Source organism: Xenopus tropicalis, chromosome 3 (assembly GCF_000004195.4).
Source record: "Xenopus tropicalis strain Nigerian chromosome 3, UCB_Xtro_10.0, whole genome shotgun sequence".
NCBI classification, from domain to species: domain Eukaryota; kingdom Metazoa; phylum Chordata; class Amphibia; order Anura; family Pipidae; genus Xenopus; species Xenopus tropicalis.
This window is the reverse complement of record NC_030679.2, coordinates 151,472,964-151,599,850: the sequence shown is the minus strand read 5'-3', so window position 1 is coordinate 151,599,850 and position 126,887 is coordinate 151,472,964. Positions and strand designations below refer to the sequence as shown.

General features: G+C 48.6%; 5 protein-coding genes across 13 annotated transcripts; 3 read left to right on the top strand and 2 right to left on the bottom strand.

Moving 5' to 3' along the window:
- Window positions 1-11,972: 11,972 nt before the first annotated feature.
- LOC101734017 (olfactory receptor 11L1-like) lies at window positions 11,973-13,474 on the top strand. Its single transcript, XM_031898388.1, has 2 exons — window positions 11,973-12,577; window positions 13,408-13,474. The coding sequence occupies exons 1-2, from the start codon at window positions 11,973-11,975 to the stop codon at window positions 13,472-13,474; spliced, it is 672 nt and encodes a 223-aa protein (XP_031754248.1).
- Window positions 13,475-21,865: 8,391 nt separating this feature from the next.
- LOC101733889 (N-acetyllactosaminide beta-1,3-N-acetylglucosaminyltransferase 4-like) lies at window positions 21,866-29,481 on the top strand. Its single transcript, XM_031899610.1, has 4 exons — window positions 21,866-21,956; window positions 24,407-24,592; window positions 26,418-26,917; window positions 28,588-29,481. Exons 2-4 carry the CDS (start codon window positions 24,477-24,479, stop codon window positions 29,079-29,081), a joined length of 1,110 nt encoding a protein of 369 aa, XP_031755470.1. The 5' UTR covers window positions 21,866-21,956; window positions 24,407-24,476; the 3' UTR covers window positions 29,082-29,481.
- Window positions 29,015-73,187, top strand: LOC116409851 (N-acetyllactosaminide beta-1,3-N-acetylglucosaminyltransferase 3-like). 2 transcript variants are annotated; one of them, XM_031899609.1, is made up of 3 exons: window positions 29,015-29,098; window positions 71,442-72,042; window positions 72,643-73,187. In XM_031899609.1, the coding sequence occupies exons 2-3, from the start codon at window positions 71,448-71,450 to the stop codon at window positions 73,104-73,106; spliced, it is 1,059 nt and encodes a 352-aa protein (XP_031755469.1). In that variant the 5' UTR covers window positions 29,015-29,098; window positions 71,442-71,447; the 3' UTR covers window positions 73,107-73,187. The 2 variants fall into 2 exon arrangements, with proteins under 2 accessions (XP_031755469.1, XP_031755468.1); XM_031899608.1 differs by lacking the exon at window positions 29,015-29,098 and adding an exon at window positions 69,867-70,229.
- An 11,099-nt stretch (window positions 73,188-84,286) lies between these two features.
- On the bottom strand, window positions 84,287-98,059 carry srrt (serrate, RNA effector molecule). Of its 3 annotated transcripts, NM_001375276.1 has the most exon segments (21): window positions 84,287-84,562; window positions 84,641-84,737; window positions 85,399-85,488; window positions 85,573-85,631; window positions 85,633-85,656; window positions 85,659-85,735; window positions 85,858-86,051; window positions 86,462-86,615; window positions 86,831-87,004; window positions 87,350-87,526; window positions 87,610-87,688; window positions 88,189-88,250; window positions 88,780-88,928; window positions 89,100-89,217; window positions 89,294-89,401; window positions 89,488-89,639; window positions 89,722-89,891; window positions 93,058-93,246; window positions 93,330-93,476; window positions 95,177-95,308; window positions 95,457-95,595. In NM_001375276.1, coding segments are annotated over 21 exon segments (2,547 nt in total). In that variant the 5' UTR covers window positions 95,576-95,595; the 3' UTR covers window positions 84,287-84,486.
- An 11,615-nt stretch (window positions 98,060-109,674) lies between these two features.
- Window positions 109,675-121,331, bottom strand: tsc22d4 (TSC22 domain family member 4). 6 transcript variants are annotated; one of them, XM_031899605.1, is made up of 5 exons: window positions 121,238-121,331; window positions 117,276-117,706; window positions 115,722-115,864; window positions 112,865-112,916; window positions 109,675-110,864 (listed from the first exon to the last, which is right to left on the bottom strand). In XM_031899605.1, the coding sequence occupies exons 2-5, from the start codon at window positions 117,693-117,695 to the stop codon at window positions 110,667-110,669; spliced, it is 813 nt and encodes a 270-aa protein (XP_031755465.1). In that variant the 5' UTR covers window positions 117,696-117,706; window positions 121,238-121,331; the 3' UTR covers window positions 109,675-110,666. The 6 variants fall into 6 exon arrangements, with proteins under 6 accessions (XP_031755465.1, XP_031755462.1, XP_031755463.1 ...); XM_031899602.1 differs by lacking the exon at window positions 121,238-121,331 and adding an exon at window positions 120,976-121,212; XM_031899603.1 differs by lacking the exon at window positions 121,238-121,331 and adding an exon at window positions 121,014-121,212.
- Between the last annotated feature and the right edge of the window lie 5,556 nt (window positions 121,332-126,887).

Here is a 126,887-nt window from a genome sequence, read left to right as displayed (position 1 = left end):
GGGTTACTGGCACCGGGTAATAAAAGGAGATCTGTTCTTCCCTGCCCAGTCAGTATCTGGGGCGGTTCTGGTAGGTGCAAATCAGTAGAATATTCCCCCAAGAACATCTTTCCTGTAAAGTGACCCTAACCCTTCTTTTCTTGACTCTTGCTGCCCTTTGCCGTGTGTCCTGTGCCCTACGGGGCCCTGCTGGGACCCACTCTGCCCTGTTCCTAATCATCACCCACTCCGTCCTGTTCCAGATTCTACAGATAACTGTCTGCTCTGCCCTGTTCAGTTTTTCACCTGCTCCACCCGTTCCCAGACTTCTGGTTCCCTTTGGGCCTCTTGGTCTCTTGCCTGAAGAACTCACCACCTGTCACAACACTTCAGTTTCACTTGATCTTCACTCCTTGGGGTCTCACCTGACAGAATGTAAAGGCCACAAAAGTCTATCAGGGCCGTCATTGGGTGTTCTTGACTTTACCTTGATTTCCTGGCCACCCTGAGGTGCTATGATGGCCACCTGAGCATGTTTCCTTCTATCCTGACAGAGATGCACCTTACGTTACAATGCTCCCCTTCTTTTCCTCCCTCCCTGCCGGCTTTTCCAGTTCCAAAGCCCCTTGCTGTGCCTCCCAAGGCAGCTGCCTGACTCCTACTCCTTTTTCTGCCAGTCAGTAGAAGGTACTGTAACTATGTGAGGCCACCGACGTACAAATATGTAGGGCAGTAGCATCTAAACAGAACATGTGTTTTGGAGACCATTGGTAAGTCTGTTTATTTAGTCTTTAAAATATTTCTGTCTCCTAGGCAATGCATGAGAAGAACCAGACGTGGGTCAGTCAGATTGTTCTTTTGGGATTTCAGAACCTCCACAACTTCAAGGTTCCTCTCTTTTCTCTGTTCCTTCTGATTTATATTGTGACCTTCTGTGCCAATGTCCTCATCATAGTGTTGGTACCAACCAGCCGGAACCTCCACTCCCCCATGTACTTCTTTCTTTGGCAGTTGGCCCTGACTGATCTACTGGGTTCCTCCACCGTTGCCCCAACCCTCCTCCTTACTGTAATACATGATGGGGCCACAATGTCCCTTCCCAGCTGTATTATTCAACTCTATTTTTTTGCTGTCTCGGAACGTTTTGAGTGTTTGCTCCTAGCAGTAATGGCCTATGACAGATACGTGGCCATCTGCATCCCCCTGAGATACACTTCTATAATGTCCCACAGGGTTTGTCTCAAACTAATCCTCGTTTCATGGGCGATTAACCTTGTTTCGTCAATAAGTACCATGTACATGATAACGGCACTGTGGTTTTGTAAGGTAGATACCATTAACCATTTCTTTTGTGATCTTTACCCTCTTCTAGATCTTTCCTGCTCAGACACTTTTTTTGTGAAACTAGATGTCAGTTTGCAGTCGGTTCTTGTGTTTTCTTCCCCTGTTATTCTTATCATTGTTTCATATATCTGTATTGCCCATGAAATCCTAAAGATAGTGTCCCATACCGTGAGGCGAAAAGCCTTCTCCACCTGCAGCTCCCACTTGGCTGTGGTCTCCTTATATTACGGGACTCTCATTGCAACGTATATGGCTCCTCCCGTAAAAAAACAAACACAGACCATCAGCAAAGTTCTCTCCCTGTTATACATTGTAGTGATTCCTTTGCTCAACCCCCTTATTTATAGCTTGAGGAGCAAAGATCTAAAGGAGGCCCTTACAAAGATATTAGTCATTGGAACATCCATATCTACTAATTAATGGAATGGGAAAGAAACACGTAAGTGAGGCCATATCCATTATACGTATACATACGGGTTCCCCCCCACTCCCATAGCTTCTTATGCTCAATTGTGCTATGGAGACACCGTAGCAGGTCATGTGACCCAAGGAACGCCCATTGTATAGTGAGCATTACTGAGCGTTATAGCACCGGGGCTCCTCCCTACATGGACTTTCATCTTTGTTTCTTGGATATTTGTTTGCTCGGCGCTAATGAGAAGGGAATAAAATGGAAAAGATAAGTTGCAGCCATGTTCTGTTGTTTTGCACAAATTCATTAAAGAACGAGCAAAGAAGTGCTTAGGGGAGAGCTAGGGGGGCCCCAACATGAACCCCAACTCGTCGGCACTGGGATATAATAACAAAAGCATCGGCAGATTATATCATCCTTCCTGTGCCCACAGTTATATCTTTGCATTCACTTTGTGGGCAGATTTAGTGGAAGGAGTTGGAACTTTCCATGATACCAATGAAATGAATAGGGAAGAGATAGAATAGAGACGCCATCATCCAGTGGGCCTAGGGCAAAGATCCCATTGGGGGGACCCCCACCAATCCATTTCTAATAGGGCTTCCATCAAGCAGAGGAACTTGAATACAATACAAGGCAGGAAATACAGAAAGAAATCTGCACTTTCTGAAATAAGTCAGACTTGCCGGCCTGTTCCAACAGTGTTGGGCTTTTTGTTACAAATATATCCATTTGGAACATGTGTTGCCATAAAATGAGTGGTCTGCCATTTCTGAGGGATGTTTCAGTCAAAGGTTTTAGCAACTGAAAGATCTGAGGATGGACCCTGGTTAATTGCCCCTTTTGCCCAATTATTAAAATGGCCCTGCCCTCATACACAGTAAAGGTAGAAATTGAGCTCCTCAAGTCAAAAAGGGGGATCTCTTGTTTTTACATGAAAATTATACCCCCTGCTATCTGTCTACAATATCCTCTATGGCAGGGATCCCCAACCAGTGTCTCAGGGGCAACATGTTGCTCCCCAACCCCTTGGGTGTTGCTCTCAGTGCCCCCAAACCAGGGAGTTATTTTTTAATTCCTGACTTGGGGGCAAGTTTTGGTTGAATAAAAACAAGATTTCCTACCAAATAAAGCCCCTGTAAGCTGATAGGGTGCATAGAGGCCCCTAATAGCCAATCACAGCCCTTATTTGGCTCCTCCATGAACTTTTATGATGTTTGTGTTGCTCCCCAAGTCTTTTTACATTTGACTGTGGCTCACAAGTAAGAAAGGTTGGGGACACCTGCTTTATGGTATATCATGACCCCTCTTATGAAAGACCTCTACATTAATTAATTATTTGCAATCTCTTGCACTCTCCCCAGCTCATTAACAGCCTCGTTAAGAACTGGGCAACTAATATTGCACTGCAAGCTCAATGCAGCCCTTACCTGGGCCACTAAGTAGGTAGAGTTAGTAACAACAAGTAAGAACTGTATTAGCTTTAGTAGGTGCTGACTGACACTGCTTAGCGTTACACAGTCTGTCATCCACAAACAAGCACAGGTTGGAGTGGATTTTGTGCCATACGTATGTGTCTGTCCTTAAGTTTCCAGGGGTTGGTGGACAGTTTTAAAGAATTTGTCCCTTTGTACCACAGTACAGACACCCCAGCAGAATGATTTGCATGGGTTCCTCTGGTGCATTGGGAGGTGGAGCAGCAGTAGAAGGGTGAAATATGGGGTTTTTGGAAATGTGGGACAGGTTGGAAGTGCCTGAGACAAAGTAGTAGGTAGAGTTAGTAACAACAAGTAAGAACTGTATTAGCTTTAGTAGGTGCTGACTGACACTGCTTAGCGTTACACAGTCTGTCATCCACAAACACAGACAGGTGGTTATTGAACCAAATCCCCAGCCAATAATAATCCCAGGCAGCAGCCTATAAAGTAAGATGGACAATATGACACCACAAGTGGCCAGTGACAAACACACAATCATGGGACCCAGTGGGTTTCTCTCGGCCTGGGGTGAGCCACGATTATTTCCAAGCTAGAGAAATTGCCGCTGCGACAATAAAGAAAAAAGGTTTTGGGAAAAACCCAGCGAAATCTTGAAAGTTTTGAGACAAAAGAAAGAACTTCAAGGAAAGAGAAGGGACCTTTGCCTTTGGCTCCTACAAGTTTAATTGTTGAATTCAGATTTTCAAGTGTTTAGGCGCATAGTAAATCTCGAAAAAGTCGCAGTGTTTTCTCTGCGACCTTTTGAGCTAAAATTTCGATTTGAGTTTACAAAATAAATCGATGGTTAGTAAATGGGCCCCTAAGTCTCGGAAACTGGCAAGTTTCTTCAACGTGGTATTTGGTTTGGCTTCAGGGCTACAAAAATGTATAAATAGAGAAGTTAAAGAATGGGAATGGCGTTTAGTGGAGGAATGGAGAATATCAGTTACGAATTTGCTCTTGGAACAATGTGAGTGACATATGGGCTTAGATATAGCGATGAGCCAGGCATGGATTCGCAGCCAATTTCTGCATTTTGCCATTGGCAAATTGTTTCGCAAAATTTCTGTGAAAATTCGCCATGGAAAAATTTGGCGCACAGAATTGTTTTTTTTGCACTTCAAATTGGATGTGGTCACGTAAAAAAGGGCGTGGCCGCATAAGAAAGGCGCAAAAAAGGGCGTGGTTGCGGCAGAAAAAAAGCCGCGGTCATGTCAAGATTGGGGCGTGGCTGTGTCAAAATAGCACAGGCAACAAAAAAAATAGATGCGGGCAACAAAATAATCGCGCGAGAAATGCATTTCGTGAATTTTTTGCCATTTTGCATATTTTCTTGCTGTTTCGCTAATTTTATGGCAAAGCAAATTGGAACAGATTCGCTCGTCACTACTTATTTATCAATTTTCGAATTTCGGATTTTAGTTCTTTTCTAGCGATGAGCGAATCTGTCCCGTTTCGCTTCGCCATAAAATCTGCGAAAAGACAAAAAATTTGCAAACTGCATTTGTTGCACTTTTTTGTTGTTGTACGCGGCTTTTCTGGTCGCCCGCGCTTTTTTTTGACGCGACCGCGCCCAATTTGACACACAGGAAGATTTTTTTAACACACAGCGAATTTTCACGGAAGTTTTGTGAAAAATGGCGAAATGCGTAAAGCGCTGCGAATCCATGTCTGGCGAAAAAATTTGCTCATCGCTGTTGTTTTCTACATCGAATAAACTCACAATTGAAAAAATCTCAAATATTCCTTACTTAAAAAATCTGAATATAAAAAAACAAATAATATTTTGGATAGAAACTCAAATTCTGCGAATTGGTGAATTTATAAGCTCGAAAGAACAGAAAAACTTGAATTGCTAAATTGGCTTGAATTTTGCGTTGGACAAACCCCATTGGCTTCTACACAAACCCACAAGCTTTACACGCCGACGTTTTACATTCGAGTTTCTGGAATTTTTTGCACGTAATAAATATCGAACATTTAAGTTTTTGAATCGTTTTCGAATTTTAGCTCAAAAAAAAAATCCTGGTGATGGAAAAAATGTAAATTTGAGTGATAAATCCCCCCCGTAGTGTATTTACCCCCCTGTTAAACATCAGCCGACGCCTCCCATCTATGGGCTCCTTATTGGCAGGAAAGTCTCAGCTGACAATGGGGCCTCATTCTCCTTCATGTAAACTGATGTGGTTCCCATTATACTATAGATAGTTACTAACTCATGGGATCAGTTTATTCCCCCCAATAACCTGAAGGGGAACTGCGGATAAACTTGATAGAAACGAGAAAATCTCAATAAACTACAAATGAATGTGTTGATATCAGATGTCTCTCAGATTCCCCCAAGGGCTGGTAATTACCCCAAAGCCCCGAGTCTCCCGGAGATTTCCCAGTAGGTTTCCCAGCTGTAGGGGTTACTGGCACCGGGTAATAAAAGGAGATCTGTTCTTCCCTGTAGGATGTTGGCTCTACACCACTCCGACAGCCGCTCCACCTCATCTCTATATTCCATCTCACTCTCCTTTCCCGAGATAAGTCCCATCACCGTAGTGTCTTCCAGAGTAAGTAGGAACACCATGATTTGTGTATAGAGTGTACAATAGCGGACTTAATGCACAACCCTGGGGTTCCCGGTATTGAGACTGAGAGCAGTCGAGATGTGAGAACCCAGTCGAACCCTCTGAGAGCGACCGGACAAAAAGTCCAACTACAGGTAAGTGATGGAAGTCCCAAGACTGCCAGTTTGGACACTAATCATTGTGGAAGTATGGTGCAAATCTTATGTAACTCCCCCGTTGCTCCAGATGGGTCAGAGGTTTGTCAAATAAAGACATTGATGTTTAGAAACAGGAGGAGAACGTTGGAGGGTAAAGATCTGGCAAACCTTTAATCCTGTTGGTTTCACCGAAGGTTCTTGGCCAGCTATGTGTGGGCCTGTACTGGGGCTGAGAGAGGGAGTAAGCCCATAATATATAAAGAGGAAAGGGCACATGTGTTTGGCCTCTCTGGGTCTGAACTGGGGGTGCTGGGGGGCCTGGAATGGAGATAGGTTGCAGTAGGAGTAGTAAGTTATAGGATAGTTTGTTCTAGGTTACTCTAGGAGTGAGAAGTAGGATCAGGATAGTTAGTAGAGCATTGAGAGGTTCCAATGAGGAGGCTAGTGGGGGTTAGTGCCCTGTGGTGCCAAAGCTGCCAGTATAGGGCAATAAGGCTTAAGGATAGATTCCTGGATTAATACCCCACCTCTGGGTGCTGCGAGCCCCATGTACTTGTTACACATATTATATATTTCTGTCTCCTAGGCAATGCATGAGAAGAACCAGACGTGGGTCAGTGAGATTGTTCTCTTGGGATTTCAGAATCTCCACAACTTCAAGGTTCCTCTCTTTTCTCTGTTCCTTCTGATTTACATTCTGACAGTTTGGGAGAACGTCCTTATCATAGTGTTGGTAGCCTCCAGCCGGAGCCTCCACTCCCCCATGTACTTCTTTCTTTGGCAGTTGGCCCTGACTGATCTCCTGGGTTCCTCAGCCGTTGCCCCAACCCTCCTCCTTACTGTAATACATGATGGGGCCACAATGTCCCTTCCCAACTGTATTATTCAACTCTATTTTTTTGCTGTCTCGGAACGTTTTGAGTGTTTGCTCCTAGCAGTAATGGCCTATGACAGATACGTGGCCATCTGCATCCCCCTGAGATACATTTCTATAATGTCCCACAGGGTTTGTCTCAAACTAATTCTCATTTCATGGGCGATTAACCTTGTTGCTTCAATAAGTACCATGTACATGATAACGGCACTGCGGTTTTGTAAGGAAGATACCATTAACCATTTCTTTTGTGATCTTTATCCTCTTCTAGATCTTTCCTGCTCAGACATTTATTCTTCCAAACTAGATGTCAGTTTGCAGTCGGTTCTTGTGTTTTTTTTCCCCGTTATTCTTATCATTGGATCCTATATCTGTATTGCCCATGAAATCCTAAAGATAGTGTCCAGCATTGGGAGACAGAAAGCCTTCTCCACCTGCAGCTCCCACTTGGCCGTGGTCTCCATGTTTTACGGGACTCTCATTGCAACGTATACGGTTCCTCCCACAAAACAAACACAGACCATCAGCAAAGTTCTCTCCCTGTTATACATTTCAGTGATTCCTTTGCTTAACCCCCTTATTTACAGCTTGAGGAGCAAAGATATAAAGGAGGCCCTTAAAAAGCAAATAATCAGTTGAAGACCCCTGGAGGCCATTTATCAACATTTATCACAAATTTTCTCTGAAACCACGAATGTCAAGTGATTTAATAACATTTTTTGTGTTGTTGCACCAATCAAATAGTCAAAAAACCCTACAAAAACCACGATAGAAACAAGATTAGCCAATGGAAAAATGGCCTCTGCCACTGACTTCTACGTGACCCGACAGCTTTCAGATGCCGTATTTTTACTTTGAGATTTGTTCCATGAAAAACTGTGTTTCTTTTCTGTGAACAAAAATGTATTTTGAGCAACAAATGTGTTATTGTGTTTGTATTATTTATGGAATGGGAAAGAAACAGAGAGGCTGTAACAATTATAGGTAGACTTTTTGAATGTATCAACTCTTCTGGATATTTTTGTGAATGGTTTTGCCCCCCACTCCCCTGGTTCCCTATGCAATCTCCTTCTCCTTCCCTTGGTCACTTGACCAAGAGGACATTCATTGCACTTGGAGCATTATGGGAGCTCCTCCCTGCTCCACCTCTGAACAAGGTTACTGTCTACAAGGTCATTGTACTGTGTTCTTTGTATACAAGTAGTTCTAGTTGCATTGGAATGGGGTATATATGAGGTTGTTATGAAGAGCTTCTTTAGTAGGACTATGCTGAAGTCTCTCAACCTTCTCCTAGAGGCATTAAGGAAAACTGTGGGTGATGGTAGATGTTTCAGGTGAAAATTGTGGTCTTCAGGTCAAGATGGGTAGCCTTCTTTTCTCAACACAGCCCCCCAAACTATCTGTGTATAATGTGTGCTAATGTGTTGGTAGAGCATCATGTCCACTCATGTCCAGCTTCAGAGAAAACCATAAACAAACCCAACCTTGATAGTCTTTCCTTAATTGCCCCATTGATTTTGCCAGGTTAATTGTACATCTCTGCTATGTCCTTGTAACAGTTCAGGGATTCATCAACCAAATGATTAGACAATAATGGCTACACCCCGAGGCTTAGAAGGTAACACCTACAAAATGACATTAAGACTAGGTAGAGGGTTTTTCTGCGCTGAGGTTGCTCAGACCTTAACCTGGAAGAGCGATGGAGGAGTAGGCAGTAGATGCCGTGGTACAATTTTAACCAAGAGATGAATTGTTACCGTATATACTCGAGTATAAGCCGATCCGAATATAAGCCGAGGTACATAATTTTACCTAAGAAAACTGGAAAATCTTATTGACTCGAGTATAAGCCTAGGGTGGGAAATGCAGCCACTTCTGCTAAGTTTCAATAATCAAATAATTAATAAAGGAAGCAAATTGTCCAATCAAAGCTTATCCTATCACCTACATCTAGAGGATATCCTGGGCAGTTGGCACCCATCAACAGGATCCCAACTTACTAGTTAACATACATAACAAAAATACTGTCTCTGTGTTTGATACCATTGCACTAATGTGGTCCTTAGCTGACGCGTCTCCATAAGCCCAGTAGATGATCCAATTGTAATGAAGTCAGCCCAATTTGGCCCTAAATGTGGATGAACAAAGTGGTACCAGATCTGCGCATTCAGTAACTATATGTGGCCAACCCCTTAAAATGCAAATATAAGAGCTGGCTCTGATATGTGATCTATGCACTCATATGAAAACTCCAGTGGCACTTATAAGGCTAATAATGAACTTCCCTGTAGGAGTGGAAGATCTAATAATATGCTACCGGAGTGCTGTTATCACAGTGTATGGACTGGGTCTACATATCCCTGTAGTAAGCATCTTAATTTTCTGAACTGAGCTTAGAGTTCTAGACAAGGATCATTTTATTTCCTTGGTTCCCTCTCCATCCCATTTACATTTTTCCTTGGCCTACAGCTGAGCAAACTAAATGGAGAACTGCTACTGGTTACTCGCCTTTAACAGCAAAGCGGTTGCTACTTTCAATGCATATAATCATAATTGTCCGTGCAGATCTCTTTTCCGGTAGGAGAGTGGTGGGTGAATACAGGCTGCGCCGCTGGCATTCATAATCACAATTGTCCGTGCAGAGAGAGCTGGAGAGTTTTCAGATGAGTGCAAAGATCACAGAAAGCAGCAGAGTGCCGAAACCCCGCCCCCCACGAGTACTTGGGCGGACGCGTATGCGTATCCGCTCTCCTACCGGAAAAGAGATCTGCACAGGCAATTCTGATTATGAATGCCAGCGGCGCAGCCTGTATTCACCCACCGCTCTCCTACCGGAAAGAAGTTCCTAATGTCATCTGCACGGACAATTATGGTTATGTGCATTGACAGTAGCAATCGCTTTGATGTTAAAGGCGAGTAACCAGTGGGTGGGGGGGCGGCGTGCTCGCCGAATGCCATTACAGCCTGTATTCACCCACCGCTCTCCTACCAGAAAGCTGCCAGGGAGCGAGGAGCGCTTAGTCCCTTTATCCCCCTCCATCAGTGTATTTCCCAACAGTGTATAACTACTAAATCATGCCGAATGCCATATTCACTCGAGTATAAGCCGAGCATTCGTTTTTAAGCACTTTTTTCGTGCTGAAAAACTCGGCTTATACTCGAGTATATACGGTACTTTCCCCTCTTCCTCTCAATTTGAGGCTAATAGGTAGTTGACTTGCTTAGCTCCAGCTTGACCTCCATGCTACAGGTTCCTTTCGCTTCAGAGGTCATTCATCTACCTGGATCTGGTTTGTCTGTCCTAATGGCTTGGGTATTTAACAGTGGGCTCTAGAGCAGTGCTCCCCAACCAGTGGCTTGGGGAAACATATTGCTCCCCAACCAACCCCTCTGATGCTGCTCCCAGTGGCCTCAATGTAGGTGCTGATTTAAAAAAAAAATATCTCTGGCTTGGAGGAAGCTTTGGAAGCACAGAGACACAGTTTTATAGAAGTAGAGCCTCCTACAGGCCAGCTGGCCACATCGGGCTACCAAATAGCCAACCACAGCCCTTATTTTTCATCCTCAAGGAACTTTTTTCATGCTTGTGTGTCTCACCAACACTTTTTACATCTGAGTGTGGCTGTGGATCCCTGATCTAGAGGAACAAGACTTGTAGGTAGATCATGTGGGATTTGGGAGGTCTTCACAGAGTGGAGTCCAACTGGCTCCTCAAAAACCCTTCTTAAAAAAAACATGGCGTCAGGTCCTTTTTCCTTTTTTATGGGAAAATAATCCCCCCCAATTTGAGTGTCTCTTCTCCAGAGAGGACAACCCTAACCCTGACAGTCTAACCTCATCGTTTCATTGTCTTTCCTGATTACACAAATATATTAAAAAGGGAATTTTACACTAATTATATTTATTGTTTTTTTTAACATAAGTATCTGAGTGAGTGTAGGACTGGCCCAGGGGGACTGCAGATATAAAGGAGTCAAAAATAAAATATATTAGTATTAAAATATCTTGTGTTGTTTCAGAATTAGATGTTTCTCAGATTCCCCCAAGGGCTGGTAATTACCCCAAAGCCCCGAGTCTCCCGGAGATTTCCCAGTAGGTTTCCCAGCTGTAGGGGTTACTGGCACCGGGTAATAAAAGGAGATCTGTTCTTCCCTGCCCAGTCAGTATCTGGGGCGGTTCTGGTAGGTGCAAATCAGGTGAGTAGAATATTCCATTGATATTTCACTGTAAGGGCAGTCAGGTTATGGGGTTCCCTACCCAGAGAGGGGGAATGAGTGATACATTGGGGGGGGGGGAGGAAAGGGGATCTCACCATCAGCATAGGAAGGGGTTCCTTACTGTAAGGACAGTCAGGTTATGGGGTTCCCTACCCAGAGAGGGGGAATGAGTGATACATTGGGGGGGGGGGAGGAAAGGGGATCTCACCATCAGCATAGGAAGGGGTTCCTTACTGTAAGGGCAGTCAGGTTATGGGGTTCCCTACCCAGAGAGGGGGAATGAGGGTGCCAGGCTTAATGATAAGTCATGCAGTTCCTCTAATACAGAGGTTTCATGGGGAGGGTGATATAGAAGTTCATAGGGAAGTCCAACAATAGAAACATTTTCCAATTGGGCCAGTGTTGTTAGGGGGGCACCACAGGGGGCTGTTCTTGGTCCTTTGCTTTTTAACTTGTATAGAAGGCTGCCATAGTCGGGCACTTGATAATAAGATTACAGGCTCCTGACCTTAAGAGACTGGTGATGGAGACAATGAAGACAACAGAGGTAGTTTATGTGTATTACCCCCAGCAGTGGACTCCAAAAACCTCCAGGTCCTCACCGGGTACATGTACCTCCACAGACTTGATTTTGAAGACCAGTGTTCAAATCCTGACATGCTCTACATATAGGGATCTCTTTACAGGTCTATCTATGAGAAGTTCTCTGTCTACACTGCTGGCATATTACCCAGGAAACCTACAACCCTACTGAGGAACATAACAAAAACTGGTGGTAGAGTAAAACATGGACACCAAGTCTCCAGCTGCCTCATAGTCGTACCCCACACATAATAGCAACGCCTAAATGTCTCTTGATATTCCTGTTATTCATGCTAATAGTTGGTGGAACTGAGGTTAGAAAAGAGTGTCTATTGGGTTAATCTATGCACTATATATACTTGTCCCCCAGGCAATGTATGAGAAGAACCAGACGTGGGTCAGTGAGATTGTTCTCTTGGGATTTCAGAACCTCAAAAACTTCAAGGTTCCCCTGTTCTCTCTGTTCCTTCTGATTTACATTATGACAGTTTGTGAGAACGTCCTCATCATAGTGTTGGTGTCCTCCAGCCGGAACCTCCAGTCCCCTATGAACTCCTTTCTCCAGCAGCTGGCCCTGACTGATCTCCTGGGGTCCTCGAATATTGTCCCCACCCTCCTACAGACAATCATTTATGATGGAGTCACGGTGTCTCTTCATAGCTGTATTATTGTATTTAATCTTTTTGCTTGCTCAGAATCGATGCAGTGTTTCCTCCTAGCGGTGATGGCCTACGACAGATACGTGGCCATCTGCAACCCGCTGAGATACACTTCCATAATGAACCATCGAGTTTGCGTCAGATTAATTCTCATGTCGTGGGCGTTGAGCATCGTTATTACAATAAATACTTGGAGCATGATACAGACACTACGGTTCTGCAATGAGACGACCATTGACCATTTCTTCTGTGATCTTACGCCTCTTCTAGAACTTTCCTGCTCAAACACTTTCTTTGTTAAATTAGAAATAACGTTACAGTCTGTAGTTTCCCTTTTCCCCCCTCTAACACTCATCATTGGATCCTATATCTGTATTGCCCGGGAAATCCTAAAGATAGTGTCCAATACCGGGAGGCAAAAAGCCTTCTCCACCTGCAGCTCCCACTTGGCCGTGGTCTCCATATTTTATGGGACTCTCATTGGTGTTTATGTGGTTCCACCCATAAAGCAATCACTGACCACAAGCAAAGTTCTCTCCCTGTTATACACAGTCGTGATTCCTTTGGTGAACCCTATTATTTATAGCTTGAGGAACAAAGACATGAAGGACGCCCTTAAGAATGAATTAGTGAATGGAGTAAGAACCCAATGTAGGAACCTCCTCCACTTATAAGACAACTTTTTTTGTAGTCTACAAAGTAAATAATAACAATACAAAAAGTATTTGAAAAACGTACAGGTGGAACCGTGTTGATTACACTGGGAAGATGCCATGAAGAAACTTGCTGTTCTCCAAAACACACCGTCATTGACGGTGCTCCTCACACATTGGGACCAGATTCAATTCAATGAGAAACAATGACGTGAAAATTAATGGACAAGATTCAAAATTATCGCCCATGAAACCCCCAGTATTCAGAACACCCCTGACTAAAACTATCACCCAGGGAACCCTTCATTTAATATTATCTGGGGTGGGATGGAATTGTAGTTCCCACAGACTGTAGGTGGACAAAACACCCTTGATTTATGTTCAAAAATTGTAGAGAGGTTCCATTCATGGGAAGTGCCCAACACCACTAACACAAAAGGTTAACTGCTCTAATGATTGTTAAAAACCAATTTGATTTCTCCTTCATTGGCTCCAGCAAAGTGATCATTGGCATAACTCTCCCCGGTTATGGTTGTCTCGTGTGGCATGGACTCCGGAAGTGAAAGTCCTTCAACATCCCAGAAGACAGTTGCCCTGACTTGTCTTCAACTTTTTGGGGGATGACTTGTGCCTCCACTGCATTGCCTCTATTTAGGATCTCTGTGATAGACACAAGTCTCTTCTTCAATCCCCAAACAATAAAAAAAAATTCACTTGGTCTTCATGAAGCATCTCCAAGTTCTCCTGACACTGGAGCCTCGTGGCCTTCTGACATGGCATCAACATTCTTAGAACCCACCTTGTCACCTTGCACTTACCTTTGACATGTCCAACTTTTCAAAAATTATTCTCCTAACTCTACATGCTGAGCTGCCCATTTCTTCAACTAATCGGAAAACCTGAATTAGTCTGTCTGAAATAATCCTCAACTTTCTTGCACATTTCTATGGAAGTTGCCTCCACAGGCCCACCAGTATGAGGGTTGTCTTCAACAGCTAGCGTCAAACTCTTACTTTGTTGGATGATGGAACAGACTCACCATAAACTGCAGTCATGTGTTCATGGATCTCCTTTGGCTTTTCCCCTTCTTTTTGTGGGAAATTTTATCACTGAAGCTTGCTCCAGTGATTCGTTGGGTGAGATGGAGCCTTGAAAGCAACTGGACCCTCCCAGACAGAATTTTTTATCCAAAAGAGATTACAGCCACCAGAATGTGAAGAAAAAGGATACACACTACGGGTAAACCCAAAATACAGAGGATTCATTAAACCCATCAAATTCATCTCAGGAAGCCCTAAGTCCCACACGATGGTGCCCCAACCATGGGCGTCAGCAGAATTTTTTCATGGGGGGCAAGTAGGTACAAGTATCACAAGTAATAGGTCCATAAATACTTTGGTGGCAAAGACACAAATCTAGAGACTTTATTTTATTGTTGGAGAAGTTTCTATATAAAATATAGTTTTTGTTTTAAAGAGGAGTATTATTTACAATGACTTAGTTGGGTCATCGGTGCCAACCAAGCGTCACTTCTATCAACCCATTTAGGGGCCACTTTGTGGGTATTTTCTTCTTCTCTAATAGGAACTTATTTATTCCTTTTGCTACATGCGCTATGTGCTTGGCTCCATCTTTATCTGGGGCGGTTGAAAAGCTACAAGAATTTTTGGAATATTTCTAAAGGCTCCATCCACCATCACATTTACTCTTGACGTTCATCCATCTGATTGTGGGATGATGATATTTTATACACCGGCTCCTTTTTCGTTAACTAAAGCCATTGGCAGAAATATTTTGCTCATAGCTTCTAGTTATGGTTGTCTCGTTTGGCATGGACTCCGGAAGTGAAAGTCCTTCAACATCCCAGAAGACTTGTCTTTAACTTTTTTGGGGGTAACTTGGGCTTCCACTGCATTGCCTCCATTTAGGATCTCTGTGATAGACACAAGTCTCTTCTCCAATCCAGAAACAATAAAAAAAAAATCTCCAAGTTCTCCTGACAGCGCTGGAGCCTCATGGCCTTCTGACATGGCGTCAGTGACATAGTTGGGTCGTCAGTGCCAACCAGTCGTGACTTATTTCAACCCATTTAGGGGCCACTTTGTGAGTATTTTCTTCTTCTCTATTAGGAACTTATTTATTTCTTCTGCTCATATATACATGCTATGTTCATAGCTCCATCTTTATCTGGGGCGGTTGAAAAGCTACAAGAATTTTTGGAATATTTCTAAAGGCACCATTACATTTACTCTTGACGTTCATCCATCTGATTGTGGGATGATGATATTTTATACACCGGCTCCTCTTTTTTTAAATAAAGCCATTGACGGAAATATTTTGCTCATAGCTTCTAGTTGTTTAAGGCTTTGCCCCAGAGTCAGCTGACAAGGGCAAGAAGAGTTTCCCCAACGGATGATTTAGGTCGGTGGTTCTCAACCTTCCTAATGCCAGGACCCTTTAATACAGTTCCTCATGTTGTGGTGACCACCAACCATAAAATTGTTCCTAAGACCATTGGAAATATGTTTTTTCCGATGGTCTTAGGCGACCCCTGTGAAAAGGGTCCTTTGACCCCCAAAGGGGTCCCGACCCACAGGTTGAGAACCGCTGGTTTAGGTGATTGCAAATCACATTGTATGGTCAAAAACATTATTATGAGACAAGGCTAATGAGCATCAGGCAACAGGATAAACGAACCCCTAGGAACGAGCCACCAAATAAGGAAAGAAGGGCAATTATTAAATAGGAGCTAATCTGATCCCATGTACGGCATATGGTTTGGCTCGCCATATCAGTTCTCTTACATAAAGGGCAAATTTATTGGGGACCTAGAGAGGCAGTAGAGGGCAGTAGAGGTTTAGTAGACTCAGCAGTTTGGAAGTCCAAGGAGCCCTTGCTCATAGTGTTCTCTGTGTTGCTTTCTCTGCAGAGAATAAATAGGGAGAGGCAGTGCAAGGGCCCCCTTCATGGGGGGTCCAACAAACCACTGAGCCACTCAAATGAAGGTTCTACTAGGCAATCCAAACATTGTGGCCCATTGGCCAACCACCTATGCTGACTGAAGTTACGCCTAGAGAACCAAAGGGAACATCTCCTTCTCTCAGATACATGAACATATGGATAGTGCCGGGAAAGGGGGGCCCCCATTGAAGAACCCTAAAACAACATGAGGTAGTAGCCTGCAATGTCTACCCCCCTACACAAAAGAAAGACCTATTGGCCAGTATGTTACAGACCCCCTTAGTATGGGGACAAGCACAAGATATGAGGGTTCCAGAGAGATACAGTTACGCTATAAAATACCCATAAGGCCTAGCTTACATGGGCCACAAGTGTAGCTCTATTAACCCATTATAAAGTGGCGGAAAAGGGAAATCCAAACAGGAAACAGGAAATTAGCCAGAAAGTTTTTGGAACCATTGGGCGGCACAACTGCTCAATTTGGAACTGGGCAATTTTTTTTATCTGGACAATGGGAAATGGGAAACCAGTACTGATACCTTTGGGAATGTTGATATCTGGGGGCACATTTACTGAGCAATTTGGAGAAAAAGTCGATTTTTTTTTTACTTTTTTATATTTGAGATTTCTGTTTCACCCAGTTTCAAGGGGAAATTAATCCCCTCATTCTTTTCTGTTTCACCCAGTTTCAAGGAGAAGTTAACCCATCATTGTTTTCTGTTTCACCCAGTTTCAAGGGGAAGTTAATCCCCTCATTGTTTTCTGTTTCACACAGTTTCAAGGGGAAGTTAATCCCCTCATTGTTTTCTGTTTCACCCAGTTTCAAGGGGAAGTTAATCCCATCATTGTTTTCTGTTTCACCCAGTTTCAAGGGGAAGTTAATCCCCTCATTCTTTTCTGTTTCACCCAGTTTCAAGGGGAAGTTAATCCCATCATTGTTTTCTGTTTCACCCAGTTTCAAGGGGAAGTTAATCCCATCATTCTTTTCTGTTTCACCCAGTTTCAAGGGGAAGTTAATCCCCTCATTGTTTTCTGTTTCACCCAGTTTCAAGGGGAAGTTAACCCATCATTGTTTTCTGTTTCACCCAGTTTCAAGGGTAAGTTAATCCCATCATTGTTTTCTGTTTCACACAGTTTCAAGGGGAAGTTAATCCCCTCATTGTTTTCTGTTTCACCCAGTTTCAAGGGGAAGTTAATCCCATCATTGTTTTCTGTTTCACCCAGTTTCAAGGGGAAGTTAATCCCATCATTCTTTTCTGTTTCACCCAGTTTCAAGGGGAAGTTAATCCCCTCATTGTTTTCTGTTTCACCCAGTTTCAAGGGGAAGTTAATCCCATCATTCTTTTCTGTTTCACCCAGTTTCAAGGGGAAGTTAATCCCATCATTGTTTTCTGTTTCACACAGTTTCAAGGGGAAGTTAATCCCCTCATTGTTTTCTGTTTCACCCAGTTTCAAGGGGAAGTTAATCCCATCATTGTTTTCTGTTTCACCCAGTTTCAAGGGGAAGTTAATCCCATCATTGTTTTCTGTTTCACCCAGTTTCAAGGGGAAGTTAATCCCATCATTCTTTTCTGTTTCACCCAGTTTCAAGGGGAAGTTAATCCCCTCATTGTTTTCTGTTTCACCCAGTTTCAAGGGGAAGTTAATCCCATCATTCTTTTCTGTTTCACCCAGTTTCAAGGGGAAGTTAATCCCATTATTGTTTTCTGTTTAACCCAGTTTCAAGGGGAAGTTAATCCCATCATTCTTTTCTGTTTCACCCAGTTTCAAGGGGAAGTTAATCCCATTATTGTTTTCTGTTTAACCCAGTTTCAAGGGGAAGTTAATCCCCTCATTGTTTTCTATTTCACCCAGTTTCAAGGGGAAGTTAATCCCATCATTCTTTTCTGTTTCACACAGTTTCAAGGGGAAGTTAATCCCATCATTGTTTTCTGTTTCACCCAGTTTCAAGGGGAAGTTAATCCCATCATTGTTTTCTGTTTCACACAGTTTCAAGGGGAAGTTAATCCCATCATTCTTTTCTGTTTCACCCAGTTTCAAGGGGAAGTTAATCCCCTCATTGTTTTCTGTTTCACCCAGTTTCAAGGGGAAGTTAATCCCATTATTGTTTTCTGTTTAACCCAGTTTCAAGGGGAAGTTAATCCCATCATTGTTTTCTGTTTCACCCAGTTTCAAGGGGAAGTTAATCCCATCATTGTTTTCTGTTTCACCCAGTTTCAAGGGGAAGTTAATCCCATCATTGTTTTCTATTTCACCCAGTTTAAAGGAGAAGTTAATCCCATCATTGTTTTCTGTTTCACCCAGTTTAAAGGAGAAGTTAATCCCCTCATTGTTTTCTGTTTCACCCAGTTTCAAGGGGAAATTAATCCCATCATTGTTTTCTGTTTCCCCCAGTTTCAAGGGGAAATTAATCCCATCATTCTTTTCTGTTTCACCCAGTTTCAAGGAGAAGTTAATCCCATCATTGTTTTCTGTTTCACCCAGTTTCAAGGAGAAGTTAATCCCCTCATTGTTTTCTGTTTCACCCAGTTTCAAGGGGAAGTTAATCCCCTCATTGTTTTCTGTTTCACCCAGTTTCAAGGGGAAGTTAATCCCCTCATTGTTTTCTGTTTCACCCAGTTTCAAGGAGAAGTTAATCCCCTCATTGTTTTCTGTTTCACCCAGTTTCAAGGGGAAGTTAATCCCCTCATTGTTTTCTGTTTCACCCAGTTTCAAGGGAAAGTTAATCCCATGATTGTTTTCTATATCACATTTTAAAGGGGAAGTTAATCCCATCATTTTACCCAGTTTCAAGTGAAACTTAAACACACTATTGTTTTCCAAGAATGAGCCCCGATGCTCCCAAAATGGCTGCTGGCGCACTTCCTGTTTGGGAAAAATAAAGAGGATTCATGGAAACAAACGTCCGTTTAAACTTGAATTTTTCGAGTTTTAACAATACTTTTGGCTTGAAAAATGAGGGATTTTCGAATGTAAACTTGAAATTTTCGTACAAACAATTCAAGCATTATGGTGACGTTTTATAAATACAGGGATGATCGAGTGTAATTTGAATCTATACCGCGTCGAGTTTATACGATTTTCAAGGCCTGAAAAAACGAATTTTAGTAAATCAGCCCCTTATTGTCTCCGTCTTTTCGATCTTGAGTTTGAACCAAAAGGTTGTAACGGGTAAATACGGAACGTACCAGATTGTTTATAGGGTCCTAAATATGTAGATGAAGTCTAATATCGCTGCCAGCGGTTCAACACTCCATGTATATGGAACCTGTGAGAGAGAGCAGCTTTGCGGCTCCAACCAGGAGAGACAGCTGGGAGTAGTCTCTTTTCCAGGCTCTGCTGCCACAGTGATGGGACCCTAAGGACATAAATCTACTTAACTGGTCCTCCTGCTGCATTCTTGTATATCTGCCTTTCCATCTGCATTTTGTATTAATCCCCCTGCATTGACTTGTCTTGGACAATAAACCAGTTCTGTTTCCGTAAAATAATTCCTTTTTTACATCATTTTATATCTGGTAGTGGGAGGTGTAGTTCAACAACTATATCCTACTATAGTTTATATAAATACCCCGCTGTGTAGCCCCGGGGGCAGCTATTCCTGCACTGGTACAGCTGGGGTGTTTGCTACAGAAACCCTACTATAGTTTATATAAATACCCCGCTGTGTAGCCCCGAGGGCAGCCATTCCTGCACCGGTACAGCTGGGGTGTTTGCTACAGAAACCCTACTATAGTTTATATAAATACCCCGCTGTGTAGCCCCGGGGGCAGCCATTCCTGCACTGGTACAGCTGGGGTGTTTGCTACAGAAACCCTACTATAGTTTATATAAATACCCCGCTGTGTAGCCCCGGGGGGGGCAGCCATTCCTGCACTGGTACAGCTGGGGTGTTTGCTACAGAAACCCTACCTATAGTTTATATAAATACCCCGCTGTGTAAGCCCCGGGGGCAGCCATTCCTGCACCGGTACAGCTGGGGTGTTTGCTACAGAAACCCTACTATAATTTATATAAATACCCCGCTGTGTAGCCCCGGGGGCAGCCATTCCTGCACTGGTACAGCTGGGGTGTTTGCTACAGAAACCCTACTATAATTTATATAAATACCCCCGCTGTGTAGCCCCGGGGGCAAGCCATTCCTGCACTGGTACAGCTGGGGTGTTTGCTACAGAAACCCTACTATAATTTATATAAATACCCCGCTGTGTAGCCCCGGGGGCAGCCGTTCCTGCACTGGTACAGCTGGGGTGTTTGCTACAGAAACCCTACTATAGTTTATATAAATACCCCCGCTGTGTAGCCCCGGGGGCAGCCATTCCTGCACTGGTACAGCTGGGGTGTTTGCTACAGAAACCCTACTATAATTTATATAAATACCCCGCTGTGTAGCCCCGGGGGCAGCCGTTCCTGCACTGGTACAGCTGGGGTGTTTGCTACAGAAATCCTACTATAGTTTATATAAATACCCCCGCTGTGTAGCCCCGGGGGCAGCCATTCCTGCACCGGTACAGCTGGGGTGTTTGCTACAGAAACCCTACTATAGTTTATATAAATACCCCGCTGTGTAGCCCCGGGGGCAGCCACTTATATAAATAAACTATAGTAGGGTTTCTGTAGCAAACACCCCAGCTGTACCGGTGCAGGAATGGCTGCCCCCGGGGCTACACAGCGGGGTATTTATATAAACTATAGTAGGGTTTCTGTAGCAAACACCCCAGCTGTACCAGTGCAGGAATGGCTGCCCCCGGGGCTACACAGCGGGGTATTTATATAAACTATAGTAGGGTTTCTGTAGCAAACACCCCAGCTGTACCAGTGCAGGAATGGCTGCCCCCGGGGCTACACAGCGGGGTATTTATATAAACTATAGTAGGGTTTCTGTAGCAAACACCCCAGGTACTGGGTCCTGTTGATCCCAGGCTCCACCCCTTTCCTAAGCACTACATTAGAGTGTAAAGGGAGGGGCTACCTAGGAACCAATAGGGCGAATAAGCCAATGGCACACTAGGTACATGGGCCTCTGCCCGGCAACAGGACAAGGAAGAGCTTAAAGGGCTTAAATGGTTTTATTGAGTTAAATAGTTTTATGATCCACATTATTACTCATTAGGGTCTGGAACCAGCCAAGTGTAAAGGTGCCACACCCTGGGGTGCCCGGCTCTGTAACCCGGTTGCTAATTGGCTGATAAGGGCAATGCCCTGTGGGGGAGGGGGTGCCCGGCTCTGTGCCCCGGTTGCTAATTGGCTGATATGGGCAATGCCCTGTGGGGGAGGGGGTGCCCGGCTCTGTGCCCCGGTTGCTAATTGGCTGATAAGGGCAATGCCCTGTGGGGGAGGGGGTGCCCGGCTCTGTAACCCGGTTGCTAATTGGCTGATAAGGGCAATGCCCTGTGGGGGAGGGGGTGCCCGGCTCTGTGCCCCGGTTGCTAATTGGCTGATACGGGCAATGCCCTGTGGGGGAGGGGGTGCCCGGCTCTGTAACCCGGTTGCTAATTGGCTGATACGGGCAATGCCCTGTGGGGGAGGGGGTGCCCGGCTCTGTGCCCCGGTTGCTAATTGGCTGATACAGGCAATGCCCTGTGGGGGAGGGGGTGCCCATGTGGGGGGGACTTAGAGTTCCCATCAGGACCCATGAGAGGGGATGTGGGGGTCACACCGTAACCCAAACACATTTACCCCCCTAGAACCCATCCCAGTTATACCGGCGGCACCATTACCTGGCTATGGGGTTAATGGGATATTGCCAAACAGGACTGGCTTTGGGCCGGGGTTGGTCGGTAGGAATAACTAGTCTCTATGGGACCGGTGGGATCATCTGAAACTGATGAACTTCATTTCAGCTCTTTATTATGTTCCCATAAGGAGTTCTGGGCAGTATATGATTGGCCCAGTCCCTACACACAGAACTAACCCCATGACCTGCTAGCCCCGCCCCCTTGCATTCCTGAGGGAGGGGGCGTGTCCAGTTACAAACTGGGATAAATAGTCAGCTCTTCTGCCTACACGTTGGATTTACTTTGAGGACCAATTCCAATTGGAGGTTGATCCCGTCGGTTTCCCCGTTGCCCCCGGGGGCAGAAGGTACAGTATTGGGCTTGTGTGGCCACTAGGCAACCTCGGGCGACTGAAGTGCCGGAACCGTAACATTTGTGGGTTTTGTTCAGCAGCTACGTGGTTGCTAGGGTCCATTTTAACCTAGCAACCAGGCGATGGTTTAAAAGGAAAGACAGATATATTGAGACAAAGGGGCTGAATAGAAAGTTAAGGAATAAACAATCAAAGTGGAGCCCCGCCCAGCGGACCAGTCCCTCCCCCCTCCCCATACTGCCCCGGTATATATAAGGAAGGAGGGGGGCTGGGGAGGGGGTACAGCAGATGCCCCAATACACACAATATTACAACTGATGCCTATTGGGTAGAAATATGGGTGTGGCCATTCCCACCTACCTGGAGCTGATTTAGCCCCCATTCTCCTATGGTTTTGCGAGGCTATTGGGGGCTTTATGGGCCCTGGGGCTATTGGGCTGGGCTGGGGGTAACTAAGCCTGAACCCGGTGAGTCTGGTCCCTCAGTACCGGCTGTGTCTGTAACGCTCAGCGCCCTGAGAAAGCTGCATGCTGATTGGCTAATTATGTCTCTCAGCTGAAAGCTATCAGGGCTCTGGCTGCAGTTTCCCTCCGGCTGGCTACTCCCTGCTACTCCCTACTACCTACTCACTACTCCCTGCTACTTACCTGCTACCTACTCACTACTCCCTGCTACCTACCTGCTACCTACTCACTACTCCCTGCTACCTACCTGCTACCTACTCACTACTCCCTGCTACCTACCTGCTACCTACTCACTACTCCCTGCTACCTACCTGCTACCTACTCACTACTCCCTGCTACCTACCTGCTACCTACTCACTACTCCCTGCTACCTACCTGCTACTCCCTGTTACCTACCTGCTACCTGCTCACTACTCCCTGCTACCTACTCACTACTCCCTGCTACCTACCTGCTACTCCCTGCCTGTTACTCCCTGCTACCTACCTGCTACCTACTCACTACTCCCTGCTACCTACCTGCTACCTACTCACTACTCCCTGCCTGTTACTCCTTGCTACCTACCTGCTACCTACTCACTACTCCCTGCTACCTACCTGCTACCTACTCACTACTCCCTGCCTGTTACTCCCTGCTTTCTGCCTGCTACCTACTCACTACTCCCTGCTTTCTGCCTGCTACCTACTCACTACTCCCTGCTACCTACCTGCTACTCCCTGCCTGTTACTCCCTGCTACCTACCTGCTACCTACTCACTACTCCCTGCTACCTACCTGCTACCTACTCACTACTCCCTGCTACCTACCTGCTACCTACTCACTACTCCCTGCCTGTTACTCCCTGCTTTCTGCCTGCTACTCCCTGCTACCTGCTCACTACTCCCCGCTACCTACTCACTACTCCCCGCTACCTACTCACTACTCCCCGCTACCTACTCACTACTCCCTGCTACCTGCTCACTACTCCCTGCTACCTGGTAAGGTGTATGGGCTCCTCTGGGCCCCTTTGCTATTGCTGTTTGATGTCTTAAATTGGTATTTGTCCTCTGTGCAGACCCAGGTGGTATTTGTGCCCTTTATTGCCCCAGGGGCTGGGGGTTCCCTGCTGTAGCACTAGGGCCCCCCCTTGGTTATTATACTAACCCTGCACAAGTGAGTGATGCTCTCTGGCCGATATCCCATTGGTGGGGAGGCTCCCACTGCTTGGGTGCCATTTGCCTGCAGGTACAATAGGTGACAGTTGGTATGTGGCTTTAACCCATTGTTGGCTGCTACACTGCCCCTTGTGCTGCTGGTTACTCATTTCCAGATCCCTGGTTATTGGAGCTTCTAGACTGTTCCAGCACTGGTTGCCCCTACGCTGGTTGCCCCTACGCTAATTACCCTACGCTGTTGCCCCTACGCTAATTACCCTACGCTGTTGCCTGTAGCTCCATCATTAGAGGTAACTATAAGTGGTTGGCAGTTTCTGGTGGATAATCTGGCCTGTTGGGGGCTGCTTGGGGGGTAACCCCAGTGAGTGGGCTAGTGCCGGGGTGCCAGGGTTATGGTTGTGGCCACTAGTGGGCGTCTGTGTCTCCCTCTGTCCCTCTGGTCTGTGAGGGAACCCTTTTAGCAGGGAATTGGCTCATTAATGCCTAATTCTTACCTTATACCATAATCACTAATCACTAATCTTGCCCCCGGGGCATTACTGTGCTTGGGGCTTATAATAAACATTTCCATTCCATTTATTCCAGTCCCAATGTGCCAGTACAGGGTTTCCCATGCCCATTTATTGGGCTCCTGTGATGCTATGGAATGTATAGGAGGAAGGAAGTCTGATTAATATTGATTGGCTATTTGATAGGCCCCGCCTCCTTGTGTGGGAGGGGCAATACTGCCCACATGTGCAGATATGTCGGGCCCCAGAGAAATAGAATTTATGATACGAAGGTAAGTGAAATTCTCATTTTTTACCTTTGGATTATTTTTACTTTATAGGGAGATTGTGGGTCTTCCTCTCAAATCCTTACTGTGTCGCAGGACTGTACAGTGGGGTTCAATACACTGTATGTGTGTGAAAGGAGAGTTACAGTTGTCGTTTCTCCAGGTTCTGCCCCTCCCTGGGGAGATAAGAGACAGAACTTGCATTGAGCTGCAGCCAGACCTACAGGGCTCTCTATGGGGGTAAGTGGCACATTGCTGTACTGCATGGGGGGGTTATTATTTATACATATGGGGGGGCTGGACAGAAAGAGAATGTGCCCCATTGCCAGGGCACTAGTTCCAATGGGGCAGGAAAGGAGATGCCAACTGGGGCACTCTGATAATTATGTTGTGGTTGTGCTGTACCTATATCTGGGGGCATATTGGGGGGCTGATGCAGTTTTGCACCGAGACCTGCCTTATTGTGCTGTGTGTCCTCTGAATCAGCAAATACTGAGAAATGAGAAGAACTATATACAGGTATTGGACCCCGTATCCAGAAAGTTCTGAATTACAGAAAGGCCATCTCCCATAGACTCCATTTAAATAAAATAATTCACATTTTTAAAAATGACTCCCTTTTCTCTGTAATAATAAAACAGTACCTGTACTTGATCCCAACTAAGATATAATTACCCCTTATTGGGGCAGAACAGCCCTATTGGGTTTATTTAATGGTTAAATGATTCCCTTTTCTCTGTAATAATAAAACAGTACCTGTACTTGATCCCAACTAAGATATAATTACCCCTTATTGGGGCAGAACAGCCCTATTGGGTTTATTTAATGGTTAAATGATTCCCTTTTCTCTGTAATAATAAAACAGTACCTGTACTTGATCCCAACTAAGATATAATTACCCCTTATTGGGTCCCATACCTGTGTGTGTGTATATATATATATATGGTGATATTTGAGAAAGAGACACAGGATCTACTCCCCAGTATTATAGATAAAGTCACATATGAATAAGCAATGAACATTAATATATAGGGATAATTCACATTCTGAGAGCTGGGGGGGTGATTTCCCATTATGAGTTTGGCAGCAGTACTGGGGGGGGGGGGGGGTGAGTGCTTATTTGTGCCCTGGGTACCCCTGGAACTATAGCGGGGTGACTGTTACCCCAATGTTTCTATATATCTGTAACCTTGTTATGGGCTAAGGGGGCCCAGCCTGAAGGCCAGTTAGGGGGGGATTTGGGGTGAGTGCTTATTTGTGCCCTGGGTACCCCTGGAACTATAGCGGGGTGACTGTTACCCCAATGTTTCTATATATCTGTAACCTTGTTATGGGCTAAGGGGGCCCAGCCTGAAGGCCAGTTAGGGGGGGATTTGGGGTGAGTGCTTATTTGTGCCCTGGGTACCCCTGGAACTATAGCGGGGTGACTGTTACCCCAATGTTTCTATATATCTGTAACCTTGTTATGGGCTAAGGGGGCCCAGCCTGAAGGCCAGTTAGGGGGGGATTTGGGGTGAGTGCTTATTTGTGCCCTGGGTACCCCTGGAACTATAGCGGGGTGACTGTTACCCCCAATGTTTCTATATATCTGTAACCTTGTTATGGGCTAAGGGGGCCCAGCCTGAAGGCCAGTTAGGGGGGGATTTGGGGTGAGTGCTTATTTGTGCCCTGGGTACCCCTGGAACTATAGCGGGGTGACTGTTACCCCAATGTTTCTATATATCTGTAACCTTGTTATGGGCTAAGGGGGCCCAGCCTGAAGGCCAGTTAGGGGGGGATTTGGGGTGAGTGCTTATTTGTGCCCTGGGTACCGCTGGAACTATAGCAGGGTGACTGTTACCCCAATGTTTTTATATATCTGTACATAGGGTACACTTACCTGCCCATACACACACACACATATGGAGGAGGGGATACTGTGGATACTGTAACTAATTCCAATACAATGGGTATAGAAATAAATAAACCCTTGGCCACTTACTGTCTCATTACAGACCATTGTGCGGAGGAGGTTTCTGTCTCTGATCGGGGCAGTACTGATTTCCATAACCTTCTTACTCAGCAGAGGTTGGGTCGTCAGTGAACGAGGGAAAAGCCATGAGCATTTGAACCCTACGACCTACCGTAGGGAGTCGGTCACTCTCAGGGATGAGCGATACACTTACCACTTGAACATGTCCCAGTTCCGGGCGGATTTTCCGCACCTACAAACCTATAACTGCTCCGTCAAACTCCCCCCTCGGACTCAACCAAAGATGGGGAACCCCAAACCAACGCTCATCATGGCCATTAAATCCCACCCAGGGTCAACTGCAAGGAGACAGGCAGCGAGGCAAACCTGGGCTCGGGGGGTGGAAGTGGACGGGTACTCGGTGAGGCCAATCTTCCTGATAGCCCAGGCGGAGTCATGGGGGCAAATGGAGCTGGTGAGGCTGGAGAGCCAGGAGTTTGGGGACATCCTGCAATGGGACTTCACTGAGGGGCATCACAACCTGTCTCTGAAGGAGCGATGCTTCCTGGAGTGGCTGAATCTTAATGTCCCAGAAGTAGAATTTATATTCAAAGGTCAGTCGTACCACCTGATCCCTTACTTAGCCAATAGCAGAGGCCATAATATCTGGAAACTTCCATTATCCCATTGGAGGGGGGGGGCAATGACCCAATGAGTTATAGAGATGGTGTGTAAGGGGGGGCATGGTGGGGGGGCTCAAGGTATTGGTGGTTCATCCAGTATAGGGTTAAATAAGTGTTAGTAATAATTCTTATAGGTAACATGTTATTCATAATTAGGCCAATAGTTGGCAGTAAGGGTGGGATTATGGTTTAATGGGTGCAGTGTAGTTTCCGACCACTAGGGGCAATAGAGTTCAGCAGGGACATGGAGCTGGAGTGGGAGCTGGTTCAGGAGTTCCCTGTAGGATCGGATAGAGAGGGTGGCTGAAATGGAGTGTGCACTCGGTGTATGAGTGAGGCAGGCCAGTGAGTACGGGTACCCCCGAGCCCCATCAAGGAGTTAGATTGGCTTAGATCCCCGGCTGTACCGCAGTGAGGGTTACAGTGATAGGACCAGGGCCAGTGGGAGGAGGCTTCTGGCCAGAGAGGGGCCACAGCAAAGTCCTGCCCAGTAGAGGGGTGTCTGGTAGACAGGTGGGGGGACTGCTGATTGACAGGTGGGGAAGGGGTTCCCATTGGGTGGGTGCTGTAGGAGAAGCCTAAGGAAGAGACCATGACCGTTATATTGGTGGGGAAGCCTGGATGTCTGTACAGGGTCCAACTGGGCCCCCAGGACACTAGGAAACAACCCGGTTGCCCCCGGCCCTAGTGGGCCCTGGCAGCCCAGACCCGGTGCCTGTTGCCACCCCCCGGCCGTCGGTGTCCTCCCCTGATGCGTTTCACTTATGTACACTAAGGGGTGGACTTCGGTAGTGGGTCCCTGTGGGGGGTTAGGGGCCCTGCACCCCCCGGTCTGACCCTATGTCTGTATGTATAACTATGATTTCTGCCTGAATGTAATGGAGAATGTAAATTAACCCCTTGTTATGGGGCTTGTTAGGGACAAGAGCCACAGCCCCTCCTCCTTTGGGCTCCGATCATTTTATTGGGCCAATGGGTGTGAATGTCAAGCCTTAAGCCCCGCCCCCCACACACGTTCCAATTTAGTCTTCTTCCGACAAACATTCCGCTCCCATCATTGCAGGAAGGAAGACGGGGTGACATTCAGGTTTGGGGAGCAGAGGGCAGTTGTGTGACCATCAGGGTCCTGCCCCATACCTCCCAACTGGGCCGATTTTTGCAGGACAGTCCTTCTTTTTGACTAAAAAGTCTCTCATTTCCCTTTGATCTCCTGTGCTGGATGCTAAAAAAAGATACAATGTTTCCCAAATTTAATTCAAAAAGTAGCTTTTGGCACAGAGCCCAGAAAAGTTAACAAGCCCCCCCCTGCACTGAGATACAAGTGTAACTAATAAGCTAAACAGGTCTCTTGGGGCAGTTTAAAGGGCAACTTCGCCTTCATTAGCAGAACTGTAATAACACCTAAAACAAGACCCCAAACCCCCCAGACATGTGGGTATTGTGTAAAAGGTACCCATTTGTAGTGATAGGGAAATCTAGAATATGGGGACGGGGGATACAACTCCCAGCATGCTCAGCCAGCCGCCATTTTGTCCAGTTCCTCTGCTCCATGTCTGTTCATATGTTATTGCCTCATCCCTCTCGTTTCTGCCCTCACTCAGGTGATGATGATGAGTATGTGAACCCAACGGCTATTGTGCGTTATATCAAAGAGCATGGCTCCTCCCCTCTCACCCTGCATGGAAGGCTCCGCCCCCACAGTGATGTCATGCGTTCCACCAAGTATGCCATCTCCGAAGCCTTGTACCCCTATGACACTTACCCCTCTTTCCTCTCTGGGGGGGGCTTCCTGTTCCCAGGGGCATCTGTAAAGCGCCTCCATGAGGTTGCCCAGAAGATTCCCGTTTTCCCATTGGACGATGTGTACTTTGGCTTCCTGGCGTTGGCGGCCAACTTGACCTACAGGCACGACGGGCATTTCTACGTATGGGGCCTGGCGTTTAATGCCTGCAAGTACCGAGAGGCCCTGGTGGTGCATGGGATAGGGCCCGAGCGGCTGGTTACTGTATGGGCCGAGGTGCAGAAGGCACAGTGCCAGGGCGGGCAAGGCGGGCAAGTTGGGCAGGAGAGTAACTTGCCCACAAACTATGACTGAAGAGAAGAACAGACAAGGTTTATAGGATTTCCATGCACTTTATTTTGCACTATAGCAGATTTATCCATATATTTATACCGTATGTATGAATATGTGCGGCGGTTGCCATAGTAACTGCCAGTATAAAGCTGTAACTAGGGTTTCTACCCTATCACCATTGGGGCCCCAGCATCGGGATGGAGCCAGGCGGGTACAACAACAGCAATGGGGCCCCCTAGTTGCACCTTATGGGTGCCCCGAGTTATCATGAATCTGCCCCTCCTTCCCTATCACTAACTGCCCTATGATCCTACTGATCCTTCTGTTTTATTTATTTGCCCCTGTGTGGGGGTGAAAGTAACTGTTAGTCTGATGTAGTCAATAATATTCTGAGACAATTTGCAACTGCTTTTATTTTTTGTGGTTTTTTTTTATTTGCTTATTTAGCTTTTAGTTCAGCAGCTGTCTGGTTGCTAGGGTCCTGTTTTCCTTAGCAACCAGGCAGTGGTGTAAATGAGAGACAGGACTATGAATAGGGGAGGGGCTGAATAGAAAGATAAGGAATAAAATGGAACAAAAATAAAATTGTAGCTTCAAAGAGCAAAACATTTTTTTGGCTGCCGGGGTCGGCGACCCCCATGTGGAAGCTGCAAAGGTGTAGGGAAAGAAGGCAGATCATTCAAAACCTATAAATATTTATAACAAATCAATACTAAAGACCAATTGCAAAGTTGTTAGGAACAGTGAATTTTACAACATACTATATTATTATATAGCATATCAATAAATAATCATTCCGTGGCGCTTCTGTGAATAATGGTGGTGAGCGAATCTGCCCCGTCTTCAATGAAGTGAATAACTTCCCCTTTAAAGTGTGTGAAATAGAAACAATGATGGGGTTAACTTCCCCTTGAAAGTGTGTGAAATGGAAACAATGATGGGATTAACTTCCCCTTGAAACTGGGTGAAATAGAAACAATGATGGGATTAACTTCCCCTTGAAACTGGGTGAAATAGAAAACAATGATGGGATTAACTTCCCCTTGAAACTGGGTGAAATAGAAAACAATGAGGGGATTAACTTCCCCTTGAAACTGGGTGAAATAGAAAACAATGATGGGATTAACTTCCCCTTGAAAGTGTGTGAAATAGAAAACAATGAGGGGATTAACTTCCCCTTGAAAGTGTGTGAAATAGAAAACAATGAGGGGATTAACTTCCCCTTGAAACTGGGTGAAACAGAAACAATGATGGGATTAACTTCCCCTTGAAAGTGGGTGAAATAGAAACAATGAGGGGATTAACTTCCCCTTGAAAGTGTGTGAAATAGAAACAATGATGGGATTAACTTCCCCTTGAAAGTGTGTGAAATAGAAACAATGATGGGATTAACTTCCCCTTGAAAGTGTGTGAAATAGAAACAATGATGGGATTAACTTCCCCTTGAAAGTGGGTGAAATAGAAACAATGAGGGGATTAACTTCCCCTTGAAAGTGGGTGAAATAGAAACAATGAGGGGATTAACTTCCCCTTGAAAGTGTGTGAAATAGAAACAATGATGGGATTAACTTCCCCTTGAAAGTGTGTGAAATAGAAAACAATGATGGGATTAACTTCCCCTTGAAACTGGGTGAAATAGAAACAATGAGGGGATTAACTTCCCCTTGAAACTGGGTGAAACAGAAACAATGATGGGATTAACTTCCCCTTGAAAGTGGGTGAAATAGAAACAATGAGGGGATTAACTTCCCCTTGAAAGTGTGTGAAATAGAAACAATGATGGGATTAACTTCCCCTTGAAAGTGTGTGAAATAGAAACAATGATGGGATTAACTTCCCCTTGAAAGTGTGTGAAATAGAAACAATGATGGGATTAACTTCCCCTTGAAAGTGGGTGAAATAGAAACAATGAGGGGATTAACTTCCCCTTGAAAGTGGGTGAAATAGAAACAATGAGGGGATTAACTTCCCCTTGAAAGTGTGTGAAATAGAAACAATGATGGGATTAACTTCCCCTTGAAAGTGTGTGAAATAGAAAACAATGATGGGATTAACTTCCCCTTGAAACTGGGTGAAATAGAAACAATGAGGGGATTAACTTCCCCTTGAAACTGGGTGAAATAGAAACAATGATGGGATTAACTTCCCCTTGAAACTGGGTGAAATAGAAACAATGATGGGATTAACTTCCCCTTGAAAGTGTGTGAAATAGAAAACAATGAGGGGATTAACTTCCCCTTGAAACTGGGTGAAATAGAAACAATGATGGGATTAACTTCCCCTTGAAAGTGGGTGAAATAGAAACAATGAGGGGATTAACTTCCCCTTGAAACTGGGTGAAATAGAAACAATGATGGGATTAACTTCCCCTTGAAACTGGGTGAAATAGAAACAATGAGGGGATTAACTTCCCCTTTAAGTTTGTGAAATAGAAAACAATGATGGGATTAACTTCCCCTTGAAAGTTTGTGAAATAGAAAACAATGATGGGATTAACTTCCCCTTGAAAGTGGGTGAAATAGAAACAATGAGGGGATTAACTTCCCCTTGAAACTGGGCGAAATAGAAACAATGATGGGATTAACTTCCCCTTGAAAGTTTGTGAAATAGAAACAATGAGGGGATTAACTTCCCCTTGAAAGTGGGTGAAATAGAAACAATGAGGGGATTAACTTCCCCTTGAAACTGGGCGAAATAGAAACAATGATGGGATTAACTTCCCCTTGAAAGTTTGTGAAATAGAAAACAATGATGGGATTAACTTCCCCTTGAAACTGGGTGAAATAGAAAACAATGAGGGGATTAACTTCCCCTTGAAACTGGGCGAAATAGAAACAATGATGGGATTAACTTCCCCTTGAAACTGGGTGAAATAGAAAACAATGAGGGGATTAACTTCCCCTTGAAACTGGGTGAAACAGAAAACAATGAGGGGATTAACTTCCCCTTGAAACTGGGTGAAATAGAAAACAATGAGGGGATTAACTTCCCCTTGAAACTGGGTGAAATAGAAAACAATGAGGGGATTAACTTCCCCTTGAAACTGGGTGAAATAGAAAACAATGAGGGGATTAACTTCCCCTTGAAACTGGGCGAAATAGAAACAATGAGGGGATTAACTTCCCCTTGAAAGTGTGTCAAGGACAGGCTGTCACTGACTTCTATTTCTCTAGGGGAGAAGTTAATCCCCTCATTGTTTCTATTTCGCCCAGTTTCAAGGGGAAGTTAATCCCCTCATTGTTTTCTGTTTCACCCAGTTTCAAGGAGAAGTTAATCCCCTCATTGTTTTCTATTTCGCCCAGTTTCAAGGGGAAGTTAATCCCCTCATTGTTTTCTGTTTCACCCAGTTTCAAGGGGAAGTTAATCCCCTCATTGTTTTCTATTTCGCCCAGTTTCAAGGGGAAGTTAATCCCCTCATTGTTTTCTGTTTCACCCAGTTTCAAGGAGAAGTTAATCCCCTCATTGTTTTCTATTTCACCCAGTTTCAAGGGGAAGTTAATCCCCTCATTGTTTTCTGTTTCACCCAGTTTCAAGGGGAAGTTAATCCCCTCATTGTTTCTATTTCACCCAGTTTCAAGGGGAAGTTAACCCCATCATTGATTTCTATTTCACCCACTTTCAAGGGGAAGTTAATCCCATCATTGTTTTCCGTTTCACCTAGTTTCAAGGAGAAGTTAATCCCCCTCATTGTTTTCTGTTTCACCCAGTTTCAAGGGGAAGTTAATCTCCTCATTGTTTTCTATTTCACCCAGTTTCAAGGGGAAGTTAATCCCTCATTGTTTTCTATTTCACCCAGTTTCAATGAGAAGTTAATCCCCTCATTGTTTTCTATTTCACCCAGTTTCAAGGGGAAGTTAATCCCCTCATTGTTTTCTGTTTCACCCAGTTTCAAGGGGAAGTTAACCCCATCATTGATTTCTATTTCACCCACTTTCAAGGGGAAGTTAATCCCCTCATTGTTTTATATTTCACCCAGTTTCAAGGGGAAGTTAATCCCCTCATTGTTTTCTATTTCACCCAGTTTCAAGGGGAAGTTAATCCCTCATTGTTTTCTGTTTCACCCAGTTTCAAGGGGAAGTTAATCCCTCATTGTTTTCTATTTCACCCAGTTTCAAGGGGAAGTTAATCCCCTCATTGTTTCTATTTCACCCAGTTTCAAGGGGAAGTTAATCCCTCATTGTTTTCTATTTCACCCAGTTTCAAGGGGAAGTTAATCCCCTCATTGTTTTCTATTTCACCCAGTTTCAAGGGGAAGTTAATCCCCTCATTGTTTTCTATTTCACCCAGTTTCAAGGGGAAGTTAATCCCTCATTGTTTCTATTTCACCCAGTTTCAAGGGGAAGTTAATCCCTCATTGTTTTCTATTTCACCCAGTTTCAAGGGGAAGTTAATCCCCTCATTGTTTTCTATTTCACCCACTTTCAAGGGGAAGTTAATTTTTCTTTCTATTTCATACAGTTTCAAGTGAAACTTAAACACATTATTGTTTCCCAAGAATGACCCCCAATTCTCCTAAAATGGCTGCTGGAGCACTTCCTGTTTGGGCAAAATAAAAGAGGATTCATGGAAATTAACGCCCGTTTAAAGGCGTCCCGAGGTCATTTAACGCCTTTATCCCGAGGTCATGTGACCCTGACAGTACAACCACGGACCTTTGGGAAAGCACTGACCAATGTAAAGCCCTTAGGGAAGAGAAGACAAGAGTAGAAGCCCATAAAGCTCCGGCACATAGGGGAGATGCTAAAGGCCTAAGTGCCGCCTTCAATGAACCCTGAATTCTGCCTCCGACTCCCGACAGCAGCGATTCACTGGCTCCCGGGGCATTTATTATCCAGTAACTCCTTCTGTCTGAGCTTCAACCTCCTCACTTTGTGCCAGAACCTACACGGAGATGTTCAGCAGAGTCTCCACTGCCCCAGGCTGGGCGGCTACAGCCTCATTACTCTCATTACTCTCATTACTCTCATTACTCTCATTACTCTCATTACTCTCATTACTCTCATTACTCTCATTACTCTCATTACTCTCATTACTCTCATTACTCTCATTACTCTCATTACTCTCATTACTCTCATTACTCAAGGTTCAGGGCAACTTCACCCCCACCATCTTCTCAATGTTCTGATCTCCTGCTGCAGGGACGGGCTGGAGTGAGGAGCCCTGGGTGATGGGGTTTAGGCAGGGACGGCCAGCATAATAAAGGGTGCTCTTGTTTCTAGAGATCTGCCCAGACTGTTCTATCAAAGGGGGTTCCACACGGTGAGGGCAGTGAGGGGGTTGGGGAATGCCCTGCCGGGGGATGTTGGGTAGGGGGTTCCTCACGGTGAGGGCAGTGAGGGGGTTGGGGAATGCCCTGCCGGGGGATGTTGGGTAGGGGGTTCCTCACGGTGAGGGCAGTGAGGGGGTTGGGGAATGCCCTGCCGGGGGATGTTGGGTAGGGGGTTCCTCACGGTGAGGGCAGTGAGGGGGTTGGGGAATGACCTGCCGGGGGATGTTGGGTAGGGGGTTCCTCACGGGGAGGGCAGTGAGGGGGTTGGGGAATGCCCTGCCGGGGGATGTTGGGTAGGGGGTTCCTCACGGTGAGGGCAGTGAGGGGGTTGGGGAATGCCCTGCCGGGGGATGTTGGGTAGGGGTTCCTCACGGGGAGGGGAGTGAGGGGGTTGGGGAATGCCCTGCCGGGGGATGTTGGGTAGGGGGTTCCTCACGGTGAGGGCAGTGAGGGGGTTGGGGAATGCCCTGCCGGGGGATGTTGGGTAGGGGGTTCCTCACGGTGAGGGCAGTGAGGGGGTTGGGGAATGCCCTGCCGGGGGATGTTGGGTAGGGGGTTCCTCACGGTGAGGGCAGTGAGGGGGTTGGGGAATGCCCTGCCGGGGGATGTTGGGTAGGGGGTTCCTCACGGTGAGGGCAGTGAGGGGGTTGGGGAATGCCCTGCCGGGGGATGTTGGGTAGGGGGTTCCTCACGGTGAGGGCAGTGAGGGGGTTGGGGAATGCCCTGCCGGGGGATGTTGGGTAGGGGGTTCCTCACGGTGAGGGCAGTGAGGGGGTTGGGGAATGCCCTGCCGGGGGATGTTGGGTAGGGGGTTCCTCACGGTGAGGGCAGTGAGGGGGTTGGGGAATGCCCTGCCGGGGGATGTTGGGTAGGGGGTTCCTCACGGTGAGGGCAGTGAGGGGGTTGGGGAATGCCCTGCCGGGGGGTGTTGGGTAGGGGGTTCCATGTGACCAGGCCCCCATTGTATATAAATATACTGTATATAAGTGCAGGTAAGTGACAGAAGCCCAGAGCATAAGGAGCTACTGGGGCAGAATTGGATTCCCAAAGGGCTGGGGGGGGGCTGGTACAGAACCCCAGAATATAAAGACCAGCATAAGGCAATATGTTATTACAGATATATATATATACGGCACCAGAAGGTACAGAAATACCCCATGAATCTCCCAGTTGCCCTTTAGGTTCCCGTGTGGATCCCTTATCCGCGTAACCTGCGCTGCTACCGGGGGAGGTGGGAAGTAACAGAGCAACGCGGCTCTTCCCCGTATCTGTCGTTACAACAGGGCAAATGCAATTGCATGGGGTGCCCCCTAGGTGGCAGTATCACTGCAGCAAAGACTCCAGGGCTCATTTACATCCAATACAACAGCTGCTCAGTCATTGGCACAAATAATCCCATGAATTAAAGGTATTTGCGCCACAGGGGTCTCTTTGCGCCACAGGGGTCTCTTTGCGCCACAGGGGTCTCTTTGCGCCACAGGGGTCTCTTTGCGCCACAGGGGTCTCTTTGCGCCACAGGGGTCTCTTTGCGCTACATGGGTCTCTTTGCGCCACAGGGGTCTCTTTGCGCCACAGGGGTCCCTTTGCGCCACAGGGGTCTCTTTGCGCCACAGGGGTCTCTTTGCGCCACAGGGGTCCCTTTGCACCACAGGGGTCTCTTTGCGCCACATGGGTCTCTTTGCGCCACAGGGGTCTCTTTGCGCCACAGGGGTCTCTTTGCGCCACAGGGGTCTCTTTGCGCCACAGGGGTCTCTTTGCGCCACAGGGGTCTCTTTGCGCCACAGGGGTCTCTTTGCGCCACAGGGGTCTCTTTGCGCTACAGTCGCGCTCGGTGCTGCCCAGTCTCTCCTGCCCCCCCAAGCGCAGTTGGACCCATTGACCCAGGTGGGGTTCCCACTCGTCTGCATCCAAAGTCCGTGCTGTCCGGGTTAAAACTGCCTCCCCGGTCTCACTGTGATTGTCATAGCCCACCCCATGATGTCACTGGCCACCCCTTCCCCTTGTGACATCACCGCTAGTCGTGAATTTTTTCGCCAGGCATGGATTCGAAGCAAAAGTCCGCATTTTGCCATTTGGCACATTGTTTTGCGAAACTTTCACGAAATCCACAAATAGGGTGCTCCTCCCTACTCCCCACCCACCCCCTGCCCGCAGAAAGAAGCCGGCAGAGGCAGTAACCCTGGAGACAGGGGCACCCCCGGAGCTACGGGCACCTCTGAATAAGCTGGTTGCCCCGGGGCTCAAACAGCATCCGGCAGGGTGGGACACTGGGGACCCCGTCCTGCTCCCCCACTCACTCTCTGACCCAGAAGCTCCTCCCCATCCCCATAACTGCCAGTTTGTGAGCACTCAGTGGGAATTGTCTGTAGGATGGCAGATATATGGCACCCAGGCGGAGGTACTGGCTCCATTACATCTCCGGGGCAGGAGAGGCTAGTGCCCTAGATGTTATTTTTCTGTGGGAAATGAAGCGCAGACAGGAACCGGATCAGCTTTGTTGCAAACCCAAGTCTCACCTGTGACTCCCACTCGCTACCGGCTGCTACCGGCTAAATCCCCACAGGTCTGATTCAAATGCAAACTAACTGGCAGTTATGTCCCATGGGGCCCCCTAAAGTCCCTGACTAACTATGAGGTTAGAGAGCTGAAAACAGGAAGTAGTGTTCTGGCTATTATGTTAGACAGCTGCCCACTCCAGCCTTCATACATTACATTTCTGCCCAACTAACTATATTAGAAATATTTGTTATTTTGCTCAGTCTGTTTTACCCAGTTTCATTGAAGACAGTTTGGGAGAACGTCCTCATCATAGTGTTGGTGGCCTTCACTCCCCCATGTACTTCTTTCTCCGGCAGTTGGCCCTCTTTGATCTACTGGGTTCCTCAGCCGTTGCCCCAACCCTCCTCCTTACTGTAATACATGATGGGGCCACAATGTCCCTTCTCAGCTGTATTATTCAGGCTTTGAGTGTTTGCTCCTAGCAGTAATGGCCTATGACAGATATGTGGCCACCTACATCCCCCTGAGATACACTTCTATAATTTCCCACAGGGTTTGGCTTTGTTGTTGCATCAATCATTGTGAATACATTGCAGTTCTGTTGCCAAAATACCATTTGAGCATTTCTTCTGTGATTTCTTGGAACTGGATTGTCCAGGGACTTTCCTGCTCAGACACCTCCTTGGCACAAATATTGATATTTACATCATCTGTCCCTGCAGTTCTTCCCTTTTCTTGCTCATCATTGGATCCTATATATGTATTGCCCATGAAATCCTAAAGATAGTGTCCAGTATTGGGAGACAAAAAGTCTTCTCCACCTGCAGCTCCCACTTGGCCGTGGTCTCCATATTTCATTGTTCCACCCATAAAGCAATCACTGACCATCAGCAAAGTTCTCTCCCTGTTATAGTTGGGTGCTAATCCATACCATGTCCCTAACTTCAAAACCTTGTAGCCCCCCTAGATGTTTCATTAGTCTGTCCGGTCATCCAGGTTTTTGGTGGGAACAAGTTCTGCTTCTGTCACTGGATACCCATGGTACTAACTAACCTTTATCTAGAGGGAATTTACTGTTGACTAAGAACTAGGGTTGGCGTTCAGAGGGGAGAGATGGACTTTCTCTTGGTTTTACCCCAGAGTTGGTGGTTCTGCTTTGTCAGGTGACTTCTCCTTGACATCCGGGCACCACAAGAGAGTATTGGGGGGACTCCCTTTATAGATACTGTGGCTGAGTGAGTTGTGTATGTTCATTGTTTTTGCAGAGTGAATAAATTCTAAGGGCCCCCCAAAAATGTAACTGTGATATGACATAGTCTATCAAACCCATTCTGGGCACCCAGAGAGCATAGTTGGACCTAAAATTGTATTAGGTTTCTAGTGGATAAATGTCCCCTGAAAGCAACAATAGCAGGCTGGCCATTGGTTCCTTTAGTTTATGGGACTGAACATCATTATAGATTATAACCAATTTGGATCTGAAGGGATCAGAGGTCATTGCTCCTTCAACAACAACATTCCTCCTTTTTTCACCCCCACCACCCCCCAAAAGTGAATCTGTGCCAGTATTTTATTATGTTTTTATGCGAGAATGGCCTTCTAAACTGGAATATGGACTCATCTCATCTTAGTTACCCTTAGTACTCTGTAGGTTTAAGGGTTTAAATGCCAGGGGAATTCCCTACCAGTCAGTTGAACTGAAGAAGCCACTCGGATGGGTGGTGAAACGTTTTCAAGAAAAGTCCAGTTGTTTTAGACTTAATTCTACAAGATACTTAGGTAAGTAGAGGAAAAGGGGGCCAACTCCATGCCTGGTGGTCATTCTATGAAGATGTTGATCGTGGACAGAAGAGATGGGAGGTGGAGCAGCAACAACACCACCACAGTGGGCAACACCCTGAAAGAGTGGGAAGCAGTGCACACTAGAAGGGGGGATTTCCTACGTGCACTAGAGCAGTGATCCCCAACCAGTGGCTTGTGGGCACCATATTGCCCCCCGACCCCTTTGATGTTGCTCCCAGGGGCCTCAAAGTAGGTGTTTATTTTTACATTTCTTGCTTGGAGGCAAGTTTTGGAGGCCCAGAGACAGTTTTACTCCAACCAGAGCCTCCTGTAGGCCAGCAGTCCACATTGGGCAACCAAATAGCCAATCACAGCCCATATTAGGCTTGCCCAAAGAACTGTTTTCACGCTTGTGTGGCTCATCAGCACCTTTTACATCTGAGTTTGGCTCACAAGTGAAAAATGTTGCTCTAGAGCAGTTATCCCCATCTCGTGGCTTGTGGGCAACATGTTGCTCTCCAACCCCTTGGATGTTGCTCCCCGTGGCCTCAAAGCAGGAGCTTCTTTTTGGATTTTTGGCCTAGAGGCAGGTTTTCATTGCATCAAAACCATGGGTACTGCCAAAGGAAGCCTCCTGTAGGCCACATAGGGGCTACGAATGGCCAATTACAGCCAATATTTGGCACCCCTGGGTTCTTTCTGAAAGCTTTTGTTGCTCCCCAACTTTGGAGGAACGCATGTGACATCTACCTTTGTAAATTAACCCTTTGGTTTAACCTTGGGGCATGTAGGGTGAGAACCAATGGAGGTTGGAAGCTGAGATCCCAATAAACAGAGCCCAATGGTGCGGATACCATGGGAACCAAACTCAGTGGATCTGCTGAGATCATTTGTGATCAAATACAAAGTATTTCTAACTGACCCCGAGCCAACGCCGTGACCAATATGGCTACTAACTAGTGACGGGACATAGGGAACAGAAATGGGAACAAACTGAGTTGGCGCTGCCCAAGATTTCCATGCCATTGGCCACTTACCTGCTATGTCACATGTTGCTGGGCCAATGTGGTCTATGAGGATTCTGCCCACACTGGGGGCAATCAGTATCTCCTGCTGTGCCACGGTTAGTGCCCATACATGGGCCGATAAGCTGCCGAATAGGTCTCAGGGACCAATGTTGGCAGCTAGAATCGGCCCGTGTAGGGCCACCTTAATACAGATGGCTCTATTCCCTGTCCCAGTGGCCAAGAAGCCTAAAGCCCAAAAAATTCCTATATTTACCCTGCCTGCCTTAGTACTCTGCCTTCTGACAAGTTACAGCATTCTTTATACAAACATTAAGGTCTATAGATGTTTCCATGTCTCTGTGAAATGGAATGTCTATTTTTTTAATTACCCTACTGCCCCTAGTAAGGGTTAGTCTAAATATTTTCCTGTGTCATTACAACAGGCATGGAATTACCCTAGTTAATCTCAGTCCTGAGATAGAACCAAAGTTCTTCATCATCTAAAACCTCTACAGTTCCTATAGTCAGCTGATGTTATCACTATATAGAGATGTATTTTGGTCAAGCTGCCCAATGCAAAGGTCTTCTCTGATGACCACTACTGGAAGCTCAGCAGCTGTTGTAAAGAGGTTTGGAGATTGGGAAAGTCCTTGCTGGTGCTCTATCTAGGGGATATAAATCACATGAAGGCCTTAGGCTCCATATACTGGTCAAGTTGCCCAATGCAAAGGTCTTCTCTGATGCCCACTACTGGAAGCTCAGCAGCTGGTGCAAAGAGGTATGGAGATTGGGAAAGTCCTCGCTGGTGCTCTATCTAGGGGATATGAATCACATGAAGGCCTTAGACTCCATATACTGGTCAAGCTGCCCAATGCAAAGGTCTTCTCCTCTGATGACCACTACCAGAAGCTTAGCTGCTGGTGCAAAGAGGTATGGAGATTAGGAAAGTCCACGCTGGTGCTCTATCTAGAGGATATAAATCTCATGAACGCCTTAGGCTCCATATTCTGGTCAAGTTGCCCAATGCAAATGTCTTCTCTGATGACCCCTACCGGAAGCTCAGCAGCTGGTGTAAAGAGGTATGGAGATTGGGAAAGTCTCCATGGGACACTGACCATGCAGTTGGACTCAACAGTACTGATACATTTTTATGAATCATGGAAGGTAAAAGCCCCACCCCCTTCAAAGTCAGTGTTGAGGTTGACAATGTTGGCCTGGAAGAAGAACACATGCTGTAGTTTTCATTGACCAGGAGCACCAGCTCGAGGGTATCAGGTACATGATTATAATCACTAGGGCATAACTGGGTGTAACTGTGCCATTTAATGTTGGCCGGTCAGTACAATAAGATGCTGGGTGTAACTGTGCCATTTAATGTTGGGGGGTCAGTACAATAAGATGCTGGGTGTAACTGTGCCATTTAATGTTGGGGGGTCAGTACAATAAGATGCTGGGTGTAACTGTGCCATTTATTGTTGGGGGGTCAGTGCAATAAGATGCTGGGTGTAACTGTGCCATTTAATGTTGGGGGGTCAGTGCAATAAGATGCTGGGTGTAACTGTGCCATTTAATGTTGGCCGGTCAGTGCAATAAGATGCTGAGTGTAACTGTGCGATTTAATGTTGGCCGGTCAGTGCAATAAGATGCTGGGTGTAACTGTGCCATTTAATGTTGGGGGGTCAGTGCAATAAGATGCTGGGTGTAACTGTGCCATTTAATGTTGGCCGGTCAGTGCAATAAGATGCTGGGTGTAACTGTGCGATTTAATGTTGGCCGGTCAGTGCAATAAGATGCTGGGTGTAACTGTGCCATTTAATGTTGGGGGGTCAGTGCAATAAGATGCTGGGTGTAACTGTGCCATTTAATGTTGGGGGGTCAGTGCAATAAGATGCTGGGTGTAACTGTGCCATTTAATGTTGGGGGGTCAGTGCAATAAGATGCTGGGTGTAACTGTGCCATTTAATGTTGGCCGGTCAGTGCAATAAGATGCTGGGTGTAACTGTGCGATTTAATGTTGGCCGGTCAGTGCAATAAGATGCTGGGTGTAACTGTGCCATTTAATGTTGGCCGCTCAGTGCAATAAGATGCTGGGTGTAACTGTGCCATTTAATGTTGGCCGGTCAGTGCAATAAGATGCTGGGTGTAACTGTGCGATTTAATGTTGGCCGGTCAGTGCAATAAGATGCTGGGTGTAACTGTGCCATTTAATGTTGGCCGGTCAGTGCAATAAGATGCTGGGTGTAACTGTGCCATTTAATGTTGGCCGGTCAGTGCAATAAGATGCTGGGTGTAACTGTGCCATTTAATGTTGGGGGGTCAGTGCAATAAGATGCTGGGTGTAACTGTGCCATTTAATGTTGGGGGGTCAGTGCAATAAGATGCTGGGTGTAACTGTGCCATTTAATGTTGGGGGGTCAGTGCAATAAGATGCTGGGTGTAACTGTGCCATTTATTGTTGGCCGGTCAGTGCAATAAGATGCTGGGTGTAACTGTACCAATTATTGTTGGGGGGTCAGTGCAATAAGATGCTGGGTGTAACTGTGCCATTTAATGTTGGGGGGTCAGTGCAATAAGATGCTGGGTGTAACTGTGCCATTTAATGTTGGCCGGTCAGTGCAATAAGATGCTGGGTGTAACTGTGCCATTTAATGTTGGCCGGTCAGTGCAATAAGATGCTGGGTGTAACTGTGCCATTTAATGTTGGCCGGTCAGTGCAATAAGATGCTGGGTGTAACTGTGCCATTTAATGTTGGCCGCTCAGTGCAATAAGATGCTGGGTGTAACTGTGCCATTTAATGTTGGGGGGTCAGTGCAATAAGATGCTGGGTGTAACTGTGCCATTTATTGTTGGCCGGTCAGTGCAATAAGATGCTGGGTGTAACTGTACCAATTATTGTTGGGGGGTCAGTGCAATAAGATGCTGGGTGTAACTGTGCCATTTAATGTTGGGGGTCAGTGCAATAAGATGCTGGGCGTAACTGTACCATTTAATCTTGGGGGGTCAGTGCAATAAGATGCTGGGTGTAACTGTGCCATTTAATCTTGGGGGGTCAGTGCAATAAGATGCTGGGTGTAACTGTGCCATTTAATGTTGGCCGGTCAGTGCAATAAGATGCTGGGTGTAACTGTGCCATTTAATGTTGGGGGGTCAGTGCAATAAGATGCTGGGTGTAACTGTACCAATTATTGTTGGGGGGTCAGTGCAATAAGATGCTGGGTGTAACTGTGGCCATTTAATGTTGGGGGGTCAGTGCAATAAGATGCTGGGTGTAACTGTGCCATTTAATGTTGGCCGGTCAGTGCAATAAGATGCTGGGCGTAACTGTACCATTTAATGTTGGGGGGGGTCAGTGCAATAAGATGCTGGGTGTAACTGTACCAATTATTGTTGGGGGGTCAGTGCAATAAGATGCTGGGTGTAACTGTGCCATTTAATGTTGGCCGGTCAGTGCAATAAGATGCTGGGTGTAACTGTGCCATTTAATGTTGGGGGGTCAGTGCAATAAGATTCTGGGTGTAACTGTGCCATTTAATGTTGGGGGGTCAGTGCAATAAGATGCTGGGCGTAACTGTGCGATTTAATGTTGGGGGGTCAGTGCAATAAGATGCTGGGCGTAACTGTGCCATTTAATGTTGGGGGGTCAGTACAATAAGATGCTGGGTGTAACTGTGCCATTTAATGTTGGCCGGTCAGTGCAATAAGATGCTGGGTGTAACTGTGCCATTTAATGTTGGGGGGTCAGTGCAATAAGATTCTGGGTGTAACTGTGCCATTTAATGTTGGGGGGTCAGTGCAATAAGATGCTGGGCGTAACTGTGCGATTTAATTTTGGGGGGTCAGTGCAATAAGATGCTGGGTGTAACTGTACCATTTAATGTTGGCCGGTCAGTGCAATAAGATGCTGGGTGTAACTGTGCCATTTAATGTTGGGGGGTCAGTGCAATAAGATTCTGGGTGTAACTGTGCCATTTAATGTTGGGGGGTCAGTGCAATAAGATGCTGGGCGTAACTGTGCGATTTAATTTTGGGGGGTCAGTGCAATAAGATGCTGGGTGTAACTGTGCCATTTAATGTTGGCCGGTCAGTACAATAAGATGCTGGGTGTAACTGTGCCATTTAATGTTGGGGGGTCAGTGCAATAAGATGCTGGGTGTAACTGTGCCATTTAATGTTGGGGGGTCAGTGCAATAAGATGCTGGGTGTAACTGTGCCATTTAATGTTGGGGGGTCAGTACAATAAGATGCTGGGTGTAACTGTGCCATTTAATGTTGGGGGGTCAGTACAATAAGATGCTGGGTGTAACTGTGCCATTTAATGTTGGGGGTCAGTACAATAAGATGCTGGGTGTAACTGTGCCATTTAATGTTGGGGGTCAGTACAATAAGATGCTGGGTGTAACTGTGGCCATTTAATGTTGGGGGTCAGTACAATAAGATGCTGGGTGTAACTGTGCCATTTAATGTTGGGGGTCAGTGCAATAAGATGCTGGGCGTAACTGTGCGATTTAATGTTGGGGGGTCAGTGCAATAAGATGCTGGGCGTAACTGTGCCATTTAATGTTGGGGGGTCAGTGCAATCAAGATGCTGGGCGTAACTGTGCCATTTAATGTTGGGGGGTCAGTACAATAAGATGCTGGGCGTACTGTGCGATTTAATGTTGGGGGGTCAGTGCAATAAGATGCTGGGCGTAACTGTGCGATTTAATGTTGGGGGGGTCAGTGCAATAAGATGCTGGGCGTACTGTGCCATTAATGTTGGGGGGTCAGTGCAATAAGATGCTGGGTGTAACTGTGCCATTTAATGTTGGGGGGTCAGTGCAATAAGATGCTGGGTGTAACTGTGGCCATTTAAATGTTGGGGGGTCAGTGCAATAAGATGCTGGGTGTAACTGTGCCATTTAATGTTGGGGGGGTCAGTGCAATAAGATGCTGGGTGTAACTGTGCCATTTAATGTTGGGCGGGTTCAGTGCAATAAGATGCGGTGTAACTGTGCATTAATGTTGGGGGTCATGCATAAGATGCTGGTGTAACTGTCCAATTATTGTTGGGGGGTCAGTGCATAAGATGCTGGGTGTAACTGTGCCATTTAATGTTGGGGGGTCAGTGCAATAAGATGCTGGGTGTAACTGTGCCATTTAATGTTGGCGGTCAGTGCAATAAGATGCTGGGTGTAACTGTACCAATTATTGTTGGGGGGTCAGTGCAATAAGATGCTGGGTGTAACTGTGCCATTTAATGTTGGCCGGTCAGTGCATAAGATGCTGGGGTGTAACTGTGCCATTTAATGTTGGGGGGTCAGTGCAATAAGATTCTGGGTGTAACTGTGCCATTTAATGTTGGGGGGTCAGTGCAATAAGATGCTGGGCGTAACTGTGCGATTTAATGTTGGGGGGTCAGTGCAATAAGATGCTGGGCGTAACTGTGCCACTTAATGTTGGGGGGTCAGTACAATAAGATGCTGGGTGTAACTGTGCCATTTAATGTTGGCCGGTCAGTGCAATAAGATGCTGGGTGTAAACTGTGCCATTTAATGTTGGGGGGTCAGTGCAATAAGATTCTGGGTGTCACTGTGCCATTTAATGTTGGGGGGTCAGTGCAATAAGATGCTGGGCGTAACTGTGCGATTTAATTTTGGGGGGTCAGTGCAATAAGATGCTGGGTGTAACTGTACCATTTAATGTTGGCCGGTCAGTGCAATAAGATGCTGGGTGTAACTGTGCCATTTAATGTTGGGGGGTCAGTGCAAATAAGATTCTGGGTGTAACTGTGCCATTTAATGTTGGGGGTCAGTGCAATAAGATGGCGACTGGGATTATTGGGGCCATAAGCTGGGTACGTGCATTTATTTTGGCGGTCAGTACAATAAGATGCTGGGTGTAACTGTGCCATTTAATGTTGGGGGTCAGTGCAATAAGATGCTGGGTGTAACTGTGCCATTTAATGTTGGGGGGTCAGTGCAATAAGATGCTGGGTGTAACTGTGCCATTTAATGTTGGGGGGTCAGTACAATAAGATGCTGGGTGTAACTGTGCCATTTAATGTTGGGGGGTCAGTACAATAAGATGCTGGGTGTAACTGTGCCATTTAATGTTGGGGGTCAGTACAATAAGATGCTGGGTGTAACTGTGCCATTTAATGTTGGGGGGTCAGTACAATAAGATGCTGGGTGTAACTGTGCCATTTAATGTTGGGGGGTCAGTACAATAAGATGCTGGGTGTAACTGTGCCATTTAATGTTGGGGGGTCAGTGCAATAAGATGCTGGGCGTAACTGTGCGATTTAATGTTGGGGGGTCAGTGCAATAAGATGCTGGGCGTACTGGCATTTAATGTTGGGGGGTCAGTGCAATAAGATGCTGGGCGTAACTGTGCCATTTAATGTTGGGGGGTCAGTGCAATAAGATGCTGGGCGTAACTGTGCCATTTAAATGTTGGGGGGTCAGTGCAATAAGATGCTGGGTGTAACTGTGCCATTTAATGTTGGGGGGTCAGTGGCAATAAGATGCTGGGTGTAACTGTGGCCATTTAATGTTTGGCCGGTCAGTACAATAAGATGCTGGGTGTAACTGTGCCATTTAATGTTGGGGGGTCAGTGCAATAAGATGCTGGGTGTAACTGTGGCCATTTAATGTTGGGGGGTCAGTACAATAAGATGCTGGGTGTAACTGTGCATTTAATGTTGGGGGGTCAGTACAATAAAGATGCTGGGTTTAACTGTGCCATTTAATGTTGGGGGGTCAGTACAATAAGATGCTGGGTGTAACTGTGCCATTTAATGTTTGGGGGGTCAGTACAATAAGATGCTGGGTGTAACTGTGCCATTTAATGTTGGGGGGGTCAGTACAATAAGATGCTGGGTGTAACTGTGCCATTTAATGTTGGGGGGTCAGTACAATAAGATGCTGGGTGTAACTGTGCCATTTAATGTTGGGGGGTCAGTACAATAAGATGCTGGGTGTAACTGTGCCATTTAATGTTGGGGGGTCAGTGCAATAAGATGCTGGGTGTAACTGTGCCATTTAATGTTGGGGGGTCAGTGCAATAAGATGCTGGGTGTAACTGTGCCATTTAATGTTGGGGGGTCAGTGCAATAAGATGCTGGGCGTAACTGTGCCATTTAATGTTGGGGGGGTCAGTGCAATAAGATGCTGGGCGTAACTGTGCCAATTTTAATGTTGGGGGTCAGTGCAATAAGATGCTGGGTGTAACTGTGCCATTTAATGTTGGGGGTCATGCAATAAGATGCTGGGTGTAACTGTGCATTTAAGTTGGGGGGGTCAGTGCAATAAGATGCTGGGCGTAACTGGTGCCATTTAATGTTGGGGGGGTCAGTGCAATAAGATGCTGGGCGTAACTGTGCCATTTAATGTTGGGGGTCAGTGCAATGAAGATGCTGGGTGTAACTGTGCCATTTAATGTTGGGGGGTCAGTGCAATAAGATGCTGGGTGTAACTGTGCCATTTAATGTTGGGGGGTCAGTGCAATAAGATGCTGGGTGTAACTGTGCCATTTAATGTTTGGGGGTCAGTGCAATAAGATGCTGGGTGTAACTGTGCCATTTAATGTTGGGGGGTCAGTGCAAATAAGATGCTGGGCGTAACTGTGCCATTTAATGTTGGGGGGTCAGTGCAATAAGATGCTGGGTGTAACTGTGGCCATTTATGTTGGGGGGTAGTGCAATAAGATGCTGGGTGTACTGTGCCATTTAATGTTGGGGGGTCAGTGCAATAAGATGCTGGGTGTAACTGTGCCATTTAATGTTGGGGGGTCAGTGCAATAAGATGCTGGGTGTAACTGTGCCATTTAATGTTTGGGGGGTCAGTGCAATAAGATGCTGGGTGTAACTGTGCCATTTAATGTTGGGGGGTCAGTGCAATAAGATGCTGGGTGTAACTGTGCCATTTAATGTTGGGGGGTCAGTGCAAATAAGAATGCTGGGCGTAACTGTGCCATTTAATGTTGGGGGGTCAGTGCAATAAGATGCTGGGTGTAACTGTGCCATTTAATGTTGGGGGGTCAGTGCAATAAGAATGCTGGGTTGTAACTGTGCCATTTAATGTTGGGCGGGTCAGTGCAATAAGATGCTGGGTGTAACTGTGCCATTTAATGTTGGGGGTCAGTGCAATAAGATGCTGGGTGTAACTGTGCCATTTAATGTTGGGGGTCAGTGCAATAAGATGCTGGGCGTAACTGTGCCATTTAATGTGGGGGGTCAGTGCAATAAGATGCTGGGTGTAACTGTGCCATTTAATGTTGGCCGGTCAGTGCAATAAGATACTGGGTGTAACTGTGCCATTTAATGTTGGCCGGTCAGTGCAACAAGATGCTGGGTGTAACTGTGCCATTTAATGTTTGGGGGTCAGTGCAATAAGATGCTGGGTGTAACTGTGCCATTTAATGTTGGGGGGTCAGTGCAATAAGATGCTGGGTGTAACTAGTGCCATTTAATGGGGGTAAGTGCAATAAGATGCTGGGCGTAACTGTACCATTTAATGTTGGCCAGTCAGTGCAATAAGATGCTGGGTGTAACTGTGCCATTTAATGTTGGGGGGTCAGTACAATAAGATGCTGGGTGTAATGTTGCCATTTAATGTTGGGGGGTCAGTGCAATAAGATGCTGGGTGTAACTGTGCCATTTAATGTTGTGGGGTCAGTGCAATAAGATGCTGGGTGTAACTGTGCCATTTAATGTTGGGGGGGTTCAGTGCAATACTGGGCGTAACTGTTGGGGTCAGTGCAATAAGATGCTGGGCGTAACTGTGCCATTTAATGTTGGGGGGGTCAGTGCAATAAGATGCTGGGCGTAACTGTGCCATTTAATGTTGGGGGGTCAGTGCAATAAGATGCTGGGCGTAACTGTGCCATTTAATGTTGGGGGATCAGTGTAATAAGATGCTGGGCGTAACTGTGCCATTTAATGTTGGGGGCGTCAGTGCAATAAGATGCTGGGCGTAACTGTGCCATTTAATGTTGGGGGGGTCAGTGCAATAAGATGCTGGGCGTAACTGTGCCATTTAATGTTGGGGGGTCAGTGCAATAAGATGCTGGGCGTAACTGTGCCATTTAATGTTGCCGGGGGGGTCAGTACAATAAGATGCTGGTGTAACTGTGCCATTTAATGTTGGGGGGTCAGTGCAATAAGATGCTGGGTGTAACTGTGCCATTTAATGTTGGCCGGTCAGTGCAATAAGATGCTGGGTGTACTGTGCCATTTAATGTTGGGGAGTCAGTGCAATAAGATGCTGGGTGTAACTGTGCATTTAATGTTGGCCCGGTCAGTGCAATAAGATGCTGGGTGTAACTGTGCCATTTAATGTTGGCCGGTCAGTGCAATAAGATGCTGGGTGTAACTGTGCCATTTAATGTTGGCCGGTCAGTGCAATAAGATGCTGGGCGTAACTGTGCCATTTAATGTTGGGGTCAGTGCAATAAGATGCTGGGTGTAACTGTGCATTTAATGTTGGGGTCAGTGCAATAAGATGCTGGGCGTAACTGTACCATTTAATGTTGGGGGTCAGTGCAATAAGATGCTGGGTGTAACTGTACCATTTAATGTTGGGGGTCAGTGCAATAAGATGCTGGGCGTAACTGTACCATTTAATGTTGGGGGGTCAGTGCATAGGATGCTGGGTGTAACTGTGGCATTTAATGTTGGGGGGGTCAGTGCAATAAGATGCTGGGTGTAACTGTGCCATTTAATGTTGGGGGGTCAGTGCAATAAGGTGCTGGGTTTAACTGTGCCATTTAATGTTGGGGGGTCAGTGCAATAAGATGCTGGGCGTAACTGTACCATTTAATGTTGGGGGGTCAGTGCAAATAAGATGCTGGGTGTAACTGTAGCCATTTAATGTTGGCCGGGTCAGGTGCAATAAGATGCTGGGTGTAACTGTGGCCATTTAATGTTGGGGGGTCAGTGCAATAAGATGCTGGGCGTAACTGTGGCCCATTTAATGTTGGGGGGTCAGTACAATAAGATGCTGGGTGTAACTGTGCCATTTAATGTTGGGGGGTCAGTGCAATAAGATGCTGGGTGTAACTGTGCCATTTAATGTTGGGGGTCAGTGCAATAAGATGCTGGGTGTAACTGTGCCATTTAAATGTTGGCCGGTCAGTGCAATAAGATGCTGGGTGTAACTGTGGGCATTTAATGTTGGCCCGGTCAGTGCAATAAGATGCTGGGCGTAACTGTGCCATTTAATGTTTGGGGGTCAGTGCAATAAGATGCTGGGTGTAACTGTGCCATTTAATGTTGGGGGTCAGTGCAATAAGATGCTGGGCGTAACTGTACCATTTAATGTTGGGGGGTCAGTGCAATAAGATGCTGGGTGTAACTGTGCCATTTAATGTGGGGGGTCAGTGCAATAAGATGCTGGGCGTAACTGTACCATTTAATGTTGGGGGTCAGTGCAATAAGATGCTGGGTGTAACTGTGCCATTTAATGTTGGGGGGTCAGTGCAATAAGATGCGGGTGTAACTGTGCCATTTAATGTTGGGGGGTCAGTGCAATAAGATGCTGGGTGTAACTGTGCCATTTAATGTTGGGGGGTCAGTGCAATAAGATGCTGGGCGTAACTGTACCATTTAATGTTGGGGGGTCAGTGCAATAAGATGCTGGGTGTAACTGTGGCCATTTAATGTTGGCCGGTCAGTGCAATAAGATGCTGGGTGTAACTGTACCATTTAATGTTGGGGGGTCAGTGCAATAAGATGCTGGGTGTAACTGTGCCATTTAATGTTGGCCGGTCAGTGCAATAAGATGCTGGGCGTAACGTACCATTTAATGTTGGGGGGTCAGTGCAATAAGATGCTGGGTGTCATGTGCCATTTAATGTTGGGGGGTCAGTGCAATAGATGCTGGGTGTAACTGTGCCATTTGATGTTGGCCGGTCAGTGCAATAAGATGCTGGGTGTAACTGTACCATTTAATGTTGGGGGGGTCAGTGCAATAAGATGCTGGGTGTAACTGTGCCATTTAATGTTGGCCGTCAGTGCAATAAGATGCTGGGCGTAACTGTACCATTTAATGTTGGGGGGTCAGTGCAATAAGATGCTGGGTGTAACTGTGCCATTTAATGTTGGGGGGTCAGTGCAATAAGATGCTGGGCGTAACTGTACCATTTAATGTTGGGGGGTCAGTGCAATAAGATGCTGGGTGTAACTGTGCCATTTAATGTTGGGGGGTCAGTACCCAATAAGATGCTGGGTGTAACTGTTGCCATTTAATGTTGGGGGGGTCAGTGCAATAAGATGCTGGGTGTAACTGTGCCATTTAATGTTGGGGGGTCAGTGCAATAAGATGCAGGGCGTAACTGTACCATTTAATGTTGGGGGGTCAGTGCAATAAGATGCTGGGTGTAACTGTGCCATTTAATGTTGGGGGGTCAGTGCAATCAGATGCTGGGCGTAACTGTACCATTTAATGTTGGGGGGTCAGTGCCAATAAGATGCTGGGTGTAACTGTACCATTTAATGTTTGGGGGGTCAGTGCAATAAATGCTGGGGCGTAACTGTGCCATTTAATGTTGGGGGGTCAGTACAATAAGATGCTGGGTGTAACTGTGCCATTTAATGTTTGGGGGGTCAGTACAATAAGATGCTGGGTGTAACTGTGCCATTTAATGTTGGGGGTCAGTGCAATAAGATGCTGGGCGTAACTGTGCATTTAATGTTGGGGGGTCAGTGCAATAAGATGCTGGGCGTAACTGTGCCATTTTAATGTTGGGGGGGTCAGTACAATAAGATGCTGGGTGTCACTGTGCATTTAATGTTGGGGGTCAGTGCAATAAGATGCTGGGCGTAACTTTGCGATTTAATGTTGGGGGTCAGTGCAATAAGATGCTGTGTAACTGTGCCATTTAATGTTGGGGGGTCAGTACAATAAGATGCTGGGCGTAACTGTGCGATTTAATGTTGGGGGGTCAGTGCAATAAGATGCTGGGCGTAACTGTGCCATTTAATGTTGGGGGGTCAGTACAATAAGATGCTGGGTGTAACTGTGCCATTTAATGTTGGCCGGTCAGTGCAATAAGATGCTGGGTGTAACTGTGCCATTTAATGTTGGGGGGTCAGTGCAATAAGATTCTGGGTGTAACTGTGCCATTTAATGTTGGGGGTCAGTGCAATAAGATGCTGGGCGTAACTGTGCGATTTAATTTTGGGGGGTCAGTGCAATAAGATGCTGGGTGTAACTGTACCATTTAATGTTGGCCGGTCAGTGCAATAAGATGCTGGGTGTAACTGTGCCATTTAATGTTGGGGGGTCAGTGCAATAAGATTCTGGTTGTAACTGTGCCATTTAATGTTGGGGGGTCAGTGCAATAAGATGCTGGGCGTAACTGTGCGATTTAATTTTGGGGGGTCAGTGCAATAAGATGCTGGGTGTAACTGTGGCCATTTAATGTTTGGCCGGTCAGTACAATAAGATTGCTGGGTGTAACTGTGCCATTTAATGTTGGCCGGTCAGTGCAATAAGATGCTGGGCGTAACTAGTGCCATTTAATGTTGGGGGTCAGTGCAATAAGATGCTGGGTGTAACTGTGCCATTTAATGTTGGGGGGTCAGTGCAATAAGATGCTGGGCGTAACTGTGCCATTTAATGTTGGGGGGTCAGTGCAATAAGATGCTGGGTTAACTGTGCCATTTAATGTTGGGGGGTCAGTGCAATAAGATGCTGGGCGTAACTGTACCATTTAATGTTGGGGGGTCAGTGCAATAAGATGCTGGGTGTAACTGTGCCATTTAATGTTGGGGGGTCAGTGCAATAAGATGCTGGGCGTAACTGTACCATTTAATGTTGGGGGGTCAGTGCAATAAGATGCTGGGTGTAACTGTGCCATTTAATGTTGGGGGGTCAGTGCAATAAGATGCTGGGTGTAACTGTGCCATTTAATGTTGGGGGGTCAGTGCAATAAGATGCTGGGTGTAACTGTGCCATTTAATGTTGGGGGGTCAGTGCAATAAGATGCTGGGCGTAACTGTACCATTTAATGTTGGTGGGTCAGTGCAATAAGATGCTGGGTGTAACTGTGCCATTTAATGTTGGCCCGGTCAGTGCAATAAGATGCTGGGTGTAACTGTACCATTTAATGTTTTGGGGGGGTCAGTGCAATAAGATGCTGGGTGTAACTGTGCCATTAATGTTGGCCGTCAGTGCAATAAGATGCTGGGCGTAACTGTACCATTTAATGTTGGGGCGTCAGTGCAATAAGATGCTGGGTGTAACTGTGCCATTTAATGTGGGGGTCAGTGCAATAAATGCTGGGTGTAACTTGCCATTTATGTTGGCCGGTCAGTGCAATAAGATGCTGGGCGTAACTGTACCATTTAATGTTGGGGGGTCAGTGCAATAAGATGCTGGGCGTAACTGTACCATTTAATGTTGGGGGGTCAGTGCAATAAGATGCTGGGTGTAACTGTGCCATTTAATGTTGGGGGGTCAGTGCAATAAGATGCTGGGTGTAACTGTGCCCATTTAATGTTGGCCGGTCAGTGCAATAAGATGCTGGGCGTAACTGTGCCATTTAATGTTGGGGGGTCAGTACAATAAGATGCTGGGTGTAACTGTGCCATTTAATGTTGGGGGGTCAGTGCAATAAGATGCTGGGTGTAACTGTGCCATTTAATGTTGGCCGGTCAGTGCAATAAGATGCTGGGTGTAACTGTACCATTTAATGTTGGGGGGTCAGTGCAATAAGATGCTGGGTGTAACTGTGCCATTTAATGTTGGCCGGTCAGTGCAATAAGATGCTGGGCGTAACTGTACCATTTAATGTTGGGGGGTCAGTGCAATAAGATGCTGGGTGTAACTGTGCCATTTAATGTTGGGGGTCCAGTGCAATAAGATGCTGGGCGTAACTGTACCATTTAATGTTGGGGGGTCAGTGCAATAAGATGCTGGGTGTAACTGTGCCATTTAATGTTGGGGGGGTCAGTACAATAAGATGCTGGGTGTAAACTGTGCCATTTAATGTTGGGGGGTCAGTGCAATAAGATGCTGGTGTAACTGTGCCATTTAATGTTGGGGGGTCAGTGCAAATAAGATGCAGGGCGTAACTGTACCATTTAATGTTGGGGGGTCAGTGCAATAAGATGCTGGGTGTAACTGTGCCATTTAATGTTGGGGGGTCAGTGCAATCAGATGCTGGGCGTAACTGTACCATTTAATGTTGGGGGGTCAGTGCAATAAGATGCTGGGTGTAACTGTACCATTTAATGTTGGGGGGTCAGTGCAATAAGATGCTGGGCGTAACTGTGCCATTTAATGTTGGGGGGTCAGTACAATAAGATGCTGGGTGTAACTATGCCATTTAATGTTGGGGGGTCAGTACAATAGATGCTGGGTGTAACTGTGCCATTTAATGTTGGGGGGTCAGTGCAATAAGATGCTGGGCGTAACTGTGCCATTTAATGTTGGGGGTCAGTGCAATAAGATGCTGGGCGTAACTGTGCCATTTAATGTTGGGGGGTCAGTACAATAAGATGCTGGGTGTCACTGTGCCATTTTAATGTTGGGGGGTCAGTGCAATAAGATGCTGGGCGTAACTTTGCGATTTAATTTTGGGGGGTCAGTGCAATAAGATGCTGGGTGTAACTGTGCCATTTAATGTTGGGGGGTCAGTACAATAAGATGCTGGGCGTAACTGTGCGATTTAATGTTGGGGGGGTCAGTGCAATAAGATGCTGGGCGTAACTGTGCCATTTAATGTTGGGGGGTCAGTACAATAAGATGCTGGGTGTAACTGTGCCATTTAATGTTGGCCGGTCAGTGCAATAAGATGCTGGGTGTAACTGTGCCATTTAATGTTGGGGGGTCAGTGCAATAAGATTCTGGGTGTAACTGTGCCATTTAATGTTGGGGGGGTCAGTGCAATAAGATGCTGGGCGTAACCTGTGCGATTAATTTTGGGGGGTCAGTGCAATAAGAATGCTGGGTGTAACTGTACCATTTAATGTTGGCCGGTCAGTGCAATAAGATGCTGGGTGTAACTGTGCCATTTAATGTTGGGGGTCAGTGCAATAAGATTCTGGTTGTAACTGTGCCATTTAATGTTGGGGGGTCAGTGCAATAAGATGCTGGGCGTAACTGTGCGATTTTAATTTGGGGGTCAGTGCAATAAGATGCTGGGTGTAACTGTGCCATTTAATGTTGGCCGGTCAGTACAATAAGATGCTGGGTGTAACTGTGCCATTTAATGTTGGGGGGTTCAGTGCAATAAAGATGCTGGTGTAACTGTGCCATTTAATGTTGGGGGGTCAGTGCAATAAGATGCTGGGTGTAACTGTGCCATTTAATGTTGGGGGGTCAGTACAATAAGATGCTGGGTGTAACTGTGCCATTTAATGTTGGGGGGTCAGTACATAAGATGCTGGGTGTAACTGTGCCATTTAATGTTGGGGGTCAGTACAATAAGATGCTGGGTGTAACTGTGCCATTTAATGTTGGGGGGTCAGTACAATAAGATGCTGGGTGTAACTGTGCCATTTAATTGGGGGGTCAGTACAATAAGATGCTGGGTGTAACTGTGCCATTTAATGTTGGGGGGTCAGTGCAATAAGATGCTGGGCGTAACTGTGCGATTTAATGTTGGGGGGTCAGTGCAATAAGATGCTGGGCGTAACTGTGCCATTTAATGTTGGGGGTCAGTGCAATAAGATGCTGGGCGTAACTGTGCCATTTAATGTTGGGGGGTCAGTGCAATAAGATGCTGGGCGTAACTGTGCCATTTAATGTTGGGGGGTCAGTGCAATAAGATGCTGGGTGTAAACTGTGCCATTTAATGTTGGGGGGTCAGTACAATAAGATGCTGGGTTTAACTGTGCCATTTAATGTTGGGGGGTCAGTACAATAAGATGCTGGTGTAACTGTGCCATTTAAAGTTGGGGGGGTCAGTGCAATAAGATGCTGGGTGTAACTGTACCATTTAATGTTGGGGGGTCAGTACTATAAGATGCTGGGTGTAACTGTGCCATTTAATGTTGGGGGGTCAGTACAATAAGATGCTGGGTGTAACTGTGCCATTTAATGTTGGGGGGTCAGTACAATAAGATGCTGGGTGTAACTGTGCCATTTAATGTTGGGGGGTCAGTGCAATAAGATGCTGGGTGTAACTGTGCCATTTAATGTTGGGGGGTCAGTGCAATAAGATGCTGGGTGTAACTGTGCCATTTAATGTTGGGGGGGTCAGTGCAATAAGATGCTGGGCGTAACTGTGCCATTTAATGTTGGGGGGGTCAGTGCAATAAGATGCTGGGCGTAACTGTGCCATTTAATGTTGGGGGGGTCAGTGCAATAAGATGCTGGGTTTAACTGTGTCATTTAATGTTGGGGGGATCAGTGCAATAAGATGCTGGGCGTAACTGTGCCATTTAATGTTGGGGGGGGTCAGTGCAATAAGATGCTGGGCGTAACTGTGCCATTTAATGTTGGGGGGGTCAGTGCAATAAGATGCTGGGTGTAACTGTGCCATTTAATGTTGGGGGGGTCAGTGCAATAAGATGCTGGGTGTAACTGTGCCATTTAATGTTGGGGGGGTCAGTGCAATAAGATGCTGGGTGTAACTGTGCCATTTAATGTTGGGGGTCAGTGCAATAAGATGCTGGGCGTAACTGTGCCATTTAATGTTGGGGGGGTCAGTGCAATAAGATGCTGGGCGTAACTGTGCCATTTAATGTTGGGGGGTCAGTGCAATAAGATGCTGGGTGTAACTGTGCCATTTAATGTTGGGGGGTCAGTGCAATAAGATGCTGGGTGTAACTGTGCCATTTAATGTTGGGGGGTCAGTGCAATAAGATGCTGGGTGTATCTGTGCCATTTAATGTTGGGGGGGTCAGTGCAATAAGATGCTGGGTTTAACTGTGCCATTTAATGTTGGGGGGTCAGTGCAATAAGATGCTGGGTGTAACTGTGCCATTTAATGTTGGGGGGTCAGTGCAATAAGATGCTGGGTGTACTGTGCCATTTAATGTTGGGGGGTCAGTGCAATAAGATGCTGGTGTAACTGTGCCATTTAATGTTGGGGGGTCAGTACAATAAGATGCTGGGTGTAACTGTGCCATTTAATGTTGGGGGGTCAGTGCAATAAGATGCTGGGTGTAACTGTGCCATTTAATGTTGGGGGGTCCAGTGCAATAAGATGCTGGTGTAACTGTGCCATTTAATGTTGGGGGGTCAGTGCAATAAGATGCTGGGTGTAAACTGTGCCATTTAATGTTGGGGGGGTCAGTGCAATAAGATGCTGGGTGTAACTGTGGCCATTTAATGTTGGGGGGTCAGTGCAATAAGATTCTGGGTGTAACTGTGCCATTTAATGTTGGGGGGTCAGTGCAATAAGATGCTGGGTGTAAACTGTACCATTTAATGGTTGGGGGGTCAGTGCAATAAGATGCTGGGTGTAACTGTGCCATTTAATGTTGGGGGGTCAGTGCAATAAGATGCTGGGTGTAACTGTGCCATTTAATGTTGGGGGGTCAGTGCAATAGGTGCTGGGTTAACTGTGCCATTTAATGTTGGGGGGGTCAGCTGCAATAAGATGCTGGGTGTAACTGTGCCATTTAATGTTGGGGGGTCAGTGCAATAGATGCTGGTGTAACTGTACCATTTAATGTTGGGGGGTCAGTGCAATAAGATGCTGGGTGTAACTGTACCATTTAATGTTGGGGGGTCAGTGGCAATAAGATGCTGGTCGTAACGTACCATTAATGTTGGGGGGTCAGTGCAATAAGATGCTGGGTGTAACTGTGCCATTTAATGTTGGGGGGTCAGTGCAATAAGATGCTGGGTGTAACTGTGCCATTTAATGTTGGGGGGTCAGTGCAATAAGGTGCTGGGTTTAACTGTGGCCATTTAATGTTGGGGGGTCAGTGCAATAAGATGCTGGGCGTAACTGTACCATTTAATGTTGGGGGTCAGTGGCAATAAGATGCTGGGTGTAACTGTACCATTTAATGTTGGCCGGTCAGTGCAATAAGATGCTGGGTGTAACTGTGCCATTAATGTTGGGGGTCAGTGCAATAAGATGCTGGGCGTAACTGTGCCATTTAATGTTGGGGGTCAGTACAATAAGATGCTGGTGTAACTGTGCCATTTAATGTTGGGGGGTCAGTGCAAAAGATGCTGGGTGTAACTGTGCCATTAATGTTGGGGGTCAGTGCAATAAGATGCTTGGGTGTAACTGTGGCCATTTAATGTTGGCCGGTCAGTGCAATAAGATGCTGGGTGTAACTGTGCCATTAATGTTGGCCGGTCAGTGCAATAAGATGCTGGGTGTAACTGTGGCCATTTAATGTTGGGGGTCAGTGCAATAAGATGCTGGGTGTAACTGTGCCATTAACTGTTGGGGCAGCAAATTGGGTGTAACTGTGCATTATGTTGGGGGTCAGTGCAATAAGATGCTGGGCGTAACTGTACCATTTAATGTTGGGGGGGTCAGTGCAATAAGATGCTGGGTGTAACTGTGCCATTTAATGTTGGGGGGTCAGTGCAATAAGATGCTGGGCGTAACTGTACCATTTAAATGTTGGGGGGTCAGTGCAATAAGATGCTGGGTGTAAACTGTGCCATTTAATGTGGGGGGTCAGTGCAATAAGATGCTGGGTGTAACTGTGCCATTTAATGTTGGGGGGGTCAGTGCAATAAGATGCTGGGTGTAACTGTGCCATTTAATGTTGGGGGGTCAGTGCAAATAAGATGCTGGGCGTAACTGTACCATTTAATGTTGGGGGGTCAGTGCAATAAGATGCTGGGTGTAACTGTGCCATTTAATGTTGGCCGGTCAGTGCAATAAGATGCTGGGTGTAACTGTACCATTTAATGTTGGGGGGTCAGTGCAATAAGATGCTGGGTGTAACTGTGCCATTTAATGTTGGCCGGTCAGTGCAATAAGATGCTGGGCGTAACTGTACCATTTAATGTTGGGGGGTCAGTGCAATAAGATGCTGGGCGTAACTGTGCCATTTAATGTTGGGGGGTCAGTGCAATAAGATGCTGGGCGTAACTGTGCCATTTAATGTTGGGGGGTCAGTGCAATAAGATGCTGGGTGTAACTGTGCCATTTAATGTTGGGGGGTCAGTACAATAAGATGCTGGGTTTAACTGGCCATTTAATGTGGGGGGTCAGTACAATAAGATGCTGGGTGTAACTGTGCCATTTAAAGTTGGGGGGGGTCAGTGCAATAAGATGCTGGGTGTAACTGTGCCATTTAATGTTGGGGGGGTCAGTACAATAAGATGCTGGGTTTAACTGTGCCATTTAATGTTGGGGGGTCAGTGCAATAAGATGCTGGGTGTAACTGTGCCATTTAATGTTGGGGGGTCAGTGCAATAAGATGCTGGGTGTAACTGTGCCATTTAATGTTGGGGGGTCAGTGCAATAAGATGCTGGGCGTAACTGTGCCATTTTAATGTTGGGGGGGTCAGTGCAATAAGATGCTGGGCGTAACTGTGCCCATTTAATGTTGGGGGGGTCAGTGCAATAAGATGCTGGGCGTAACTGTGCCATTTAATGTTGGGGGGGTCAGTGCAATAAGATGCTGGGTAACTGCCATAATGGGGGTCAGTGCCAAAGGCTGGGGAACTGGCCATTTAATGTTGGGGGGATCAGTGCAATGAGATGCTGGGTGTAACTGTGCCATTTAATGTTGGGGGGGTCAGTTGCAATAAGATGCTGGGCGTAACTGTGCCATTTAATGTTGGGGGGTCAGTGCAATAAGATGCTGGGCGTAACTGTGCCATTTAATGTTGGGGGGTCAGTGCAATAAGATGCTGGGTGTAACTGTGCCATTTAATGTTGGGGGGTCAGTGCAATAAGATGCTGGGTTTATCTGTGCCATTTAATGTTGGGGGGTCAGTGCAATAAGATGCTGGGTTTAACTGTGCCATTTAATGTTGGGGGGTCAGTGCAATAAGATGCTGGGTGTACTGTGCCATTTATGTTGGGGGTCAGTGCAATAAGATGCTGGGCGTAACTTGTGCCATTTAATGTTGGGGGGTCAGTGCAATAAGATGCTGGGTGTAACTGTGCCATTTAATGTTGGGGGGTCAGTGCAATAAGATGCTGGGTTGTAACTGTGCCATTTAATGTTGGGGGGTCAGTGCAATAAGATGCTGGGCGTAACTGTGCCATTTAATGTTGGGGGGTCAGTGCAATAAGATGCTGGGTGTAACTGTGCCATTTAATGTTGGGGGGGTCAGTACAATAAGATGCTGGGCGTAACTGTGCCATTTAATGTTGGGGGGTCAGTGCAATAAGATGCTTGGTGTAACTGTGCCATTTAATGTTGGGGGGTTCAGTGCAATAAGATGCTGGGTGTAACTGTGCCATTTAATGTTGGGGGGTCAGTGCAATAAGATGCTGGGTGTAACTGTGCCATTTAATGTTGGGGGGTCAGTGCAATAAGATGCTGGGTGTAACTGTGCCATTTAATGTTGGGGGGTCAGTGCAATAAGATGCTGGGTGTAACTGTACCATTTAATGTTGGGGGGTCAGTGCAATAAGATGCTGGGTGTAACTGTGCCATTTAATGTTGGGGGTCAGTGCATTAAGATGCTGGGCGTAACTGTGCCATTTAATGTTGGGGGGTCAGTGCAATAAGATGCTGGGTGTAACTGTGCATTTAATGTTGGGGGGTCAGTGCAATAAGATGCTGGGTGTAACTGTGCCATTTAATGTTGGGGGGTCAGTGCAATAAGGTGCTGGGTTTAACTGTGCCATTTAATGTTGGGGGGTCAGTGCAATAAGATGCTGGGTGTAACTGTACCATTTAATGTTGGGGGGTCAGTGCAATAAGATGCTGGGTGTAACTGTACCATTTAATGTTGGGGGGTCAGTGCAATAAGATGCTGGGCGTAACTGTACCATTTAATGTTGGGGGGTCAGTGCAATAAGATGCTGGGTGTAACTGTGCCATTTAATGTTGGGGGGTCAGTGCAATAAGATGCTGGGCGTAACTGTGCCATTTAATGTAGGCCGGTCAGTGATTAAACAAAGAGTATATTTACGATATTGTGTAAGTCATCATCACCGGTGATGTTGCCCATAGCAACCAGTCAGCAATTAGGTTTGAAAGGTCACCAATAAGTTAGAAAACAAAGGCAAAGATCTGACTGGTTGCTATGGGCAAATCGCTGGGGAAGTTGTCCTACACACTATAATATGCCCCCCACTTACAACACAGTTGCACAGATGCTGCTACACTTGTGTGAACTTCCTTCAGCAAATGATTTCACCCGGAATGGATTCACACGCGGCGCATTCAGCCAAAAATGTCACCAATAAAACCTGCAATGGGAATCAATGACAGAGTTTACATTGTGCACATTGTCTGCATTTTATGTCTCATTTCAAGCGCTAAAAACAACTGCAGGAAACAATATGTTTGGGGGTTGGAAATTCCACATCTTCAATAAGAACAAAGCCCCAACAATCTCACCGCGGAGCTTTTATAGAATTTCTAAATGTCCCAAAATGGATTTCCGAGCAAAGCAGGTAAAGAAAAGTCGCCAAGAAAAATATCACCGAGACAAAAGAAGTTGCCGGGAAAAAAAACATTGACTTTAATGCATTTGGGGTGAGAAAATAAACTCCATTGACGTTAATGCATTTGGGGTGAGAAAAAAAACACCCATTGACTTTAATGCATTTGGTGTGAGAAAAAAAACTCCATTTACTTTAATGCATTTGGGGTGAGAAAATAAACTCCATTGACGTTAATGCATTTGGGGTGAGAAAAAAAACACCCATTGACTTTAATGCATTTGGTGTGAGAAAAAAAACTCCATTTACTTTAATGCATTTGGGGTGAGAAAAAAAACACCCATTGACTTTAATGCATTTGGGGTGAGAAAATAAACTCCATTGACTTTAATGCATTTGGGGTGAGAAAAAAAAACCCATTGACTTTAATGCATTTGGGGTAAGAAAAAAACACCCATTGACTTTAATGCATTTGGGGCGAGAAAAAAACACCCATTGACTTTAATGCATTTGGGGTGAGAAAAAAAAACGCCCATTGACTTTAATGCATTTGGGGTGAGAAAAAAACACCCATTGACTTTAATGCATTTGGGGTGAGAAAAAAACGCCCATTGACTTTAATGCATTTAGGGTGAGAAAAAAAACCCATTGACTTTACTGCATTTAGGGTGAGAAAAAACCCCCCATTAACTTTAATGCATTTGGGGTGAGAAAAAAACGCCCATTGACTTTAATGCATTTGGGGTGAGAAAAAAACACCCATTGACTTTAATGCATTTGGGGTGAGAAAAAAACACCCATTGACTTTAATGCATTTGGGGTGAGAAAAAAACACCCATTGACTTTAATGCATTTGGGGTGAGAAAAAAACACCCATTGACTTTAATGCATTTGGGGTGAGAAAAAAACACCCATTGACTTTAATGCATTTGGTGTGAGAAAAAAACCCCCATTGACTTTACTGCATTTGGGGTGAGAAAAAAGAACCCATTGACTTTAATGCATTTGGGGTGAGAAAAAAACGCCCATTGACTTTAATGCATTTGGGGTGAGAAAAAAACACCCATTGACTTTAATGCATTTGGGGTGCGAAAAAAAACCCATTGACTTTACTGCATTTGGGGTGAGAAAAAAAAACCATTGACTTTAATGCATTTGGGGTGAGAAAAAAACACCCAATGACTTTAATGCATTTGGGGTGAGAAAAAAACACCCAATGACTTTAATGCATTTGGGGTGAGAAAAAAAAATGCCCATTGACTTTAATGCATTTGGAGTGAGGAAAAAACGCCCATTGACTTTAATGCATTTGGGGTGAGAAAAAAACGCCCATTGACTTTAATGCATTTCGGGTGAGAAAAAAAATGCCCATTGACTTTAATGCATTTGGGGTGAGAAATAAACGCCCATTGACTTTAATGCATTTGGGGTGAGAAAAAAACGCCCATTGACTTTAATGCATTTAGGGTGAGAAAAAAAACCCATTGACTTTACTGCATTTAGGGTGAGAAAAAAACCCCCATTAACTTTAATGCATTTGGGGTGAGAAAAAAACGCCCATTGACTTTAATGCATTTGGGGTGAGAGAAAAAAACCCATTCACTTTAATGCATTTTGGGTGACAAAAAAACCATTGACTTTACTGCATTTGGGGTGAGAAAAAAACACCCATTGACTTTAATGCATTTGGGGTGAGAAAAAAACACCCATTGACTTTAATGCATTTGGTGTGAGAAAAAAACCCCCATTGACTTTACTGCATTTGGGGTGAGGAAAAAGAACCCATTGACTTTAATGCATTTGGGGTGAGAAAAAAACGCCCATTGACTTTAATGCATTTGGGGTGAGAAAAAAAAACCATTGACTTTAATGCATTTGGGGTGCGAAAAAAAACCCATTGACTTTACTGCATTTGGGGTGAGAAAAAAAAACCATTGACTTTAATGCATTTGGGGTGAGAAAAAAATACCCAATGACTTTAATGCATTTGGGGTGAGAAAAAAACACCCAATGACTTTAATGCATTTGGGGTGAGAAAAAAAATGCCCATTGACTTTAATGCATTTGGGGTGAGGAAAAAACACCCATTGACTTTAATGCATTTGGTGTGAGAAAAAAACCCCCATTGACTTTACTGCATTTGGGGTGAGAAAAAAGAACCCATTGACTTTAATGCATTTGGGGTGAGAAAAAAACGCCCATTGACTTTAATGCATTTGGGGTGAAAAAAAAAAACCATTGACTTTAATGCATTTGGGGTGCGAAAAAAAACGCCCATTGACTTTAATGCATTTGGGGTGAGATAAAAAAACCATTGACTTTAATGCATTTGGGGTGCGAAAAAAAACCCATTGACTTTACTGCATTTGGGGTGAGAAAAAAAAACCATTAACTTTAATGCATTTGGGGTGAGAAAAAAACACCCAATGACTTTAATGCATTTGGGGTGAGAAAAAAACACCCAATGACTTTAATGCATTTGGGGTGAGAAAAAAAATGCCCATTGACTTTAATGCATTTGGGGTGAGGAAAAAACGCCCATTGACTTTAATGCATTTGGGGTGAGAAAAAAAACGCCCATTGACTTTAATGCATTTGGGGTGAGGAAAAAAACGCTCATTGACATTAATGCATTTGGGGTAAGAAAAAAACACCCATTGACTTTAATGCATTTGGGGTGAGAAAAAAACGCCCATTGACTTTAATGCATTTCGGGTGAGAAAAAAAATGCCCATTGACTTTAATGCATTTGGGGTGAGAAAAAAACGCCCATTGACTTTAATGCATTTGGGGTGGGAAAAAAACGCCCATTGACGTTAATGCATTTGGGGTGAGAAAAAAACACCCATTGACTTTAATGCATTTGGGGTGGGAAAAAAACAACCCATTGACTTTAATGCATTTGGGGTGGGAACAAAAAACCCATTGACGTTAATGCATTTGGGGTGAGAAAAAAACACCCATTGACGTGAATGCATTTGGGGTGAGAAAAAAAAAAACCCTGACATTTCTGTTCCCTGTCTCCCGTCACTAGTTAGTAGCCATGTTGGTCACGGCGTTGGCCCGGCTGCCTCTGGGGTCAGTTCCTAATAGTTTGTATTTATTCACCTTTCTTCTTTCTAATCATGACTGCAGGGTGATACATGTAAGTCTTATAATAGATCTCAAGTTGGGAGGGGTGAAGGGGGCGGGGCAATGTATCCCAGAGACACAGAGTGGATAGATAGGTCAGTGTGGGTCTGTATGTGAGTGGATAGGTCAGTGTGGGTCTGTATGTGAGTGGATAGGTCAGTGTGGGTCTGTATGTGAGTGGATAGATAGGTCAGTGTGGGTCTGTATGTGAGTGGATAGATAGGTGAGTGTGGGTCTGTATGTGAGTGGATAGATAGGTGAGTGTGGGTCTGTATGTGAGTGGATAGATAGGTCAGTGTGGGTCTGTATGTGAGTGGATAGATAGGTCAGTGTGGGTCTGTATGTGAGTGGATAGATAGGTCAGTGTGGGTCTGTATGTGAGTGGATAGGTCAGTGTGGGTCTGTATGTGAGTGGATAGGTCAGTGTGGGTCTGTATGTGAGTGGATAGGTCAGTGTGGGTCTGTATGTGAGTGGATAGGTCAGTGTGGGTCTGTATGTGAGTGGATAGGTCAGTGTGGGTCTGTATGTGAGTGGATAGGTCAGTATGGGTCTGTATGTGAGTGGATAGATAGGTCAGTGTGGGTCTGTATGTGAGTGGATAGATAGGTCAGTGTGGGTCTGTATGTGAGTGGATAGATAGGTCAGTGTGGGTCTGTATGTGAGTGGATAGATAGGTCAGTGTGGGTCTGTATGTGAGTGGATAGGTCAGTATGGGTCTGTATGTGAGTGGATAGATAGGTCAGTGTGGGTCTGTATGTGAGTGGATAGATAGGTCAGTGTGGGTCTGTATGTGAGTGGATAGATAGGTCAGTGTGGGTCTGTATATTTATTAGGTTTACCACAGGAAACTGTATATTTTTGAAAAGTACACATTCTGCCGAATCCAAAATAGGTAACCATGTTTTCCAACCCCTAAGTACCAAACAGCAATGCTTTCCTGAATTTTGTAGTTTCTATAAAAAATTATGAATATTCTAAAATATTGCCTCAAATCTTCCACTTTCAAGCACCTTATCTCCCACATAACATTAGGTACCACGAAAACCCACCCTAAATATGAAAGCCAAGGGGCCACTGAACAGTTTGATGCCCATTGTGCATAGGATCACCAATGTATCTGGCATTTAGAGACCCCAAAAGGAATTTAGTGCATACAAAATGCATATGGAGGATGTTTCTCTTCAAGTTCATGGGGGATGTTTCTCTTCCAAGTTCATGGAGGATGTTTTCTTCCAAGTTCATGGGGGATGTTTCTCTTCCAAGTTCATGGAGGATGTTTCTCTTCATGTTGATGGAGGATGTTTCTCTTCCAAGTTCATGGAGGATGTTTCTCTTCCAAGTTCATGGAGGATGTTTCTCTTCAAGTTCATGGGGGATGTTTCTCTTCCAAGTTCATGGGGGATGTTTCTCTTCCAAGTTCATGTGGGATGTTTCTCTTCCAAGTTCATGGGGGATGTTTCTCTTCCAAGTTCATGGAGGATGTTTCTCTTCATGTTCATCGAGGATGATTCTCTTCCAAGTTCATGGAGGATGTTTCTCTTCCAAGTTCATGGAGGATGTTTCTCTTCCAAGTTCATGGAGGATGTTTCTCTTCATGTTCATCGAGGATGATTCTCTTCCAAGTTCATGGAGGATGTTTCTCTTCCAAGTTCATGGAGGATGTTTCTCTTCATGTTCATCGAGGATGATTCTCTTCCAAGTTCATGGAGGATGTTTCTCTTCCAAGTTCATGGAGGATGTTTCTCTTCCAAGTTGATGGAGGATGTTTCTCTTTAAGTTCATGGGGGATGTTTCTCTTCAAGTTCATGGAGGATGTTTCCTTCAAAGTTCATGGGGGATGTTTCTCTTCAAGTTCATGGGGGATGTTTCTCTTCAAGTTCATGGAGGATGTTTCTCTTCCAAGTTCATGGAGGATGTTTCTCTTCCAAGTTCATGGAGGATGTTTCTCTTCCAAGTTCATGGAGGATGTTTTCTTCCAAGTTCATGGGGGATGTTTCTCTTCCAAGTTCATGGAGGATGTTTCTCTTCATGTTGATGGAGGATGTTTCTCTTCCAAGTTCATGGGGGATGTTTCTCTTCCAAGTTCATGGAGGATGTTTCTCTTCCAAGTTCATGGAGGATGTTTCTCTTCAAGTTCATAGGGGATGTTTCTCTTCCAAGTTCATGGAGGATGTTTCTCTTCCAAGTTCATGGAGGATGTTTCTCTTCAAAGTTCATGGGGGATGTTCTCTTCAAGTTCATGGGGGATGTTTCTCTTCCAAGTTCATGGAGGATGTTTCTCTTCAAAGTTCATGGGGGATGTTCTCTTCAAGTTCATGGGGGATGTTTCTCTTCCAAGTTCATGGAGGATGTTTCTCTTCTAAGTTCATGGAGGATGTTTCTCTTCCAGGTTCATGGGGGATGTTTCTCTTCCAAGTTCATGGGGGATGTTTCTCTTCCAAGTTCATGGAGGATGTTTCTCTTCCAAGTTCATGGAGGATGTTTCTCTTCATGTTGATGGAGGATGTTTCTCTTCCAAGTTCATGGAGGATGTTTCTCTTCAAAGTTCATGGGGGATGTTTCTCTTCAAGTTCATGGAGGATGTTTCTCTTCAAGTTCATGGAGGATGTTTCTCTTCATGTTGATGGAGGATGTTTCTCTTCAAGTTCATGGAGGATGTTTCTCTTCATGTTGATGGAGGATGTTTCTCTTCCAAGTTCATGGAGGATGTTTCTCTTCAAAGTTCATGGAGGATGTTTCTCTTCAAAGTTCATGGGGGATGTTTCTCTTCAAAGTTCATGGGGGATGTTTCTCTTTATGTTCATGGGGGATGTTTCTCTTCAAGTTCATGGAGAATGTTTCACTTCCAAGTTCATGGTGAATGTTTCTCTTCCAAGTTCATGGAGGATGTTTCTCTTCAAAGTTCATGGGGGATGTTCTCTTCAAGTTCATGGGGGATGTTTCTCTTCCAAGTTCATGGAGGATGTTTCTCTTCATGTTGATGGAGGATGTTTCTCTTCTAAGTTCATGGAGGATGTTTCTCTTCTAAGTTCATGGAGGATGTTTCTCTTCCAGGTTCATGGGGGATGTTTCTCTTCCAAGTTCATGGGGGATGTTTCTCTTCCAAGTTCATGGAGGATGTTTCTCTTCCAAGTTCATGGAAGATGTTTTCTTCCAAGTTCATGGGGGATGTTTCTCTTCCAAGTTCATGGAGGATGTTTCTCTTCCAAGTTCATGGAGGATGTTTCTCTTCAAGTTCATGGAGGATGTTTCTCTTCAAGTTCATGGAGGATGTTTCTCTTCAAGTTCATGGAGGATGTTTCTCTTCATGTTGATGGAGGATGTTTCTCTTCCAAGTTCATGGAGGATGTTTCTCTTCAAAGTTCATGGGGGATGTTTCTCTTCAAGTTCATGGAGGACGTTTCTCTTCAAGTTCATGGAGGATGTTTCTCTTCATGTTGATGGAGGATGTTTCTCTTCAAGTTCATGGAGGATGTTTCTCTTCATGTTGATGGAGGATGTTTCTCTTCCAAGTTCATGGAGGATGTTTCTCTTCAAAGTCCATGGAGGATGTTTCTCTTCAAAGTTCATGGGGGATGTTTCTCTTCAAAGTTCATGGGGGATGTTTCTCTTTATGTTCATGAAGGATGTTTCTCTTCAAGTTCATGGAGAATGTTTCACTTCCAAGTTCATGGAGGATGTTTCTCTTCAAGTTCATGGAGGATGTTTCTCTTCCAAGTTCATGGAGGATATTTTCTTCCAAGTTCATGGAGGATGTTTCTCTTCCAAGTTCATGGAGGATGTTTTCTTCCAAGTTCATGGAGGATGTTTTCTTCCAAGTTCATGGAGGGTGTTTCTCTTCCAAGTTCATGGAGGATGTTTCTCTTCAGGTACAAGGAGAATGGGTAAGAAAATATAATTTTATGTGAACATCAATCAGAAGATTTGCCTACCTAGCTTTTTACCTCTAGTCCCAAAGAGCTACTTTTTTGCCAAATATTCACATATCTGCAAAGCACTACAGACTGGATGTCCAAGCATCCCAGGAGATGGCCTTTGGTAGAACCATTCTAAATGAGCTCCTACTATATCCCACCATCCCTTAATAAAAGGCCATCCTACCCTTTCTTGAAGCTATCTATTATGTCTGCCAGTACAGCTGCTTTTCTTACCTTGAAATGCAACCTCCTTTCTTCTAACAGATCTAGCCGATGCCTTCAAGTCTGCTGGAAGGACTTACTGGTAAATTAGGGGAGGAGATAAGTTGCCTGTGGTAAATCTGCTCTACTGTGAGCAACTAATCTCCTGAAAATGCTTTCACATCGACTTTATTATAAATTGTGGAGGGAAAAAACATACGTCTTGCAAGTTAACTTCAGGCTACTACGTGCAGTACAGGCAGTCACCTGTGGTATATTTATATTTATATAGTGATCCTACCCCCCTTAACTGCCCCCCCCCCCAGTGTAACCAATCCCAACTGGGCCAGCCTTTCCCCATAACTGAGCCCATTCCCTTTATCAGCTTAGTCGCTCTTCCCTGTACTTTCTCTATTTCATTACTGCCCCCCCTTATATATTTATATATAGTGACCCCCCCTTAACTGCCCCTTCCCCAGTGTAACCAATCCCAACTGGGGCCAGCCTTTCCCCATAACTGAGGCCCATTCCCTTTATCAGCTTAGTCGCTCTTCCCTGTACTTTCTCTATTTCATTACTGCCCCCCTTATATATTATATATAGTGACCCCCCCTTAACTGCCCCTTCCCCAGTGTAACCAATCCCAACTGGGCCAGCCTTTCCCCATAACTGAGCCCATTCCCTTTATCAGCTTAGTCGCTCTTCCCTGTACTTTCTCTATTTCATTACTGCCCCCCCCCTTATATATTTATATATAGTGACCCCCCTTAACTGCCCCTTCCCCAGTGTAACCAATCCCAACTGGGCCAGCCTTTCCCATAACTGAGCCCATTCCTTTATCAGCTTAGTCGCTCTTCCTGTACTTTCTCTATTTCATTACTGCCCCCCCTTATATATTTATATATAGTGACCCCCCCCTTAACTGCCCCCCCCCCAGTGTAACCAATCCCAACTGGGCCAGCCTTTCCCCCATAACTGAGCCCATTCCCTTTATCAGCTTAGTCGCTCTTCCCTGTACTTTCTCTATTTCATTACTGCCCCCCCTTATATATTTATATAAGTGACCCCCTTAACTGCCCTTCCCCAGTGTAACCAATCCCAACTGGGCCAGCCTTTCCCCATAACTGAGCCCATTCCCTTTATCAGCTTAGTCGCTCTTCCCTGTACTTTCTCTATTTCATTACTGCCCCCCCTTATATATTTATATATAGTGACCCCCCCCCCTTAACTGCCCCTTCCCCAGTGTAACCAATCCCAACTGGGCCAGCCTTTCCCCATAACTGGACAGTAACACCCCCATCTAACATGGGGCAAATACAAGGACCTTCCCAATCAATGTTTCCTGTAAGGCAGATCCTACAACATGTAACATCTGTGTATTTCGTTGCTATGGAAAGTGGTATCTCCCTGGATTCCCAGCATGCATCAGTCTGATTCCCTGACAGGAACTGAGGTGCCGGGGGATTATGGGAGCTCTAGGGATACAAATCAGATGGAAATGAATGATGACACACAGTGACGGGGGGGGCGCTGCTATTCCCTTCGCTTTTTCATGACAAAAACATCAGTTTTCTGCAAATAAACATTTTTTATTTATTAGTATTTCTCGCATGTTCCTCCCCGGGGTCCCACCTGCAGAGATTTCTTTTGTTCCAACAATGATCCATATCTGTATTTATTTCTAGAAATAATCTCCCCATGTAATATGGCCCAATTATATCAGCAATAAATGCGACCAAATTCTGTTCCTGTGTCAATGAGCCCCATCGCCGCTCCCAGCAGCCTCTATAAACAGCCTTTCAGGGAAACTTCCTGGTCATCTAGTCTGGTAGAGAAATATCCACATATGAGATGTTCTCATTCCAGCGAGAGACTCTCCCAAGGCAGCCGTAAGTCACACGAGACCTTCATTGGCAGTCTCTTTGCCTTTTATTGTGTCTCTTTGTCATTGTTTTCTATTCAACCAATGCACTTTTATTGTCTATTATTCTGTTATATAATAGCCTCTGTGACTGGGGCTGTGGGATAGCAGGTATAGTAGGGAGAGATGGTGCCTATAGTAGCAGTGGGGGGATAATAGCCTCTGGGAAGGGACTGGGGCTGTGGGATAGCAGGTATAGTAGGGAGAGATGGTGCCTATAGTAGCGGGGGGATAATAGCCTCTGGGAAGGGACTGGGGCTGTGGGATAGCAGGTATAGTAGGGAGAGATGGTGCTATAGTAGCAGTGGGGTGAAATAGCCTCTGGAGGGACTGGGGCTGTGGGATAGCAGGTATAGTAGGGAGAGATGGTGCCTATAGTAGCAGTGGGGGATAATAGCCTCTGGGAAGGGACTGGGGCTGTGGGATAGCAGGTATAGTAGGGAGAGATGTGCCTATAGTAGCAGTGGGGGGATAATAGCCTCTGGGAAGGGACTGGGGCTTTGGGATAGCAGGTATAGTAGGGAGAGATGGTGCCTATAGTAGCAGTGGGGGGATAATAGCCTCTGGAAGGGACTGGGGCTGTGGGATAGCAGGTATAGTAGGGAGAGATGGTGCCTATAGTAGCAGTGGGGGGATAATAGCCTCTGGGAAGGGACTGGGGCTGTGGGATAGCAGGTATAGTAGGGAGAGATGGTGCCTATAGTAGCAGTGGGGGGATAATAGCCTCTGGGAAGGGACTGGGGCTGTGGGATAGCAGGTATGTAGGAGAGATGGTGCCTATAGTAGCAGTGGGGGATAATAGCCTCTGGAGGGACTGGGACTGTGGGGATAGCAGGTATAGTAGGGAGAGATGGTGCTATAGTAACAGTGGGGGGATAATAGCCTCTGGGAAGGGACTGGGGCTGTGGGATAGCAGGTATAGTAGGGAGAGATGGTGCCTATAGTAGCAGTGGGGGGGGATAATAGCCTCTGGGAAGGGACTGGGGCTGTGGGATAGCAGGTATAGTAGGGAGAGATGGTGCCTATAGTAGCAGTGGGGGGATAATAGCCTCTGGGAAGGGACTGGGGCTGTGGGATAGCAGGTATAGTAGGGAGAGATGGTGCCTATAGTAGCAGTGGGGGGATAGTAGGCAATTTTGGATAAATACATTTCCCAATACCGTTTTTCCTTATCCCGTAGGTGACCATGAGGCGGAACCTCCTCCATCTGATCATCTCCACCATCTCCATTGTGTTGGTCTATTTCCTCATGATATTATTCTGGGAATCCCCTTCAGGAAAGCTCTCTAGACGTGCCCAGTACAATCAGGACAGACTCCCCCCACACAGCCTGCCGGTTGCTAGGGGGTCAGTGACCCTCTCTGATGGCAGCTATACCTACCACTTGAACTTCTCCCAGTTCCAGCTGGAGTTTCCGTACCTACAGACCTACCGCTGCTCCCTCACACTTACCCCACATCTACAGCCGGAGGAAGAGATGGCTACAAAGCTCCTTCTCATGGCTATTAAGTCCCACCCAAGCTCGGGGGCCAGGAGGGCGGCGCTAAGGAGCACTTGGGCCCGTAGGTGGGAGGTGGAAGATTACAGGGTAAAACCAATATTTTTGGTGGCAGAAACTGAGCAAAGAGGCGCCATGGAGATGGTGAGAGCAGAGAATGAGGAGTTTGGGGACATCCTGCAATGGGACTTCACTGAGGGGCATCACAACCTGTCTCTGAAGGAGCGATGCTTCCTGGAGTGGCTCCACCTCCGGCTCCCCCATGTGGCCTTTGTGTTCAAGGGTCAGTAGCCCAACCTGTTTGGTGACTATGTCGGGGGCGTTCCTTGGGCTCATACTGATGAGTGTTTCTCCCATGCACTTGTGTTCCACATCTAATATCCTTATCATTTACAGTAGGGGGTACATTATCCCTTATAATACATGAGTGATACTCAGAGTTCCCTGTATAACTCAGCCTGCAGCCTTGTGCCTTTATATGGGGGGCACAGAACCCCTCAGTGACTGCTAATATCCTTATCATTTACAGTAGGGGGTACATTATCCCTTTATAATACATGAGTGATACTCAGAGTTCCCTGTATAACTCAGCCTGCAGCCTTGTGCCTTTATATGGGGGGCACAGAACCCTCAGTGGACCTGCTAATATCCTTATCATTTACAGTAGGGGGTACATTATCCCTTATAATACATGAGTGATACTCAGAGTTCCCTGTATAACTCAGCCTGCAGCCTTGTGCCTTTATATGGGGGGCACAGAACCCCTCAGTGACTGCTAATATCCTTATCATTTACAGTAGGGGGTACATTATCCCTATAATACCCCAGTATAATTGGGGACATATCCTGCACGTATTTTCTCACTGATCCGTCTCTTTTCCAGGTGATGATGATGAATACGCAAACCCAGAGGCGCTGGTTCTGTACGCGAGGGAACACGACGCATTTCCCCAGACCCTACACGGACACATTCAGTACGATACCAGGGTAATGCGCGAAGCCAAATATCGCATCTCGGAGACCCTCTACCCTTTCCACAGGTTCCCCCTTTTCCTCTCTGGGGGGGGCTTTATGTTCCCCGGCACCTCGGTTCTGCCCCTTTACCAGGCGTCCCAGAAACTGCCCGTTTTTCCCCTGGACGACGTGTATGTCGGCTTCCTCTCATTGGCTGCCAATCTGACCTATCGGAATGATGCCCGGTTCATTGTGGTGAGAAGAGAGTTTAACCCCTGCCTGTACAAACTGGCCCTGGTTGTCCACGGGATCCAATCAGATGAGTTAGTAAAGATCTGGAAGGAGGTGCAAAATGCGTGCTGTAAGGCTGCCCCCCCAAATGGCAAATGTTAGTGGGGCCCCGGGCCCCGATGATCTGTACAAACTGCATTCGCTTCTTATTCTCTGTGTAATAAAGATTTTATATTTCACTTATTTCACTCATTTTTTCACAACTGGCAACAGGGAAGGAATCTCATTACCCCCCCCCATCCTCCCTCTCCTCTCCCCCCATTTGTCTCTCTACTCCCCGAACCCCCTTTCCCTTCCCCTCTCCCCCCATTTGTCTCTCTGCTCCCCGAACCCCCTTTCCCTTCCCTCCTCCCCCCCATTTGTCTCTCTACTCCCCGAACCCCCTTTCCCTTCCCCTCTCCCCCCATTTGTCTCACTGCTCCCCGAACCCCCTTTCCCTTCCCCTCTCCCCCCATTTGTCTCTCTGCTCCCCGAACCCCCTTTCCCTTCCCCTCTCCCCCCATTTGTCTCTCTGCTCCCCGAACCCCCTTTCCCTTCCCCTCTCCCCCATTTGTCTCTTGCTCCCCGAACCCCCTTCCCTTCCCCTCTCCCCCATTTGTCTCTCTGCTCCCCGAACCCCCTTTCCCTTCCCCTTCTCCCCCATTTGTCTCTCTGCTTCCCAAACCCCCTTTCCCTTCCCCTCTCCCCCCATTTGTCTCTCTGCTCCCCGAACCCCCTTTCCCTTCCCCTCTCCCCCATTTGTCTCTCTGCTCCCCGAACCCCCTTTCCCTTCCCCTCTCCCCCCATTTGTCTCTCTACTCCCCGAACCCCCTTTCCCTTCCCCTCTCCCCCATTTGTCTCACTGCTCCCCGAACCCCCTTTCCCTTTCCCTCTCCCCCCATTTGTCTCTCTGCTCCCCGAACCCCCTTTCCCTTCCCCTCTCCCCCCATTTGTCTCTCTACTCCCCGAACCCCCTTTCCCTTCCCCTCTCCCCCATTTGTCTCTCTACTCCCCGAACCCCCTTTCCCTTCCCCTCTCCCCCCATTTGTCTCTCTACTCCCCAAACCCCCTTTCCCTTCCCCTCTCCCCCCATTTGTCTCTCTACTCCCGAACCCCCTTTCCCTTCCCCTCTCCCCCCATTTGTCTCTCTACTCCCCGAACCCCCTTTCCCTTCCCCTCTCTCCTTCTGTCTCTCATCCCCTCTCCTTTCCTTTTCTATTGCCCCCCAATTGTTTGGCCTTACTCCCCCCCATCCTCCCCCCTTCTATATTTCCTATCTATGGACACCCACAGACAGACACCCACAGACAGACACCCCTTTATCAGCAGGAGGGATCTCTCGGGGCTGGGACAGGAGTTTACACAAGGGGAAATACGCCTACGAGGACACATTTTTCACATAGTTATCTGTTTGCCATCAGCTTACGGGTGTTGCTATTGTCACTCAACTGTGTTAGAATCAGTGATGCCTTTGCCCCCCTCCCTTGTTACCAGCATCTCAGCCACTCAGGCGATGGGCCCCAAACCAGTTGGGCGGGTAACGGACTCGGTGGCATTGCTAGGAGGACTCGGTGGCATTGCTAGGAGCAATAAGCTTTGGGGGCTCAGGGAGGTTTATGTTATAGGGACATAGTTACGTAGCAGTTGAGGTTGAAGAAAGGAACCTACCCATCATGTCCAACCTGTCAGTTGTATATGTCACGCTCATCTTCTGCCCGAGATCCCCCCCATATCTGTCCTGTGAGTCACAATCAAATGTAAAAAGGTGAAGGAGCAACATGAGCATGTAAAATATACCTGGGGTGCCAAATATGGCCTGTGATTGGCTGTTGGTAGCCCCTATGGGGACTGGCAGCCTATAGCAGGCTCTGCTTGGCAGCACCCCTGGATTTTATGCCCCCAAGACTTGCCCCAACCCAGGAATTCCAAAATAATCCCCTGCTTTTGAGCTGGAGAGAGGGCAGAGACTTCAACTAAACTGGAAATGGGGATGGAAGGGTTAAACTATGAGCAGGGGCGCTTCTGCCATTAGGGGAGTTGAGAAACTCGCCAGTTACCGGCAAAAAGCCGCTCCTGGTAACTTTAAGAGCCGAATTTCCGTTTTTTAAACCGGAAATTCGGCTCTTCTAGTGCAGAGAGCGCAATGGCGCTAGCGATCTCACCGCCACCGGACCCGCTCCTGCGCTCAGAAGGTAAGCGCTGGGGGGGGGGGGGGGGGGGAGGCATCCAGGAGCCGCGGCGATATGTCCAGAATCGCCCCCTGACTATGAGGTTAGACTGTCAGGGTTGGGGTTGTTTTCTCTGGAAAAGAGGCGCTTGCGAGGGGACATGATTACTCTGTACAAGTACATTAGAGGGGATTATAGGCAGTTGGGGGATGTTCTTTTTTCCCATAAAAACAATCAGCGCACCAGAGGCCCCCCCTATAGATTAGAGGAAAGGAGCTTCCATTTGAAGCAGCGTAGGGGGTTCCTCACGGTGAGGGCAGTGAGGGGGTTGGGAATGCCCTGCCGGGGGATGTTGGGTAGGGGGTTCCTCAACGGTGAGGGCAGTGAGGGGGTTGGGGAATGCCCTGCCGGGGGATGTTGGGTAGGGGGTTCCTCACGGTGAGGGCAGTGAGGGGGTTGGGGAATGCCCTGCCGGGGGATGTTGGGTAGGGGGTTCCTCACGGTGAGGGCAAGTGAAGGGGGTTGGGGAATGCCCTGCCGGGGGATGTTGGGTAGGGGTTCCTCACGGTGAGGGCAGTGAGGGGGTTGGGGAATGGCCCTGCCGGGGGATGTTGGGTAGGGGGTTCCTCACGGTGAGGGCAGTGAGGGGGTTGGGGAATGCCACTGCCGGGGGATGTTGGGTAGGGGGTTCCTCACGGTGAGGGCAGTGAGGGGGTTGGGGAATGCCCTGCCGGGGGATGTTGGGTAGGGGTTCCTCACGGTGAGGGCAGTGAGGGGTTGGGGAATGCCCTGCCGGGGGATGTTGGGTAGGGGGTTCCTCACGGTGAGGGCAGTGAGGGGGTTGGGGAATGCCCTGCCGGGGGATGTTGGGTAGGGGGTTCCTCACGGTGAGGGCAGTGAGGGGGTTGGGGAATGCCCTGCCGGGGGATGTTGGGTAGGGGGTTCCTCACGGTGAGGGCAGTGAGGGGTTGGGGAATGCCCTGCCGGGGGATGTTGGGTAGGGGGTTCCTCACGGTGAGGGCAGTGAGGGGGTTGGGGAATGCCCTGCCGGGGGGTGGTGAGTGTACAGATGTGGATAGATGTGAGTGGATAGATAGGTCAGTGTGGGTCCTGTTATGTGAGTGGATAGGTCAGTGTGGGTCTGTATGTGAGTGGATAGGTCAGTGTGGGGTCTGTATGTGAGTGGAATAGGTCAGTGTGGGTCTGTATGTGAGTGGATAGATAGGTCAGTGTGGGTCTGTATGTGAGTGGATAGGTCCAGTGTGGGTCTGTATGTGAGTGGATAGGTCAGTGTGGGTCTGTATGTGAGTGGATAGATAGGTCAGTGTGGGTCTGTATGTGAGTGGATAGATAGGTCAGTGTGGGTCTGTATGTGAGTGGATAGGTCAGTGTGGGTCTGTATGTGAGTGGATAGATAGGTCAGTGTGGGTCTGTATGTGAGTGGATAGGTCAGTGTGGGTCTGTATGTGAGTGGATAGATAGGTCAGTGTGGGTCTGTATGTGAGTGGATAGATAGGTCAGTATGGGTCTGTATGTGAGTGGATAGATAGGTCAGTATGGGTCTGTATGTGAGTGGATAGATAGGTCAGTGTGGGTCTGTATGTGAGTGGATAGATAGGTCAGTATGGGTCTGTATGTGAGTGGATAGGTCAGTATGGGTCTGTATGTGAGTGGATAGATAGGTCAGTGTGGGTCTGTATGTGAGTGGATAGGTCAGTGTGGGTCTGTATGTGAGTGGATAGATAGGTCAGTATGGGTCTGTATGTGAGTGGATAGATAGGTCAGTGTGGGTCTGTATGTGAGTGGATAGATAGGTCAGTGTGGGTCTGTATGTGAGTGGATAGGTCAGTGTGGGTCTGTATGTGAGTGGATAGATAGGTCAGTGTGGGTCTGTATGTGAGTGGATAGATAGGTCAGTGTGGGTCTGTATGTGAGTGGATAGATAGGTCAGTATGGGTCTGTATGTGAGTGGATAGATAGGTCAGTATGGGTCTGTATGTGAGTGGATAGGTCAGTGTGGGTCTGTATGTGAGTGGATAGGTCAGTGTGGGTCTGTATGTGAGTGGATAGGTCAGTGTGGGTCTGTATGTGAGTGGATAGGTCAGTGTGGGTCTGTATGTGAGTGGATAGGTCAGTGTGGGTCTGTATGTGAGTGGATAGGTCAGTATGGGTCTGTATGTGAGTGGATAGGTCAGTGTGGGTCTGTATGTGAGTGGATAGGTCAGTGTGGGTCTGTATGTGAGTGGATAGGTCAGTGTGGGTCTGTATGTGAGCCTGTGGGGGTGAGGGGAACAGGGGATTTGAGTTGCTTAAGGGCCCCCCAGATCTAAATCTGGCCCTGGATATGTGGACAGCAACTCCAGACCTCAGTCAAGGTGGCCATACACAGTGCAATCGGATTGCTCGGCAAGGTCACCAAGGGAGCAGATTGTGAGCTGACATGTATGGAGCAGGCAGACTCTCAGAGCCCCCTGGGGGGCAGTGTCTCTAATACTGGTGGGGGGAGTAGTGCTAGGAAGGGAGGGTAGGTTTTAGTATATTATTAGTAAGGCGGGTAGGGTTCAGCATGTGGGGGAGGGAGGGGGCAGATTATTGGGAGGGGCTGGGGAAGACTCGGTGGTCGGGGTTCACGTAGGAACCAATGGCTCAGTTACTGCAGAAGTAAATAGGTAAAAAAATGAAAGCATTCAAAAACTACAAGTCAGGAGCTGAACGAACATAGGAAGGCAAAGATACAACACGAGGAACGGATTGCGGCAGAGGCCAAGACTAACCCCCAAAGTTTTTGTTTTTTTAAATGAAAAATAGACCTTCAGAATGAACACGTTAACCAACAGTTAATATATAAAGTGTCTTACTGAAGAACCAAACTGGAATATATCAGTAAAACTGTACCTTTCCTATAAGCCACCATTTTGTGATGTGCGCCCTCACAGGTCACCTGACAGGAAATACTGCAGCTCCAACTGTAACAGGAAGACTTGCACAAGGGATAGAACTTTGCCCATTAATTGCTGATGTGACCGTGTTAGCGTGCCCTTGGCGTGTTAGCGTGCATTTTATTACTTACATTTTCTATTTAGGGTTACCCAACGGCACTTCCTACTGAGAAGTCTATGTATATGAAATATGAGCTGCTTTATGCAACATCTGAGGGGGCGGGTTATTTCACAGAAACGGGTGAGACTACAGTTTTATTGTTACTTTAGTTTTTATAACTTTTTTTTTTCCTATTCAGTCCCTCATTCAAGTCACGCCCTGGTTGCTAAGGTAATTTGAACCATGGCAACCAGATCGCTGCTGAAACTTCATTCTGGAAACAATTATTAAAATAATTCAACTATAAAAAAACCAAAGACCAATGGCAAATTGTCTCCGGGGCAACATGTTGCTCCCCAACCCCTTGGCTGTTGCTCTCAGTGCCCCCAAAGCAGGGGCTTATTTTTGATTTGCTGGCTTGGGGGCAAGTTTTGGTTGGGTACTGCCAAACAGAGCCTTCTATAGGCTGCCACTCCCCACAGGGGCTACCAAATGGCCAATCAGAGCCCCTGTTGTTGGTCCTATTTCCCAGGAGGGAAGAAGGACTTCCTGCTTTTCATATCAGCCCCCTTTTCATATCAGCCCCCGGCCCACCCATACAATAATATTCTATATACAGCGACAAGATAAGGGGTTTTTAACTTACCGGAAAATCCCATTCTAGTAGGCCCGAACTGTCAGTGCAGAACGTATGGGGTTTAGTCATCCTTCACCTCTGGAGGCAGGACAGAAGAATAAGGCTCTTAACCCCTCCTCCCTGGTATATAGCCTGGCTCCGCCCCCCTCCCTGGTATATAGGCTGGCTCCGCCTCGACTTGCCCAGTTGGTTGTAAAGCTCAGGTAGGTGGAGGCAGCAGAATAGAAGGAAAAGTCAGAGACAAAGTTGGAAAGGATAGCGAGAAAGAGTGAGACCCAACCGCATACTGAAAACAGCCTGGGTGGGACTTACTGCACTGACAGTTCAGGCCTACTAGAAAGGGATTTTCCAGTAAGTCTAAAATCCCCTTTTCTCTAGTCGGCCCTCCTGTCAGTGCAGAACATATGGGGACGTCCAAAAGCTGTCCCTTTGTAGGGTGGGAACAGGCGTACACAGTGGCCGTCCGGCACTATGCGACAGCTGCTTGCAAACCCTTCCGACCAAAAACTGCTGGTGCGGAAGCAAAATGTAACTCGAGAAACCTAGTAAACGTCTGGCATTATGCTACGGCTGCTTGCAGAACCTTCCGACCAAAGACTGCTGGTGCGGAGGCAAAAACGTGTAAATTGTAAAACTTGGTGAACGTATGAACTGAGGACCAGGTGGCAGCTCTGCAGATCTGCTCAGGAGAGGCCAAGTTGTGGAGAGCCCAGGAAGTGCTCTGAGCCCGTGTGGAATGTGCTTGTATGGAAAAGGGCCTCTGCTCGTGCTTCTGGTCATAGGCTTCGTTGATTGTACAGACGAGCCATCTGGCTACCGTTCTTTTAGATACCGCTAGCCCCTTCCTGGCCGTGGCAAAGGAGACTAGGAGGGAGTTGGACCGCCTGTAGCTGGCAGACCTCTTTAGGTAGAGTCTGATGGCTCGAACAACGTCCAAGGTGTGGAGTGATTTTTCCTTGTCGTTTGCAGGTTTCGGGCAAAAAGAGGGGAGGACCACCTCCTGGTTGATGTGATAGTCTGAAGTGACCTTTGGCAGGAACCCAGGGGGGGGTCGTAAGACCACCTTGTCCTGGTGCATAGTCAGCCATGGGCTTTTAGCGGGAAAAAGCAGCGATTTCTGATACTCTCTTCGCTGAGGTGATGGCAATGAGGAAAGTCACCTTGAAGGATAGCCACCTGAGGCTACAGGAATGGAGTGGCTCGAAGGGTGGCTTCTGCAGGGCCGAAAGGACCAAGGTTAAGTCCCATGGCGGTGTTGGGTTCCTGTAGGGGGTCTGACTCTGATGGTGCCCTGAAAGAACTGTCTGACAGAAGTTGGGTCCAAGCCTGAAGGGCTAGGGTGATGGCACGGATCTCGAGGATGTTGATTGGTAGCCTGGACTCTTCTGGAGACCAACGGCCCTGTACTGTATGTTCCCTGAGGGTCGCTCCCCAGCCGTACAGGCTGGCTTCTGTTGTTACTACTTGCCAATCTGGGCGGGACCAACTGCAGCCCCGTTCCAAATGGTGCCGGGCTGTCCACCAGAGTAAGGTCTCTCGTGTCTGTGGCGATATTGAGATGGGCTGTGAGAGCCGTTGATGATACCCGTTCCAGAGTCGGAGGAAGTTGTTCTGTAGTGGTCGCAGATGGAACCTTGCGTAGGGTACCGCTTCCAAGGCGGCTACCATGAGGCCCAGCAGCCTGAGGCAGTCCTCGGCTGAGGTGGATCCCAGATGTAGGAAGTGCTGAGTGGCTTTGATCAGCCTCTGGACCTTCTGTTCTGGGAGGGAGACCCTTTGAGTCCGTGAATTGAAGTTCAGGCCCAGGAATTGTATCTCCTGGGATGGAGTGAGGTTGCTCTTCTGCCTGTTGATGAGCCAGCCGTGCTGGGCAAGGACTCTCAGACAGGTATTCGTGTCCCGTGTGGCCTCTGCGGTCGAGGGGGCCAATATGAGTAGGTCGTCGAGGTAAGGTATTATTCGGACGTGTAGTGTTCTGAGGTAAGCTATGACTGGGGCCAGGACCTTGGTGAATACCCTCAGGGCCGTCGTTAGGACGAAGGGGAGGGCTGTGAACTGATAGTGATGCTCCCCCGTGGCAAATCTGAGGAACTTCTGGGAAGTTGCGTGGATTGGGATGTGGAGATATGCGTCCTGGAGGTCCACAGATGTTAGGAAGACCTCCGGCTCCATGGCTGCGATAACCGTCCTTAGGGATTCCATTCTGAATTTTTGCTTGTGAAATAGTGGGTTCAGCGATTTGAGGTTCAGAACGGGTTGGAAGGTCCCATCCCTCTTCCTGACCAAGAAGAGATTGGAGTAGTAACCTTTGAATTTCTGCGAGCTGGGTACTGGTGTAATGACCCTTGCGTGCAGGAGGGATGTAACCGCAAGGCTGAGAGCCTGAGCTTTGTGGGTGTCCCGCGGTATGGAGGATGGGACGAATCTTGATCGGGGCAGATGAGGGGAGAATGGGATCCTGTAGCCCCGTTGAATGATGTTGAGTACTCAGGGATCACAGATGTGGGTGTCCCAGACGTGGCAGAATTGAAGGAGTCTTCCTCCAACTGCGCGGGAGTCATGCGGAATTCTGTTTTGGGCCAGTTGGTTTCCTGGCGTCTCTGGGCTGTTGTCGCCATGATGGTCTGCCGGACTTCTGGCCCGGATTGGCAGCGTTGGTGCGAAAGGAAGGCTGACGGGAGCGAAAGGACCTGTTCTGGGAGGGCCATGGCCTTCTGGTGAACTGTCGTCCTGGTTGGTCAAGTCTGGGCTTCTTACCCTGAGGTAGGCATGTACTCTTGCCGCCCGTGACATCCGCAATTATTTGCTTGAGGTCTGGGCCAAAGAGCGATTCGCCTGTAAATTTGAGGGCAATCAGTTTGTATTTTGAGGCGTTATCTCCGGTCCAGTGGCGTAGCCAGAGTGCCCTTCGGGATACTACGGCGCTGGCTGCCGACTGGCAGCATGGCAGCATCCGATAAGAATGCATGAGTGGTGCTGAGCCGGTCAAGTTCAGATGTGAGCTGTTGAGCTGAAGTAGGTGGGCTGCGGGCTAGTTCCTGCGCCCAGTGCCTAGCGGTACGGGCTAAGCCGATCGACGCGGCAGCAGGTCTGAGTATGGAAGCTGACTGGACGAAGGCTTTCTTTAGGGTGGACTCAAGTCTCTTGTCCATCGGATCCTTGAAAGCGGCTTCCTCGGCTGGTAGAGTGGTGTTTCTAGACAGTCTTGCTACCGATGTATCGACCTTTGGTGCCTTGTCCCAGAGTTTTCGATATTCCTCAGGGACTGGATAGGTGTTGTAAAATCTTTGAGTGAGGGGTAAGCGCCTCTCGGGTTGATTCCATTCTGTTTCCACTGTATGGGCGAGGGACTTGGAAATTGGGAAAGTACGGCCCTTTTTTTGCTGTACCCCTAGGACCCGGTCTGCCTTTGATACTGCCACCGATTCGTCCTTGATATCTAAGGTATGCATCATCTCCCTAAGTAGGCGTTTGGCCGTCTCAGGTTTTGCGGAGGTGTGATCCCCCTCACTCTCGTCAGAGGAATTTGGGCGCGAGGAATTGGACCCTTCCTGGTCAGGTATAGTGAGTCCTGATCTGAGTCAGAAATCTGGCCCCTCTGAGTCAGAGGAAACTGGGGCAGTATGGCGTGGGGCCTTGCGTTTCTTTGGCAGAGCTGTATTCTCTAGGGAAGACTGGATAGTCTGCTTAACAAAATCCAGGAAGTTGCCAAGCTGAGGGGGAAATTGTGAAGTTGAGGGTCTGTGATATGCTGAGACTGGGCTCCCTCACTGGAAGGGGTGGCAGGGAGAGGTGCAGTAGGTGCAATGGAGACAGGCTGAGGAGATAGCATGGGGGCCTCAGGGGACTTTGGCCTGCAGTCAGAGCAGATATCCACTTCCAGCCTTCTGAGGCTGTGTTTGCACTTTTTACATTTGAGCTGTTTGTCAGCCTTTTTGGGCTTCTTAGTGCTGGCTGGTACCGTGGGCTGTAACTTATTAGCGCAGGTTTTTGTGCTTTAACTGGTCTTTTTTTGTGTAAACTCGCAGAGTAGAAGCGCTTACTAGCGCAGGTATAGTGTGGCTCGATAGTGCCGACCTGTGTGCTGTGCGCCTGTACTTCCTCGTGGTGACCGCAAAATGGCGGATCCAGGCGCATGCGGGTGACATCACGCTGGGCGCGACTGACACACCATAGTGTGTGCTGGGCTGGAAAACCTACTAAGTAGGAAAATTACACTACTCCACTTGCGGCCACCCAGGCAGGCAACGAGGGAGAGTGAGCCCAGTGCTGGGAGGCAGGCAGCATACTTCCAAAATAAAATAAAATTGGTAAAATAATAGAAAATCTGCTGTGATAGAAATAACTGTCCTACACCTCCGGCAGGACAAAAGAAACTGGGCAAGTCGAGGCGGAGCCAGCCTATATACCAGGCAGGGGGGGCGGAGCCAGCCTATATACCAGGGAGGAGGGGGTTAAGAGCCTTATTCTTCTGTCCTGCCTCGAGAGGATGACTTAACCCCATACGTTCTGCACTGACAGGAGGGCCGACTAGAGAAATCCTGCAGAGAGAGAAGCTTCCGGCAGATACACATGCGACTGGTTTAATAACATTGCTGCCGGGGTGATATAACCGATTCCTGCCTCCATTCCAGCACAATAACAGGAGTGCCCTCTCCCCAACTCATAATTACCCCCCGGGGGAGTCTCGCATCAGGAAACGGGCATCTGACAGCTACGGCTTTATTACAGAAAGGCGACTCTGCCCAATTCCATCGGGCGCCTCCTGTACCATCTCTTTGATGGATCGTCGGGGACAGACACATACGGGCGCACACTCTGTGCCCCCACACATCACACGCAAGGTGATGATGGAACGGAACCTTCTGCCAAGGGGCACGGGTTCAGGAAACAGACATATGTCATATACCAAACAGCAAAAGAGCTGATCCAAGTTTTCATACCCAAGGACTAGTGATGGGTGGGTTGACTATTGGTCAACCAAAACCTGCCAATTCCCCCCCCCGCAAGCTTTACGTCTATTTATAGACCCCAACCTGCCCCACCTATGACACCACTGAGGGGGCAGGCACGTGCCTATGAATAGACCCAGAAGTGGGTTGCAGGCGAGAGGCAGAACTGAAGGGTCCCAGGCTGACCCCCGCACATCACTACTAAGGATACCGTGCTGCCCAGGGCAACTGGCCTAGAACTAAGAATGAATGAAAGTATAACTGTTGGCAATGCACAATGGGAGCCAGAGGACCCCACTCCTCCTCCTATAGTAAATCCTTATAGTAAAATCAGGTTCCTCCTTCATTGCTACTAGGGATGCACTGACGAACCCCTGAACCGAATCCAAATAACTAGGACCGGGAAGGGTTAAAAATTACTGTGCACCCCCCCTACCATTTAACCCGAGCGCATCGGGCAGGTTCTTACACAGCAGCCGCGACCCAGAAATAATCTCAGACCCGAGCTAAAAAGCTGCTCACAGCAGTGAGTTCATCTGTTTATTAAACAAAAAGACCAACGTTACCAAGTTCAGCCGCAGCTGAGAGGTCCTGTAACCGGCTACAAAATAAACCTTGGGAGGGGCGTAGGGACTGGCATGGCGCGGGCACGGTCGGCAGTGGGAAAGTGCAACAAAGGGAGGCGGCTAAAATAGAAGGCGGGGCATTTAAAAGAACTCCACATCATCGGGGGCATCCAGATCTCGGTATTCAATGATGGCACGTGGGTCCCCCCTGATCATCCTGCGGGGAGGAGAGGAAGAGTGTGAAGGCACAGACAGACACGTAGGCAGAATGGAGGAAGGCAGAGACAACGCTAACCTGTTACGTGGTTTTCCAGGGTACATCCCTTGGCCCCTAAAAGCGTCGTAATTTCCACGTCCAGCCCCGTAGGGAGTAGGAGGGAACTGAGGCGCGCCTATAGGGAGAAGCACAGTTAGACCCAAAGGCAGGATTGGTGCCCGACCCAGCCCAGTAGGCTGCCGAGTTGGCATCTCAGAGGCTGCAGGTCAGGCCAAGCTCTAGTAGAACTATGTATAACTATGAGCTGGGCGCCACCTACAGGCAATAAGCAGAACTGGCTGATCAGCTGCTTAGTTGGACATTCAGTTAAATTAAGTTTTAGTATGTCATAGAACGCCCAATTATAAGCAACTTTTCAATTGGTCTTCATTATTTATTTGTTATATTTATTTATTTTTTCGCCTTCCAACTCTTTGCAGTTTTTAAATGGGGGTCACTGACCCCAGCAGCCAAAAACCTACTGCTCTGTGAGGCTCCAGTTTTATTGTAATTGTTACTTTTTGTAACTTCTTCTATTCACCCCCTCTCTTATTCATATACCAGTCTCTCTTCCAAACCACTCCCTGGTTGCTAAGGTAATTTGGATCTTAGCAACCAGATAGCTGCTGAAACGCCAAACTGCAGAGCTGCTGAACAAAAAGTTAACTAAAAAAAAACTACAAATAAAAAATGAAGACCAACTGCAAATTGTCTTTGAATATCACTCACTACATCATACTAGCATTTGCCTATCATTCCTACCAGTACGGCAGACTATGGCTGCTAGGGCTACTCACCTGCATATCCCAGCACAGGGGGCCGCGGCTGGGCGTAAGGTAGGAGGGCTTGGGGTCCCTGGTGGGGGTACAGCAGCCCAGCGGCCAATGCTGAAGGAGAGAGACAAAGAGCACAGTGAGGGGGTGAGACAGAGGGAAGCTACGGATACAGTGGTTTCACCTGCCTGCACTTACCTTGCCCGGCTGTACCAACTGGCGGCTGCAAGGGTTTGACCTCGGGGAGGGCGGGGCGCTTGCTGTCGATCAGGTAGTTGTTGAAGAACGCCACCTCCTTCTTCACCTCCTCAATCTTCTCGCCATGTTTGTTGAAGATATGCTTGCGCACAAACTCCGGTCCCTAGGGGCAAAGGGGCAATTAGTTCCAGTGGGTTTCCCCCTAAATGCCCCACGATCCATTGCCCCGGACCCATAACAGGAGCCCCCGGCCCAGTCGTCCTATCACTGAAATAATCTACGCACCTTGAATTTCTTGCCGCTGAGGGGGCACAGCCACTTCTCCTTGCCCAGCTCCTGGGTGTTGGCCGTCACAAACTTCTCCACTTCCTGTTCTGGGTCCTTCTTCCCCATCTTCACTGCCTCCTCCTCAGACAGGGTCTCCCGAACCGCAAACAGGGGCGACAACTTCTCCTCAAAGGTCTTCTGCCACTCGGCCACTGCCAGGGGGAGGCCCACAAGTGAGAAAAGTCATCTCCCCTCTCTGTATAACAGTACTGAGTATCTCCCCTCTCCTCTCTGTATAATGCTACTGAGTATCCCTCCCCTCTCTGTATAACGGTACTGAGTATCTCCCCTCTCCTCTCTGTATAATGCTACTGAGTATCCCTCCCCTCTCTGTATAACGCTACTGAGTATCTCTCCCCTCTCTGTATAACGGTACTGAATATCACTCCCCTCTCTGTATAATGGTACCGAGTATTTCTCCCCTCTCTGTATAACGGTACCGAGTATCTCTCCACCGATACCCACCTTCCCTCTCCGAATACCTCCCCCCTGTGCAATACAGGTAAGTACTAAGACTACAAGACAAGAAGCACTGAGCAGAGTCTATATCTGGGGTCTGTACCTTCACCATGTGACACGCGGTTGGGGGGCAGGGGGCCGCGCACGTGCATCATTCCACACCGCGTTGGCATCTCATCCTCATTGGGGTACTCGCATGTGTTATAATAATCAACAGAATGGACAATACGAAGGTAAAATAGGAGTTTATCCAGCACCTAAGTAGGGGGAAATTTTTTTTTATAAATTTAGTAAGCTTAAATCATTGGACATCTATATTATGGAAAGATCTCTTATCAGGAAAGCCCCAGGTGCCGAGCATTCTGGATAACAGGTCCCGTGCCTGCACTGTACATGACACATCTATACACACCGTGGAGGCAGTACCAGCCCAATACACACAGCTACACGGCGCTGGGACAAATGGCAGTACCTTGATAAGCTTTTCGTCCCGCTCCACGCTGATCTCTGTGGGGTTCCCTTCCTTGGGGGTCTCTGTTTCAGGGGTCCTTCCCGCACTAAATAAGAGCTCTTCTTCCTCTGCGTTCACTTCATCAATAAGGTAGTCTGTGATGTTCTTCAGAATGGGATTCTGGGCTGAAACCATCTGAATATGATGGAGCAAAGCAAGAGGCACAGAGGTTAGAACAGAGCACCCCAAAGCCCTCAGTCCCCGTCCAACCGAGCACCCCAAAGCCCTCAGTTCCAGTCCAACCGAGCACCCCAAAGCCCTCAGTTCCAGTCCAACCGAGCACCCCAAAGCCCTAAGTCCCCTGTCCAACCGAGCACCCCAAAGCCCTAAAAGAATAGGACTATATAGGTATGTGTAGATTTGTCTATACAGTTCTCTCTCTATATCTATCTATATCCTTATGTGCATGGAGTGGGGGTCTAATGTAGGGGTTAAACCTGTGACTTCTCAAACCCAATGAAACTCGAATGTGTGTCTCACCTGGTCCCCCTGCTCCCCCTCCCACAGCAGAGCTCTCTCATCCAGAGCGTGGATCAGCCTTGCTGCCAGCTTGATATCATTGCGCACAATGGGGCGGTGCATGGTTATGCCGTTTATATTCCGCACTCGATAGGTCAGGTCTCTGTTCACCCCGGGACTCAGTTCACACTCACGGAGCTGGGGAGAGAAATAAGGCAATGGGATAAGAGGGGGAGGACCGTACGGCCAATGGCAGGCAGCCCGCGGGGCAAGGTACATACCCGGATATTCTGCACGCTCCAGCAGATCTCCTTGATGTTGACGCTGCGATCGAACGTCACGTATGCTTTCCGAAGAAACCTGCCGTAAGGGAAGAGACTCACATTTAATCCGTGTGCAGCAATGATGGGAATTCCTGCATTTATTATTAAGTATGTTATAGACTTGCCTTTTCTAAGCAACTTATCAATTGGTCTTCATTATTTTTTATAATTCTTAATCTATTTGCCGTTTACTTCTAACTTTTTTTAGCTTTCAAATGGGGGTCACTGACCCCGGCAGCCAATAAACTACTGCTCTGTGAGGCTACAGTTTTATCGTTACTATATATAACTTGTTTTTCTATTCAGGCCTTCTCCTATTCCTTTGCAATCCTTTCATTCAAACTGCTATCTGGTCGCTAAGGTAATTTGGACCCTAGCAACCAGATACCTGCTAAAACGCCAAACTGTAGAGCTTCTAAACAAAAAGTAAAATAACTAAAAAAAAAAAAAAAAAAGTTATTTAGTGCTGGAATGCTTTGTCTCCGGGCTGTGGGAAACAGTATATTTGCAGTACTATACAAACACAACAGAACTCACCTTCTCTCTGGTTGGGGCTCAGACAGCGCAACCCTCATGAAGCCAGGATACCTCTTGCACAGCTGCAAAGCCAAAAACAAAGTGCTGTCATTAAAGGGAATTAATCACTACTGGGAAGAACCACATATGGCTAAAGGGGAAGTAAAGGAGCAGAGAATTGCGACATTGCGATGGCACCACAGTTGGCATTAATGGTATTTCCTTGCACTGGGTCATCCCAGCAGGGGCAGAGTAAGGCAGCAGTGATTGGGAGACAGCCCGGCAGGGGCAGAGTAAGGCAGCAAGTGATTGGGAGACAGCCCGGCAGGGGCAGAGTAAGGCAGCAAGTGATTGGGAGACAGCCCGGCAGGGGCAGAGTAAGGCAGCAGTGACTGGGAGAAAGCCCGGCAAGGGCAGAGTAAGGCAGCAGTGACTGGGAGAAAGCCCGGCAAGGGCAGAGTAAGGCAGCAGTGACTGGGAGAAAGCCCGGCAAGGGCAGAGTAAGGCAGCAGTGATTGGGAGACAGCCTGGCAGGGGCAGTAACAGCAATAAGTGACAGTCTGACAGAACAGACATCCCTGGGTCAGTCTCTGTGGGCATGTAGATTCTTACCGCAGTGATCTCTGCTTTGGAAATGTTGGGAGGAATGTTCCTCATAAAGATGGAGCAGGTTTTGTGCAGCGGCCGCGGTTTCACTGGGTCTTCTTTCTGCTTCTCTTTCTGCTTTTCGGTTTCTTCCTCCTTTTTCGGAGTATCCTCGGCTGGAAACCAATAAGGCCGTATTGTTAGTATTTGTTGGCAAGCAAAAACATTTGCACCCGTTGCCCCAGAGTCACCCTGGGGGTAACTTGGCAGTTGCCCGCACCTCTGTTCTGTAAGGCAGAGAGGCTCCTTCTAGGCCAAGAGACAAAATGACAGAAATCCCCACTTACCCCGACCGTTCTGGCTGGGAGTTTCCGCCTTTGGCTTAGGACTTGCTGTCTCAGTGTCGGACTCAGAGTCACTCCCATCGTCACTGTCGCCACTTCTCTTGCGCTTCCTGGTGCCAGGCTGAGGGGGCAACACAGCTGAATAAAGCACTGAGGCTACCCATGCACACCCAGCGCCTCCCTCCCTATATCTGTACCTTTCTCGTTTCCCTCTCTGGCTCTTCCTTTTCTACCTTCTTCTCTTCCTCCTCCTCCTCGGGTTTTACAGGTTTCTCTTCAGTTTCAGCTTCTTTGTCTTTTTCAGGCTACAAACAAAATGGAATGAGCCCACAAACCTTTCACACATTTGCCACCCCGGGCCCCTGCCCTTATGGGTTCATCTGCCTCTCACCTTGGCTGGGGGTTCCTTCTCCTCCGTCACCTTCTTCTCAGCTTCGGTCGCTCGTGCTTCCTCTTTCTTTGCAGCCTCTCTCTTTGCCTCTTCCTCCTCCTCATCTAGAATCTTGAGGTCGATTTCCGTTCCCCCCTCCATCTTTATGACGGCTGTTAGAAAGGGGGCACACGAGTGTCAGCTTGGGGGGCGCACAGGCCTGAGAGGAGCACATAAAGGTGGGCCCATCCCTACCTGCGTCCAACACCTTGATGATGGCTGTAGACTGAGCGATGTCCAGTTGCACCTCATTTAACCAGCTGTTTTCCATGAGGTACATGAATGCACTGAGCCGGTTGCGCAGAGCAGCCTGGGATTCCTGTTTATGCTTTCCCACTTCATCTGGGTGATACTTGGAGCGGAACCTTGGGGGGGAAAGGAAAAGGTGCAAGTGGAGGGGGGGGGGGGGGGGGGGAAGAATGAGGAGGCAAAATGGAGAACAATAAAATTACAAGCTTGTATCGACATAGGAACAACATGAAAAAGCAACAGAGCACAGTTCCCACTGCCCCCCCATATCCCCGTTAGGAGAATATCCTATAAACCCCTCCCCACCTTTCTAATGAAACTGCTGGGTTTCTCTTGCTTAACCGGGGAGGACGTACCTAGCAAAGTACCTGTCTGCAAACACAGCAGCTCCATCTCCAATACAGAGATAATACAGAGTGTTCTTTGCACAATAAGCTAAACCCTCATACTGCACCTACAATCTGCCCACTTACGCCTGGGGGAGGCACTATACACCTGTATTCAACATGGACCCATACAGAACCTCTAGTAGAGAGTCCTCTATCAAAAGAAACACAGGATTTCTTATTTCCTTTTGTGTCACATGTTCTTCTGTGTCAGGCTTCCTGCTCTCAGAAAAATCCAAGGCACCGGCACCAGTCTGCTCACTTTGCTTCTCTCTCCCCCTCCCATCAGTGTGTAATCTGAGCTACCAGCAGCCAGAGCTGCAGCAGGAAGCTACTGAGAGCAAGCTAAAATGGTAGCTGCTATCTTAAACAAACACAGGGAGCTTCTAGGGCTGTTACTCAGGCAGGTAAAGCTTTCTGCAGAATAAAGGGTTCTAGGTGGGACTAATGCTGCATATTTGGGTTTATGTTGATCACAGGCGCAGAGGTGAAGATTAAGCCAATAACCAGCAAGACTCTTCTGTATAACCATAAGTCAAGCAGAAGTCGCCAATGTCGCAGTCCCAAGCGCAACCCCCCTCCCCACAACATAAAAATAAAAAAACAGACTTAACCACCAAATAGGTTACCTGGTCCACACTGAGCAAGAGACTTGGAACAATAACTTTATAGTTTCACCAATTTCCACAGGGTTCTATTTTAGGTTTCGGGGGATGTTTATAAACCAGAGTGGTGTTTCCCTGAGAGCGCGCTGACTAGCTAGGCCCTAGAACATTGGAAAGCTAATGAAAATAAAAAACACCTGACTCACTGACACCGGAAAAAAAAAAAAAAAATCACGAACAGAAAAATAAAAACGAAAAAAAAAACATGTTGGCGGCAGGAGGAGGATTCCTTAAACTCGAGCGGCTTCAGAGAAGGAGAAAAGTGCAGTTTTGGTTAAGTAGAAAGAAAACAAAAAAAAAAAAATACAAATATACATAAATACAATTACAGCTTTATTTGATATACACAGGAGCTCCTACAGCTAGGAAAGGGTGCTGGGAGTTGCACGTCAGAGGGATGGATGAGGGAAGAGAAAAGGAAGGGAAAAAGCCGGCAGGGAGGAGAGACCAATAGTGGTTACCAGGGAAACTGCCAGGTTGGTAACCATCATAGCAACAAATGAAAACCTGACTGTCTGGAACAGTCACATGAGCAGAATCCTGTTCTAGAACACTGGGGGTTAGTTTAAAGGGGCTGTTAACTTTTAGCAGGATGTACAGAGTAATATTCTGAAACAATTTGCAATTGGTCTTCATTTATCATTATTTCAGTTTTTGGTCTGCAGTTGTGCAGCTATCTGGTTGCTAGGGCCTAAGTTACCTTAGCAACCAGGGAGTGGCTTGAATGAGAAGCTGGTATATGAACAGGGAAGGCCTCACAGAGCAATAGTTATTGGCTGCCGGGGTGGGTGACCCCCCATTTGAAAGCTGGAGAGAGGCAGAAGTAGGGATGCACCAATCTATAACATACTAAAGGTTAACTTAAAGGTAACCAACCCACATTTAAGTAGCCCTCCCAACGGGCTCCATGTTGCGCTCTATACAAACATGGTATTATAGGCAATGGCTTGTGGCTCGTTCCCAGAGGGTGGGAGTAGCCAAATACTACTGGGCTACTATCAGACGCAGCACTCACACTAACAAATTGGAGAATAAAGCAGCAGATATTATGGCCCTTATTAAAGGGGTGGGTTCACCTTTAAGATAACTTTTGGTATGTTAAAGAATGTACTATTCCTAGCAACTTTGCTATTGGTCTTCATTATGTTAGTTGTTTTTTCTTTTAATTATTACTTCGTCTAAATCTCTCCAAGCTTTCCTACTGGGGTCACTGACCCAGTTAGCTGAAAAAAAACTATTGCTCTATGAGGCTATGATGTTATTTTTATTGTTACTTTAAATTCCTTGTTTTTCTATTTAGTCCCTCTTTTATTAATATCCCAGTCTCAAATTCACGCCACTGCCTGGTTGCTAAGGTAAACAAGACCCTAGCAACCAAATAGCTGCTGAAATTCCAAACTGGAGAGCTGCTGAACAGCAAGACTTTTACCCTGGGTTTTTTTTTTCTTTTTTACTGCTACCTGCGCGGTTCCTTCATTGGCGGAACTGTAATGGACTGTAATATGTTGAAAGGGGCGGGTTCAGCTTTAAATTAACTTTCAGTACGTTATATAGAATGTCCTATTCTTGGCAACTTTGCAGCTGGTCTTCATTATTTATTTGCTACAGTTTTCGAAATATTTGCCTTCCTCCTCTATATCATTCCAGCTTTCAAATGGGGGTCACTGACCCCCAAACATTTTTGCTCTGCGAGGCTCCAGTTCTATTGTTACTGCCTATTCCTTAGGGTCAAAGGCACACAGGGCAATTAGTCGCTGCAACTTTTTTTTTTCTTTCAAAAGTAATGGGACCAATGTAAACTAAATACGATCAGTTGCAGCATCTGGCGTGTTACTCTACAGCAGTAAACCGGCACAATAAGTCGTGGCGACCAATCGCACCACGTGTCTTCGCCCTTATCTTTATATTCAGTCCCTCTCCTATTCATATTTCAGTCTCTCATTCTAACCACTGCCTGGTTACTAAGGTAGACAAGACCCTAGCAACCAGATAGCTGCTAAAATACCAAACTACAGAGCTGAAGTGAATTAACTGAAAATCCACAAAAAATAAAAAATGAAGACCAATTGCAAATTGTCTCAGACTATGAATGTCTATGTCGTACTGAAAGTTAATTGAAAGCTCAACAACCCCTTTAAGGCTAACGTTGCACAGGAGAGTGGGAATAAGGCAAGAGAGTGCAGACAGAGGCAAGAAGAGGAGGAAGAGGGGTATAAGGGAGCGCTACGTACCACTCCTCATCTTTGTGCGCGAGGAAGAACTCCTGCATCTGCTGCCGCCGGAAATCAATCTTGTAATCGTTGTAGCGCTTTACCGCCTCCGTCTCATCCACCGAGTCTTCCAGGGAGAGCAGGAACTCTTTAAAGGTCTTCATAATGGGGGCCGGGGTCCCCAGATCCACCTCGTGCAAGTTCCCAAGTCTGGAGGAGGAGAGAAGATGTCATTAGTAACTCCTCCCCAAAACACATCCATGTATAAGCCCCTAACCAACTGGGTCAGTTACCTGGCCTGGATAGGAATGCCATGATGCTGCATAACGTGTATTTCTGGATGTCCCCAAGGCTGGGGGGGACCATACCCCGGGCCGCCGGCTGCACTGGAGTAGGGCATATCATAGCCACTGTGGTATGGGTCCGAGCCATGGTCATCCCTGGAGCAAAAAGATTTCATCTTAAACGGGTTGTGCACCGATGAGTTAACTTTTAGTAGGATGTAGAGAGATATTCTGAGATCATTTGTAATTGGTCTTCATTTGTTATTATTTGTAGTTTTGTAATTATTTCAGTTTTTGTGCAGCAGCTCTCCAGCTTGGAGTTTCAGTTGCTAGGATCCAAATTACCTTAGTTACCAGGGAGTGGTTTGAATGAAAAACTGATTTCATTCAAACTGATAAATGAAAATAACTACAGGTGTTCTGGGTAACTTAAGTCTGCTAAAAAGTATTTAAATACTGAATAAACCCAATAGGACTGTTCTGCCCCCAATAAGGGGTAATTATATCTTAGTTGGGATCAAGTACAGGTACTGTTTTATTATTACAGAGAAGAGGGAATCATTTAACCATGAAATAAACCCAATAGGGCTGTTCTGCCCCCAATAAGGGGTAATTATATCTTAGTTGGGATCAAGTACAGGTACTGTTTTATTATTACAGAGAAAAGGGAATCATTTAACCATGAAATAAACCCAATAGGGCTGTTCTGCCCCCAATAAGGGGTAATTATATCTTAGTTGGGATCAAGTACAGGTACTGTTTTATTATTACAGAGAAGAGGGAATCATTTAACCATGAAATAAACCCAATAGGGCTGTTCTGCCCCCAATAAGGGGTAATTATATCTTAGTTGGGATCAAGTACAGGTACTGTTTTATTATTACAGAGAAAAGGGAATCATTTAACCATGAAATAAACCCAATAGGGGCTGTTCTGCCCCCAATAAGGGGTAATTATATCTTAGTTGGGATCAAGTACAGGTACTGTTTTATTATTACAGAGAAAAGGGAATCATTTAACCATGAAATAAACCCAATAGGGCTGTTCTGCCCCAATAAGGGGTAATTATATCTTAGTTGGGATCAAGTACAGGTACTGTTTTATTATTACAGAGAAAAGGGAATCATTTAACCATGAAATAAACCCAATAGGGCTGTTCTGCCCCAATAAGGGGTAATTATATCTTAGTTGGGATCAAGTACAGGTACTGTTTTATTATTACAGAGAAAAGGGAATCATTTAACCAGTAAATAAACCCAATAGGGCTGTTCTGGCCCAATAAGGGGTAATTATATCTTAGTTGGGATCAAGTACAGGTACTGTTTTATTATTACAGAGAAAAGGGAATCATTTAACCATTAAATAAACCCAATAGGGCTGTTCTGGCCCAATAAGGGGTAATTATATCTTAGTTGGGATCAAGTACAGGTACTGTTTTATTATTACAGAGAAAAGGGAATCATTTAACCATGAAATAAACCCAATAGGGCTGTTCTGCCCCAATAAGGGGTAATTATATCTTAGTTGGGATCAAGTACAGGTACTGTTTTATTATTACAGAGAAAAGGGAATCAATAATGAAGACCAATTGAAAAGTTGCTTAGAACTGGCCATTTGATAGCATACTGAAAGTTAAGTTGAACTGCCCCTGTAAATTAGCTTTCAGTATGTAACCATGGCAAAGCATTGGGCAAGACTGGCCGCTTGTTCCCTACCGACCATGTTGGCAGGTTCCAGCCCATTTATGAGACATCCCCGAGAGACATCCGGTTGGGGCAGGAGAGAGGGATGGACAGGCCCTATCCCACAGCTCCTTGCCCTATAGTGAAGGCTATAATAATGCCCCCGACACTCACCAGTCTCTTCTCATGCGTTTCTGGGGGGGGCTGAGATCGTGCCGTTGGGGGGAAAACCTCTCTCTGCGGCTCCTGCTTTCATAGTCTCTGTACTCTCCGCGGCTCCGCCTCTCTCTCCCACGATCCCATTCTCTAGAGGGGCAAGGTGGGAAGGAGCGTTAGTCTAAAAGCCCCCAGCAACCAATAAGATTTTGTTTCCAAAGAGATGCCCCAAATGGCTGCTAGTAACTGTGCGGCCGAGCCATTCCCCCATGGGCCCCGCACGTCGGGTCAGCCTTACCGGTCGCTCCAGTCGTCCCTCCTCCTCTCCTCCCTTTCCCTGGATCGGTCATAGTCGCTTCTCTCCCGCCGGAACTTGTCCCTCCTCCTGCGATCGTATTCGTCATCACTGTCGGCCATTGGGGGCAGAAAGCTGGACTGAAACGGGCAAGCTCTAGTAATTACACAGGGTTTCCCAGGCCCCTGCTCTACCATTATTATCAATTACACAGGGTTTCCCAGGCCCCTGCCCCCCATTATTATCAATTACACAGGGTTTCCCAGGCCCCTGCCCCCCCATTATTATCAATTACACAGGGTTTCCCAGCCCCCATTATTATCAATTACACAGGGTTTCCCTGGCCCCTGCCCCCCCATTATTTTCAATGACACAGTGTTTCCCTGGCCCCTGCACCCCCATTATCTACTACACAGGGTTTCCCAGGCCCCTGCACCCCCATTATCTACTACACAGTGTTTCCCTGGCCCCTGCACCCCCATTATCTACTACACAGTGTTTCCCTGGCCCCTGCACCCCCATTATCTACTACACAGGGTTTCCCAGGCCCCTGCACCCCCATTATCTACTACACAGTGTTTCCCTGGCCCCTGCACCCCCATTATCTACTACACAGGGTTTCCCAGGCCCCTGCACCCCCATTATCTACTACACAGGGTTTCCCAGGTCCCTGCCCCCCATTATTTTCAATTACACAGGGTTTCCCTGGCCCCTGCACCCCCATTATTTTCAATGACACAGTGTTTCCCTGGCCCCTGCACCCCCATTATCTACTACACAGGGTTTCCCAGGCCCCTGCACCCCCATTATCTACTACACAGTGTTTCCCTGGCCCCTGCACCCCCATTATCTACTACACAGGGTTTCCCAGGTCCCTGCCCCCCATTATCTATTACACAGGGTTTCCCAGGCCCCTGCTCCCCCATTATTTTCAATTACACAGGGTTTCCCTGGCCCCTGCCCCCCCCATTATTTTCAATGACACAGTGTTTCCCTGGCCCCTGCACCCCCATTATCTACTACACAGGGTTTCCCAGGCCCCTGCACCCCCATTATCTACTACACAGTGTTTCCCTGGCCCCTGCACCCCCATTATCTACTACACAGGGTTTCCCTGGCCCCTGCCACCCCCATTATCTACTACACAGTGTTTCCCTGGCCCCTGCACCCCCATTATCTACTAACACAGGGTTTCCCAGGCCCCTGCACCCCCATTATCTACTACACAGGGTTTCCCAGGTCCCTGCCCCCCATTATCTATTACACAGGGTTTCCCAGGCCCCTGCTCCCCCATTATTTTCAATTACACAGGGTTTCCCAGACCCCCATTATTTTCAATTACACAGGGTTTCCCTGGCCCCTGCACCCCCATTATCTACTACACAGGGTTTCCCTGGCCCCTGCTCCCCCATTATCTATTACACAGGGTTTCCCAGGCCCCTGCACCCCCATTATCTACTACACAGGGTTTCCCAGGCCCCTGCCCCCCCCATTATTTTCAATTACACAGGGTTTCCCTGGCCCCTGCCCCCCCATTATTTTCAATGACACAGTGTTTCCCTGGCCCCTGCACCCCCATTATCTACTACACAGGGTTTCCCAGGCCCCTGCACCCCCATTATCTACTACACAGTGTTTCCCTGGCCCCTGCACCCCCATTATCTACTACACAGGGTTTCCCAGGCCCCTGCACCCCCATTATCTACTACACAGGGTTTCCCTGGCCCCTGCACCCCCATTATCTACTACACAGGGTTTCCCAGGCCCCTGCACCCCCATTATCTACTACACAGGGTTTCCCAGGCCCCTGCTCCCCCATTATTTTCAATTACACAGGGTTTCCCAGACCCCCATTATTATCTATTACACAGGGTTTCCCAGGCCCCTGCCCCCCCATTATTTTCAATTACACAGGGTTTCCCTGGCCCCTGCACCCCCATTATCTACTACACAGGGTTTCCCAGGCCCCTGCACCCCCATTATCTAGTACACAGGGTTTCCCAGGTCCCTGCTCCCCCATTATTTTCAATTACACAGGGTTTCCCAGACCCCCATTATTATCTATTACACAGGGTTTCCCAGGCCCCTGCCCCCCCCATTATTTTCAATTACACAGGGTTTCCCTGGCCCCTGCCCCCCATTATCTACTACACAGGGTTTCCCAGGTCCCTGCCCCCCCATTATTATCTATTACACAGGGTTTCCCAGGCCCCTGCTCCCCCCATTATCTATTAATTACACAGGGTTTCCCAGGCCCCTGCTCCCCAAGTAATTACACAGGGTTTCCCAGGCCCCTGCCCCCCAGTAATTACACAGGGTTTCCCAGGCCCCTGCCCCCCAGTAATTACACAGGGTTTCCCAGGCCCCTGCCCCCCAGTAATTACACAGGGTTTCCCAGGCCCCTGCCCCCAGTAATTACACAGGGTTTCCCAGGCCCCTGCCCCCCAGTAATTACACAGGGTTTCCCAGGCCCCTGCTACCCATGATACGGACTTACCTTGAGGAGCAGAGAGAACACGACAACAAAAACGCGACAGCGAGAGAAAAAATGCAGAGCGAAAAGACGTCACTTCCGGAACAGACCGGATGTGCCTTCCCAGAACTGAGGCGCAGAAATGTTCCCGCCTAATTGTTGGCGCGTCCGGACTGGTTACAGCGGCCATCTTAAGTAAGGGCAAACATACAGATGTGTGGGTAGGGGATGTTGTGCCTTTGGGGTTGGGAAATGGGGGAAGGCAGATATGGGGGTCTGTAACAGGGAGCTGTAGGGAGGGAATGGGGGGCTGTAACAGGGAGCTGTAGGGAGGGAATGGGGGGCTGTAACAGGGAGCTGTAAGGAGGAATTTGGGGAGGCTGCTAACAGGGAGCTGTTAGCGGAGGATGGGGGGCTGGCTAACAGGGACTGCTTCAGGGAGGGAATGGGGGGCTGTAACAGGGAGCTGTAGGGAGCGGAATGGGGCGGGCTGTAACAGGGAGCCTGTAAGGGAGGGAATGGGGGGCTGCTAACAGGCGAGGCTGTAGGAGGGAATGGGGGGCTGTAACAGGGAGCTGTAAGGGAGGGAATGGTGGGGCTTGTAACAGGGAGCTGTAGGGAGGAATGGAGGGTCTGTAAACAGGGAAGCTGTAGGAGGGAATGCGGGGCTGTAACAGGGAGCTGTTTAGGGACTGGAGAATGGCGGGGCTGTAACAGGGAGCTGTACGAGGGAATGGGGGGCCTGTAACAGGAGCTGTAGGGAGGGAAATGGGGCGCTGTAAACAGCGGAGCTGTAGGGAGGGAAGGGGGCGGCTGTAACAGGAGCTGTAGGGGAAGGGAATGGGGGGGCTGTAACAGGAGCTGTTAAGGAGGGAATGGGGGGGCTGTAACAGGGAGCTGCTAGGAGGGAATGCGGGGGGCTTGTACGGCGAGCTGTAGGTGAGGGAATTGGAGGGGGCTGTAACAGGGACTGTAGGGACATGGGGAATGGGGGGCTGTGAAACCAGGGCGAGCCTGGGAGGGTGGGGAGCTGTCGAGTGAGCGAAAGAGGGAAGAAGTGGGTGGGAGAGCGAGAGCGGAGCTGACTGAGGAGAGCATGAGCTGTAGGGAATGCGGAATGGTCGGGGGCTGTAAAACAGGGAGCTGTAAGGAGGCGGAATGGAGGGGGCTGTTAACAGGCAGCTGTAAGGACTGGGATGGTGGGGCTGTAACAGGGAGCTGTAGGCGAGGGAATTGGAGGGCTGTAATAGGGAGCTGTAGGAGGGGAATGGCGACGGGGCTGTAAACAGGGAAGCTGTAAGGAGCGGAATGGGGGGCTGTAACAGGGAGCTTAAGGAGGGGAATGGGGGGCTGCTAACATGGAGCTGTAAGGAGCGGAATGGGGGGGCTGTAACAGGGAGCTGTAAGGAGGAAATGGGGGGGCTGTAACAGGGAGCCCCCTGAGGGAGGGAATGGGGCGGCTGAACAGGGGAGCTGTAATGCAGGGAATGGGGGGGCGTAACCAGCGGAGCTGTAAGGAGGGAATGTGGGCTGTAACAGGGGAGCTCTGTAGGGAGCGAATGGGCGGGCGTAACAGGGAGCTGTAAGGACGGGAAGGGGCGGCTTGTAAACAGGAGCTGTAGGGATGGGAATGGGGGGCCTGTAACAGGAGCTGCTAAGGAGGGAATGCGGGGCTTGTGTAACAGGGAAGCTGTAAGGGATGGGAATTGGCGGCGTCTGTAACAGGGAGCTGTAGGGAGGGAATGGAGGGGCTGTAACAGGGAGCTGTAGGGAGGATGGAGGGGGCTGGTAACAGGGAGCTATGTAGGAGGGAATGGGGGCGCTGTTAACAGGAGCTGTTAAGGAGGGAATGGGGGGCTGTAACAGGGGAGCTGTAGGGATGGGAATTGGCGGGCTGTAAACAGGGAGCCTGTAGGGAGGGAATGCGGCGGGCTGCTAACAGGGAGCTGTAGGGAGCGGAATGGGGGGCTGTAACAGGGAGCTGTAGTAGGGAAGGGAAGGCTGGGCGCTGTAACAGGGAGCTGTAGGGAGGGAATGGGGGGCTGTAACAGGGAGCTGTAGGGAGGGAATGTGGGGGGCTGTAACAGCGGAGCTGTAGGGCAGGGAATGGGGGGGCTGTAACAGGGAGCTGTAGGGGACGGGAATGGGGGGCCTGTAACAGCGGAGCTGTAGGGATGGGAATGCGGCGGCTGTAACAGGGAGGCTGTAAGGAGGGAATGGGTGGGCTTGCTAACAGGGAGCTGCTAGGGAGGGAATGGGGGCTGTAACAGCGAGGCTGTAGGGAGGGAATGGCGGGGGCTTAAACAGGGAGCTGTAAAGAGGAGGGAAATGGGGGGCTGTAACAGGGAGCTGTAGGAGGGAATGGTGGGGCTGTAACAGGGAGCTGTTAGGGAGGAATGGGGGACTGTCAGGGAGCTAGTAGGGAGGAAATGAGAGGGGGGGGAGGCTTTATTAGATAAAAACCGGGGTCGGCGGCTGTAACAGGGAGCTGTAAGGAGGGGAATGGAGGGGCTGTAACAGGGAAGCTGTAGGGAGGAATGGGGGGGCTGCTAACAGGGAGCTGTAAGGAGGGAATGGGGGGCTGTAACAGGAGCTGTGAGGATGGAATGGCGGGTCTGTAAACAGGGGAGCTGTAAGGAGGAATGGGGCGGCTGTAACAGCGGAGCTGTTAGGGGAGGGAATGGGGGCTGTAACAGGGAAGGCTGTAGGGCGAGGGAATGGGGGTCTGAATCAGAGGAGCTGATAGGGAGGAGAATGAAGGAGGATATATCGGGGCTGTAGGAGAGATGAGAGAGGGCTGTACGGGGCTGTAGAGAAGGATGGGGGCTGATAAACAGGGCGAGAGAGAGAGATGAGGAGGGACTTAGTAACAGGCGAAAGAACTGATTAATAAGAAGGAGAGATGGCGAGAAAGGACATGTACAAGAGAGAAGCATAGAATAGAGAGAGGAACATAGGAGAAGAGACCATAGTACAGAGAAGACTGTAAGGAGAGAATGGGAAGGGACAGATAACAGGAGACTAAGATAAAGAAACGGGAATGGGGGGCTGTAACAGGGAGCTGTAGGGAGGGAATGGCGGGGCTGCTAACAGGGAAGAGCTGTAGGGAGGATGGGGGCTGTAACAGGCGAGCTGTAAGACTGAGGAATGGGGTGCTGTACAGGGAGCTGTAGGGAGGGGAATGCGGGGCTGTAACAGGAGCTGTTAAGGAGGAATGGGGGGCTGTAACAGGGAGCTGTAGGGACGAGAATGGGGGGCTGCTAACAGGAGCTGTAAGGAGGAATGGGGGGCTGGAACAGGCGAGCCTTGTAAGGAGGGAATGGGGGGCTGTAAAGGGGCTGTTAGGGAGGGAAATGGTGGGGCTGTAACAGGGAGCTGTAAGGACGGAAGGGGCGGCTGTAACAGGTAGCTGTAGGAGGGGAAAATGGGGGCTGTAAACAGGGAGCTGTAAGGACGGGGAATGGGGGGCTGTAACAGGCAAGCTGTAAGAGGAATTGGAGGGGCTGTAACAGGAGCTTTGTAGGGAGGGAATGGGGGCGCTGTAACAGGGAGCTTAAGGAGGGAATGGGGGCTGTAACAGGGAGCTTAGGAGGGAATGGGGGGCTGTAACAGGGAGCTGTTAGGGAATGGGGGGCTGTAACAGGGAGCTGTAAGGAGGGAATGGGGGGCTGTAACAGGGAGCTGTAGGGAGGGAATGGGGGGCTGCTGGAAGGGGCCACAGACAGTCACAGATAGGAAAGAGCCCAGTAAATGAATGGTAGGGGCAGGGATACCCCCCAATGTAAGGGCAGGGGAGGAGGCTCCTGAAAGTGTGTATATATATATAGATAGATAGATAGATAGATACATGGAAGTGCCAGTGGCTGCCACTTTAATTCTAGCTGACAGTTTCTGAAGAGTTCTCTCTCCCTGCCCACATCATGGTACTTACACAGTTGGGCCCCATTGTCCTGCCCAGTGGGATTATGTCAGTGCCACACAAGGCTTCTCCTGTCTTATATAACAATGCTGTACCAGTGCGGCCAGCGGCGTAGCCATCTCCAGCCCCGATGCACTGGGGGGTCACACTCTGTGTTGTGTTCTATGTTACACTATCTTGTGCTGCTACAGTCTTATTGTTACTATCCCTCATTTATTCCCATCAGTCCCTGCCCCAGTGAGCTTACACTCTAAGGTCCCTATCCCATTCCCATCAGTCCCTGCCCCAGTGAGCTTACAATCTAAGGTCCCTATCCCATTCCCATCAGTCCCTGCCCCAGTGAGCTTACAATCTAAGTCCCTATCCCATTCCCATCAGTCCCTGCCCCCAGTGAGCTTACAATCAAGTCCCTATCCATTCCCATTTCATAACCCTGCCCAGCTGAGCTTACAATTCTAAGGTCCCTAAATCCCATCCCACTAGACCCATGCCCCAGTGCAGCTTACAATTCTAAGGGGTCCCTATCCCATCCCAATCAGCCCCTGCCCCACGTGAGCTTACACTTCTAAGGCCCTATCCGATTCCCATCCAGCCCCTGCCCCAGTGAGCTTACAATCTAAGGTCCCTATCCCATTTCCATCAGCCCCTGCCCCAGTGAGCTTACAATCTAAGGTTCCCATCCCCATTGCCCATCAGTTCCCTGCCCCCAGTGAGTTTTACAATCTAACCAGGTCCCTATTCCCATTCCCATCAAGTCCCTGCCCCAGTGAGCTTACAATCTAAGGTCCCTATCCCATTCCCATCAGTCCCTGCCCAGTGAGCTTACAATCTAAGGTCCCTATCCCATTCCCATCAGGCCCCTGCCCCAGTGAGCTTACAATCTAAGGTCCCTAATCCCATTCCCACAGTCCCTGCCCCAGTGAGCTTACAATCTAAGGTCCCTATCCCATTCCCATTCAGTCCCTGTCCCAGTGAGGCTTACAATCTAAGGTCCCTATCCCATTCCCATCAGTCCCTGCCCCAGTGAGCTTACAATCTAAGGTCCTATCACATTCCCATCAGCCCCTGCCCAGTGAGCTTACACTCTAAGGTCCCTATCCCATTTCCATCAGTCCCTGCCCCACCAGTGAGCTTACAATCTAAGGTCCCTATCCATTCCCATCAGTCCTGCCCAGTGAGCTTACAATCTAAGGTCCCTATCCCTTCCCATCAGCCCCATGCCCCAGTGAGCTTACAATCTAAGGTCCCTATCCCATTCCCATCAGCCCCTGCCCCAGTGAGCTTACAATCTAAGGTCCCTATCCCATTCCCATCAGCCCCTGCCCCCAGTGAGCTTACAATCTAAGGTCCCTATACCCATTCCCATCAGCCCCTGCCCCAGTGAGCTTACAATCTAAGGTCCCTATCTCCATTCCCATCAGCCCCTGCCCCCAGTGAGCTTACAATCTAAGAGTCCCTATCCCATTCCCATCAGCCCCTGCCCCAGTGAGCTTACAATCTAAGGTCCCTATCCATTCCCATCAGCCCCTGCCCCGTGAGCTTACAATCTAAGGTCCCTATCCATTCCCATCAGCCCCTGCCCAGTGAGCTTACAATCTAAGGTCCCTATCCCATTCCCATCAGCCCCTGCCCCAGTGAGCTTACAATCTAAGGTCCCCTATCCCCATTCCCCATCAGCCACTCTGCCCCCAGTGAGCTTACAATCTAAGGTCCCTATCCCATTCCCATCAGTCCCTGCCCCCAGTTGAGCTTACAATCTAAGGTCCCTATCCCATTCCCATCAGCCCCTGCCCAGTGAAGCTTACAATCTAAGGCCCCTATCCCATTCCATCAGCCCCTGCCCAGTGAGCTTACAATCTAAGGTCCCTATCCCATTCCCATCAGCCCCTGCCCCAGTGAGCTTACAATCTAAGGCCCTATCCCTAGCTCCCAGGAGCCCGCTGAGCCCAATCTAAGGTCCCCTATCCCATTCCCATCAGCCCCTGCCCCAGTGAGCTTACAATCTAAGGTCCCTATCCCATTCCCATCAGTCCCTGCCCCACAAGTGTGAGCTTACAATCTAAGGTCCCTATCCCATTCCCATCAGCCCCTGCCCCAGTGAGCTTACAATCTAAGGTCCCTATTCCATTTTCCCATCAGCCCTGCCCCAGTGAGCTTACAATCTAAGGTCCCTATCCCATTCCCATCATTCCCTGCCCCGTGAGCTTACAATCTAAGGTCCCTATCCCATTCCCATCAGCCCCTGCCCCAGTGAGCTTACAATCTAAGGCCCCTATCCCATTCCCATCAGTCCCCTGCCCCAGTTGAGCTTACAATCTAAGGTCCCTATCCCATTCCCATCAGCCCCTGCCCCAGTGAGCTTACAATCTAAGGTCCCTATCCCATTCCCATCAGCCCCTGCCCCAGTGAGCTTACAATCTAAGGTCCCTATCCCATTCCCATCAGTCCCTGCCCCAGTGAGCTTACAATCTAAGGGTCCCTATGGATGCATAGTAAATCTTGAAAAAGTTGCACTTTTTTTCCCATGACTTTTAGCGCTAACAATTCGAATCAGAAAAAAAATCCGACAGTCAGTGCCCCCTAAGAGTTGTCCGGCAACGAGAGAAAAAGCTCCTCAACGTTTCCCAGTTGTGAAATTTGGCAAGAAAAATCTAAACCGGATTTTTTTTGTTTTTAGAAACTCGCATAAACTCCCGAGAGTTTTTTTTTTAATTCAAAAAATTCAATCAACGATGTATTTATTAACGGTCACAAGAATTTGTAAGTTGATCGTAGGAAAGTTTTGAATTTTGCTTTTTTTTTTTTACACAAAATGTTCAGAATTTTTCAAACCTGCGGTGAATTTTAGTCTAAAAAAGTCACAAAGTTTTATGAATCTCGAATGTTCGGCATTGATGACTGATTGGAGAAGCGCGAGAGACATATTCACATTAGCCCGGGGCAGTCTAACAGGGAGACTTAACTCCTTTACAGGCTTTACTCTATAGGCCGGTTCTATTGACTCGGACACTCTGTATGGGAAAGCGCCAGATCTTCTCCCTTATTGGTCTATTTGTGTTTCTCCCGTGCAGCGCCCCTAGTGGCAACACTCGCCCATCTCAATAAAGTGCGGGCTCTGCAGTGCCAACAGCGCACTCAGGCTTCTGGGAAGGATGGCTGGCAGTAGCCGCCTGGCACAAGCAGGAATATTGTGTTCCCTGTGTATGAGTGCTGCACACACAGCTAGTGTACACCAGCCATAGGCTCAGTTCTAGAGTTGTTTTAGGTAAAGAAGGGGAGAACAGAAGAGAACCGGGAAGAGGACAAGGACAGCAGAAAGGGACAAATCTGTCTTTCCTATTGGACTGTCTTTCCTGACACCCCCCCTCCCAACCTGTCTTTCCTATTGGACTGTCTGGACAATGACACCCCCCCCCCCCCCCAACCTGTCTTTCCTGACACCCCCCCTCCCAACCTGTCTTTCCTATCGGACTGTCTGGACAATGACACACCCCCAACCTGTCTTTCCTATTGGACTGTCTGGACAATGACACCCCCCCCAACCTGTCTTTCCTATTGGACTGTCTGGACAATGACACACCCCCCAACCTGTCTTTCCTATTGGACTGCCTGGACAATGACACCCCCCAACCTGTCTTTCCTATCGGACTGTCTGGACAATGACACCCCCCCAACCTGTCTTTCCTATTGGACTGTCTGGACAATGACACACCCCCCAACTGTCTTTCCTATTGGACTGCCTGGACAATGACACCCCCCCCAACCTGTCTTTCCTATTGGACTGCCTGGACAATGACACCCCCCAACCTGTCTTTCCTATTGGACTGCCTGGACAATGACACCCCCCCCAACCTGTCTTTCCTATTGGACTGCCTGGACAATGACGGCGGGGTGCCAGTTTGTTAGGTGCCCTCCATAATCACTAGTCTAAGCCCCCCCCCCCCCGATGATGCCCTTCTTCACTGAAAAATGCCCTGGCCTGGGGCACTATTCTATTGAGCACCATGTGGCCACCTTGTGCCCATAAAGCCCCCCCCCCCGTAGAGTGGAACTGTAACTCCCAGAGTACGCAGGGACAGAGCAGCCAGGTACAGATAGAAAAATATGATTTTATTTCTCAGTAGCGTTATGTTTGTGCTTTATATTAATTCCGTACATTAAGCTCAGGGCTACAGACTCACACTGTCATGGCTCCCTATTCCCTTATTTGTACCGTTATATATTATATTTGTTCCCTTTGTCAGGGAAGCAGTATGGCAGCTCCCACCCAAATACACCCGGAATATTCTGGGCACAATATTATATCCCTGTACCCTGTTACACCAATACAGGAACCCCAATATCTTCTGAGGATTCTCCCTTGTGTCTCCTATTAGGGCCTCCAGGATAATGGCAACCCTCCCCAACTTTCCAGTACAATTGTACCCCCCCCAAACAACCTGTCTCTCCTATTAGACCCTCCAGGACAATGGTACCCCCCCTTCACATCTGTCTCTCCTATTAGACCCTCCAGGACAATGGCACCCCCCCCAACTTGTCTTTCCAGTACAATTGTACCCCCCCCACAACCTGTCTCTTCTATTAGGCCCTATAGGACAATTGTACCCCCCCCCCCACAACCTGTCTTTTCTATTAGACCCTCAGGATAATTGTACCCCCCCCCCACAATCTCTCTCCTATTAGACCCCTCCAGGACAATGGCACCCCCCCCCCACAACCTTTCTCTCCTATTAGACCCTCCAGGACAATGGTACCCCCCCTTCACATCTGTCTCTCCTATTAGACCCTCCAGGACAATGGTACCCCCCCTTCACATCTGTCTCTCCTATTAGACCCTCCAGGACAATGGCACCCCCCCCCAACTTGTCTTTCCAGTACAATTGTACCCCCCCCACAAACCTGTCTCTTCTATTAGGCCCTATAGGACAATTGTACCCCCCCCCCCACAACCTGTCTTTTCTATTAGACCCTCCAGGATAATTGTACCCCCCCCCCACAATCTCTCTCCTATTAGAACGCCTCCAGGACAATGGCACCCCCCCCACAACCTGTCTCTCCTATAGACCCTCCAGGACAATGGCACCCCCCCCCTCACAACCTGTCTCTCCTATTAGACCCTCCAGGACAATGGCACCCCCCCCCCACAACCTGTCTCTCCTATTAGACCCTCCAGGACAATGGCACCCCCCCCCCCCCACAACCTGTCTCTCCTATTAGACCCTCCAGGACAATGGCAGCCCCCCCCCTCCCACAACCTGCCCTCTCCTATTAGACCCTCCAGGACAATGGCACACCGCCCCCCCCCCCCAACAACCTGTCTCTCCTATTAGACCCTCCAGGCAATGGCAGCCCCCCCCCCCTCCCACACACCTGCCTCTCCTAATTTAGACCTCCATGGACAATGGGCACCCACCCCCCCCACCCCACACCTGTCCTCTCCTATTAGACGCCTCCAGGACAATGGCACCCCCCCCCCTCCCACAACCTGCCTCTCCTATTAGACGTCTCCAGGCACAATGGCACCCCCCCCCCCCCCCACAAACCTGTCTCTCCTATTAGACCCTCCAGGCCAATGGCACCCCCCCCCCCCCCCCCACAACCTGTCCTCTCCTATTAGACCCCCAGGACAATGGCCCCCCCCCCCCCCACAACCTGTCTCTCCTATTAGACCCTCCAGGACAATGGCAGTCTAAGCCTTAAAGGGGAAGTAGCGCGACATTTCTACAAGTTTACAGGGAATTGTGCCGACATGTTTGTGTTTAGCGGCAGTCAGAACTGAATGCGTTAGTGTTCCCTAAAGTGTCGTCGGTGCAATACGGGGGCAGCTAAGCACCCATGGGAGGGGGAGGGAATGCAATGAATGCACTACTGTATCTCTTTCCCCCATAATCCCTTACTGCTGATGGAGATGGGGGCCGGGTGTTTCCCAGAACCCCTTTAGGTTTGCTTGCTGCCCAAGCATGAGGGGCAGTAGCAGAGGGCATTGTTGCCCAGTCTGGATCCCACATACTGGAGCCCCCCAGTACCCCAATAGCCAATCAGGATGGGGGTTTACTATGTCTCAGGTTATACGTGTATGTGTCCTGCTAGTTAGGGGCCCCTGAACGTAACAGGTAGAGCGAGTCTATCTAGGGAAGCTGAGCCAATCAGATGCCTCCGTTGATTAAACAAGCCTTGTTTGTTGTTACTCTCCCCGTTCCCACTGTACAAACTCTGCCCCGGGCACTGTATGCCCAATAGCGTCTTTGGCTCCGGCTAGGGATTCCACTTAGTGCCACGTTCTGGGCTAGCGACGGGCCGGCCGGCACCGGGTTAAACCCCACACAGCCTGCTTGTGCTTTATTATATTCCAAATGTTTATATGGCGGGGCAGGCAACTTACAGAGCGTCCCTTTCTGCCCCAAGGGTTAAGCAGTGAGTGTCAGCTCCGGGGGTGGGGGCGAGGGAGGGTACAAGGAGGTGATTGTGTCCCGGCCCAACAGAGCAGCCACTCAGGGCTAATTATACCAAATACTGGGAAAGCCTAATGTAAAACCGCTTCTCAGCATTGGGATAAAAGCGCCTCTCAGTCTCAGCGTTTCATTGGTGCCGATTGTGGGGCCCCCCGAGCTGGGCCCCTGTAGTAGGGGGGATGTTGGGGATAGTAGAGCAGTAGGGTACGGGGGGACCGTAGGGCAGATTGGGCACGGTGAGGCCTAGGGCAGGGTGGGCACGGCGGGGCCGTAGGGCAGGGTGGGCACGGCGGGGCCGTAGGGCAGGATGGGCACGGCGGAGCCGTAGGGCAGGATGGGCACGGCGGGGCCGTAGGGCAGATTGGGCACGGCGGGGCCGTAGGGCAGGGTGGGCACGGCGGGGCCGTAGGGCAGGGTGGGCACGGCGGGGCCGTAGGGCAGATTGGGCACGGCGGGGCCGTAGGGCAGATTGGGCACGGCGGGGCCGTAGGGCAGATTGGGCACGGCGGGGCCGTAGGGCAGATTGGGCACGGCGGGGCCGTAGGGCAGGGTGGGCACGGCAGGGCCGTAGGGCAGGGTGGGCACGGCGGGGCCGTAGGGCAGGGTGGGCACGGCGGGGCCGTAGGGCAGATTGGGCACGGCGGGGCCGTAGGGCAGAATGACCTTGTTAACATTAGTAATATTACTTTTATATGATTGGATCTTTTTTTTAATCAATACCCCCCCCTACATTGGTTTAATAACAACCCCCACTAGCAGTTAGAATTGGTACTGTCCTCAACCCAGAACCTTCTGAGGGAGCCTGTGCCGCCAACACCCCTGCCCATCTTATGCTTGCTCTTACCCCCGGTCATGGGGGAACATTGGCATCTTTGTGCACCAGTCACGGCACATACAGTACATTCGGGGGCACCAGTCACGGCACATACAGTACATTCGGGGGCACCAGTCATGGCACATACATTGGGGGGCACCAGTCACGGCACATACAGTACATTCGGGGGCACCAGTCACGGCACATACAGTACATTCGGGGGCACCAGTCATGGCACATACATTGGGGGGCACCAGTCACGGCACATACATTGGGGGGCACCAGTCACGGCACATATATTGGGGGGCACCAGTCATGGCACATATATTGGGGGGCACCAGTCCATGGCAGCATACATTGGGGGGCACCAGTCACGGCACATATATTGGGGGGCACCAGTCATGGCACATACATTGGGGGGCACAAGTCATGGCACATACATTGGGGGGCACCCAGTCACGGCAACATACATTTGGGGGGCACCAGTCACGGCACATACATTGGGGGGCACCAAGTCACAGCACATACATTGGGGAGCACCAGTCACGGCACATACATTGGGGGCACCAGTCACGGCACATACATTGGGGGGCACCAGTCACGGCACATACATTGGGGGGCACCAGTCATGGCACATACATTGGGGGGCACCAGTCACGGCACATACATTGGGGGGCACCAGTCATGGCACATACATTGGGGGGCACCAGTCATGGCACATACATTGGGGGGCACCAGTCATGGCACATACATTGGGGGGCACCAGTCACGGCACGTACATTGGGGGGCACCAGTCATGGCACATACATTGGGGGGCACCAGTCACGGCACATACATTGGGGGGCACCAGTCACGGCACATACATTGCATGTTGGCACACACACACACAGAGCTGGTGAGATATATTTGCATGGTGCCCCCTGGAGCCATGCCCGCCCCATGCCCAGTTCCAAACAGTATTAATCAATTAATAAAGTCATTTTGAGCCAATGGGCAGTATTAGACGGCAGGCAATGGTTCTTGGTAATTAAGAACTTGCATAGATACCATCCATGGTCAGTTATGGAATGTTCTGCTCCTCAGCCTTAGACTTCCCAGCTGTCTTCTCTGATGGATCCTCCAACTGTCTATTCTTTAACTCTCTTCCACCATAGAGATACGTAGTGTAGTCCTCAGCTGCTGGATACTGGAGACTTCTGATATCCCAAGCCATGGCATCCTTAACCATGGTGGCTTCGACCATAGAATCTTTAGCCATGGATTCCACGCATTCTAGAACAATGGAACGTCTCAACAGAACCTGCTAAGCACCTTCCTTAGCCTTCTTGGCCATGGAGTCCTCAGCCGTGGAGTTGGCCTCAGTATATTCCGTTTGCCCTTTTTCTTTGTAGTGTGTAAGAGACGGGTCCTGAGATGTCAGTGATGAGTCTCCCCTTTTATCCACATTCAGTTCTGTGTGAAGCACTCTCCTGAACGTCTCAAACCTCTCGCCATCTCTCTCGTCGGGATGGATTGTTAGTCGTTCTACTGGAAGAGCTGTTTCCAGCCGAGACATTTATTTTTGATCGGCGACCTTTCTGGAGGTCTGAATGCGAGACTGCAACTCAGAAAGCTGCTGGGGAGTTGCAAGAGACCGCAAGAGACTGTTCTCATGCTCCAAGTGACTGTTCCTCTCGGTGAGATCTTTTATCTGTTCTTTAAGGATCTCAACCACTTCACGTACCGCAAATAGGAGGTGAGTCTTTACCAAGTCCTGGAGAAATGAGACTGTTAGTGCTCAGTGGGGTCTCTATCTGTACCCTTGTTATGGGCTAAGGGGGCCCAGCCTGGGGGCCAGTTAGGGGGGGATTTGGGGTGAGTGCTTATTTGTGCCCTGGGTACCCCTGGAACTATAGCGGGGTGACTGTTACCCCAATGTTTCTATATATCTGTAACCTTGTTATGGGCTAAGGGGGCCCAGCCTGAAGGCCAGTTAGGGGGGGGATTTGGGGTGAGTGCTTATTTGTGCCCTGGGTACCCCTGGAACTATAGCGGGGTGACTGTTACCCCCAATGTTTCTATATATCTGTAACCTTGTTATGGGCTAAGGGGGCCCAGCCTGGGGGCCAGTTAGGGGGGGATTTGGGGTGAGTGCTTATTTGTGCCCTGGGTACCCCTGGAACTATAGCGGGGTGACTGTTTACCCCAATGTTTTCTATATATCTGTAACCTTGTTATGGGCTAAGGGGGCCCAGCCTGAAGGCCAGTTAGGGGGGATTTGGGGTGAGTGCTTATTTGTGCCCTGGTACCCCTGGACTATAGCGGGTGACTGTTACCCCAATGTTTCTATATATCTGTAACCTTGTTATGGGCTAAGGGGGCCCAGCCTGAAGGCCAGTTAGGGGGGATTTGGGGTGAGTGCTTATTTGTGCCCTGGGTACCCCTGGAACTATAGCGGGGTGACTGTTACCCCAATGTTTCTATATATCTGTAACCTTGTTTATGGGCTAAGGGGGCCCAGCCTGAAGGCCAGTTAGGGGGGGATTTGGGGTGAGTGCTTATTTGTGCCCCTGGGTACCCCTGGAAACTATAGCGGGGTGACTGTTACCCCAATGTTTCTATATATCTGTAACCTTGTTATGGGCTAAAGGGGGGCCCAGCCTGGGGCCAGTTAGGGGGGGATTTGGGGTGAGTGCTTATTTGTGCCCTGGGTACCCCTGGAACTATAGCGGGGTGACTGTTACCCCAATGTTTCTATATATCTGTAACCTTGTTATGGGCTAAGGGGGCCCAGCCTGAAGGCCAGTTAGGGGGGATTTGGGGTGAGTGCTTATTTGTGCCCTGGGTACCCCTGGAACTATAGCGGGGTGAATGTTACCCCAATGTTTCTATATATCTGTAACCTTGTTATGGGCTAAGGGGGCCCAGCCTGAAGGCCAGTTAGGGGGGGATTTGGGAGTGAGTGCTTATTTGTGCCCTGGGTACCCCTGGAACTAATAGCGGGGTGACTGTTACCCCAATGTTTCTATATATCTGTAACCTTGTATGGGCTAAGGGGGCCCAGCCTGAAGCCAGTTAGGGGGGGATTTTGGGGTGAAGTGCTTATTTGTGCCCTGGGTACCCCTGGAACTATAGCGGGTGACTTGTTACCCCAATGTTTCTATATATCTGTAACCTTGTTATGGCTAAGGGGGCCCAGCCTGGGGGCCAGTTAGGGGGGGATTTGGGGTGAGTGCTTATTGTGCCCTGGGTACCCCTGGAACTATAGCGGGGTGACTGTTACCCCAATGTTTCTATATATCTGTAACCTTGTTATGGGCTAAGGGGGCCCAGCCTGAAGGCCGTTAGGGGGGGATTTGGGGTGAGTGCTTATTTGTGCCCTGGGTACCCCTGGAACTATAGCGGGGTGACTGTTACCCCAATGTTTCTATATATCTGTACCCTTGTTATGGGCTAAGGGGGCCCAGCCTGAAGGCCAGTTAGGGGGGGATTTGGGGTGAGTGCTTATTTGTGCCCTGGGTACCCCTGGAACTATAGCGGGGTGACTGTTACTGTTGACTGTTATATATATATATATAAAGATAAAGGGAGACATTAGCGGTGGTGGGGGAGGTGCAGTATAAGCAGGGCCAGCAGAGGGAGACAAAGAGCAGAGATGCAGTGACAGAGAAGAGACAGCAGAGGGAGCTACAGGGCACAGAAGGGCAGACACTGCTAGTTACACTGCTAGTTCAGATGGGGTTAGTTGGAAGGGCAGTTGGGGCAGGTACTTACCATGGCCTGCTCAATTTTGTTGTCTATTGCTACCAAACTGTTGCTGGAAACACTGAGGAGAAACAGACAAAGGGGAGATTGTTATTGTAGGGTTTGTGAGTTGTATTTCCTAATGTAAATGTAATACACAATTCTGCCCCTAGAGGCCCCGCTGAGCAACTGGGTGCTGTGATGGAATGGCAAGGATCTCTCAGGGGGCCCTGCATTTCTCTGTGGGGGGGCAGGGGGATTCTGGGAGAGGCAGAACATGAGAGGCTCTGCAGGGCTGTTTGGGGGGGCTGCATTTCTCTGTTGGGGGGCTGGGGGGGCAGGGGGATTCTGGGAGAGGCAGAACACGAGAGGCTCTGCAGGGCTGTTTGGAGGGGCTGCATTTCTCTGTTGGGGGGTCTGGGGGGGCAGGGGGGATTCTGGGAGAGGCAGAACATGAGGCTCTGTAGGGCTGTTTGGGGGGGCTGCATTTCTCTGTTGGGGGGCTGGGGGGGGCAGGGGATTCTGGGAGAGGCAGAACATGAGAGGCTCTGTAGGGCTGTTTGGGGGGGGGCTGCATTTCTCTGTTGGGGGCTGGGGGGGGCAGGGGGATTCTGGGAGAGGCAGAACACGGAGGCTCTGCAGGGCTGTTTGGAGGGGCTGCATTTCTCTGTTGGGGGGCTGGGGGGGCAGTGGGATTCTGGGAGAGGCAGAACATGAGGCTCTGTAGGGCTGTTTTGGGGGGGCTGCCATTTCTCTGTTGGGGGCTGGGGGGCAGGGGGATTCTGGGAGAGGCAGAACATGAGAGGCTCTGTAGGGTTGTTTGGCGGGGGCTGCATTTCTCTGTTGGGGGGCTGGGGGGGGCTGGGGGGGCAGGGGGATTCTGGGAGAGGCAGAACCATGAGAGGCCTCTGCAGGGCTGTTTGGGGGGGGCTGCATTTCTCTGGGGGGGCAGGGGGATTCTGGGAGAGGCAGAACATGAGAGGCTCTGCAGGGCTGTTTGGGGGGGCTGCATTTCTCTGGGGGGGGCAGGGGGATTCTGGGAGAGGCAGAACATGAGAGGCTCTGCAGGGCTGTTTGGGGGGGCTGCATTTCTCTGTTGGGGGGGCAGGGGGATTCTGGGAGAGGCAGAACATGAGAGGCTCTGCAGGGGCTGTTTGGGGGGCTGTATTTCTCTGTTGGGGGGGCAGGGGGATTCTGGGATAGGCAGAACATGAGAGGCTCTGCAGGGCTGTTTGGGGGGGGCTGCATTTCTCTGTTGGGGGCTGGGGGGGCAGGGGGATTCTGGAGAGGCTCTGCAGGGCTGTTTGGGGGGCTGTATTTCTCTGTTGGGGGGCTGGGGGGGCAGGGGGATTCTGGGAGAGGCTCTGCAGGGCTGTTTGGGGGGCTGTATTTCTCTGTTGGGGGGCTGGGGGGGCAGAGGCTCTGCAGTTGGAAGTGACAGATGGATAATAAATGTCGAGGCTCTGTGTCCGGCTGTGAAATTCCTGCAGCTCATTCCTCTCGGGCCCCGGGGGCTGCTGGGAAATATCCCTGAGCCTCACACTATGGGCCCCGACTGTAAAGGGGAAATAAGAGCAAAGAACTTGTGTAAATAAAATAACTCAGTGCTTAGGCCGTACCTTCCCCCTCACTGTATCCTTCCGCCGTATGCCGGATCCCCCCTCGCCCTTGGGTTTAGCTCTGTTATACAAGAACTATAGTCCCTGTATGAGACCCCGGGGCTGGGGCCCTATATACAACCCCGGGGCTGGGGCCCTATATACAAGCCCTGGGCTGGGGCCCTATATACAACCCCGGGGCTGGGGCCCTATATACAAGCCCTAGGGTCTGGGGCCCTAATATACAACCCCGGGGCTGGGCCCTAATTACAAACCCCCGGGCGGGGCCTAAAAGCCCGGGGCCTGGGGCCTACTATACAACCCCGGGGCTGGGGCCCTATATACAACCCCGGGGCTGGGGCCCTATATACAAGCCCCGGGGCTGGGGCCCTATATACAAGCCCCGGGGCTGGGGCCCTAATATACAACCCGGGGCTGGGGCCCTATATACAACCCCGGGGCTGGGGCCCTATATACAAGCCCGGGGCTGGGGCCCTATATACAACCCCGGGGCTGGGGCCCTATATACAACCCCGGGGCTGGGGCCCTATATACAAGCCCGGGGCTGGGGCCCTATATACAACCCCGGGGCTGGGGCCCTATATACAAGCCCGGGGCTGGGGCCCTATATACAAGCCCGGGCTGGGGCCCTATATCAAGCCCTGGCTGGGCCTATATTACAACCCCGGGGCTGGGGCCCTATATACAACCCCGGGGCTGGGGCCCTATATACAACCCCGGGGCTGGGGCCCTATATACAAGCCCTGGGCTGGGGCCCTATATACAAGCCCTGGGCTGGGGCCCTATATACAAGCCCTGGGCTGGGGCCCTATATACAACCCGTGGGCTGGGGCCCTATATACAAGCCCGGGGCTGGGGCCCTATATACAAGCCCTGGGCTGGGGCCCTATATACAAGCCCTGGGCTGGGGCCCTATATACAAGCCCTGGGCTGGGGCCCTATATACAACCCGTGGGCTGGGGCCCTATATACAAGCCCGGGGCTGGGGCCCTATATACAAGCCCGGGGCTGGGGCCCTATATACAAGCCCTGGGCTGGGGCCCTATATACAAGCCCTGGGCTGGGGCCCTATATACAAGCCCTGGGCTGGGGCCCTATATACAAGCCCTGGGCTGGGGCCCTATATACAACCCCGGGGCTGGGGCCCTATATATAAGCCCTGGGTAAGGGGTTCCTCAGGGCCCCAGTAGTTACCCATGAGTACTATTAGTGGTAGATGCCAGGGAGGGGGAGGAGCTGGGTTGTAGGCGGGCACAGTTGGACCTTACCTGTCGTTGTCCCCTCCCACACAGAAGACGGATCTCGCCAAGATGAGCCGCTCAGTAAAGTCGTCAGTGTCCCGTTGGGCTGGGGGGGTTTCAGGGTGGAAAGTAGAAACTGGGGGCCCCACAGGACTCTGTGTTGGAGAGCGCTGTACGGGAGAGAGAGGGGGGCCAATTAGTGTGACGCAAAGCAGCCATTCCTGGTGATGCCCCTCCCACTGACTCCTGCTGCCCCTCCCACTCACCTGCTGCCCCTCCCACTGACTCAATCTAAGGTCCCTATCCCATTTCCCATCAGTCCCTGCCCCAGTGAGCTTACAATCTAAGGTCCCTATCCCATTCCCATCAGCCCCTGCCCCAGTGAGCTTACAATCTAAGGCCCCTATCCCATTCCCATCAGTCCCTGTCCCAGTGAGCTTAAAATCTAATGTCCCTATCACATTCCCATCAGTCCTGCCCAGTGAGCTTACAATCTAAGGTCCCTATCCACCCATCAGCCCTGCCCCAGTGAGCTTACAATCTAAGGTCCCTATCCATTCCCATCAGCCCTGCCCAGTGAGCTACAATCTAAGGTCCCTATCCCATTCCCATCAGCCCCTGCCCCAGTGAGCTTACACTCTAAGGTCCCTATCCCCATTCCCCATCAGTCCCCTGCCCCAGTGAGCTTACAATCTAAGGTCCTATCCCATTCCCATCAGTCCCTGTCCCAGTGAGCTTACAATCTAAGTCCCAATCCCATTCCCATCCAGCCCCCTGCCCCCAGTGAGCTTACCAATCTAAGGGTCCCTATCCCATTCCCATCAGCCCCTGCCCCAGTGGCTTACAATCTAAGGTCTCCTATCACCATTCCCCATCAGCCCCCTGCCCCAGTGGCTTACATCTAAGGTCCCTATCCCATTCCCAATCAGCCCCTGCCCCAGTGAGCTTACCATCTAAGGTCCGCTATCACATTCCCATCAGCCCGTGCCCCAGCGAGCCTTACAACTCTAAGGTCCCTATCACATTCCCATCAGTCCCTGCCCCAGTGAGCTTACAATCTAAGGTCCCCTATCCCATTCCCATCAGTCCCTGCCCCAGTGAGCTTACACTCTAAGGTCCCCTATCCCCATTCCCATCAGTCCCTGCCCCAGTGAGCTTACAATCTAAGGCCCCTATCCCATTCCCATCAGTCCCTGCCCCAGTGAGCTTACAATCTAAGGTCCCCTATCCAACATTCCCAATCAGCCCCTGCCCCAGCGAGCTTACAATCTAAGGTCCCTATCACATTCCCATCAGTTCCTGCCCCAGTGAGCTTACAATCTAAGGTCCCTATCCCATTCACCCTACAGTTGGGGGTAAGTGCATTTCAGCAGAGAATAGCAGTGAGGAAACTGTCTCTCCCTTTTTACCCCTCCTCTCCCTCTGGGACATTTACTGCCCCCGGGGTAAATACACAAGGAAAGCTGCAGGAGAAGGAATGGCTCCAGGTGTGAGGGCCAAAACTAACAGCAAAGGAATGAGGAGAAACAAATGGGGAGGGAGAAGGGGAATCATCAAAGCCCATGTATTTACCCCTCTTACCTCAATCCTTATATCCGAGCCTGTTCCTTCCCCCAGCACTGGGGCCCCTTGTGACCTGGGGGCCTGAGGGCCCTTTCCTCCAGCTCCCGGGGACAGAAGTAAGGGGGACCGGAGTGGGGAGGCGCGGGGGAGCCCTGAATCCAGAGAGTGTCCTGCCCCAGCCCGGCACGTAGACCCCACCTCGGGGTGGTAGAATTCCACACAGCTCCAGCGGCCTCTCTTGTACCGCCGCCCCCCTCCTAGGGGAGCCTGGTCCAGTCGGACCACCCGAAAGCGAGAGGTTGGGGGCGAGCGTAGTCCATTTGTGGGTGTGGGGGAAGCAGAACGCTCATCGGCTACTGGTGAAACTGGGGAGGAGGGCTGGTAGTCACTGGTCACACTGGTGATCTGGAAGCCACTTCGCTTCTTGCCGAGGCTCATTGCAGGCGATCCTGCCAAATATCATGAGAAATATATCCTTATATTATACACTGTATCACTCATGTATTATAAGGGATAATGTACCCCCTACTGTAAATGATAAGGATATTAGCAGTCACTGAGGGGTTCTGTGCCCCCCATATAAAGGCACAAGGCTGCAGGCTGAGTTATACAGGGAACTCTGAGTATCACTCATGTATTATAAGGGATACTGTACCCCCTACTGTAAATGATAAGGATATTAGCAGTCACTGAGGGGTTCTGTGCCCCCCATATAAAGGCACAAGGCTGCAGGCTGAGTTATACAGGGAACTCTGAGTATCACTCATGTATTATAAGGGATAATGTACCCCCTACTGTAAATGATAAGGATATTAGCAGTCACTGAGGGGTTCTGTGCCCCCATATAAAGGCACAAGGCTGCAGGCTGAGTTATACAGGGAACTCTGAGTATTCACTCATGTATTATAAGGGATAATGTACCCCCTACTGTAAATGATAAGGATATTAGCAGTCACTGAGGGGTTCTGTGCCCCATATAAAGGCACAAGGCTGCAGGCTGAGTTATAAGCAGGGAACTCTGAGTATCACTCATGTATTATAAGGGATAATGTACCCCCTACTGTAAATGATAAGGATATTAGCAGTCACTGAGGGGTTCTGTGCCCCCCATATAAAGGCACAAGGCTGCAGGCTGAGTTATACAGGGAACTCTGAGTATCACTCATGTATTATAAGGGATAATGTACCCCCTACTGTAAATGATAAGGATATTAGCAGTCACTGAGGGGTTCTGTGCCCCCCATATAAAGGCACAAGGCTGCAGGCTGAGTTATCAGGGAACTCTGAGTATCACTCATGTATTATAAGGGATAATGTACCCCCCTACTGTAAATGATAAGGATATTTAGCAGTCACTGAGGGGTTCTGTGCCCCCCATATAAAGGCACAAGGCTGCAGGCTGAGTTATACAGGGAACTCTGAGTATCACTCATGTATTATAAGGGATAATGTACCCCCTACTGTAAATGATAAGGATATTAGCAGTCACTGAGGGGTCTGTGCCCCCCATATAAAGGCACAAGGCTGCAAGGCTGAGTATATACAGGGAAACTCTGAGTATCACTCATGTAATTATAGGGATAATGTACCCCCTACTGTAAATGATAAGGATATTAGCAGTCACTGAGGGGTTCTGTGCCCCCCATATAAAGGCACAAGGCTGCAGGCTGAGTTATACAGGGAACTCTGAGTATCACTCATGTATTATAAGGGATACTGTACCCCCTACTGTAAATGATAAGGATATTAGCAGTCACTGAGGGGCTGCAGGGATATGGTATAAACATAAAGGATTGTATATTCACACTGAGGCAGCAGTGATTGGTAGAAGAGGGAGGAAGAGCTGCTGTGGGTTAAGGGATATACAGAAGAACTACATCCCATGATGCACTGTAAGGCCGGCAGTGACAGGGTGGCCAATAGAGCGTGGGGAGTCAGTGCAGGGAGTTATAGCCTGTGTTATGGTATCACATGAAAGGATAAAAGCTGAAAAACAATTCAAGGCCGGGGAATTGGCACAGCCAATCACTGCTCTCAGGCTCCCTGGCACTCATATTCTCCTTTACTGTGCGCAGCAGGGGGTTATATTTGTGCGGCTCCTGGTGGCCCCACGGTACCTTTGGCACAGAGTATGCAGGGGGCACCCAGTCAACTAGGGGCGGTTTGCCTAATGGGTCGTGGGGGTAACCCTGTAAGCCCCCGCCTAGCCAATGGGAAGTTATACGTTTTTATAGAAATGCTCAGTATTCAGCCAATCAGGTTGCAGACATTACAGCATGTGACCGTGGCACCAGTGGGCCCAATAACGCACATTATTAGCGGCCTGTGGGCCTTTGGGAAACTGGGGAAAGGTGAGATGTGCTGGAAGCTAATTCTAAGCAACTTTTCAGTTGGGCTTTATTTTTTCTGCTTTATAGTTTTTGAATGGTTTGCCTCGTTCTGAATCCGTCCGGCAGTTACATGAGGGTCGCTGACCCCCGACATCTCAAAAACAAATGTTCATCTTTGTATCCAAGCCCTCCGCTATTCCAATTCCAGCCTCTCATTCAAACCAAGGCCTGGCTGCTAGGGTAATTTGGACCCTAGCAACCAGGTAGCGGCTGAATAAAACAGCGAAATAACTCAAAAACCACAAAAAAGAAAACCAATTGCAGATGGTCTTAGAATTTCACTTCCTACATCAGGGCAAAACAACCCCCCCTGTAATGTAATGTAATGGGTGGGTGTGGCTTATTACAGCAGTGGGTGGGGCCTATTTTTCCACAGCATCCCTCTGTTTTTTCACCCCAATTCCAGCACTGAGTTTGTGGGGTTTGGGTGGATTATGGGTAGGAGTTAGTCAGACGGGAGCAGGGGGCCCCCACAGACAGGATGATGGGGGGGTCTCTCATAGGTACCAGCACATACACTGTATATATCCCAAATGCCCCAGTACAAGAATATTTCCCATCAGCCTCAGCCCCCGACTCAGTTCCAATCCAATCAGCCCCACTCTAAGTAAAGCTCCATCTCTTGCACTCACTTTCTCACTCGACTCTCTCTTACTCCTCTGTCTCTCAGGTAAGGTACAAGTCTCTCCTTACTCCCCCACTCACTCTCACACTCACTCTTACCTTCCCTCTGTGTGACTCCCCCTGGCTCCCCCACTCACTCTCACACTCACTCTTACCTTCCCTCTGTGTGACCCCTCCTGGCTCCCCCACTCACTCTCACACTCACTCTTACCTTCCCTCTGTGTGACCCCTCCTGGCTCCCCCACTCACTCTCACACTCACTCTTACCTTCCCTCTGTGTGACTCCCCCTGGCTCCCCCACTCACTCTCACACTCACTCTTACCTTCCCTCTGTGTGACTCCCCCTGGCTCCCCCACTCACTCTCACACTCACTCTTAGCTTCCCTCTGTGTGACTCCTCCTGGCTCCCCCACTCACTCTCACTCTTACCTTCCCTCTGTGTGACTCCTCCTGGCTCCCCCACTCACTCTCACACTCACTCTTACCTTCCCTCTGTGTGACCCCTCCTGGCTCCCCCACTCACTCTCACACTCACTCTTACCTTCCCTCTGTGTGACTCCCCCTGGCTCCCCCCACTCACTCTCACACTCACTCTTACCTTCCCTCTGTGTGACTCCCCCTGGCTCCCCCACTCACTCTCACACTCACTCTTACCTTCCCTCTGTGTGACTCCTCCTGGCTCCCCCACTCACTCTCACTCTTACCTTCCCTCTGTGTGACTCCTCCTGGCTCCCCCACTCACTCTCAGGGGAGATGGCTCTCACACTCAGGGATGCTCCATGCCTCACACGACTCCAGGAAACTTTCTCTCCATGCAGCTGCAGGTTTGTGAGTCTCTCAGTTCATGTTCTGTGGCCTGAAACAGTCTCTCCCTCTCTCTCCCTCTCTCTCTCGCAGTCTCTCCCTCTCTCTCCCTCTCTCTCCCTCTCTCTCTCGCAGTCTCTCCCTCCTTCCCTCCCTCCTTACTCAGCCTGTTGACATCTCCTGTGTCAGGAAGTCCAACCTCTTGTATCTGTCGCCTCTCACTGCCTCCTTCTGCCTCTCTGCCCTCCTCCTTCTGCCTCTCTGCCCTCCTCCTTCTGCCTCTCTGCCCTCCTCCTTCTGCCTCTCTGCCCTCCTCCTTCTGCCTCTCTGCCCTCCTCCTTCTGCCTCTCTGCCCTCCTCCTTCTGCCTCTCTGCCCTCCTCCTTCTGCCTCTCTGCCCTCCTCCTTCTGCCTCTCTGCCCTCCTCCTCCCCTCACTCTCCCATTCACACTTCCCTCAGCCCCAGTACAAGTTTCACCCCCAACCTTCTCTGCACCCCTATTGTACTTACCCTATACCCCCTACTCTGTGTATCCCCCCCCCCCCAGCCTATTGTACTTACCCTATACCCCTACTCTGTGTATCCCCTCCCCAGCCTATTGTACTTACCCTATACTCCCCTACTCTGTGTATCCCCTCCCCAGCCTATTGTACTTACCCTATACTCCCCTACTCTGTGTATCCCTCCCCAGCCTATTGTACTTACCCTATACTCCCCTACTCTGTGTATCCCCCCCCCAGCCTATTGTACTTACCCTATACTCCCCTACTCTGTGTATCCCCTCCCCAGCCTATTGTACTTACCCTATACTCCCCTACTCTGTGTATCCCCTCCCCAGCCTATTGTACTTACCCTATACTCCCCTACTCTGTGTATCCCCTCCCCAGCCTATTGTACTTACCCTATACTCCCCTACTCTGTGTATCCCCTCCCCAGCCTATTGTACTTACCCTATACTCCCCTACTCTGTGTATCCCCTCCCCAGCCTATTGTACTTACCCTATACTCCCCTACTCTGTGTATCCCCTCCCCAGCCTATTGTACTTACCCTATACTCCCCTACTCTGTGTATCCCCTCCCCAGCCTATTGTACTTACCCTATACCCCTACTCTGTGTATCCCCCCCCAGCCTATTGTACTTACCCTATACTCCCCTACTCTGTGTATCCCCTCCCCAGCCTATTGTACTTACCCTATACTCCCCTACTCTGTGTATCCCCTCCCAGCCTATTGTACTTACCCTATACTCCCCTACTCTGTGTATCCCCTCCCCAGCCTATTGTACTTACCCTATACCCCTACTCTGTGTATCCCTCCCCCAGCCTATTGTACTTACCCTATACTCCCTACTCTGTGTATCCCCCCCCCCCTATTGTACTTACCCTATACCCGTACTCTGTGTATCCCCCCCCCCAGCCTATTGTACTTACCCTATACCCCTACTATCCTACTCCTGTGTGTATACCCCCCCAGCCTATTGTACTTACCCTATACCCCCTACTCTGTGTATCCCCCCCCAGCCTATTGTACTTACCCTATACCCTACTCTGTGTATCCCCTCCCCAGCCTATTGTACTTACCTATACCCCTACTCTGTGTATCCCCCCCCCCCCAGCCTATTGTACTTACCCTATACCCCTACTCTGTGTATCCCCCCCCCAGCCTATTGTACTTACCCTATACCCCCTACTCTGTGTATCCCCCCCCCCAGCCTATTGTACTTACCCTGTACCCCCTACTCTGTGTATCCCCCCCCCCAGCCTATTGTACTTACCCTATACCCCCTACTCTGTGTATCCCCCCCCCAGCCTATTGTACTTACCCTATACCCCTACTCTGTGTATCCCCTCCCCAGCCTATTGTACTTACCCTATACTCCTACTCTGTGTATCCCCTCCCCAGCCTATTGTACTTACCCTATACCCCTACTCTGTGTATCCCCCCCCCCCAGCCTATTGTACTTACCCTATACCCCTACTCTGTGTATCCCCCCCCCCAGCCTATTGTACTTACCCTATACCCCCTACTCTGTGTATCCCCCCCCAGCCTATTGTACTTACCCTGTACCCCCCTACTCTGTGTATCCCCCCCCCCAGCCTATTGTACTTACCCTATACCCCCTACTCTGTGTATCCCCCCCCCCAGCCTATTGTACTTACCCTATACCCCTACTCTGTGTATCCCCTCCCCAGCCTATTGTACTTACCCTATACCCCTACTCTGTGTATCCCCCCCCCCCAGCCTATTGTACTTACCCTATACCCCCTACTCTGTGTATCCCCCCCCCCAGCCTATTGTACTTACCCTATACCCCTACTCTGTGTATCCCCTCCCCAGCCTATTGTACTTACCCTATACTCCCCTACTCTGTGTATCCCCTCCCCAGCCTATTGTACTTACCCTATACTCCCCTACTCTGTGTATCCCCTCCCCAGCCTATTGTACTTACCCTATACTCCCCTACTCTGTGTATCCCCTCCCCAGCCTATTGTACTTACCCTATACTCCCCTACTCTGTGTATCCCCTCCCCAGCCTATTGTACTTACCCTTACTCCCCTACTCTGTGTATCCCCTCCCCAGCCTATTGTACTTACCCTATACTCCCCTACTCTGTGTATCCCCTCCCCAGCCTATTGTACTTACCCTATACTCCCCTACTCTGTGTATCCCCTCCCCAGCCTATTGTACTTACCCTATACTCCCCTACTCTGTGTATCCCCTCCCCAGCCTATTGTACTACCCTATACCCCCTACTCTGTGTATCCCCTCCCCAGCCTATTGTACCTACCCTATACCCCCTACTCTGTGTATCCCCTCCCCAGCCTATTGTACTTACCCTATACCCCCTACTCTGTGTATTCCCCTCCCCCAGCCTATTGTACTTACCCTATACCCCCTACTCTGTGTATCCCCTCCCCAGCCTATTGTACTTACCCTATACCCCTACTCTGTGTATCCCCCCCCCCCAGCCTATTGTACTTACCCTATACCCCTACTCTGTGTATCCCCCCCCCCCAGCCTATTGTACTTACCCTATACCCCCTACTCTGTGTATCCCCCCCCCAGCCTATTGTACTTACCCTATACCCCCCTACTCTGTGTATCCCTCCCCCAGCCTATTGTAACTTACCCTATACTCCCCTACTCTGTGTATCCCCTCCCAGCCTATTGTACTTTCCCTATACTCCCCTACTCTGTGTATCCCCTCCCCAGCCTATTGTACTTACCCTATACTCCCCTACTCTGTGTATCCCCTCCCCAAGCCTATTGTACTTACCCTATACTCCCTACTCTGTGTATCCCCTCCCCAGCCTATTGTACTTACCCTATACCCTACTCTGTGTATCCCCCCCCAGCCATTATTACCTAACCCCTACTCTGTGTATCCCCTCCCCAGCCTATTTGTACTTACCCCTATACTCCCTACTCTGTGTATCCCCTCCCCAGCCTATTGTACTTACCCTATACCCCTACTCTGTGTATCCCTCCCCAGCCTATTGTACTTACCTATACCCCTACTCTGTGTATCCCCTCCCCAGCCTATTTGTACTTACCCTATACTCCCTACTCTGTGTATCCCCTCCCCAGCCTATTGTACTTACCCTATACCCCCTACTCTGTGTATCCCCTCCCCAGCCTATTGTACTTACCCTATACCCCCTACTCTGTGTATCCCCCCCCCAGCCTATTGTCTTACCCTATACCCCCTACTCTGTGTATCCCCCCCCCAGCCTATTGTACTTACCCTATACCCCCTACTCTGTGTATCCCCCCCCCCAGCCTATTGTACTTACCCTATACCCCTACTCTGTGTATCCCCTCCCCAGCCTATTGTACTTACCCTATACTCCCCTACTCTGTGTATCCCCTCCCCAGCCTATTGTACTTACCCTATACTCCCCTACTCTGTGTATCCCCTCCCCAGCCTATTGTACTTACCCTATACTCCCCTACTCTGTGTATCCCTCCCCAGCCTATTGTACTTACCCTATACCCCTACTCTGTGTATCCCTCCCCAGCCTATTGTACTTACCCTATACTCCCCCTACTCTGTGTATCCCCTCCCCAGCCTATTGTACTTACCCTATACTCCCCTACTCTGTGTATCCCCTCCCCAGCCTATTGTACTTACCCTATACCCCTACTCTGTGTATCCCCTCCCCAGCCTATTGTACTTACCCTATACCCCTACTCTGTGTATCCCCTCCCCCAGCCTATTGTACTTACCCTATACTCCCTACTCTGTGTATCCCCTCCCCAGCCTATTGTACTTACCCTATACCCCTACTCTGTGTATCCCCTCCCCAGCCTATTGTACTTACCCTATACCCCCTACTCTGTGTATCCCCTCCCCAGCCTATTGTACTTACCCTATACCCCTACTCTGTGTATCCCCTCCCCAGCCTATTGTACTTACCCTATACTCCCCTACTCTGTGTATCCCCCCCCCAGCCTATTGTACTTACCCTATACCCCTACTCTGTGTATCCCCTCCCCAGCCTATTGTACTTACCCTATACTCCCCTACTCTGTGTATCCCCTCCCCAGCCTATTGTACTTACCCTATACTCCCCTACTCTGTGTATCCCCTCCCCAGCCTATTGTACTTACCCTATACCCCTACTCTGTGTATCCCCTCCCCAAAATCCGGTCGGATCGGGGACCACATAGGCTCGTTGATGTGGTCCCCGAACCGACTGCCCATGGCCTCAGGGCCAAACGATCGGATTTTTTTTTTTGAAAGCAACTTCCTACCTGATATCGCCCACCCGTAGGTGTATAGTGTATGGGGACCTTTAGTTACAATGGACTCCCCCCTGCCAGACACACATGATTCCCTATCACACAGGGGACAGTAAGATAAGCAGATAATCAGGTAATAGCCCTGCTAGTATTTACTAAGGAACATGTGACTGTGGGGTTACTCGGCCTAAAGTCGGGCACTGGGACTCCCATTGGCTCAGATATATCAGTATATCTTCTGTTTGTAGTGTCTCCTCCCCTTTATGTAAATGTGATACATTCTGTCTCCATTTCATCCAACTGCCTCCATCTACTTCTCATGTCTCCATCTTGCCCTACTGTCTCCATCTCCTTCTCATGTCTCCATCTTGTCCTACTGTCTCCATCTCCTTCTCATGTCTCCATCTTGCCCTACTGTCTCCATCTCCTTCTCATGTCTCCATCTTGTCCTACTGTCTCCATCTCCTTCTCATGTCTCCATCTTGTCCTACTGTCTCCATCTACTTCTCATGTCTCCATCTTGTCCTACTGTCTCCATCTACTTCTCATGTCTCCATCTTGCCCTACTGTCTCCATCTCCTTCTCATGTCTCCATCTTGCCCTACTGTCTCCATCTCCTTCTCATGTCTCCATCTTGTCCTACTGTCTCCATCTACTTCTCATGTCTCCATCTTGCCCTACTGTCTCCATCTTGCCCTACTGTCTCCATCTACTTCTCATGTCTCCATCTTGCCCTACTGTCTCCATCTTGCCCTACTGTCCCCATCTCCTTCTCATGTCTCCATCTTGTCCTACTGTCTCCATCTACTTCTCATGTCTCCATCTTGCCCTACTGTCTCCATCTTGCCCTACTGTCTCCATCTACTTCTCATGTCTCCATCTTGTCCTACTGTCTCCATCTACTTCTCATGTCTCCATCTTGTCCTACTGTCTCCATCTCCTTCTCATGTCTCCATCTTGTCCTACTGTCTCCATCTCCTTCTCATGTCTCCATCTTGTCCTACTGTCTCCATCTCCTTCTCATGTCTCCATCTTGTCCTACTGTCTCCATCTCCTTCTCATGTCTCC

What these genes read in the sequence shown, in the direction of transcription:
- LOC116409851 (XM_031899609.1), top strand. Translation starts at nt 71,448, where the DNA reads ATGAGGCGGAACCTCCTCCATCTGATCATCTCCACCATCTCCATTGTG. An exon ending in TGTGGCCTTTGTGTTCAAGG is followed by an intron (nt 72,043 to 72,642) that starts GTCAGTAGCCCA and finishes TCTCTTTTCCAG; the next exon opens with GTGATGATGATGAATACGCA.
- LOC101734017 (XM_031898388.1), top strand. Translation starts at nt 11,973, where the DNA reads ATGTATGAGAAGAACCAGACGTGGGTCAGTGAGATTGTTCTCTTGGGA. An exon ending in AAATTAGAAATAACGTTACA is followed by an intron (nt 12,578 to 13,407) that starts GTCTGTAGTTTC and finishes CATTGGCTCCAG; the next exon opens with CAAAGTGATCATTGGCATAA.
- LOC101733889 (XM_031899610.1), top strand. Translation starts at nt 24,477, where the DNA reads ATGTGTGTGAAAGGAGAGTTACAGTTGTCGTTTCTCCAGGTTCTGCCC. An exon ending in CTACAGGGCTCTCTATGGGG is followed by an intron (nt 24,593 to 26,417) that starts GTAAGTGGCACA and finishes CTTACTCAGCAG; the next exon opens with AGGTTGGGTCGTCAGTGAAC. An exon ending in AGTAGAATTTATATTCAAAG is followed by an intron (nt 26,918 to 28,587) that starts GTCAGTCGTACC and finishes GCCCTCACTCAG; the next exon opens with GTGATGATGATGAGTATGTG.
- srrt (XM_031897953.1), bottom strand. Translation starts at nt 95,575, where the DNA reads ATGGCCGACAGTGATGACGAATACGATCGCAGGAGGAGGGACAAGTTC. An exon ending in AGGGGGAGCAGGGGGACCAG is followed by an intron (nt 87,005 to 87,349) that starts GTGAGACACACA and finishes CATCATATTCAG; the next exon opens with ATGGTTTCAGCCCAGAATCC. An exon ending in GGGACGAAAAGCTTATCAAG is followed by an intron (nt 86,616 to 86,830) that starts GTACTGCCATTT and finishes CCCCCTACTTAG; the next exon opens with GTGCTGGATAAACTCCTATT.
- tsc22d4 (XM_031899605.1), bottom strand. Translation starts at nt 117,695, where the DNA reads ATGAGCCTCGGCAAGAAGCGAAGTGGCTTCCAGATCACCAGTGTGACC. An exon ending in GCTCGGATATAAGGATTGAG is followed by an intron (nt 115,865 to 117,275) that starts GTAAGAGGGGTA and finishes TCTCCCGTACAG; the next exon opens with CGCTCTCCAACACAGAGTCC. An exon ending in GTGGGAGGGGACAACGACAG is followed by an intron (nt 112,917 to 115,721) that starts GTAAGGTCCAAC and finishes GTTTCTCCTCAG; the next exon opens with TGTTTCCAGCAACAGTTTGG.